The sequence below is a fragment of the Chiloscyllium plagiosum genome, chromosome 3 (genome assembly GCF_004010195.1).
Source record: "Chiloscyllium plagiosum isolate BGI_BamShark_2017 chromosome 3, ASM401019v2, whole genome shotgun sequence".
Taxonomy (NCBI): domain Eukaryota; kingdom Metazoa; phylum Chordata; class Chondrichthyes; order Orectolobiformes; family Hemiscylliidae; genus Chiloscyllium; species Chiloscyllium plagiosum.
Genome location: NC_057712.1, coordinates 27865094 through 27990720, shown reverse-complemented (window position 1 = coordinate 27990720; position 125627 = coordinate 27865094). Strand labels below are relative to the sequence as shown.

The window sequence follows — 125627 nt, the reverse complement described above, 5'->3', positions numbered from 1 at the left end:
AAGGAATTGGGAATATGGGATGGCGTTTTTACAGGGGGCAGGGTGGGAGGAGGTGTAGTCCCTCCTCCCTACCTTTTATCTTAGCTTGCTTGGCACACTTTCCTCATTCCTGAAGAAGGGCTCATGCCCGAAACGTCAATTCTCCTGCTCCTTGGATGCTGCCTGACCTGCTGCGCTTTTCCAGCAACACATTTTCAGCTCTGATCTCCAGCATCTGCAGTCCTCACTTTCTCCTTGAGAAGATAGTGGTGTGCTCAGCAATATATTTCCAAGTTCAGGATGGTGGATGGCTTAAAGGAGAACTTGAAGACAGTGGTGTTCCCATGTATCTGCTCCCATGTCCTTCTAGATGGAAGTGATTGTGAGTTTGGAAAATGCTGTCCAAGGATTTTTAGTCAATTTCTCTTGTCAATAGTGCACACTGTTGCTATTGAGTGTCAGTGGTGGAGGGTGTGGATGCTTCTGGATGTGGGCTGCTTTGTCTTGGATGGTGTTAAGTTCCTTGAATGTTGGAGCTGCACCCATCCAGGCAAGTAGGGAGTGTTCCATCATACTCCTGACTTGTACCGTGTAGATGATGGACAGGTTTTGCAGAGTCAGCAAATGAGTTACTCCCTGCAATATTCTTAGCCTATGACCAGCTCTTGTAGCCACAGTGTTTATGTGGTGAGCCCAGTTGAGTTTCTTGCTAATAGTAACTCACTATGATAGTGGAGGATTCAATGATAGTAGCACAATATCAAGGCGCAGTGACTAGATTCTCTCTCATTGGAGATGGTTATCACCTGGCATTGTGTGGCACAAATGTTACTTGCCACTTGTCAGCTCAAGCCTGGATATTGTCCAGTTTGTGTTGCATTTGAACATGAACTACTTTGGGATCTGAGGAGTTGCGAATGGTGCTGATCATTGTGTAATCTTCGGTGAACATCCCCATTTCTGACCTTGTGATGGAGGGAAAGTTATTGATGAAACAGCTGAAGATGGTTGGGCCTCAAGACAGAAACTCCTGTTGAGGTGTCCTGGAGATATGTTCAAAGTACACAGGTTTGAATCCTGCTCATGGTGGAATTTGAATTTGACAAAAATCTGAAATTAAGAGTCTAATGATGACCATGAAACTGTTGTTAATTGTCAGAGAACCCACTTGTCCTCTGGGCAATTAGGGGTGGCAATAGCTGGGATAGGCGAGCCAGCAATACCCATGTGCTTGGAATGAATTTGAAAAATTATGATGGAAAACAACACTTTTGGAACTTAATGTCATAAAAAGAAAGCAAAACACAGCAGCTCAATAAGTTGAAGCTGTGCTAAGTTAAGATGCTTGCTGAAATACAATGCTGATTATTGTGCAGGTACTTCATATATTTGAATATTCTGATAAGATAAGGGTATTTTTGGGACTGTATAGCCATTATGAAGAGCTCTGAGCATTGGTGACTGGTAATGTAATTAGAGTCAAGATATTTTGAGACAAGTGTGGAAAACAGCCAGGCAAGAATTAAGGAAATGTTAATGTAAAAGCTTGTTTTATTAAAGATACAAGGGACATGTGAAAGCTCCAGAAGTTCATAGTTGACCAACAATTTCAGGGCAGACTTTAACATGCTGGTAGGAAGATGGTTGTGATTATTGGAAGTCAGACATCTCTGCAGGATTTTCACAGGGCAATGTCCTAGGCCTAACCATCTTCAACTGCTTCATCAATACTCTTCCCTCCATCATAAGGTCAAAAGCTGGGATGTTTGCTGAGGATTACACAATGTTCAGCACTATTCGCAACTCCTCAGATACAGAAGCAGTCTATGTTCAAATGCAACTAGCTTTGGACAATAGCCAGGCTTGGGCTAATGAGTGGCTAGTAACATTCACGCCACACAAATGTCAGGCAAGGACCAGCTCCAACAAGAGACAATTTAACCACTGCTGCTTGACATTCAATGGTGTTAACATCACTGAATCCTCCACTATCAACATCCTGGTGGTTACCATTGGCCAGGGACTCAACTGGACTCACCAGATAAATACAGGGGCTACAAGAGCAGGTCAAAGGCTAGGAATACTGCAGCAAGTAATCCACTTCCTGACTCCCCAAAGCCTGTCCGCTATATACAACACACAAGGCAGTAGTATGATGGAATAGTCTGCACTTGCCTGAATGAGTGCAGCTCCAAGAACAAAGTAGCCCACTTGATTGGCACCACCTCCACAAACACATCCACTCCCTGCACCATTAACAATCAGTAGCCGCAGTGTATTATTGATATGATATACTGCAGAATTTCACCAAAAAACCTTCGATAGTATTTTCCAAACCCACTTCCAATTAGAAGGATAAGGGCAACAAATACAACATAATCTACAAATTCTCCTCCAAGATACTTGGAAATATATCAGTGTTTCTTCACTGTTGTTGGGCCAAAAGTCCTTGAATTCCTTCCCTAAGGAGATTATATCTATCTACAGCACATGAACTGCAGCGGTTCAAGAAGGTAGCTCACCACTACCTTCTCAGGGGTAAGTAGGGATAGGCAATAAATGTTGGCCAACCAGCAATGCCCACATCTCATGAATGAATAAAAGAAAAATGGGTCTAACAAAGAACTTAGAGTTATCAAGTCATAAAGCTGCCACTTTCAATGATTTATTTGTCCACACATACCTGCTTTGTCATGTTCCTGTAGCCCATTTAGAATACTATCCTTTCCACATTGGAAGGCCTGCACCCCCTGTTAGGCCAATTTGTTCACTCTATGCAAAGAATTACATCTTAGCTCATGCTCCAATTCAGAAAAACAGGAGTATATTTGCAGACACATACATCCCAGTACATGTAACCTAACACTTCTATTATAGGTTGTATATTTAGAGTTACATAGTTATATAACATGGAAAACACCCATACTGGCCCATATTGGCGCATATCCTTTATGTCAATTGTGGTCTTCCCCTAATTTGCCTTTCTGCTCCAATAATTCTCTGTTGCCTTTTTCTTCAACTTATTTAACCTATTCTTTAATGTTATAAATATCTGTTCTCTATGCTATGTCTCTTTTATCCTGTTTGGAGCTTATTTGTTTACAATGATCATTCAAGAAAATTTTCAAGTGGCAATTGTAAAGTAAAAGTGGCATTTAATTATTCGCAATCAGAGTTTTGAGTCTTTATTGTTTCAGCAATTGATGTTTACAGTCAAGAACACAAGTTTTAAAAATTATGGAGTGATGGTATGGCTTAGACTTTTATACTTCTAAAGCCACAGAGTTGTACAGCATTGAACAGACCCTTCGGTAGAATTCGTTCATGCTGACCAGATATCTTAAATCAATCTCGTCCCATTTGCCAGCATTTGGCCCACATTCCTCTCAACTCTTCGTATTCATATATTCATCAATTTGCCTTTTAAATGTTGTAATTATATCAGCTTCCACCATTTCCTCTGGCAGCTCCTTCCATATACCCTCTCTGGGAAAAAGTTGGCCCTTAGGTCCTTAATGCTCCTTTGGTTAATTTACCTCTCAAAACATTTTACTGGATATTAAAGTGCTATCAGCATAATAGTGTACCTACATCTGAACAAAAGGTATAAAATGTGGTTATTAATAGGTCCTCAGTCAGAAGGAGGTAGCTTAGCAAGTCATCTTACCCACAAAGCTAGACTTATGATTAACAGGACCGATCAGCTATGATGTTTGTATATGTGGTTATCTCTTGTAATATTATTGGTGTACTGTTTACATTGTTATGTTGTGATGATGCCCCTTTAACAAGGTTATTTTATCCTTTTTTTAAAAAAGACGGATCATAAAAGTGCAGATATGCCTGTATTTGGCTACTTTTAATAATGGCAGGGGATTGACCAGTTCTCCCACTTCAGGTTTTTTTCTCATTTGGTTTGTTTTTAGCAGACAGTCAGAAACTGCTCTTAGCAGAGAAGCTGTTGCAGTGAAAAGAGGTTCCATGCTTCAACAGAGGTCTTGCCTGAGCTTTCTGTCTGAAATCTCTCCTGCCTGTAAGAACCTGTGTTGAATTTACCTTTTGCCAACGGAGCTGTGTATGGGATGTAGCACGGATTGGAATAGCTCTTTTGTTAAATTGTGAGAGAGTCAGTTGGGTTATCAAATAAATTGTTCTAAATTCAGTTTTATTTCATTTGTATTTCACCCATAGTGTTTAAATAAATTCTATTTTGTTTAGAACCAAGTGGTTTGACCAGCTGCATCACTCCTGGAATATCTACAATACACCTGCCTTTAAAATAAGAAAAAGTTAGGTCTGGGCCACTGTCTTAAAATGTTTTGAGGTGGTCTGGCCTGGTCCATAACAATGTTGATATAACTCAGTTTAGATTATGTGCTAATAGTGGGTGTTTTGAATACAATAGCTTTGTTCTGTAGAATCAAAGAGTTCTTCTAGCTGTCATGTGTTGAGAGCATCATAAACAGCATGGAGAGACTTTTTGTTTGCTATTTCCTGTGAAAGTAAAGATCATTCTAAAATTGTATGTTTATGATTTTTCTAAAAATAGTAATCAAATAATTCTATGATATGATTGCAATGTTACCAGCTCATCTTCACTAAAGCAAACTGTTGGCCATCAACCTAACTCCAACATTTGGAGAGCATCCTATTGCACTAATATCTGTTTATTTTTCACTTTTCATTATGACTATTCTTGTGTGCTGTGAAGAAACAATGGAGCACTCTTCCTGAAGCATTTCACAATCAAAGTGCAGATTTTAAAATTAATCATTATTACGTGGAGCATTTTAAAGAAAATAGTGCTGCAATATGTTGGCCTTCAAAACGCAGTGCTCTATTTTAATTAGTTTCATGGAAGCTTTTCCATCCATCTGACTTTAAAGATGGAGGCCAAGACATACTTCTAACGTGGCAGAAGTGAGGACTGCAGATGCTGGAAATCAGAGTCTAGATTAGAGCGGTGCTGGAAAAGCGCAGCAGGTCAGGCAGCATCCGAGGATTAGGAAAATCGATGTTTCGGGCTAAAGCCCTTCATCAGGAATAAAGGCAGGGAGTCTCCAGGGTGGAGAGATAAATGGGAGGGAGGGTGGGGCTGGGGAGAAGGTAGCAAAGAGTACAACAGGTGAATGGGGGTGGGGATGGAGGTGATAGGTCAGAGACGAGGATGGAGCGGATAGGTGGGAAGGAGGATTGGCAGGTAGGACAGGTCATGAGGATGGTGCTGAGCTGGAAGGTTGGAACTGGGGTAAGGTGGGGGGAGGGGAAATGAGGAAACTGGTGAAGTCCACATTGATGCCCTGGGGTTGAAGTGTTCCAAGGCTCCAGGTGTCGGGTGGTGAGGAAGCGGCTGTGGAGGAGGCCCAGGACCTGCATGTCCTCGGCAATGTGGGAAGGGGAATTGAAATGTTAGGCCACAGGGCGGTGTGGTTGATTGGTGCGGGTGTCTAGGGAGATGTTCCCTAAAGTGCTCTGTGAGAAGGCATCTAGTCCCCAATGTAGCGGAGACCGCATCAGGAGCAACGGATACAATAAATGGCATTGGTGGATGTACAGGTGAAACTCTGATAGATGTGGAAGGCTCCTTTGGGGCCTTGGATGGAGGTGAGGGGGAAGGTGTGGGCGAAGGTTTTGAAATCTCTGTGGTGGCAGGGAAAGGTGCCAGGAAGGGAGGGTGGGTTGTTGGGGGGGCCTGCACTTGACCAGGTAGTCACGGAGGGAACAGTCTTTGCAGAAAGTGGAAAGGGGTGGGGAGGGAAATATATCCCTGGTGGTGGGGTCCGTTTGGAGATGACTGAAATGTTGGTGGATGATGCAATTTATGCAAAGGTTGGTAGGGTGGAAGGTGAGGACCAGAGGGGTTCTGTCCTTGTTACAGTTGGAGGGGTGGGGTTTGAGGGCGGAGGTGTGGGATGTGGATGAGATGCGTTGGAGGGATCTTCAACCACGTGGGAAGGGAAATTGCAGTCTTTAAAGAAGGAGGCCATCTGCTGTGTTCTATGGTGGAACTGATCCTCCTGGGAGCAGATACGGTGGAGGCGGAGGAATTCAGAATACAGGATAGCATTTTTGCAGGAGGTAGGGTGGGAAGAAGTCTAATCAGGTAGCCGTAGGAGTCGGTGGGTTTGGAAAAATGTCAGTGTCAAGTCGGTCGCCATTGACGGAGATGGAGAGGTCCAGGAATGGGAGGGAGGTGTCAGAGATGATCCAGGTGAATTTAAGGTCGGGTGGAATGTGTTGGTGAAGTTGACGAACTGCTCAACCTCCTCAAGGGAGCATGAGATGGTGCCGATGTGGTCATTGTTGTGGCGGAGGAAGAGGTGAGGAGTGGTGCTGCTGTAACTACAGAAGATGGACTGTGCTACATAGCCAACAAAGAGACAGGCGTAGCTGGGGCCCATAAGGGTGCCCATGGCTACCCTTTGGTTTGGAGGAAGTGGGAGGATTCGAAGGAGAAATTGTTAAGGCCAGTTCAGCCAAACGAATGAGAGTGTCAGTGGAAGGGTACTGTTGGGGACTCGGGAGAGGAAGAAACGGAGGTCTTGGAGGCCCTGGTCATGGGGGATGGAGGTGTAGATGTCTGTGGTGAAGATGAGGCTTTGGAGTCCGGGGAAATGGACGTCTTGGAGGAGATGGAAGCGTGGGTGGTGTCTCAAAAGTATGTGGGGCGTTCCTAGACCATGGGGGATTGGACAGTATCGAGGTAGGAGGAGATGAGTTCAGTGGGGCAGGAGCATGCTGAGACAATGGGTTGGCCAAGGTGGTCAGATTTGTGGATCTTGGAAAGGAGGTAAAATTGGGCGGTGCGGGGCTCCCGGACTATGAGGTTGAAAACTGTGGGTGGGAGATCTCCTGAGGTGATGAGGTTGTGTATGGTCTGGAAGATGATGGTTTGGTGATGGGGGGGTGAGGTCATGGTTGAGGGGGCAGTATCTTCGAGTTGATGTCTGGCTTCAGCAATGTAGAGGTCAGTGCACCAAACTACTACTGCACCCCCTTTATCCGCTGGTTTGATGCTGAGGTTGGGATTACAGCAGAAGGAGTAGAGGGCTGCGCATTGTGAGGGTGAGAGGTTGGGGTGGGGGAGGGGGTAGACAGGTTGAGGCAGATAATGTCTTGGCGGCAGTTGGAAATGAAGAGATCGAGGGTGGGTAATAGGCCTGCACGGGGTGTCCAGATGGATGGAGTGTGTTGGAGGCGGGCGAGGGGGTCCTCGGAAGGTGGGTGGGAGTCCTGATTGAAAATGTAAGCTCGGAGGCAGAGGTGGCGAAAGGACAGAACCCCCCTGGTCCTCATTTTCCACCCTATCAACCTTTGCATAAACCGCATCATCCGTCGACAGTTCCGCCAACTCCAAACGGACGCCACCACTAGAGATATATTTCCCTCCCCACCCCTTTCTGCTTTCCACAAAGACTGTTTCCTCCGTGACTACCTGGTCAGGTCCAGGCCCCCCCCAACAACTCACCCTCCCCTCCTGGCACCTTCCCCTGCCACTGCCGCAATTGCAAAGCCTGCAACCACACTTCCCCCCACACCCCCTCACCTCCATCCAAGGCCCCAAAGGAGCCTTCCACATCCAAAGCTTCACCTGCACATCCACCAATGTCATTTGTTGTATCCGTTGCTCCCGATGCAGTCTCTTCTACATTGGGGAGACTGGACGCCTGTGGACTGTGTTCATTGGGTACCCATTCTTTTTGAATACACGGTATAGGTGATTTTCCTCTGCTCTGCGTAGCTCCTCTGTGCTGCAGAATGTGTTGGCTCATTGAAATAATATACTGATGCAGCTTCGTTTGTGGGTGTTGGGATGATTGCTTCTGTATTTCAATATTTGGTCTGTATGAACACAGTCCGCCGATTTCTCAGCAACAAACCCAAACAAGCAGACAAAACATGTCCAGAAACCCTAGCCATTCTCCACTACAACAAAGTCATCTCGGAAATGACTGCCAGACTACTCAGACCCCTTGGCATCATGGTAGCCCACAAACCCACCAATACACTAAAACACAGCTAATGAACTTGAAATACCCTATACAGACAACAAGCAAAACTCATGTCATTTACAAAATACCGTGCAAGGACTGTAACAAACACTACATTGAACAAACAGGCAGAAAACTAGCCACGAGGATATGTGAACACCAACTAGCCACAAAAAGACATGACCCTCTCTCACTTACATACGGATAAGGAAGGACACTACTTCGACTGGGACAACACATCCATCCTAGGACAAGCCAAACAAGGACACGCACAAGAATTCATAGAAGCATGGCATTCTAACTGGAACATTATCAACAAACAAATCAAGTTAGACCCCATCTACCACCCTTTGAGAAAAGGAATAGCAAGTGACTTCACCACAGGAAATGACATCACCAACCCAAAGATATAAATAGAAAGCAGGAATTTTCAGCAGTGCTTCGCCCGAGGCCCACTGAAGATGTTACCTAGTAGGGTGACGAAACATCTGGAAATGAAGTTGCAGCTCAGTGAGCAAACCTCCATCCAGAACCTCAACCTAAGCTACAAATCTTCTCAAAACTCAATTTCATCAGTTTTTGGAGAGTTCATAATATTCACCACGAACAATAAAACCCACAACATCTTTCTAGGATTTTGGGAGATTCATGGACTCAAACTGCTGCAGTTGTCTCCAAGAGTAAATGCTTTGCACTTTCTTCTCTGTAAATCCATCCTTTGATTTTGAATATTCAAACCACTGCAGAACTGAAGAACAGTCACATGACCCCTTCATTTACCCAAAATTTAAAATTGCAATCCCAAAGTGTAGTCATTTTCTAAACCTCAGTTGTAAAACTATGACTTTTGAAGTGCCTAGTTAACATTCTTTTATAATATATTTTATATATTTTCCTGACAACTGATGTCAGGACAACTTGCCTATAGTTCCCAATATTTTCTTTCCATCATCTCTCAAATTGTTGTGTTACATTTGCTACCTTACAATCCACTGGGATTGTCTTAGAATCTAGATATTTTTAGAAGATCACAATCAGGGCATCCACTATGTCTGCAGCCACTTCTTCCAGAATTTTAGGAAATATGCCATCATATTGAAAAAAAATGTATAGACTCTTAACCCCATTTAGTTTTTCAAGTGTTCTTCCCCTACTGATAATCATTACTTCAATTTCCTCATTCAGTTCCCCATCACTTTGGGTTTCTGTTTTGTGTCCTCTATTTTGAAGAGAATGTAAAACATCTGTTTACTATTTTTTGCTATTTGGTTATTCCCAATATAATTTCTGCTGCACGAGCCTTGAAGGGACAACATAATTATTTCCATTATTGTCATTTTTATATTATTTTTGAAGTCTTACAAAATCTGTTTTGTATTTCTTGCTAGTTTAATCTTTTTCAATTGCTGTTTTCTTTTTAACAAGTTTAGTACTATTCTCCATAACATTATAAGTCTTTCACTTAAATTTAATGGCACCCTTCGTTTCTTTAGATGGTTGTAGAAAGGTCACTTTCCTGTGAAAGTCTTGTTTCTTAATGAAGCGCATTTTCATTGAGAATTTTCATTTTATTTACGATTTTTGTTTCAGATTTAAGTATTTCACTCAAACTTATTTTAAAATTCTATTATGTTGATCACTGTGCCCCATTGGATTTTTTGATATGATGTTTCTGATCTTGTTACAGAATACAAATCTAAAGTAACCTTATCCTTCATTGCTTCCTTGATACCTGTATTTTAAAAAAAAGTTCTCTCAAATGCATTGTATGAACTTGTAGTGACTGTAATGAGATCAGCCAGGTGTACATTATAGAAAATGGGTTCCCTGATTGGGGCTGTTAACATGGTCAGATCAGGGGGTCTTGGCTGACAGATATAAACAGGAGTGTAGGGTTTGGGGCCTGGCCTTGCTGCTCCTCTCCCTTGTAAAATTGCTGTCTCTTGTGTACAGCTGCAAATGTTAACTTTTTTTTGTTTTGTAAACGGTTTTGTAACTTTCTAATAAAATATAAACAAAACAGGAGTGTAGAGTTTGGGACTTGGCCTTGCTGCTCCTCTCCCTTGTAAAATTGCTGTTGCTACAGCTGTAAATGTTAACTGTTTTTTGTAAACTGTGTGTTGTAATTGCTTAATAAAATAAAAAGTAACCAGGAGTGTCTGCCTGGGGCCCTTTGTCACTGCTGCTGACTGGGCCCCACTTGCATTTGGGACTGTTGCTGTTGCCTGGGCCCCACCTGCACCAAAAGAAAATAAACAGGAGTCTCAGAGATTGTGTTCACTCTGAGGAGGCTGGACCGATGTCAAGTATTATCTACATGTAATTTGATTTATTATTGTCACATGTACCCAAGTATAGTGAAAGGTTTTGTTCTGGATGCATTACAGGCAAATCATTACATACAAAGATCATACAGTGATTGAACAGAGTAAGGAATACAAAGTTACGGCTGAAAAGAAGGTGCACAAAAAGCAAGATCGACTATAGATTTTAAATTTGAGAGGCCTATTCAGAAGTCTAATAACAATGGGGGAAGAAGCTGTTCTTGAACCGTTTGGTAACCATGTTTTTAAACTTTTGTGTCTTCTGTCTGACGGAAGAGGTTAGAACAGATTATAGCTGAATTGGAATGGGGGCGGGGGGTGGGTTGTCTTTGATGATATTGGCTGCCTTACCACAGCAACAAATGTAGATGAGGTGACTTGGATGATGGGATACTAGCCTCTGTGGACTCATTTCAGAATTCATGCCCCAGACTACTTGAGTTTGAGAATGAAAGCATTTCTGTTTTCTCACTGCCAGGTCACTAAGAATTAATCTCTCAATATGGCTGGTGGCAGAAGGGAAGTCTGCAACTGGTATTGCCTTATCTGCTAGTGAGAGACAGCTCAATGTATCACTGGTTTGTTAGCAACTCATAGGCCAGGATAGCTATGAGAAAGAAGTGATGAGAAGAAACCCTATATATAAACTTGCATCTGAACAGCAGCTAAATAACTAATGCAAATTTTAAGCGAATCCATCCGAGCAGATAAATACCTTTCATTACCCATTTTAGATACACAAATATTATAGGAATGCATTGAGAAAATAGAAAACTTATCAGATTTGATGTTTGTATTTACATTACACAGGAAACTAAACCATTGGCAGATACCTAGATTCTTCAGTGTGTGGAACAGGCTTGAAGCTAGCAAATCCCTTGCTTTGCTCAGTCAGTTAGTAATTGCCAGTGGAAACAAGAATTTCTTGCTCCTATACTCAATTCCTGCTATTGATCCTATGTGTGACATGATAGATGCAAGATAACTGTAATGTGCTGTAGCTGTAGGATGTGGGAGCTGGCTGCTCCCATTGCGAACTGCATGGCCACATCTACAGCAAGTGTTGGTTGCAGGAGGAACTTTGACTCAGAATTGATGAGCTGGAATCTGAGCTTCAAAAACTGTGGCACATCCAGGAGAAGGAGAATTGGATGCTGTGCTTCAGGAGGCAGTCACACCTGGTAGATCAAGCATCACAAGTTTGGTCTGGGGCCAGTGAGAGCAAGGTGTGACTGCAAGTGAGGCAGGTAGAGGGTTCCAGGTAGAGGAGCATCAGCTCTTGACCTTGTCCAACAGGTACAAGGTACTTGCTCCCTGTGCAGGTGAGGAATAAAGCTGTAGGTAGGTACAGGGAGGCAAGAGGGGTAGTAAAAAGACAGGTGGTAGTTGTAGGGGATTTTATAATTAGGGTAATAGATAGTATCCTTTGCAAGCCAGATCGGGAGTCCCGTGTGGTATGTTTCCTGCCTAGTGATACCTCTGACTGGCTTAAAAGGATATTGGGGGGTATCCAATTGCTGTGGTCCAGGTCGGGCCAAACAACATAGGTGAGACTAGGAAAGAGGACCTCTTTAGGGATTATCAGGACCTAGGAATTTAATTAAAGAACAGGTCCTCAAGGGTTAGAATCTCTGGATTACTGCCTGAGCCATATGCAAATTGGCAAAGGGTTGTGAGAATAAGGGAAGAAAATACGTGGCTAAAGCAGTGGTATGGGAAAGAGAGATTCAGTTTCCTGGTGCACTGGCACCAGTATTGGAACAGGAGGGATCTGTACCGTTGGGACAGTCTGCACCTGAACCGAGCTCAGACCAGTGTTCTAGCATAAATAGGGTGGTCAACAGAACTTTAAACTCAGAAGTTGGGGGAATGGAAGGGTAAAACTCCAAACAGCTTAATAGCTAATGGGAAGCAAAGCTACAGATTAACATATGTGGGGGTGGATTCAACTCATGGAAAAAATATGAAAAAAATGAAAAGAAAGGACAACTCAGGAGATGTTATTAAAGGCTCTAGAACACAAAATAGGACAGAATGTTTGGAAAGGGCTAAGAACCAAACTGCAAACCCACTGGATAAACAAATGACAATGAGAAGAGGGATGGTCAATAAGGGACTGAAGGGGTTGTATCTGAATGCGTGCAGCATACGAATTAAAGATAAAATGTGGCGCAGATCAAAATTGTCAGGTGTGACGTGGTGGGCATCACAGAGACGTGGCTGCAAGCGAATCGAGACTGGGAGCTAAATATCCATGGATATACATCCTAGAAAAAAAAGACAGACAGGTGGGGCTGCCATGTTACTAAGAAATGAAATGAAATGAAATTAATACCAATAAACGAAGTAAGGTTAGATGATGTAGAATCTGTGTGGGTGGAGTTGAGGAACTGCAAAGGTGAAAAAAAACCATAATGGGCATTATCTACAGGCCTCCAAACAGTGGTCAGGATTTGGGGCACAAGATATATACCTTTTACTATTTTTTTTTGTGTAAGAAAGGCAAGGTTACAGTGATCATGGGGGATTTCAACATGCTGATGGACTGGGAAAACCAAGTTGGTAGAGAATCACAAGAAAATGAATTTGAGCAGCTTGTGGTGGAGCCTACAAAGGAACAGGTAAATTTTGATTTAGTGGTGTGCCATGAGGCAGACACGATAAAGGGAGCTTAAGGTGAAGGAACCCTTAGGAGGCAGTAACCATAATATGATAGAATTTACTCTAATTTGAGAGGGAGAAAGTGGAATCAGATGTAACAGTATTACAGTTGAATAAAGGCAACTACAGAGGCATGAGGGAGGAACGGAGCAGAATTGACTAGGAGAGGAGCCTAGCAGGAAATACAGTGGAATAGCAATGGCAGAAGGTTCTGGAAGTAATATGGGAGACAGCAAATATTCATTCTGAGGGAAAAGCAGCATACTAAAGAGAGGATGAGGCAACCATGGCTGACCAGGGAATAGCATAAAAGCAAAAGAGAAAGCATTTAATATGACAAAGGGCAGAGGATTGGGAAGCCTACAAAGATCAGAGGACAACGGAGAAAGAAATAGGGTAGAAGATTAAATATAAGCTAGCCAATAATATTATACTGTATTTGTTGCTTCACAACAGTGACTACTACACTTCAAAGATACTTCAGTTGCTGTTAAGTGCTCTGGGACATCCTGAAGTCATGAATTATGAATTGTAAAAGCAAGTTTTGTCAGCCTTGATAACATGGCGAAAAATACAACGAGAGTCGACTGGTTAAAAAATGAGATAAACAGATCTAGCCAATGAGGAACAAGGAACATCGGACTTGTGAGCTGGAGTAGGTGATTCAGCCCTTCAAGTCTGCTCACCTGGCTGTAGTCTCAACTCCTGCACTCCATAACCCTTACTCCTATGTCTATCAAGAGTCTAACTCAGCCTTGAATTCGTCTAATGACCTAACCTCTACTAATGACTTCAGGATGTCCCAAAGCACTTAACAGCAACTGAAGTATCTTTGAAGTGTAATAGTCACTGTAGTGAAGCAGGGAATGCAGCAGCCAATTTTGCACATAGCAAGTTATCACAAACATCTGTGACACTGACCGGATAATATGTTTTATGGATGTTGATTGTGGAAAATCTTTTCCCTGCTACAATTTCTTTGATCATATTTGCTGCAAAAAGTTCTACCTTTATTATTTTGTAGGAAACAAATCTTGACACTGTTGTCATGACAACCCCTCACACACTTCACTATACTTCTGAGAATAAAGATTTACATAAAATTTACAAATTATAACGTCCAGGGAAGAGAGTTCCACAGACTAACAGAGAAAATATTCTCTTCATCTTGAAAAGGAGATGTAATGTTCTTAAACTGCCACACAATTCTAGTCTGCCCAGCAAGAGGACGCTTCTTCTTTGCATTACCCTACTAAATTCCCTCAGGATTTATATATACTTCAATGAGTTCATCTTTCATTCTTAAACCTCCAGTGGGTATACGCCCAACCTGTTCGACCTTCCTCCATAAGATAAATTCTCCATTCCTAGGATGAGGTGAATGGACCTTCTCTGAATGGCTTCTAGTGCAACCATATAAGGAAGCCAAAACTGTACAGGGTACTCTAGACATGGCGTCACCAAGACCTCAAAACTGGATATATACATAAAACTGTAATCTATCCAAATTTTAAATAACAATTTAATAAAACCAAATATTCCATTTGCATGCAAGAAACAGAGGTGACAGATGCACACACAAACTCAACATATTTTATTACAAAGACAGCTGATCACACTTTTGAAAGGTACTTTAAAATGTTTATCATTATTCAAAGACAAAATCAATTTGGAATAGTTCAGGGATTTATCACACGTGAGTCTCCAGTAGGAGTTTGGGAGGTTTGCCAAATCACATTTTTCAAGATAAAAATCTTATTTAAATCTTCCCATACTCCAGTCAGACTCATTTATTAACAAAAAATAGCTAAAGTTTCTCCCCATCTCCAAAACAAAAGATGTTGAACTCAGTTCATTGATGTCAGGTTGCATGGTGTGCCAATGCAACCATTGTTGGTAAGAGGAGAATTTATCCCCTTTCTTTTTCCAGATCCATCCATGACAGTTGGAAGTGAAGTCTATTCCCAAGAGGTCATGTGTGGTGCTGTCAATGTGATTAAATCTGTCAAATGAAAGAACAAGTTGGTGAGTTTGAGTCAGTTTTGTGGGTTAAATGAACCATCAAGGATTCACAATTCAGACTTTAGATGGCTGATTTCACATTTCACTTTTTATTCCGCTGACTGCTGTTTAGCCCTGGTAGCTGTCTACAAAACCAAGTAAAGCATGAAGGACTACTCTGCCTGTTAGGAGCAGACAATCTCAGCTCCAGCTGACTACATAGGAGGTGAAGACCCCGAATGTTGACCATTTGTATTGAGAGATTGCTTGCACTTAAATGTACATAATTTATGGAGAACCATCTGACATGGGAACTTGCTGTGCATAAATTTGCAGTTGGTTCTTAAACCATATAAATAGTTGTCTCGTGTTACAGCGTGTCCATGGGATTTCTTTATTACTTGGGAAAGGATGTCCAGAAGCAAACGATCACCAGCCTCTGATGTACATGAGAGGCTAGTAACATTTTTATTGGAACCAAAAATGAGAGCCTAAATTTTCTGATCAGAGATCTTTATTGCCATTGGTTATGTTTTACTGTCAGAGTTAAAATAACAGTATCCCATTCTAGAACTATTAACATCACTATCAGATTCCTAGGTTTTTAACAGTTGAATGCAGGAAAAATCACTGAGTCATAGGATTGTACAGCTTAGAAACAAACCCTTTGGTCCAACTTGCCCTTCTGACCAGATATCCTAAATCAATCAATCTAGTCTCATTTGCCAGCATTTGGCTCAGATCCCTGTAAACATTTCCTATTCTTGCCCATCCAGATGCCTTTCCAATGCTGTAATTGTACTAGCCTCCACCACTTCCTCTGGCAGCTCTTACCTTACATGCACCCACTGCCCCTTTGGTCCCTTTTAAATCTTTCCACTCTCACCTTAAACCTCTAATTTTGAACTCCCTTACCCTGCGGGGAAAAAAGGCCTTAGTTATTCATCCTATCCATACCCCTCATGATTTTATAAACCTCTATAAAGGTCACCCCTCAGCCTCTGATATTCCAGGGAAAATAGCTCCAACCTATTCAGCCTCAACGGATAGCTCAAATCCTCTAACTTCAGCAACATCCTAGTAAATATCTTTTCTGAACCCTTTCAAGTTTAACAGCATCTTTCCTACAGCAGGGAGATCAGAACTGAATGCAGTACTCCAAAAGTGGCCTAACCCAATATCCTTTACAGCCACAAAAGGACATCCCAACTCCTATACTCAATGCACTGACCAATAAAGGCAAGTGTACAAAACGCCTTCTTCACTACCCTTTCTACCTACAACTCCACTTTCAAGGAACTACGAACCTGCACGAAATAATAAAGTTCTTAAAAAATTGTTTGAGATGTCAGCTTCACTGGAAAAGTCAACATTTATTGATAATTCCTCTTAAGGGGATGGTGGTGAACTGTCTTCTGTAACATCTGCAGTTTATAGAGTCGATACATCAACAATGTTGTTGGGGAGGATGTTTCAGGATTCTGAGCCAGCATCAATGAAGTTACCCTGATAATTCCAAGTCAGAACTTAGTAGTTTGGAGGGAAACTTGCAGGTGGCGATGTTCTTGTGTATCTACTCTCCTTGTTCTTCTTTGTGGCTTTTAAGCACTTGCCAACACTCTTAGAATAGAGTTTTGTTGTTACCAATTCACCTTCTCTGTTCAACGGAGATTAACTTTGACTTTTCCAGCCTCTCTATGATGCTGAAGTTTCTCATCTGAATGGCATAGTAAATCTTTTTTATACCCACCCCAAGAGATTAGTATGTATCCTAAAGTGTGGGGTCCAGTTTCCAGCTAAGGCCAAAACAGTGTTTAATATAAAATTAGCAATAACAACCTTGCTTTTGTATTTTATTGCTTCACAAATAAAGCAGATGATCCCATATATTATTTTCTTTTAAACCCTTCGCAACTTGTCCTGTCAATTGTAAAGATTTGGGTGTACACACCGCCAGTTACAGACAAAATCGGAGCAGGAGGTTATTTGGCCTTTTAAGCCTGCTCCATCATTCACTTAATCTGTAACCCATAACTCCAACTCCTTTGTCTGTACAAAACCTATGTAAAATAGCTTTGAATAAATTACAGTCTTCACTACTTTCTGTAGAAGACAATTCCACATTCCAACAACTCTGAGAAAACAGACTGTCCTCATCTCTGCCTCAGGCAGGTGATCTCTTATTGTGAACAGAAAGCATAGTTGACATTCTCAGTCCAGTGACTTGTCATCAGTACTGAAGATCTTATACATTTCAACAAGATGATTTCTCATTCTTCTAAATTCCAGTGGATGCAGGTCTAACCTGCGAAACTCTTTCATACCTTCTATGAACTGCAGTCTGTCTCTACCTATTTCTCTGAAGATTGTACAGTTTGGTTCTTATTGCCTCTTTATTATTCCTATTAAAATGTATAATTTCAAATCATATGTATGTGGAAATAACCACTGGTGGCTCATGATTGGGGGCAGAATGCTCCTCCTTTCTTGGTATTTTCTGATCAAACAGTTCAGGAATGTTGTTTCTCACCTCTGGAGTGGGTGGAACTTGAACTGAGCCTTCTAGCACAGAGTCAAGGACACTACCACTGTACCACAGCGAGCTAACAAATTTTATTCACCTTAACCAACAAATGAGAGAAAGGCAACTTGCTCATACATTAAGATGCACAGTAACACTGATGCCTCTGTCTGGTTTCAAACCAGGAACCTTTCAAGTATTAGACAAACCATTACAGTGATGGCCATTACAGTACAGAAGCACAAGGCCTCTTCCTTTCTTGATTATATTTAAAGGCCTATCTAATTAGCGATGGTAGAGGATAAACTATTAAGTCCTAACACGAAGAGGGACTTGCCTTAACGACTGGATGTCATTTATTGCACAAGAACGATAGGTGCAAGTTACATTGACTTGTTAAGCAAAATTAAAAAGATTAGAAACCAAAGGCAACAGATCTGTTTCTATCAGAACCTCTTGGTCAGCTGCTTGTGTATGATATCATCAGACTGGGTCCAGTTTAATGCAGTTTCAACATCAATTCTTACAGAAATATTTCCCTATACAACAAATACTTCTGAGTTAAATTTCACTATCCACATTTCTGCCCTTTTCAACAATCGACGTCCTCCTAAAAGTTTCTTAATGTCCTCTTCATTATTTTTACATTTTGATTTTTATATTATCTGTCAACTCTGAATTTATGCGCTTTATAGTCCGGTCCACGCCATTCAATTGTATCATAAAGAACACAGCGATCTTAGCAGCCCCAGGGAACAATTGCATACCTACCTCTAGTCAGAAAAGAACATCCATCCATTCACCATGACTATTTTCTGACTCTTAGCTGATTTTCTGCCCCTTTAATTTCTTGGGCTTTAATTTTACTAAATGTACACTCTTAGCTTCACTTACCTATAATCGTATTACTCTTGGACAACTTGAATTGTAATGAGCAAATACATGAACCAAGATTTTGGAGTAGAAATTTTTTATTTGTTTTATAATACTTTCAAAACATTTTCAAAAAATTCCAATATGTTTGCAATTGTTCATTATAACAAGACTCAGAATGAGACTGACCCTGAGCCCAATCTACCAAAGCCACTATCTAACAAAAAGTTATGCACAAGTACTGTTAAACACAATAGACATGGACTACATTTTGCAGTGTTGAACGTTGCTTACTTTTGAGTGCCATCTAGTGGTTGAAGTGATTTAACTCACAAACATCTTTTTGACTCAAACCTTCTTGTCACCCTATACTTTAGCCACAACTTCACAGCATCAACGTCACTGCCTCAAAATAATTTTCCTCTGAATCTTAAAATGTAGTGTTATATATATTAGTTCATTAAATCATTACATAAACAGTATAAAAGTTAATTATTTGCCAGTCCATCTTCCCAACCTTTTTGTTATCATAGATTATGTCAGTTTTAGTTATGTTCCTGAATCGAATGCATAACAGACCATGCAGTGGCAAAGGAGAAAGACACTTTGATTATTTCCTTTCATTAAAAACCTGCTTTTCAGCATTCAACTTTGCATTTAGCAAAGCTGCTCAATAATACATCAATAGTTCAAAAGCATTTAAAAGCTAATCCCATAAATAGCTCCAATTTTTAGGAAAATGCACAAGCCTGTAATATGAGAAACCAATGAAAAACAGTACTTTCAGACACGTAACAGGATCAGAGATAACCACATGACTCGTGACAGTAATTTGTTTGGAAGTTGGATCTAGATTATAGGTATTATAGGGTTTATTCTCTGGTAGGTAGAATGTGGTAACAGGAATCAATTCTGGGACTTTAGCATTACATATAAATGGGTGAAGAAATAATATAGTGCATCTAATTTTGCAGGTGACACCAAAGTGTTGGCCATCTCTAATAGCCCCTGAGAAGATGGAGGGTGAACATCCTTCTTGAAATGTTACAGTTCACATGCTCCGACAGTAGGGAGTTCCAGGATTTTGACACAATGAAAAAAGGAATGGAGATGGATTTTCACGTCAGGATGATGTGTAACTGGGAATTGTGTTCTCATGCATCTGCTGCTCTTTGTATTCCGGTGTAAAGGGAGTGTTTTTTGACTGTTGAGTAGGCCTTGGTAAATTGTTACAGTGCATTGTGTAGATCGTACATACTGTAATGCAGCGTGTCAATGGTGGAGGAATTAAATGTGTAAAGGTAGTAGCCAATTGAACATGTGACTTTGTATTTAGACATTTATCGTATTTCAAGCCTTCTTCCAAGGCTAACATTATGGCAAAAACTTTAGTATTTGACCTGATTCAATTAAAGCTGAGCCACTGTACATTTTAGCATGTCTCCAAGTGTTTAGAATTAAGAATCAATGAATCATAGACAGAAGGAGGACGAATATGTGCAAGATGAAGCCAAGTCAATGTGGCATCAGTCAAGGCTGCCATTTTGACATAATTGGACTTACTCATTCACCTATCCAGTAACATTGACACCAGACATTTAAGTTTACATGATGGCTAGTGCCTTAAAAGGATGGTGTGTAATCTGTGTTGTTACCTTCAGAGTCCTGCGTTGAAACAGTTCTTCTGACTCCTACATCAGCGGGCGGGCAGACACTTCAAGACAGGTAAAAACAATGACTGCAGATGCTGGAAACCAGATTCTGGATTAGAGTGGTGCTGGAAAAGCACAGCAGTTCAGGCAGCATCCGAGGAGCAGGAAAATCGATGTTTCGGGCAAAAGCCCTTCATCAGGAAGAGGCAGAGTGCCTGCAGGGTGGAGAGATAAGTGAGAGGAGGGAGGAGGGTGGGGGAAGGTAACAAAAAGAGTAACAAAAACAATGGGTGAATGGGGGTGGGATGAAGGTGATAGCTCAGAGAGGAGGGTGGAGTGGATAGGTGGAAAGGAAGATAGGCAGGTAGGACAAGTCTAGGGACGGTGCTGAGCTGGAAGGCTGGAGAGGGAGTGAGGTGGAGTAAGGGGAAAATGAGGAAACTGGTGAAATCCACATTGATGCCCTGGGGTTGAAGTGTTCTGAGGCGGAGGAGGAGGCGTTCTTCCTCCAGGCGTTGGGTGGTGAGGGAGCGGCAGTAAAGGAGGCCCAGGACCTCCATGTTCTCAGCCGAGTGGGAGGGGGAGTTGAAATGTTGGGCCACAGGGTGGTTGATTGGTGCAGGTGTTCCAGAGATGTTTCCTAAAGCACTCTGGGGAGACTGTACGCTTCCTAGCAATGTAGAGGAGACTGCATCGGGAGCAACAGATACAAAAAATGGTATTGGTGGATGTGCAGGTAAAACTTTGATAGATGTGGAAGCATCCTTTTTGGGCCTTAGATAGAGGCGAGGGAGGTGGTGTGGGCGCAGGTTTTGCAATTCCTGCGGTGGCAGGGGAAGGTTCCAGAACGGGAGGGTGGGCTGTTGGGGGGGGGGTGTGGATCTGACCAGGTAGTCACGGAGGGAACAGTCTTTGCAGAAGGTGGGAAGGAGTGGGGAGGGAAATAGATCCCTAGTGGTGGGGTCTGCTTGGAGGTGGCAGAAATGTCGTCGGATGATTTGGTTTAGGCGAAGGTTGGTAGGGTGGAAGGTGAGCACTGGGGGAGGGGTTCTGTCCTTGTTACGGTTGGAGAGGTGGGGTCTGAGGGCGGAGGTGCAGGATGTAGACGAGATGCATTGGAGGGCATCTTTAACCACGTGGGAAGGGAAATTGCGGTCTCTAAAGGAGGCGGCCATCTGGTGTGTTCTGTGGTGGAGGAATTGGGAATACGGGATGGCATTTTTGCAGGAGATAGGATGGGAAGAGGTTTAATCCAGGTAGCTGTGGGAGTCGGTGGATTTGTAAAAAAATGTCAGGGTCAAGTCGGTCGTCATTAATGGAGATGGAGGTGTCCAGGAAGGGGAGGGAGGTGTCAGAGATGGTCCAGGTGAATTTAAAGGTCAGGATGGAATGTTGGTGAAGTTGATGAATTGTTCAACCTCCTCGCGGGAACATGCTTTGCTACCTTCCCCCACCCTCCTCCCTGACCTATCACCTTCATCCCCACCCCCTCTCACCTATTGTACTCTATGCTACTTTCTCCCCACTCCCTCCCTCCCTCTCATTTATCTCTCCACCCTGCAGGCACTCTGCCTCTTCCTGATGAAGGGCTTTTGCCTGAAACGTCGATTTTCCTGCTCCTCGGATGCTGCCTGAACTGCTGCGCTTTTCCAGCGCCACTCCAATCCAGAATCCGGACACTTCAAGATAACCAGGTAAGTGCACACAATTTTCTGACTAATCAGTGTCCGTTCCATTACAAGCAGTAGTCTTGATGCTTCATGATAAGGCAACAGGTTCTTACCAATCCAAGAGAAGAATGTTTTCCTCAGTCCTTAACTGTATCTGCTTAACTGTTTACTTTTTCAAATTTGGCAAAGTAAAACGAGAAGAACTTCAAATTTCTTAAAATATTAAGTTGAAAAATGTAAACCAATTTCCAACAGTTTTACCCATTTAAAATAAATTGGAACTTTCAACCCAAATCCTTGGTGCCAATTTCTGGAAATGTTTATTGAGAGCAAGACAGTGGATGCAATTTTCCAATAAATCAAGATTGCTGGAAATTTTTACTTGCTGAAAGTAAAAATAACTTTCATTATTACAGACAATTATCTATTAGTTTAGAGGAGCAGGGAATCTCAAGGAAAATGACACCCCTGTTAGAGGAATATGAATTTTCTAACTCACTGGGGTAATGTCATGGGAGATCATATAGACCTCAATACTATCAGATGATGTCATATTTGTATTCCACAGTTATTTTGTTCAAGAATAAATTCTACAAAATAAGATATACCAAAATCACTATATAGTATCTAAAAGATTCTAACTGATCTTCGCACAAAGGCTGTTTGAAGTTTTGGCCCAAATGATAATTAATTTTTGAATGAAATTGCCAAAATGTTAAGATCAACCCATCAATTATCTTACCAGCCACGTTTAAGATCCTAGGATGAAATCTGGAAATTTGCCAACCTACAGTCCCACCAATTTGCTCTGTATCATTTCCCTAGCGATTGTAATTTGGAGTTCCTCCCCTTCCATTTGTTGTTATTTGTGGGATATTATTTATATCCTGAACCATAAAGAACCATTCAAAACATCTGTTCAATTCATTCGTCCTCTCCTTGTTTTCTACTATTAGTTCTATTTTTTTTTGAAAAAGTAGAAATGATGGGTTCAACCCTTGGATTTTTTTCTCTCATTGGAACGTATGGGCATTCCGAAATATCCCCTTAAATGGCTGTATCTGCATCTCTATTGACCTCTCCCTCGATCTAATTTGGCAATTCGCTTTAGTTGGCTCTGCTTTTTTTTTTAAAATCTCAATTTCCCTCATTTAAGATCAAGGTACTAATTTTGGGCCCATTCCTCTTTCCCTCAAACTCAATGCAAATTTCAATTACACTATGATCATGGCAACCTTTGCTATAGAGTAATCCATTACTCTATTTTACAACAGAAAAACCATCTAGTGTAGCGTCCTCTCTGGTTGGCTCCAGAATGTGTTCTTTGAAGTAACTGTCCAGACCACATTCAATGTTCATCTTGGCTATCTTTCCTCTCTAACCACCTTTTCTAAATAAAAAAGGTAATCTATAATACAAGGACTACAAGCCTGTTAAGGAATCTCTTATAATCCAAGCCATGAATACCTAACATGCTTGTAAATCTGTGCTGTTTCTCTCAAGGTCAATATATCAAGACAGTGCCCAAAATAGTAGTCTATGTGCAAATGGGAAAGGATTAACACAACTATAAATGCCTTTTATAGTTATTTTTCATAACTGGCCCCAATGAATTTCATAATGACCTTATTCCAAATTGCAAGCCTACTTTAATTTCTAAGTCAAGATTAGAGTGGTGCTGGAAAAGCAGGTCAGGCAGCATCCGAGGAGCAGGGAAAAAAAAAAATTGACGGTTTGGGCATAAACCCTTCATCAGGAATGAGAAACCCTGATGAAGAGCTTGTGCCCAAACTGTCGATTTTCCTGCCACTCAGATGCTGTCTGACCTGCTGTGCTTTGCCAGAACCACACTAATCTTGACTCTAATCTCCAGCATCTGCAGTACCCATCTCCACCTATATTAAATTCAGCATCATTGGATCTGTTCATTAAGAATTTGATCATTTTACCCTATATTTAATTACATTATTTAACCTGACATCTGAATTTTCAAGTTCTTCACCCATGCTTTCATATAAACGTCACCAATTTTTTGAAAGACAAATTGATATACAAATGAACTGTGACCAGATAGGAATGATTGAGCTGCTTTATTTTTGTCAAGTTATCATAACGTTCAATGGTTATAGTCAATCACATTAATCCAAATTTTAATTCCTACTCTTAAATAAAATAAAGATACATCACAAGTAGCAAGTTGGATGAAGAAAACCACATTTTATGTTAGAACATGATCAGTTAACTCAGCCTTAAGCAACTATCTTCATCAAGTATACTTGCATCTTTTCTGTCTCACTCAGTGGCTCCCTCTGCCATTTACCTTTAGCCAAACTGGCCTACATATATTTCTTTCGAGCAGAGGAATTGAGAGAAGGCCATTTCCTCAAACATGTTCCCCATTCAGGGATTAATCAGAGGAAGATGTTAATTACACCAGCAACTGTCCTCTCAACAATGAATTGAACAGATTACAGAACCTCAGTCCTCACCATGCTATGAATGACTGCTGCAAACCATAGCCAAGTTATCAAAATGATCACCAAAAACAATATGCTGGAAAAACTCCGGTCTGGCATTAGATACCCCTCTATAGTCTTTGTTTTATCAAAATTATCAGCATCTTTGTTCTAACAATATGCTTATTTCTATTGCTAGCTATGGGTACATAGTACTAAAACCAACAACGTCAATACAACTTAGTCCCAAATCTTTTCCATGATAAAATAATCATAAGTCCAAAGCAGAAGTCTGTATACTTGAATAAACCACACCCAATACTGTCCATCAGTGTAGGCTCTGCCAGATACAAATTGGAATCAGTTTTTACAAATACAAAAGCTTAAAAAAATAATAATTTCTTTGACCTGGAGTTAAAAAATGTAAAAAACATTTACAATGAACAAAGATTACTTATTCAGACAGTAGCTTAAAACATCAAAGCTAAATAAGCAATTCATTATCACAAAACACTTCAGACCTCTAAAGTGCTGTAGATTACACACATTTTTGAAATATGAATAGCGATGTTTCTCTAAAGTAACTGATCTAACAGCATCAAATTAAAGAACTCAAAAGTTGTACTCTGTACAACTTGCAGAACACAAGATCCTGCATCTATTTTTTATTCTTTGAAGGTGAGCACTTGTTGCTCAAGCCCAACTGTCCTTATGTGAGCAGCCACATTTCTTGCACCACTACAGTCCATCTTTTCCAAATCAAAGCTTGCATAGGAGTCACAAGTCAAATTAAAGATCCAACAAAGCAATTAAGTTGTCTAAACATAGCCAAATTATTTAGAAACAGGCAAAACTGATATAGATTACATTGGAGAGATACAAGGATGTCATCTCGAAAATAAACATGTCAATGACTGCTAAACAAAATGTAGTTGAATCGCATTCCATTGTCAAACCTTGTAGGATTTTCCAGGCAGAAACAAAAATAGGTTTCATATGAATCAATGCAGCACAAGGACAATAATTTTCTTAAACATAAAAGGTAAACAGCGGTCTTAAATTGTTGGGATTCAATTTTAGACCAACTACTGCATTAATGCCAATTAAAAAAAGACAACCTTATCTCACATCCTTAACAACCATAGGCCACCCCACCATGCTTTCTCTCCAATCAAGTGTAGTCACTGCTATAACACAGGAAGTACAGTTGTTAGTTTGAACACAAAATGATCTCTCAAACAGCATTTGATAATGACTAGATAATCTGTTTGCTGTTGTTGTTTGAGGAATGCACTTGAAACAGGACACAATGGATAACTCAGCCCCTGTCTTCTGCAAAATAATGTCACAGGATCTAGAGGGAGCAGATGGAGTATCTGTTTAACATCTCATCTGAAAAATGGGACTTCAAACAGTGCAGCACTTCTTCAGTACCGCACTGAACGGTCAGCCTTGTGTTTTATGCTCACGTTCTGGAGTGAAACATGAACCCAGAGCATTCTGCAGAATCAGTGCTAACCAACTAAGCCACTGCTGGTAACAATGTAAAATTAGGTTTCATTGCTCCATAGGAGCATCTAGGCAATAAAATACTGAAATTCAAAAGCAAGACCAAGGATGTACATATTAGATAGATTGGCCATACTGAAATTGTCTGGAGTGTTCAGGGATATGCAGGCTAGTTGGATTAGCCATGGTAAATGTGGAGTTGTGGTGGGAAGCTGGGTCTGGGTGGGATACTCTTTGGAGGGTCAGTGTAGACTTGATAGGCCGAATGTCCTCCTTCTATGATGGAATTACAACACCCCATAGAATTATCACATTATTGCACCAAATTTTGGTTGATTCCATCCCTGTGAAGTTGGTACAAATACATAATTTGTGTAAATACATATGTCAAATTTTCTCATGTAGAAAAACAAACAGCAAGGAATCCAAAAAGGTTCACATGGAAACTAAAGTAACAATTTCGCACAAACTCTTTGGATTTATTCTGCCACTTTTGTTTAAGTTATGGAGATTTATTACTATTTTACAAATAGATTTTCTTTTAAAAAAAAACTGGATTTTCCTAAAGACTTAACTCACCTTGATACTACACTTCCATTGTAAACAAAATTCTCAAGAGGGAGATGTCAGGCAATTGCTCTAATTTCAGCAAGTAAATATTCATGCTGTTGCTTAAGCCAGTGTCTGAACTTTGTTAACCTAGACTCTTTTGTTCTGTACTCAATTTGAAAGACACTTACTGCATAATCTTGCTTGTACAAAAACATCTATCTACGATGAGATAATTAATACATACCATATTAGATGTCAGACTCTAAAGCCAAGAGCATGAATATTAACATCGCTGTGTAGACTTGTACATGTTAGCACATTAACAATACTATTTTGCACTTTTGCAGTTTAACTTTTGCAATCAAATTATAGCCTGATATTTCAAGTCACATTGTTTTCTTCAAAATCTTCATTTCACCATTCGCCCTCTTGCTGTTCTCCTTCGCAAAATTCCAGTCAACTGGGTTAAAAAGCTGCATTGTTTTCTTACGTGTCCAATGAGGATTGATTATAAAGGTCAGGAGAAAAAGTCCAGAAAAGAACAGCACTGCCTGTGGGACTGGTACATGAAGTTTGATCATTTCCAAATTCTGCCAGCACACCCACCATATGTGGTAGGTGAGGATCATACGACAGTGGAAGAGGTGGATCATGAGCCATTGGTTTAATTTCCAGAGGAGGATATGTGCAAATCCAGCCTAGAAATGGAACATTTTTAAAAATTAAAAAAGGAACAATAAATAAAAGCAATAAAAAGGTAAACTCAAAATCTGTCCTTGCCTCAACAGTTTTGTAATTTTTAGACACAGGTAAAAGCAGCACTGCTTTCCTTAGATTTAAATCCTGAAGACCAGCTAAATCAAATTTTCTTCCAACCAGAATTCTAAGGTGACAATTAATTGAAAGTCTCCTGTATTATGGAAACTGAAATGGACAGTCCTTCCTCCCTCTTTTCCCCCTCCCCCCAACTCTGTATTTGAGCAGTTATTTTCATATTGCTAATTCACACAAACTGCAAAGTTTTAAAAATATTGCCTAATTATAATATTAAATAGTACAACTTATGAAACAAAAGAACTGAAATCATGTTTTATGAGAATTACTTCTTTACCCTAAAATAATGACATTCCCTAAACACGCAACAAAACAGAAACATGTCTGCACTTCAGAAGCACCACAATGTTTCTGTTGGAACTGTTGACCAATTAGAAATTAGTTTTCAAGCATGCAATGAAGCCAAGATATACTAATATTTTAAATTCAATACAGATTTACCATAATTTTAATTTATGTGGAATTCATTAGTTTGTTATGAAGAATGATCCATCAAAAACACAAATGTCTTTATTTAAACATTAGAAACAGATACTAAATTCTAAAAAGGCTTAAAGGATCAGTTATTTTGTTCGCTTTACATGCACACTTTATATATAATTAATATTCTTACCTTCAATAAGATCCAAGAAATGCAAGTGAATGGAGTGCTCATCTCCAATAACAATATCATCATGGGCAAATAATGACCTATATTGTCCCATATCAAATTGGTGGCAAAACCAGAAATGGCAAAAAAGTGGTGGACAGCCAGTGCTACATCAAATGTTTTGAAAATTGCATTGGATCCATGAAGAGCTGCATTCTCCAACATAAAGAAGCCAATTGCTATTAAGATAGTAAACCAACACCAGTTCCGTTGACCCAAAATTTTGTCAGCATGCAATTCTGAATCTTTAAGGAGAGCCCAAAGACCAGCTACCAAGCTCTGAATTCCAAAAACACCACGAGTAACAGCAAGATTCCAGAAGACCTTCTCTTTTGCTGGCAGAGTACAGTAGGTAACAGACAATACAAGGCTTAATCCATGTGAAAGAATGAATACGGTGAAATAGAATAGAAAACCAGCAGCTATCAGAATGCAACGTACATTCCAAGAAGAATAATTCATGTCAAAAATGTTTCCTGACGTGTCGACCTTGTGGATGGAATTCATCTGGTCAACTGAAGTGATCATGTTTAATCGAAGTTTGTATTGTAATGAATTTAATCTTTGGTTAGATAACTCTGTAGTTAGAGTATGAATTACAAAGTTATATTTGTTCAAAAAAATTCAAGTAGCAAGAAAAAAAAAGTTTGTCTCCATATCCAAAGTATCTGGTGAAAGTTCCATCCGCGTTTATTGTTAACATCACGATGTTGAGCAATTAGAAGTCACCTAAAGGAAAAGCACGTGATTAACAAATCAAACGTCAACCAATTGCAGCATACTTTACAACTATTTCACAGGCTTGAGGTATGAAAATTAAAAATTTAATTTCCTTCTAATTTAATTCCTACCCCTTTCCCTCCCCTCAAACATAGTGGTTTGTGCTTAGTGACTGTAATGGTTAACAAACAAAAAAAAAAACGGCAGATACCAGCAATCAGAAACAAAAATAGAAATTGCTGGGGAGAAAGCTCAGCAAATCTGACAGCGTCTGTGGAGAGAAATCAAAGTTAATGTTTTGGGTCCAGTGACCCTTCTTGAGAATGGACTATAATGGTCAGTTTTCCAATACAAAGCCAGCCTTCATACTTAAGACAACTCAGTTGACTATTAGCAAATTATGTGGTATGTATACAGTCATAATACCAATCCTGATTCTGCCTTTACCTGAAATTGTTTTTCCAGCCAGAATGTCTGCACTGTAATTAGATGCAAGAATCTCAAGAAGTTTTCCTCTCCCAAACCCAGGGGTCAAATGTCACATCCAGTAGCCCCACCACTATTCTTACAGAAATTGCTCAGCAGAATAAAACCTGTACTTCATACGGAGGTTTTTCATGATCCACATTAAGATCCCATTTGACATTGGAGATATTCACTTATCCTCAGGTGTAGGTGATGGTTTTGGGGGGGGGGGCGATATTGACCTCCTCCACGGATTTATTTTTGTAATTTTTAACTTCTTTTGTTGGCGCTCTATCTATTCGGTATTTTTTGCCTTAAAGGAATTTATGTTTGTTTTGAAAGACAAGTACTGATTCTTTAAGTACTGGCCACTGCCTATCTATTGTGAAATCTTTTGATGAAATTTCCAATCCATCATAGCCAAATTCTTCCTCAAAACCTTAAAAAATGATCTGGTTTAGAGGTCAGACCTGTTTTCTGACTGAACTACATCTTTTTCAAATTTAATACAAAATTCTATCATACTATGGTCCCTATTCCCTAAAGATAATTTTACAGCAAAATCATTAATCTGCCATTTCTCTTTGCATTATGAGATCTAAACTAGCCTATGCCCTAATTGGTTCCTCAACATTTTTCTCAAGAAAACACTCGCAAACATATTCCAGAATTCTTCCTCTGAAGCATTATGCTCATTAGATTTACTCAGACTGTATGTAGATCAAAGTCACCTATGATTATTGCATTACCTTGCTACATGAACTTCTAATTTCCAGATTCATAACCTGAACTACACTATTGCTACTGTTTGGTGGCAACAGCAACTGCCCTTGCTGTTTCCCAACTCTGCCCAAACAGATTTTATATCCGGTTCTTCTACTCGTAGATCCTCTCACTAATAGAATGATGCCATCCTCTTAAGAGCACAACTTTACTTCCTTTTCCTTTTTGCCTATTCCTCCTAAACGTCAAACAGCCATTCATATTCAGTTCTCAGTCTTGGTCTTGATTTTATTCTATCTGAACTCCAATTTATGTTTCCAGACTTCTGAAAGACTGGTTAAAACCCTAATAGCACCAGAAAATCTACCTGCAATGATATTAGTTCCAGTCCTGCTACATGTAACCCATCTCCTTGTCTACATCCCATCTGGCACAGTACCAGTCCCAATGTCCCAGAAGTATAAAGCCCTTTCTACTGCACCATTTTTCCAGATATACGTTTATTTGCTCAATCTTCCTGCTTCTATACTCACTGGTACAAGGTGTTGGCAGCAATCTTATGACTACTACCTTACGGATTCTGCTTTTCAATCTCGTGCCTAAATTCTATTTTTAGGCACCCCACTGTTTGATTGCAGCCACTGTGAAGTGATTAAGTGAAGTAATCTGAACCAGTAACATCCCTTCACCCCCAGCATTCCAAATCACACTTGTCCCCCAACTACTGCATAAATGTTGCCCCCTCCACACTTCAGCTCTGATGAAGAATTATCTGGACCCAAAACATTAGCTTGCTTTCTCTCCAAAGAAGCTGCCTGACTCACTGATCTCCAGCATTTCTTTTGTTTTCAGACTCAGAACTGCTGCTTTACCTCCCTTGTCTTTCTAGATTGCTTAGCATACCCTCCCTGACTGCTCTTAACTTGCACTGTGACCAATTTGATGAATTACCCACTAAGTCCTCAGCTTTGCAGATGCACCAGTGACTCCAGGTGCTGCTCAAGCTGTTGTGACCATCTGATGAAGGAATAGCACTCGGAAAGCTAGTGCATCGAAATAAACCTGTTGGACTATAACCTGCTGTGAGATTTTTAACTTGATGTGGAGGAGCCAGTGTTGGACTGGGGTGTGTAAAATTAAGAATGCAGCAGAGGCAATAAATCTTTGATATGTCTGTCTCAGGGTCATTCCTCACATACTCCTCTAGCTGTTACCAACTACCTAGCTCAGTGTCACTTCTCACACACTTCTGTTATTGCTGATTGCCTGTCTCTGGGGTCCCTCTTTCCTGTTGCCCTCAGTCTTGCTGACTGCCTAATGCAGTGTTCTCCTCCCAGCCTTTACTCTTGTTTGCAGGATTTTGATGTTCTAAAAGTCAAGCTGCTTCTTGTGGGTGCAAAAAGAATAATAAGGATGCTTTAAGAGCTTTTGAATGTAATTAAAAGTTTTACTAACAATCCAACCAGTGTGTCCTAATATAAGTAGCAAACAATTCTGCATATTTTTTAAAGCAGCACCTTTTAGCAATTTAAAGGTAACAGGTTACTACTGGGTGGTGGTTAACATCATGATTAACAACTTTCTGAAAAACCAGAATTCAACTGTTCATACAAGTGCACCAGTTACCACCCAAACACAGCAATTTCTTTTTTTTAAAAAAAAACACAACATCCTGGTGATTATCTGGCTTATGCCAGGTTTCACACACAGAGGTGTGAATAAATTTGAGGGGCACCTGCAGGGCAAAAAAAAACAGCTCACGCAGTGGTTGGGGTAAAATTTTGGAACTTACATTCATCTCACTAATCACAAAACGGAAACTCTCCCATATCTTTAGTTACATGAATCTATTTGCAATCGGGATTTAATATATTCCTCCACTGAGTAATATCAAATTACATTTGCACAAGATGCAATTCTAGAGACAGGAACAAGCATTCTCAGACTTGTCACTATCTTCCCCTTAAATGGATTTCCTTTAATGATTTTATAGAACATAGAAAAGTACAGCACAGAACAGGCCCTTTGGCCCACGATGTTGTGCCGAGGTTTAATCCTAATGTGAAATACAGTAACTTAACCTACGCACACCTCAACGCACTGCTATCCATGTGCACGTCTAGCAGTCATTTAAAATGTCCCCAATGACACTGTTTCCACCACCACAGATGGCAACGCATTCCACACATTCACAACTCTGCGTAAAGAACCTACCTCCGACATCTCCTTTATACTTTCCTCCTAATATCTTCAAACTATGACTCCTCGTACCAATCAATCCTGCCCTGGGGAAAAGTCTCTGGCTATTGACTATCTATTCCACTCATTATTTTGTACCACCTCGAATAGGTCTCCTTTCTTCCTCCTTCTCTCCAGAGAGAAAAGTTCGAGCTTATTCAACCTTTCTTCATAAGGCAAGCCGTCCAGTCCAGGCAGCATCCTGGTAAACCTTCTTTGTACCCTCTCCAAAGCCTCTATCTTTCCTATAGCAGGGCAATCAGAACTGGACACAATATTCCAAGTAATTTTCAATCATCAGGGTAAAGGGGAAAAAAAATGTCTCCCTCACTTTGTTCAACTGGCTTTAATTCTAAGTGGCAAGTACAATGTTGAGTGGCGTGCAAGTGCTATGAGGGCTACATATGCAAACCTTTTTTGTTAATTCAAGATATCTGGAGATCATCTGACATTTATTATCCATCCCCAGTTGCCCAAAGGGTAGATAAGATTCAACTACATTGCTTGGGTTTGGAGTCACATGTAGGCCAGACCAGATAAGATAGCAATTTCCTTCCCTACAGGACATTAGTGAACCAGATAGGTTTTTCCTACAATCAACAACAGATTCATGGTCGTCATTACACTCCAAATTCTAGATTTCTATTGAATTCAAATTCCATGATATAACCCTAGTCCCCAGAACATTACCTGGGTCTCTGGATTAACAGTCCAGTAATAATACCACTCGGTCATCACCATCCCAAAGAAGCAAGGGGAAGCCAAGGCTCTGTATTAATTTGGATCAGTTGCTATGATAAGCCATACACAAATATCAGATGCACACAAATGGCCCAGTGGCCCCGGGTGTATGACACTCAGGACAATCTTTGGGAACAGCACTGAAACTTTAAAGCAGACTTCAAAAGAACTGAATTTTAACCACAGAAGTAGAGATCAAGCTTCCTTTTGTGGGAAAAAAAATCTAAATGAAGAATTGAGAAGAATTGATACGTGGTTAAGAGCTCCATAGACTCAAAGTAGAAATTTCATTTTCTTGGTGAATGGTTTATGTTGGCAAATAGTTCTTCCCATCTGCTAAACATTAATAGCTTGCAATATTTTACTTATACAATATTTTAATAATCTAGGTAAACATAATTGGCATAGGTAAAAACTGACTGCAGATGCTGGAAACCAGATTCTGGAGTAGAGTGGTGCTGGAAAAGCACAGCAGTTCAGGTAGCATCCAAGGAGCAGCAAAGTCAACGTTTCGGGCAAAAGCCTATTCCTGATGAAGGGTTTTTGCCCGAAACGTCGATTTTACTGCTCCTCGGATGCTGCCTGAACTGCTGTGCTTTTCCAGCACCACTCTACTCCAGAAACAACTGGCATGCAAAGGTATATTAGCCAATACTGAATGGTTGCAATATTTAAATGGCACCAGTAGATGGCGCAAACAAACTGCATATAATAGAGTTCGATTGACAGGGTGACCGCCATATCCATGGTTCTGGTTACTGCTGTTTCAGTTGCCTGCAGTTTACCATTACTCAAACATATTACCGGGAGCATTCCAGAACCAGGAACCAGAGGGCTGCCAGGGAGGCAAATTTCCCATTTAAATAAATGGGTTTGCTCCTATCTGCGACAGGTCTTGGAACTTATCCCCTGCAGGTATGGCAGTGGGGGGAACTACTATACTTTAAAAAATGCAGGCCCCTGAACACAGTACTGCAGAATTTCACAATCCTTGATTCACTAGTGATGCTGTGTTTAGGGTGGGTCAGGGCGAGTGGCAGAGATTGGATCCAACAGCAGGTGAGGGAGGGTGGATGTTGGAACTTGGAGGGGGCTCAGGTCTGGCGAGGGGAGAATTTCAGAGAATTCCAAGTGCATTGGAATTGTAGAATGCACAATTTAATTTACTAGGCTATTCCTTTGGATTGTGCCATGATGTGGATTCTGCAGGGTCCCTACAGGTAAATTTCTGTAACAGAAATAGTTTACCATTAATTCATTCACAGGATGTGGGTGTTGATAACTAAAATCAACATTTATTGCCAGTCTTTAATTGTCCTTACAGCGTGATGGTGAGCCATTACACTGCCATCTCTGAAAGCACACTCCCGATGCCTTGAAGTAGGATGTTTTTTATATTCCATGTGCATTTATTAGGCTGTCAGGTGATATAGAGTCAGTCATACAGCACAGAAATTAGACACTTCTGTTCAAGCATCCCAAAGACTCCATTAATATCTACACCATAATCCCAAGATAAACCAGTCCCACCTGCCTGCACTTGGCCCATATACATTCAAACATTTCTTATTCATGTACATATCCAAATACCTTTTAAACATTGCAACTGTACCTATATGCACTGCTTCCTCTGGAAGTTCATTTCACACACAGACCACGAAAAGAAAACACCCCTCATCTCTTTGTAAATCTTACACGCTCACCTTAAAAAGGTCACCCATCTTGAATCCCCCACCATAGAGAAAATACACCTTCCATTTACCTTATTTATACCCCACATGATTATATAAACCTCTATACGGTTGCCTCTCCACCTCTTACACTCCTCTGAAAAGAGTCCCAGCTTATCCAGCCTCCCCTTATAACTCAACCTCCATTCCCAGGAGCATCTTGATAAATCTTTTCTGAACTCTCTCCAGCTTAATAATATCCTTCCTAGAAACAGGGCGACCAGAACTGGGCAAGGTAATCCAGGAGAGGACTCACCAATGTCTTGTACAACCTCAACATGGTTTCCAAGTCCTATACTCAAAAGGTCTAAACACTGAAGGCAAGTGTGCTGAAAGACTTTTGTCCACCAGATGCAAACTTCAATTACGTACCTGAATCCCTACATCTCTCTATTCTACATTACCACCCAAGGCACTACTTTTATTTGTACAAGTCCTGCCCTTGTTTATGTTGCCAGAATGCAATATCTCACATTTATCCAAATTAAAGTCCATCTGCCAGTCCTTAGCCCATACCTTCACTGTCCACGATACCGAAAATGTTAGTGTCAGCAGCCATTTTAGACCAAGATTACAATGAGGTCTGAAGTCAAGTGGTCCTGACATAACCTAAACTGAATATCAACAGGGGAAGCAGCAGTAATGCCACTGGATTTGATTAGATTCCCTACAGCATGGAAACAGGCCTTTCTGCCCAACAGATCCACACCGACCAAAGAGTAACCTACCCAGACTCATTCCCTACATTTTACCTCTGACTAATGCACCTAACACTATGGGCAATTTATCATGGCCAATTCACCTGAGACAGCAGTGTTAACCACTGAGCCACCGTACCCCTGGACTAGTAATCCAGAGACTCAGGTCTCTGTTCTGGGGAAACCGGTTTAAATGCCATCATGGCAAATTCAAATGCAACCACCTAACCATGGTAAAGTATTGTAAAAATCTGTCTAACTTGTTTTAGAGAATCAAAGGTTGTTTTTGCCTATTGTGACCTACATTCTCTTTGGGTATCGAGATATGTTGTTCTTACTGGTTATCAACTACACGTGACTCCAGACTCAGAGCAACATGACTCAACTGCCACCTGAAATGGTTCTCGCAAGCCATTCAGATCAAGGGGCAATTTAAAATGGGAAATAAACATGAGCCCAGACAGTGACACCCATATCCCATGAACGAGTGAAAAAGAAAAGCAGGCAGGTTATTGGTGAGCAAGGGTGTTTTATAACTTTGTCAACTATACCTTTCACTTTGCTGATGATGCAATAATTAGCCTGTTTTTCAGTCAGGACATGCCTGGACTATTTTTCACATTGTTGGGTAAACAGCACTGTAGCTGGAACAACTTGATCAAGTTTGTGCTAGTTTTGAAATAGGACTTCAGTGTTACCACTATCAGGATCCATAGCTTTTACTGTCTCCAACAACTTTAGTTATTTCTTGATATCTCAGGTGAGTCAAATTAACTTAGAACTATAAGCTTGGATGCTGGTGCCTCACTAGGAGGCCAAGATGGATCATCCACCTGATATTGCTGACTGAAGATTGGTGAAAAAGCTTCAGCCACACATTTAAAATCATAATTTTGTAATTATTTTCTGGCTTGGGGAGGGGTGTTCAACTGCCTCATCCTCCCATTCAATGAGACTGGCTATAGCAAGACTTTGTTAAATCCATTGGAATAGCTGGCCATTATAGAATATTTATGCCGTTGTGCATACACAATACATTTGCTGAAGCTTTACCAGTTTGGCATGCCTTTTGTGTGCTGCAGGTGGCTCAAGTTGGTTTTGTTTGCTGGGAGCTGATTTGTCCACATGTCAACCAGGAGTTTCATTAAATGTTAGCCAATAGGTGTGTTAACGTACCTATTCGCTGATGGGCTCGACCTTAAGCCTCTTGGTTCGTCCCGGAGATTGTACTCTGTGTTAGTCTGGAATATAAAACTCTTACAGACAGTTTAATTTAAATTACATTTATATTACACTATAACATCGATACTTACAAGTCAGCTTGAGCTAAGGTTCTAAAACCTTGAGCAGAGTAGCAGCACCAACTCTTACCCCCAAGAGCTCACTCAGGCTACTCTTATTGCTGCAAACAAGCTGTGTTTATACAGACTTAAAAATTACAAAAATGCCACATATCCTTAATCAGATGAACAGCCATAAAATGGCAAAAGTTTGCCGAGGAAGAGAAACTCTGACAGGTCTGTGTACGCTTGATTAATTAAGCATGAACATCAAAGTGGGAAGTTAAAAAACACAACACAAGGTTATAGCCCAACAGGTTTAATTGGAAGCATACTAGCTTTCAAAGCGCTGCTCCTTCATCAGGCGATAGTGGAGGAGCGACGCTCCGAAAGCTCGTGTGCTTCCAATTAATCCAGTTGGACTATAACCTTGTGTTGTGCGACTTTTAAACTTTGTACACCCCAGTCCAACACCGGCATCTCCAAATCAAAGTGGGAAACCTTGATCCAGACAGGCCCAAATGGCCAATTGCTTCCCTTCTAAACGAGGGACTAGTCTAAACTATGTGGAAAGGTCATGAGGTAACCTTGCTCAGCTAACATGTCAAGTATCATTGTCCTACAAAATGGCTTCTCTTTTTAAGAAAACCCTAGATTCCCAGAATGCAAATTAAATTTAAAACATTCCTGGATCTCAAGCTCCAGGGAACAATACAAACGTTCAATCCATGAAAAGACAGTATTCACTCAAATCAGACCACAAAGAGTTAATCTTTCCATTAGCATCTGTCCTGTCTGTTTCCCTTGAACCCTTCAGTCAGTGAATGTAATTTACAGAAGAATGTTTTCTCTCACATGAACATCTTCCAACTTCCTTACTATGCCAGTTTTAGCCTTCGTGTTTTCCTAGCTTGTAAAGGGTAATGAGACATTCACTGTCCAGAACAGTCAAGATGAGGGAGCTGAGCTTCATAAATTCAATTCTGCTCAGTGTGGTATACATGAAAAGCGTATCAGGATTGTTCTATTACATGCATATTCTACTCCGCTTTTCTTTTCTATTGAGTATGAGTTTTGTTAAGCGTCTTCGATGTAACCAGAATTTTAAGTTATCAGACATCCTACTGTGAAATATGCGTAATCATCCAGCCCCCAGTTTGAAAAGGAAGTACTGCCATACATTCCACAAGTGAATAAATGCCATCACCTTATTTACACTGATCCATTGACACTAAGAACAGAAGTCCCCAAATTCTTCTGAACAAATGCCATCTCCCCCACCATGGTCAAGCGGTTTCCTGCATTTCCTTAGCAGATGTGTAACATCTAAGGCTACAAGCTTTCTCAGGTATACAGGATTCCAAGAGATAATGTAAAGGTAAACACCGATTCTGCATAAAACCTGCCAGGTTTCAGAAGGTTTAAAGAGTAAACTTAACTTCATTTTCTTTAAAATCAGAAGCAGAAAGTCAACTTGTATAAACCACTGCAGGAGCATACTTTCTGATGTTTTGACCCTATGATGTAAATTATAATATATATACATAAACATTTCAAGTTTGGGTACCTGGTTTTGAGTTAGTAACCTGTGGATTTTGTGCACCAGAACTTAAAAGTATTTTTGTAGCCAATGTGATTTCTTTTAAAACAGTTTTTGAAGCACATGAATGCATTTTTGCGCACCACTAATGGAATTTTTATTTAGCTTTCTTTTTCAACCCAGGTAAATAAGGGGACCTTAAGGTTTTTCCAAGACTTCTGGCACTTGTTTTCATAGCTTAAATGAAATACCCATAGGTTAGAGTGGAAGACTTTGGTTTCAGTTTTATTTTGTTTCGAGCAATCCTATGAAATCCTTAGAACAGGATGGTTGTACAGACTCATGCTCCTGAGAAGGGAAGGAACTAGGTTACCTTAGAGTAATGAGTTAGTGTTAGTCTCAGACCAAAAAAGTGTTGAGATAAATCCCTGAAGAGGCTACTTTAAGTTGAGTGCATTTAAGCTCAAGTGTACAACAGCCTCTTCTTAGACCTATCTGCAGCTCTAGACTAAAAGTTGAAGTTACAAGTGACTTAAATCTACCAAAGGTGTAAGATAATATTTTGAATGATGTTCTTGATTCTGTATCAGGGTGCATTTTAAGTATTAACCAAAAATTGTTTATATTTTCAATTTATAAAAGGAGTATTTTGAGATTAATGGAAATATACTTTTATGTAAGAATTTAGGTTTAAGAACTGAATTTATTTTACAAGATGATATTTTGGTTTATTCTGTGTTATAATAATTTGTTAGCAAACTTCAGATTTTTTGTAATAGCAATGTCTACTGCATTGTATGTTTATGCTTCAGCAAATGAACAGTTCATTAAAACCAAAACAGATCAAAATGTGGTCTGTCAAACCAGGCTTCTGAGAACTGACATGCTTGTAATATCAGCTGCAGTCATAACAAATCCACCTTATCTCCATTTCAAATGCTTTTTAAGCAGCAGTTATTGAACATCATTTATCTTGATATCTGGGCAAATTCTGTATTGTACAAAATATTAGTTTTCATATCCACATGATAAAGGCAGAGACTCCGTTCCCCTTTACCCTCTAGTTTTAATGCTTCACAGGTTCAGATCATAAGTGTAATTTCAAAATATCACAAAAGACATTCTCAAGATTACGATTTGAAAAGAGCCAATGTGAAAAAGATCTTTTCTTGAGAACATTTATTACTCGAGCGAGTTCTATTACTAGAACTTGGAAAAGTACTTTGAAATGTCTAACCATGTGTCCTAGTAACCTCAGGAAAAGCTTTGGCCTTGTTAGGATACTCAGTTCCCTGGAAAATGTCAGGAGATTTTTTTTTTGGAAATGCTGTGGTAAAACTAGATGCCTGAAAAATATATTCTATTAAATCTCAAATATACTCTTGTATTTTCCCCAAGTAGTTTTTGTATAGCTTCATGCTAACTAAAGTTGCCATTCCAACTAAGAGCAATAATCCTTAGGCAGCTGATTTACAAATACACCTTCCAACTTACATCTACCTGCCGCTAACTTACATTCTGCAAAGGCAGTTTCCTACACTACCACATTTCTTCAAGCTCTGCCAAACAATGGTTGCTGGCATCCTGGTGATGAATTCCTATAGGCAATGCTAACTCCTGACCAATCCAGCTGGCATTTCTTTTTACTTATGCAAGAGCATGTACAGCACCAAATAGGAGTAGGCATTTCAAGGTGACCAGGCAGGCATTAACATCACATTGTGACAAACTGGGGAAGCCTCTTACATAATATCCTCTGGAAAGAAACACCTCTATAATGCAATTTATGCCACAACAATTACTCTGCCTTAGATGTGAAGATACAAATATGTATGGGCAGACAAACTGCCTCTCAGCTATCCTGCCCATCATCATGCAGCAGAGTCTTTGAAGATCCCGACTGGTGAATCTTCTGATACCAACTAAACAGCTCACATTGAAGAAAATGGTCATATTTTCAAAGTCCCCAAAATACTAGCTTGGAATCTCCGTAGGCTTTTAACTCTGATATCATCTGCACATCAGCTCACGATCTCTTTCCTGCCAGGTGTCCATGGTTGTAATGAAGTCTTGGCGATCAGCATGTTGCTGGGCTCAAAAGAGCATGGTGCCCTTCGCCACCCACTTTTACACAGGTCGGTGAAGCCAACATTTTCTTGAAACAGGAACTTAATTCCAACCCCAGCCGTAGGGCTCACAAACAAGAATATGGCACAGATTTCCAGACATTGTGACCTCTACCACCCAAAACTGAGGTACACTAGAGATCAAAATTAGTCTCTGAAGTTCAGGGAAACTGAGTATTCAGTTTGTAGATACTGTATCTACCTGTAGGTACTTGTCTATTTGCACTGAATTAAGTCTAGGTCTGCTAGGTCTCTCCCCTAATACATTGGCCTGAATTTTGTCATAAATTTAATAACTCAGTTTGATTAAAGACCACATTAGATAGAAATGTCAGGTGACAATGCTGAAACTGCAGAATTTGAAATCTGATTTTCTCTTCAGGCTGGGGCTGTTTTCCCTGGAACAGAGGCTGAGGGGTGACCTTATAGAGGTTAACAAAATTATGAGGGGCATGGAGAGGGTAAATAGGCAAAGTCTTTTCTCTGGGGTCAGGGAGTCCAGAATGAGAGGGCATAAGTCTAGGGCAAGAGGGGAAAGATATAAGAGAACTATGGGGCAACTTTTTCCACACAGAGTGGTATATGTATGGAATGAGCTGCCAGAGGAAGTGGAGGAGGCTGGTACAATTGCAACATTTAAGCGGCATTTGGATAGGGATATGAATAGGAAGGGTTTGGAGGGATATGGGCCAGGTGTTGGCAAGTGGGACTAGATTGGGTTGGGACATGTGGTCGGCATGGACGGGTTGGACCGAAGGGTCTGTTTCCATGCTCTACATCTCTAATGACGATGTTGATACATAAACATCTAATCAAGAGATTCAGCTCCAAAATACATGATGCCCAAGAATTCCTACTCACTAGATACTCACTAAACAGAAATAGGTCAGGTTTATGTCAAGTACAAGAGAATTTCTGAACAGCTTATTACGATATATTTACTACCAATCTCGGACACTGAACATTTGCTTCTTAAAAAGCTCACTAGTTAAACTCAAACTTATTTTTTTAAAACACAAGCAGAGACCAAAGGAGATATCCAACACTCCTAATTGTTCTTCGCAACAAAGGGTTCAGTCACCTTGACAATTACACTGCCAAGTGGCACTGTTGGTGGGAAAACCAACCAAAGAACTCTGGTTAAGACAGCTTAAAGAGGGAATCTTGTAACAGGCTAGTGAGTTAGATGCAGAGAAGGAGGAGGTTTCATTAGACACCATACTGCTGAGAAGGTGGTGTAGTTGGTCATCAGGAAGATGTCTCAGGAGCCATGTGATAGCACCTTGCAGGAGAAGTCATGGGATGCTAGAAAAGAATTCAGGCTAAAATGAAGCATTGGGAGTCAACTGTACAGTGCAGGAGAGAGTAGGGGAGAAGCAAATACTATGACAGCTTTTGCTTGATGCAACTGACAAAACTGAAGTGGAGATGAACCCGGATTGGTGCCAGAAGAGGGAAGTTAGCATTTACTTAAGGGCTACAATTGTGCCCATAAGTGCCAGAGTATTTCATTGTAAATCCACTGGAATATTGTCTCAGTTGAAGAGATTAAACCACCAGAATGCAAGTAGGCAATGAGACTGTCCAAGACAGTAACTTAAGGGAGTTCCAAAGCTAGGTCTTCAAAACAAAAAAAAAAAAGAGGTGAAAACCCTTGTGAAGGAGGCAAAGTATTATGTGGATATGGTGCCCCAGTGTCACTCCTGCCTGGGCAAGTTGCGGGGATATCCCTGGGACCTACTCTGATGGGATCTGGTATTTTATGGGAAGTTCAACCACAGCTCAACTATTCACCCATATTTACCTCATGTCATTTTGGATGTTAAGTTGCATATTTATTGCATGTTGTTTTACTTTTCTAACTTTGTAGAGTTAAGTTCAGAATTATGGAATCTTACAGCCATTGAATCATACAGGTCTACAGCACAGAAAAAAGGCCCTTTGGCCCAATACTTCTGTGCCAGTCAAGAACAAGTACCTAAATTATACAGCTCCCACTTTCTAGCATTTAATCCACGTCCTTGGATGCCTTGGCATTGCAAATGCACATAATGAAAATCTTGAGTTTTTTATCACCTTAATAAAACTTGTCTACTTATCTACTTCAAAAGAAAAAAGTTGCCAGTTCCTAACACGATAGTATAATTTCCCTTCTTACCCAAGATCACAACACTAAAGATCTTAAATCCTGTAGAAGATTTAAAATTTATTAATTTAGATCACTTCCTACCTTCATTACGCAACAAGACAGTGAACTTAGCTGTTCTACATTACACTTAAGGAATAAGGTGTGTGTGTCTCAACCACTTATCTGATTAGCTTTCTTCTTAACCAATGCTTGTCCTGTTCATTTAGATCCCCTCCACAACGCTTCAGCTTGTTAGTACTGCAAATTGCATTGTATATGCAAACAAACATTCTGTTGAATATTATTACAACAAACAGCATTCACAACTCACCACATAATCTGGGTCTTCAATCAACGAATGATACCTCGTTTAGACTAGTGTACATTTGGCTTTGAGCTAGATAATTGATCTAGGCATCACTTGGACTTTTTTTTAAACCCAAAATTGCCAAAATAATTGGTCTTCAGGTGAAAGTAACCATTAATATTTAATATACCATCTTTATGCAGACATTCTTTACAACCTGTAGTGTAACAGTTTAAACTGGTCTTTCCTCATTTATTCCATCTGGTTTCTCTTCCTCTACAAAAGCTACCCATACAAAACAGCAGTCAATACAAATATAGAAACTTCAGTGAACCACAAGAGTGAACTGTATGTGGTGTCACCTCACTGGGATTATACTGTAAGCACCCCCCCCCCCAGTAGTTAGCAGGAAATTGAGAAGCAAACTTGTAAGGGAATCTCACATCTGTAAAGAATAGGGTGGGGGAAATATAATTTTCCAAACAGACTGGGACTGCCACAAGGTCTTGGATGGCAAGGAATTTGTTAAGTATGTAGAAGATAACTTTCATATTCAGTATATGAATATTCCAGAATGTGCAAAACTTGGGAAATAAGGCAGGGCAAGTGACTGAGGTGTCAGTGGGGGAGCACTTTGAGGCCAGTGATCATAATTCTTTTAGTTTTAAAATAGTTATGGAAAAGGATAGACCTTGTTTAAAAGTTCTAAACTGGAGTAAGGCCAATTTTGATGGTATTCGGCAAGAACTTTCAAAAGCTGATTGGGACAGCCTATCTGCAGGTAAAGGGACAGAAGGAAAGTGGGAAGCCTTCAAAAAAAAAACAAAAAAAAAAAATCATAAGAGTCCGGAGGCTCTATGTTGCTATTAATGTGAAAGGCAAAGGTGGTAGATATTAGGAATGTTGGATGACTAGAGATACTAGGTCAAGAAATAGGGAGGCATAGACGTATAGATAGTTGGGATCAAGTGAATCCCTCAGGGAGTACAAGGGCAGTAGGAATATACTTGAATGAAATCAAAAGGGCAAAAAGGGGGCATGAAATAGCTTTGGCAAATAGGGTTAAGGAGAATCAAAGAGATTCTACAAATACACAAAAGGCAAAAAAGTAACTAGGGAGAGAACAAGGCCCCTTAAAGATATCAAAGTATTCGATGAGTGGAACCACAGAAGATGGGTGAGATACTAAACAAGTATTCATGTCAGAATTTACTATGGAGAAGGAAATGGAAGCGAGAGAACTTGGTGCAATAAGTGGTTATCTTGAAAAGTATCATATTACAGAGCAGGAGCTGCTGAGTAAACCAAAATATTTAAAGATGGATAAATCCTTGGCACCTGACCAGATGTATCGCAGAACTTGTGGGAAGCGATTGCTGGGCGCCTTGCAGAGATATTTGTATCATCAATATGCACCTTTCAGTCTTCCAGCAGCTCACCCATAGCTAATGTGATGCCTTTATTTAAGAAAGGTGGTTAAGAAAAGCCAGGGAACTACAGACTGGTGAGCCTGCAGTCAGTGGTGGGCAGGTTATTGGAGATTGAGGGACAGGATTTACATGTATTCGGAAAGGCAAGTACTGATTAGGGACAGTCAACATGGCTTTGGGCATGGGAAATCATGTCTCAGTCACTTGAGTGAGTTATCTGAAGAAGTGCCAAAGAAGACTGATGAGGGCAGAGCATTGGACATTGTCTATATGGACTTCAGCAAGGCTTTCAACAAGGTCCTGCGTGGTAGATTGGTTAGTAAGGAAGAGATTTGGATGAAAATTTGCTTGAAGGCAGGAGACAGAAGGTGATGATGGAGGATTACTTTCCAGACTTGGAGGCCTGTTACCAGCAGTGTGTTGCAAGGATCAATGCTTTTGTCATTTATGTAAATGGTGTGGATTTGAATATAGGAAGAATGGCTCATAAGTTTATAGATGACAAAATTAGTAGTGTAGTGGATGGTGAAGAAACTTCTCAGAATGCAACAGTACCTTGATCAGATGGGCTGCTGAGTGGCAGATGGAATGTAACCTACATTAATGAGGTGTTGCATTTTGGTAGAGCGAACCTGGGGAGGTCTTATACAGTTAATGGATTGCTGCCAACCAAAGAATCCTAGGGTTGCAGGTTCACAGTTCCATGCAAGTGGAGTCATAGGCAGAATGGTGAAGGCAGCATTTGGTATGTTTATTGGTCAGTGCATCGAGTATAGGAGTTGGTATGTCATATTGCGGCTGTACAAGACATTGGTTAGGCCACTTTTGAAACAGTGCATTCAAATCTTGTCGCCCTGCTATAGGAATGATGTTGCTAAATTTGGAGAACAGAAAAGATTTAAGTATTTTGCTGGAATTGAAGGGTTTGTGTTATAAAGAGGCTGAATATGCTGTGGTTGTTTTCCCTAAATCGTCCAAGATTGAGAAGTGACCTTATGAAGGTTGATGAAATCATGAGGGGCACAGATAGGTCGAATTATCAAAGTCTCTTTCTCAGAGTAGGGAAGTCCGAGAGGACATAGGTTTAAGGCGAGCGAGGAAAGATTTAAAAGGGACCCAAGGGGAATCTTCTTCACTGCAGAGGGTGTTGCATGTATGCAATGAGCTGCCTGAGGTGGTGGTGGAGGCTGGTGTGATTACAACATTTAAAAAAAGACATCCAGATGGATGCATGAATAGGAAGGGATATGGGGCAAATGTTGACAAATGGGACTAGCTTAATTTAGGATATCTGGTCAACATGGAAGAGTTGGACCAAAGGGTCTTTTGCCATGCTGTACAACTCTAGAAGAGGAGAAGTATAAGGCATACCATCACTACATCATTTGCAAAAAAGCTTGTGTTCTGACTATAAACATCCTTATCAATTGCTGAAACAATAAAGACTCAAATAATTAAATGCTATTTCTACTTTAAAATTGCCACTTAAATTCTTGAGTCACCATTGTAAGCAAATGAGCTCCAAACAGGATAGAAGAAACATAGCATAGAGAACAGATATTTATAACATTAAAGAATAGATTAAATAAATTGAAGGAAAAAGAATTACTGAAGCAGAAAGGCAAACTAGGCGAAGACTCCAATTGACAAAGGAAAAGCACCAATATGGGCCAGTATGGGTGTTTTCCATGTTTCAGTTCTCAAGTAACTCTAAACGTATAGCCTACAATAAAAGTGTTGGGTTACATGTACTGGAATGTATGTGTCTGCAAGTACAAGACAGAATATATTCCTGTTTTTCTGAATTGTAACATGAGCTAAAGTGTAATTCTTTGCATAGAGTGAATGAATTAGCCTAACAGGAGGTGCAAGTCTTCCAATATGGAAAGGATAGTATTCTAAATGGGCTACAGGAACATAGAGCAGGTACATGTAGTCAAATAAATCATTGAAAGTGGCAGGGCAGGTTAAGAAGATGATTCTGATCCTGAGCTTTGTAAATGGAGGCAATATTGTAATGCATGAGTGACTCATCCTAATCATTAGGAGAGATATCTCAATCTAATCTCCTAAAATCTGTGGATAACAAACAATATGCTTTTTTTCAAGATTTTTATTTTAATTGGAAGGCACAATTGTGGGAGCATTAGGTACTGAGGTGGAGCTGTACTGTTAGATGTCATTTTTTAAAGTGATACTAAAGAACAGTGATTTCTTCTGCTACCCTAAAAAGTATAAAAATGATGCAGAATGTTTTGAAGAGCAGGGGAAGTCTCTTGCTAGATCAACAACATCTGTCCCTCAACCAAACTGGATGTAATCAAAGTTTCTTGTTACATTTTCTTCCTCAAAATAAGTGAATAGTGGATATAAGAGTTAGAGATTTTCTTATTGGTATAAATGTGAACTTCAGCTTAAAAGACTATGCCTCTGTGTGAATGCTCAACTTTACTGCACAAATTCAAAGTTAGAGTAGACAAAACTACAATAATTATGGACAACTAATCAAAGGGTTTAGATTATATTGTTTACAACAACCCCAAAGGCTTAACTAGAATCTAGGCCAATCAATTAAAGCAACTTCCAAGTCTTTCTCCAGCATCCTGTGTAAAGCAAAACAGGCTAGTTGCAATGATCAAAGCAAGAATGGCCATGCTTAGGAAAGTTAAAAATCAACACCAAGTTATAGTCCAACAGGTTTATTTGGAAGCACTAGCTTTTGGAGCGCTCTCCTTCATCATGCTTAGGAAAGGAAGTGCTCTAAATTTCATCTTCCCAATCAGCCATTTATATAGCAGATTCAAAGTCAGATCATTGTAATAAATGCAAAAATACAACTTTTATAAATTAGGACCTACATAGACTGAGACAATTCTGTTCCTCAAATACTAAAGACAGAACAGATGGCAGAGGTACTTGCAGCATGCGGGGATTAGTAATTTCAGGAAAACCAGAATAAAATTGAGATTAAAATAGTAGCTGAACATTATTTGATGATTTGAGTGAAATGATTACAATCATTACACAACATGAAATCATGAAGGAGTTCAGCACATGACTTGATGACTCTGCTCTCGCAGAGATCTAACACAACATACCTCCCCTTTCTCTGCAGTCGTGCAACTTACTTTCTTCAATTGCCTTTCGAAAGCCAAGATGGAATTTGCCTCCATCACCTTCTCTCATGAGTGCATTTCAGGTTCTAACCACTTCCTGCATTAGAAGATCTTTCCCACACATCCTGTTTGATTTTCCTTATCATTAAACTGATTGTCCTGTCTTGTTGTTGACCATTACAAAAGGAATAATCTCTCATCTACTCTGCACAAGCCTTTTCGTCCCATTTCCCAGGAATAATTCTCAAGCCTTTGTTGCTCTGTTAAAGCCTTATTCTTCCAAAGTGCAATGCTCCAAATTGGATCCAATATTCCTTTTCAGGCCAAACAGTATTTTCAAAAGGTTCATCATAACTTCCATGCGTTTGCAATCAATGCCTCCATTTACAAAGTTCAGGATCCCATATCCTTTTGAAATCATGTTCTCAACGTGCCCTGCCCTCCAATGATTTATTTGTACCTGCTCTGTCCTGTTCCTGTAGACCCAATGGAATTTTATACTTTATTCTGTACTCCTTCACAAACTGAAACATTACACACTTCTGCAAATTATATTTCCTCTGCTAAGTGTTCAATCATTCCACTGTGATCCAGGAAGGCTTGATCGTGAAACACTTTCCTAGTTTCATAATATTTTAAGAGTGCAAACGGCCCTATCCATTCTATTAAAACATTGCATAGGAGCATGCCAAGCTTGAAAGTATGGTGATTCCACTGTCAATTCCAGAAAACATTACAGGTTAACACCACAAAATGTATTAGGCATTAAATATATTTTTGGAATAAAGTTGAATATAACTGTGTAATAAACCAACACAAATTGGTCAGCTTCCCATTGTTTATCTCGCTAGGATAAAGCCACCTGATACAAAGGAACCTCAATTATCTGAATATCAATTATCCAAAGTTCGGATTATCTGACGATCCCAAGGTCCCAATAGAAACACTACAAAGAGGTGAATCCAACATTGATTGCATCTTTTGTTTAGTGATTAAAAATGATTTTGGTTTACTCAAATGCTGCTGAGAACAGTCCTGGACATTGATGGGAGCACAGGCACCATCTCGAAATGACTGACCTCCCACCCTCTCTCCCCACATCTTCCCTGGAGTTCTACACAGGGGTGTACCCCAAACCTCCCTCGCCTATGGAATCTCTCCAACATCACCCTGTATAGAGCAAATGTGGGACTTGTCAAAATGTCACAATAGAAAGTTGGGTGTGGCTGCGCATGTGTGCGCGCGCGCTATTTTGAGACTTACCCCAAAAGGTAGCAGCTCTGTGTCTAGTCTGGCTGCCCTGGAGAGGGGTGGGGGCAGGTTTCATGCATGGTGTGCTGCTGCCTAGTCTCCTAAACAGGGAGCAGGCTTAGCAAGGGCTCGCTATGTCAATCCCAATGAACTGATGGGGTGGGAGGCTTCAACAATGCTGCACGAAAGTGTCTGCTCAGAAACAAACCCTGAGACAGAGAGAGGGAGCAAGGCAGGCAGAGCGAGGAAAAAGGAGACTTCAGAAAACTCCGAGCCCCAGAGAAGAGGCATTGAATCAATTAATTGAATAATCAATTATCCGAACAAAATACTGCCCTCTCACATTTGGAAATACAGTTTCCTCTTAAAAACATTTAAAAATGTTAAAATCAATAAAGACCAAGGCGATGAAGGTTATTTGGATAAAAAACTTGGAATATGCGCAATATTAGAGCTACAATCGCTTGCGTAGATTAAGCTGGTTCAAATAAAAAGATCTGTCTGAAGCATTTGTGTTTCTCTCCAGAGGTGCTACCTGGCATTATTTCCAGGAATTTATGGTTTCATTTCAGATTTCCAGCAATTACAGTAGTTTGGTTGTGCCCACCATAAGGTATCTGGTGCAGCTTCCTGAGTACTAGACTGTGCAAGAATAAGCCAACTTGCAATCTTTCATCACCACTGCTATCCTTCTGAAAGCAACTAGACCTGAATTAGCCCACTTTTAAGGTAGTGCAGCAGTAATGTCAATAGACTAATAATTTAAAAAGGACCATGCTAAATCTCAGAGGGTGTAAAATCCCATAATGGCAGCTGGTTGAATTTAACATTAATGTAATCTGAAACTGAAGGAGAGAATTGAAAGCTAATGTCATTAATGGCGATTATGACAACTATCAAATGTTTTAAAAACCCATCAGCTTCACTTACACCCTTTAGGGAAGGAAATCGGACATCCTTACCTGGACTGGCCAACATGCGACTCCAGGCCCACATCAGTGTGGTTGACTCTTAAATGCCCTCTGAAACACAGTCTAGCAAACTATCAGATCAAGGGTGGTTAGGAGCAGGCAACAAATATTTGATGTGACAGTGACACCTGCATCCCATGTAAAAATAAAAAACATCACCCATTCTTCTCTTGAATCGATGTTTTTAAATAATGCTTTAATACCTCAAGATACTTTCTAAACTAGTCACTGGGTGCAAACCACCTTGCATTAGTTCAGATATTTTAAAAAGTTCACCTATGTTTCTAATCAACTTGTTCAGAGATGGATCAGGTGCGACTTGAACCTGGGCCTCCTGGTCCAGGGATAGACACTACCACTGCACAAGTTCAAAAGGTTCACACAGAAAAATAAAATAGAGTATATTCAATTCATTCCATCATAGAAACCATAGACAATCTCACACTGTTCACTCCAGATATTTCCAAATATTAATCATGCTTTCCTTGAAATACTGCCTGACAACGCTTGATAAAGAGATCTCACTCTATTCAAGCTGTTTCATGAAGGACATTTGTACAAAATGAAATACATTGGCACAAGCATAGACCAATATCAAAAAAGGTATCAAGGCCAGTTTTCAAGTCACTGAAACACTATTTCTTATTACATAATTTTCTATGACTATCGCATAAAGGTAGCCTTAGGCATAACAATTAGAAGGGGATATAACAGAAGTGCTTGATGGATCAGGGAATATTTGGCAATAAGTGAACATTCAAAACAAGGTTGAGGGAGTTAAAATAGGTAAGGAAATGGTAGACCAAATGAACAAGTATTTAGCTTCTGTTTTCAGTAACTACTGTTAACTCTCCATTTCACACGAGTAACAGTCACTACTTACCTATTCCATTTTTAAATACCTGTGTTTACATTTATCTACCTTCCTCTCATAGTAATTTCTTTCTCCTGATTGGCAGGAAGTGGCTGTAAATCATTCTTCATATTCAGTATAATAAACTGATTTGCTACTCATCTTAGTGCAACTATAGACTTTGTCCTCAAGTTTGATGCTTTCCTTGAATCCTTTAGTTATCCATGGATGGCAAGTCTTTCCCTTCAAATTTCTTCTTTATAGTTGGAACATACTTAGCCTGAGTATTTAGAAATATTCCCTTCATGTCTGCCACTGTTTCTATTGATCTTTCCCCCGGACCAACTAGGCAGGTTCACTTCAGTTAGCTCAGCATTCATACTCACTGGAGGTGCACTAAATTTCAAAAGTAGTCATGATTTGGAGATGCCAGTGTTGGACTGGGGCATACAAAGTTTAAAAAAAAAAAATCACAACACCAGGTTATAGTCCAACAGGTTTAATTGGAAGCACACTAGCTTTCGGAGCAACGCTCCATCAGGTGGTAGTGGAGGGCTCAATCCTAACATACAGGATTGAACCCTCCACTACCACCTGAAGAAGGAGCGTCGCTGCGAAAGCTAGTGTGCTTCCAATTAAACCTGTTGGACTATAACCTGGTGTTGTGTGATGTTTAACTAAATTTCAAAAGGATTTGACAAACGCCTCATCCAGGCTATTACTACCAGTCTGATTTTTTTGTGGTCATATACAGATTATGATCATTCACAATTATCAATGTTCTTTTACTGTAAGCCTCAAATGTGTGTAATTCATCCTATATTGTGGCGATACTCACTCTAGTGATGTCTCACCTACTATTCCTCAGCTCCACCCAAACCAATTCTCCATCCAGACCTCCTAAACCAAGGCCTTCACTAACTATTGCACCAATGCCATCCATCTTGAACAGTGTTTTTAGAAGTTAATCAGTTTCTTGATTCTTCTGAATATTCAAAAAACAATCCTTACCACAAAGCCATGTCCCCACAATAGCTATCAGATCATTAATTTCAATTGTGCTATAAATTAATTTGCTTTGTTATGAATGCGAGACATAGATACAGAATCTTCGGTTTTGTTTTATCATATTTGTAATATCCAGATTTGCTGCATTTGGTCTTGGCTTGCTTCAGTAAGACCTGAACACTATCCAGGTTTGGGTTGACAAGTGGCAAATAACATTCGCTCCACAGATGTGCCAGACAATGGCCATCTTCAACAACAGAGAATCTAATCATTTGACATTCAATGGCATTACCCAAACTTATGCCTTGCACTTTCGCACTGCTTAGTTTGAAGTCCTCTCTACTTCCCCAGTTTGCCACAGTACTGATCCAGCATGGTTCAGGTACAGACCATGCCAACTGCACAGCACCCAAATAAAAACAAAATGCTACAAATGCTGGAATTCCAAAACAAACAAAGTGCCGAAGCAGGCAGGTTTGGCAGCGTCTGTGGAGAGAGAAACAGAGTTAACAATTTGAGCTAACAATCCAAGAGTCAAATTGGATTTGAAATGTTAACTTTGTTTCTTTCTCCACAGGTACTGCCAGACCTGCCATTTCTCCAACATCTATGTTTGCATTGTGCAACTTCCCCAGTACTAATGCCAGAGTCCTACAAACCAGAACCTACTCTTTTCACCACATTATCATTTCACTCATCTTTTCTGTCTACTACTTCATCACACCACTGTGTTCCCTGGCCAACACTTCTATCTCAGGCTTGCTGCGGTGCTCCAGCAAAACTCAGCACAAGCCAGAAGAACAGCATCTAACTTTCTGCTTTTGGTCTCTGCAGCCTTCAGGACTCAATATCCAGTTCAGTACTTTTAGGGTTTAAGTAACTTTTCCTATGTCCTTACCCCAACTGCAACACACCAGACTTTGTCATCACATGGGCTGCCACTACAATCAATCCATTGTCAGATACTAATGGGGAACATTTGTACCTACTGATTCTCCAAGGCTGACCTTCACCCATTTCTTTATCTACCCAATAACCACTCTCTCTGGGATCCATCTTCACTTATTGTTTATGCCAATCCCCCTACTCCTACTCCACCTTCATCATATAAGAGCAGCACAGTGGTTAGCACTGTTGCCTCACACTGTCAGGGACCTGGGTTTGATGCCAGCCTTGACTGAGTGTGGAGTTTGCACATTCTCCGTCTGCACCGGCTTCAGTTTTGTCCCACTGTCCAAAGATGTGTGGGTTGGCCACAAAATTGCTCTGCAGTGTCCAGATGTACAGGCAAAGTAGATTAGCCATAGTAAATGCAGGGTTAGAGATAGAATGGGAGGAGAATGGGTCTGGGTGGGACACCATAATCCCATACATTCCAACCTTTTTCCAGCTACAATTAGTTCTGAAGAACAGTCACTGGATCCAAAATGTTAACTCTGCTTTCTCTCCACAGATGTTGCCAGACCTGCTGAGCAATTTGTATTTGTTTCAGATTTCCAGCATGTGCAGTTCTGTATTTTTGTGTTTTTAAAAAAAAAGGAAGATTTATAGCTTGGTAGGGTGTAACCAGTGGATATCTATAAGGAGCAGTGCTCAAGCTTCAGCTATTACTACTGGAGTATAACGTATACAGATTTGCTGACGCAAATTAAGTTTGGAAATAAGCTGCAAAAACAAGAGAGATGCTCAGGGATATTAAGCAAGTTTATTAAGTCAGCAAGGATGTGGCATTAAATGCTGTGCAGCTCTAATGGGAAAGAAACAAGGGGTATCTTTATAAGCACGCTACTTGATACCACTTGACATGAAAAATAAGTACACAGAACTCAACCATGAAACTAGAGGAACTTATTCATACTGTCAAAAGCGTTTAAATAATTCAGTTCCACAATCTGTAGACTTCCTGGAAATGTTAAGTTTTTTTTAAATCAAGTTAGTTGCTGTTCTGCTTTTGATGAAGTTTTTCCTACAATGTAAGCAAACATAATAAATGCTGCTACTCTCAGTGGGAACAATGTAAATTATTAAATTGTCAAAAGAACTGGACTAACTCTTACACAACAATGCAATAAATACATATACAATCCACTAAGCAATGATATATAATTATAAACATTTTCAGCTCTGCAAAGATCTTGAGCTGATGGGTGCAACATACGCTTACATTTATCTCTCCCATACTAATCATTCGAGAACACTGGCTTTGAAAAATGTTGCAATCCCTTCCACAATCCTTAGCTTTTAAACAGTCCTTTTCCCATTTCAGTCTACAATAAGAGAGACAAAAAAGAAAGAACACGGTGTTCAGAAAACATGTCATATAAGTAAGTTTGCTCGCTGATTAGGCAGCATTTAGAATACTGTGTCCAGTTTTGGGCCCCACACCTCAGGAAGGACACTGGCACTAGAGCATGTCTAGCAGAGATTCACACGGATGATTCCTGGAATGGTAGGCCTAATATACAATGAATGGCTGAGGATCCTGGAATTGTATTCATTAGAGTTTAGAAGGTTGAGGGGAGATCTAATAGAAACTTAAAAGATAATGCATGGCTGGGAATTTGTTTCTGTCAGGCAGGGATACTAGGACCCGTGGGCGCAGTCTTAGAATTAGATAGGGGTCAATTTAAAACAGAAATGAGGAGACATTTCTTCAGCCAGTGTGTGGTGGACCTGTGGAATTCACTGCCATGGAGTGCAGAGGAAGCCAGGACGTTACCTGTGCAGGACCACCTGTGCGGCAACTTTCAGGGTACAATGTACCTGAACTCCCAGGTCTCTCTGCTCATTAACTTTTCCCAAGGCTCTTCCACTTACTGTATAATTTGCACTAGAATTAGACTTCCCAAAATGCATCACCTCATATTTGCCTGGATTGAACTCCATCTGCCACTTCTCCACCCAACTCACCAGTCCATATTCTCCTGTATTCTTTAACAGTCCCCTATGCTTTCTGCTATTCCACCAATCTTTGTGTCATCTGCAAACTTGCTGATCATACTAACAATGCCATCTTTCAGATCATTTATATGTTACAAACAGTGGCCCCAACACTGACCCCTGTGGAACACCACTGGTTACCTTTTTCCATTTCGAGAAACTCCCTTCTACTACTGTCTCCTGTTGCTTAACCAATTCTTTATCTACCTAGCTAGAACACCCTGCACACCCTGTGACTTCACTTTCTCCATTAGTTTTACCATGGGGAACTTTATCAAACACCTTACTAAAGTCCATGTATATGACATCTACAGCCCTTCATCTATCAACTTGGTCACTTCCTCAAAGAACTCTATTAAGTTGGTAAGGCACGATCTACCCTGCACAAAACCATGTTGCCCATCATTGATAAGCCCGTTCTTTTCCAAATATAAATAGATTTTATCCCTCAGTATCTTCTCCATCTTTCCCACCGCTGACGTCAGGCTCACTGGTCTGTAGTTACCCGGAATATCCCTACTGCCCTTCTTGTACAGGGGGACAACATAAGCAACCCTCTAGTCCTTCGGCAGCTCACCTGTGTTTAAGGATGCCACAAAGATATATGTCAGGGCCCCAGTCATTTTCTCTCTCGCGTCTCTCAGCAACCTGGGATAGATCCCATCCGGTCCTGGGGATCTGTCCACCTTAATAACCTCTGGCCTACCCAACACATATTCCCTACTTATGACAACGTGATCCAGAGTAATCAAACTTCTATCTCTAATCTCAACATTCATCATGTCCCTCTCCTCAGTGAACACTGATGCAAAGTAATCATTCAGAATCTCACCCATTTTCTCAGGTTCGACACAGCCTTCCTTCCTTATCCTTTAGTGGACAATCTTTCTCTAGTTACCCACTTGCTTCTTATAAGAATAAAAGACTTTTGGATTCAACAATGATAGGATCCCTCTGGTCCTCACTGAACAACATGCCAGCTTCCACATCTAAAAAGGATTGTAAGCTGTCATTTCAGTCATAAACAGAATACCATGACCAGGCATATTCTCCTCCCCTTGTCGGCATTCTACAGGGACCATCCTCTCCAGGTTACTCTTGTTCACTCCTCCACTCCCAGTACTGCCTTAGCACTTTCCCAAGCCGCAGAATGCGTAACATCTGCTGATTTATCTCCTCAGCATTCGAAGCCCCAAGGTGAAGCAGCAATTTACCTGCACTTCAATCTAGTATTCTGTATTCACTGTTCACAGCGTGGTCTCCTGTACATTAGGGAAACAAAATGCAAACTGGGTGACTGCTGACAGAACACCTACATTCTGTCTGTCTGAGCTTCCAGTTACCTGCCACTTCAACACCACATTGTACCCATCCCAAGATTTGTGTGACAGGCCTGCTACAGTGTTTCAGCAAATCTCAACACAAGCTCAAACAACAGCATCTTATTTTTCATTTGGCAACTCTGTGGCATCCAATACATAACAGTGAGTTCAATAATTCTAGAGCTTAATTCCAACCTTTAATGTTTTTCACCCATGCCACACTCAGTCCTGCTATGACATGTTCCTATTAGCACAGTCACCTATTCTCACATACTCCTTAGCCTATTATCGCAACAGATGGAAACAAACAAGTTGCTATCAAAAAACTTAGCTCTGGCAACATCTGTAAAGAGAAAACAGAATTAAACATTTCAGATCCAGTCACCCTTTTTCAGGAATAAATGTGACTAGGTAAAGACTGGCATATATTCTGAACATGGGGTGGAGGAGGAGTAAACAATAAGTGAAGATGCAGCCAAGAGAGTAAAAAAAAAGTTGGGAAGACAAAGGAATGGGTAATGATTAGCCTTGGAAATCAAAATTTAAAGAATCAGAAGTGGCATCGAAAGTAATGAGTGAACAAGAAAAACAATTACAATCCCAGCCTTCCTGAATCGCAACCCATTCACTTACCACCCTACCACTTTACTACAATGGCATCTCACTTGTTCACCCATCCATTAACATTGGATCTTTCAGCTTAGCTTGGAGCAGCAGCTATTGCATAAGCAGAAATTGATGGAGTTATTCAGCAGGTCTTGATAGCATTTGTAGAGAAAAAACAGTTACTGCTTCAAGTCCAGTGACCCTTACAAAGGTCTGACTTGTATTCCCCCACCCTGTTACTCTAGCACCACAAGGAACATAGCAAGTTTTGAGAAGATTTGTAGCTTAGGTTGAGGTTCCGAATGTAGGTTTGTTCACTGAGCTGCAAGGTTAATTTCCAAACGTTTTATCACCCTACTAGGTAACATCTTCAGTGGGCCTCCAGACGAAGCACTGCTGACAATTCCTGCTTTCTACTTATACGTTGTTTCGGTTGGTGATGTCATTTTCGGTTCTTTTTCTCAGGGGTGGTAGATGAGGTCTTCTAACTCTTGTGTTTGTTGATAGAGTTCCGGTTGGAATGCCATACTTCTAGGAAGTCTTGTGTCTCTCTCTGTTTGGCTTGTCCTAGGATGGATGTGTTATCCCAGTCAAAATGGTGTCCTTCCTCATTCGTATGCAAGGATACTAGTGAAACAAAACAACATGACCCTCTCTCACTAGTATCCTTACATACGAATGAGGGTGGACATTCACTTTTACTAGAACAACACATCCTAACAGAGACACACATGAGAATTCTTGGAAGCATGGCATTCCAACCAGAACTCTATCAACAAACACATCGAGTTAGACCCCATCTACCACCCCTGAGAAAAAGAACAGGAAACGACATGACCACAGGAGATTACATCACCAACCCAAAGAAACCCAAACATACAATTAGGAAGCAGGAATTATCAGCAGTGCTTTGCCTGGAGGCCCACTGAAGATGTTACTTAGTAGGGTGATAAAACATTTGGAAATGAACCCTCCAGCTCAACGAGCAAACCTACATGCAGAATCACAAGGAACATCTTGTGGGGATTCTATAATCTACACTTCTGAAGAAACCAGGCTCAGTGGAAATGCAGACCAGTTATCAGAGTGCAGAGAAGAACTAGCAGTGCAACAACTCAACAGTGGTTTCTGCTTGGTGGAAGATCCAAGTCAATCAGTTTGCTTTCACTCATTACACAGAGTAGGAGACAATGTGCTCTGTTGCTTTCGCAATGTGCGATGGAGAAATGTCGTGGACACTCATGTCAGCTATTTGAAATCTTGTACAGTGCATAATTGCACTTTCAGTGCAGCTCGCCCCATTCTCCCCTACTCTTAGCCTTTATTATCACCTTTTTTGTGATAGCCTGCTTTCCTCAATCTCCTTGTTTTCATCTCTCGCTCTCTCTCTGGGCTCCACCCCCATCTACCTGCTGACCTACTTCATCTTCTGTAATAAATATCACTTTTCCCTCGCTACTACAGGTTCTGATGAAGAATCACCGGAGTCAAAACGTTAGCTCGGCTTTCTTCCAACAGATGCTGGCAGACCGACTGAGACTCACCGGCACCTTCTGCTTTTGACCATGATTAAGGAGCCATGCTGACAATGGCACTGAGACTGCATTTACTCACCCTCCGCCTCGCCGCCGGTTTGAAGGTCTGGTCACCCGATCTGGTCACGTGAGGCGATCACCTGATCGTTCCCCCGACTGGAGCTGGCTTCCGATTGGAGGTGGGGCGCACAAACCCCCTGCGGACTACGACTTGCTACTGGGTAGCAAATGTATCAATTAGATTGTATCGACCAATAGGAAGCGGGCGGAGGGGCTCTGTGACGTGTCTGGACCGTCCCCGGGATAACCTGGTGCTGCGTCTGACTGAGCTGCGTTTGCTGAGAATTTGAAATAAAAACCTGCACAAATCAACCAAGCTCAGCAAAGACAAACAAATGCAACTGCCAGACCTCCTACACATACGTACCCCGCCATCAGTATGAATATCATTGTTTCTCAGCTACTTTCAGAGCCGACAAAGGGCCGCTGGATTCGAAATGTTAACTCTATTTCTCGACAGATGCTGCTGAGTTTCTCCCAGCACTTTGTGCTTTAGCTCGCTGTCAGTGAACCACGAAATTCCCCACCCATCTACCTGGACGGGAATTGCCGGGGAATGTGAACATCGACCTCTCGGAAGTTTCCTAGTCCGGGGAGCACTCTGGAAAAAAAAATCTGCCACTGAATTAAGCGGAAATTGCCCACAGTTCGGTGATCTTACCAGCGTAGTTCCCCGGGAAATGGTAGAGCGAAAAGTCCGAAAGCAGCCCCCGCCCCATCACTCATACTTGAGCCCTTGACTGTGTCCTAACCCTAGCCACCATCCCACACTTGAGGTCTTGATCTTGTGCATAATTAGCCGACTATATAAATTGGAGTTGTGGAATTTGAGTGGCATCTTCGTTCATAAGACGTTAAAAAGTGTTCACATTTTCCTGAATTCAACATTTTCATCGTAACTCTTAATCTTTTCTTTCTTCAAACCCCATTTAATATCTTGCTAAATTATTGTCAAGATTGCTACGCAAATACCAGTTGCTGGTTTGGATGCATTTAAGTGCTCATATAGCTCTTGGATGCAGAACCCTGATCCTGTGTTGAATTCTGAGATTCTGTATTTTGGATCTGAAAGTTAGTTTTCTAGCTGCTTCTCTTCGGTGCATTTTGGATTAACCTCATACAAAATTATAAATAATCCACAGTGAAGAAGCAGAACATTGACCCAAAAATCTGTACCATTGTTTATGCTCCATGTGAGCTTCTCACTACTTGTATTAATATTTGTGCAGTCATTAAGATCATTTACTTCCACCCACATAAAATTGTCTGTGATGGAGTATTAACTGTTAAAAAAAAAAGCTTAGCTTGTTACCTCCAGGTTTAACAATTACAACATACCTCTGATCAGTATCTCACATTCTAGCCTCTGTAAACTTGGGGTAATCCATTACTGCTGTCCATGTCTTAACCCATACCATTCTCCATTTTGCTATCTCATCAATCCTCACTAACCTAAACTGATTGCCAAACAATCTTGCTTTTAAAATTCTTATCATTTTATTTCAAATTAATCCATGTCCTTGGCCTTTCAGAGCCCCATAATCCCATCCAGTCCTACAATGGACAACATTGGTAGAGTGTTAAATGAGTACTTCACATCTAGTTTTACTCAAGAGAAGGTAGATGCAAGTACAGAATTCGAAAAGACAGACCGTGAAGTTCCTGAGCAGATTGATATAAGAAGTGAGGCTGTACTGGAGAATTTGGTAGGTTTAAAACTTGCCAAATCCCCAGGTCCCAATGAGTGAAATTCCAGGCTGCTGTGGGAGATGAAGGAGGAAATCACAGGTGCCCTGACACAAATTGTTATTATCGCCTCTGGTCAAAGCAGTGGTGCCAGAGGACTGGAAGATGGCAAATGTGGTTTCACTTTAAAAGAAGGGTAATAGTGATAGACCAGCGGACTATAGACCAGTGAGTATCACATAAGTTGTAGGGAAACTGTTGGATGCTGCCTGAACTGCTGTGCTCTTCCAGCACCACTAATCCAAAATCTGGTTTCCAGCATCTGCAGTCATTGTTTTTACCTTGTTGGAGAACATACTGAAGTAGAAAATTAGTCTCCGTTTAGCGAGGCAATGTTTTACCAGGGATAGTCAGCTTGGCTTTGTCAGAGGGAGGTCAGGCTTAACAAATCTGGTTGAGGTTTTTGTGGAATTGACCAAATATGTTGAAGAGGATAGCCCAGTTGATATAGTTTATATGGATTTCACAAGGTCCCACTTGGGAAATTGTTAAAGAAGGTAAAACTAGTGGGATCCATGATAATGTGGAAGTTGGATCCAAAGTGGCTTAATGGCAAGAGACATAGAGAAATGATAGAAGGTTGTTTATATGACTGAAGCCTGGTATGAAGTGGCACATCACAGGGATCTGTATTGGGTCCTTTATTGTTTGTGATATTTATAAAGGATGTCACTGAAAATGCGGCTGGGGGAAAACTGTGCAGATGACATGAAGACTGTTTGGGTGGGTTGACAGTGCGGAGGAAGGTCTTAGGTTGCAGGAGTATATAAGAAGGGATTGGTCAGATGGGCAAATCAATGGCAGATAGAATGTAACCTTAATAAATGTGAGGTGGTGCACTTTGGAAGACCTAACAAAGCAAGGAGTACTCAATGAATGCCAAGACACAAGGAAGCTCAGAGGAACACAGGGATCTTGGGCTGCTTGTCCACACATCCCTGAAGTGACAACGTAGGATAATAGGGTAGTTAAGAAGGTACATGTAATGCTTGCCTTTATCAGTTCTGGTCACCAGGAAGAAGGATGTAATTTCACTGGAGGGGATGCAGAGGAGATGTTGAAATAAAACAAAGAACTGTGGATTACAGAAATCTGAAACAGAAATTGAAATTGCTGGAGAAACTCAGCAGCATCTGTTGAGAGGCAGCAGAGATGGCATTTTGAGCCCAGAACTGATGGTGGCTAGGAAAAGGCAGTATATATACTGACGGCAGGGAGTGGGTGGGGGAAGGAGTTAGCAGGTAGAGATGGAATCCAGTTGAGCAGACAGAGAGATGGATGACAATATGTCAAGCAGAAGGAAAAGCTGATAATGGGGACCAAAGTAGGTGAAAATGGCTATGCTGAAAACAATTCATGTCATTATAGGGGTTTTGGTTTGGTAGAGAACATAAGAGAAAGTGTTCAGGTTCTAAAATTATTGTACTCGCTATTGAGTTCTGAAGGCTGCAGTGTCCTGAAGCAGACAAAGAGATGCTGTTCTTCCATCTTGCGCTGATTCTTGCTGGAGCACGAGATAAAGATGTTGGCTGGTGAACTTGGTGGTGTGTTGAAATAGGAGAAAGTAAGGACTGCAGAGACATCAGAGTGGAAGAGTGTGGTGCTGGAAAAGCTCGGCCAGTTAGGCAGCATCCGAGGAGCAGGTGAATCAACGTTTTGAGCATAAGCCCTTCATCAGGAATGTGCATCCTGATGAAAGGCTTATGCTCAAAACATTGATTCACCTGCTCCTCAGATGCTGCCTGACCAGCTGTGCTTTTCCAGCACCACACTCTTCGATAGTATGTTGAAATGGCAGGCAACTGGATGGTCAGGGAATTTTTTGTGGACAGAATGCAGGTGTTCCATAAAACAGTCACCCAGTCTGCATGTAGAAGAGACCACATTGTCAGCAGCGAATACAAGATTAAGTGAAGTGCAGGTATATCGCTGCTTTGCCAAGAAGGTGTGCCTGGAGCCTTGGACAATGAGGAGAGAGGAGAGAGGAAGTACAAGGACAAAGTGTTGCAACTTGCATGAGAATGTACGAGGAGGTTTGTGGAAGTGTTGTGAATGGAGGAGGAGTGTATCAGGTTCTTCTAGGTGGAGAGTTCCCTGTGAAATGCATGGGAAGATGCCATGGAGGTGTGGGGAGGTGTTAGGAATGTCAGCATTTATATGACTTTTTCCTGGCCACTAACAGTTCTGAAGAAGTGTCACTGGACTCAAATGTTAAACTATGCTTTCTGTCCACAGATGTTGCCAGACCTATTGAGTTTTTCCAATAATTTCTGATTTTGTTTCACGATGATGTTGCCTGGAATTGAGCATTTTAGCTTTGAAGAGCGGCTTGGTAATCTCAGGTTGTTTTCTTTGCAGCAGAGAAGTTTAAACAGGTGTCACGATAGAGGTGTATGAGAGTATGAAAAACATGGGCAGAGACAGGGTAGGTAGTAAGCAGTTGTTTTCCCTTAATTGAAGGAAGAAACAAAGGGGTAGACATTTAAAATGAAAAGCAGGAGGTTAGAGGGGATTTAAGGAAAAGTCTTTTCACTCAGAGGGTGGTGGATGTCTGAAATGTACTGTCTGGGAGGGTTGTTGAAGTAGGTAATGTTACAGCCTTTAAAAAATGAAGATGCTTGAAGTGTCACAACATTCAAAACTATGGGTCTAATCCAGGGAAGTGAGAGTAGTCGAGACAGTAGTGTGTTTTTGGCAGAACATATTCAATGGGCCAAAGGGCTTCTTTTGTACTGTATGATTCTAACTGTTTGATCCTCAATTTCTGATGTCTTGTGCACCCCAATTTTAGTTGCTTCATTATTACTGGCTGCAAAGCCCTGAAGTACCCTGCTTATTTATCAACACATCTCAAAATTACTCTCCTCCCTAGCTATTTGAAAACCTAGATCTTTGATCAAGCTCTTTAGTCATCTGACATAATATTTCCTACTTTGATTTTGTTTCAGACTTTTGTACTGTAATGCTGATGTGCTGTGCCTTGAAATAATTAATGGCATTAAAGATACTGTAAAAATGATAGTTGTATAAATTTCTTATATAATTGTCTAGCCTACACTTAGTGAATTTACTCAATTTACCTCAAATGCTGTACATAGCAGTGAGTGTCACAATTACATTAGTCTGAAAAAATAGATCTCTACTAAATTAGAATTACTAATAATTAAAATTTATAGTGTCATGTTTTGCTATCCCACACATATACCTCTATCTCACCACTCTTTACTAAATAGCCCCAGCTTGTTCAGTTTTTCCTCGTAGCTTTATGCTTCCAGTTTTGATATCATCCATATCAATCCTTTGTTGCATTTTTCCCAGTACTTTTAAATCATTTTTGCAATATGGGGGCCAGAACTATGCATATTACTCTAGCCAATATCCAAATAAAATTTGCATTGATTTTTCTTTTGTTTTTGAGTATCTTTTTCTCCAGAAAAGCACACTTGTCCATTGTTTGTATTTGTTTGACTTTATTGATTTGTGAATCTATAGATTCTTTTCCATTTCAATACTGTTTAATCTCTTAATTTGCAAGAAGTAGGTGGTGTCCATATCCCTCCTCCTAAAATGCAGCAACTCACACTTATTATCTAAGTGGAAATGTATTTGTCCAATAGCTCATCTTCTCTGCAAGTTTGTTTTAATGCCTACTGTTTTGTGACAATTCTATTAATGTCACTCAGTGTCTTACAATTTGGTTTTGTTCACAAATGTTGTTTTTATATCTCAAGTTCCCATGGCCAGATCATTTATCTAAATTAAGAACAACAGTGACCCCAGTACCAATCTACCTGTCAGCAACATCGTAGCATGTGATCCAGAGCTTAAGTACTGTGTGTATTCTATCTAGACAGAGAATGAAATAAGAAATATCATCTGACAGTGAAGGTCTAGGATGGGGCAGCTTTTCAAAAGAGAATTGTGACCATAGCGACCAGAGTTAAATCAGAGGCTTCATTCCCTCAGTGACATTATTGGCCCAATCCTCCCCAGTATACTTGTCTTAATCCTTGGCTGCATTTGGGTCTTTGGTGTCCTTTGTCTGTTTATTGTCAGGATGAGTTTAAAGTGCCCATAGGTCTCCTGCTGCCTTTCTCTATCCCCACTGCTCCTGCTTATTGCTTTTGGCACATTTACTCAGCAAATTTATTGTCAATGCCAGATGTTTACAGAGCAAATATATAATCACTGCCAGCTGTTTTCTCAACAAATAGATGTCATAATAACAACTAAAAGTTGATTTAGAATAGATGATTTTCTATAAGCAAATATTAGCAAGTAACTCTTCTGGAGGAGGGTAAAGGGGGACTGAATCAGAAAAGTGTAAGAAACAAAATAAGAATGAGAGAAGGCAAAGGGGGTGGGACATAGGATAAATGAAGTAGTATAAGAAAGGCGTACGCCAGGAAATTCAACTATCTTGCTCCTCGCTTAGACATATGAACAACATACAGTTTTGGTCACCTCACGAGAAAGAACGTACTGGCATTAGAGGGGGTGCAGAGGAGGCTCACTAGGTTGATTCCAGAATTGAGGGGGTTGGCTTATGAGGAGAGCCTGAGTAGGCTGGGATTATATTCATTCGAATTTAGAAGAATGAGGGAGGACCATAAAGAAACAGATAAAATTATGAAGGGAATAGGTAGGATAGATGTAGAGAGGATGTTTCCACTGGCAGGTGAAACTAGGACAAGAGGGCATAGCCTCAAAATTAAGGGGAGCAGATTTAGAACTGAATTGAGGAGGAACATCTTCACCCAGAGGGTTGTGAATCTATAGAATTCCCTGCTCACTGAAGTAGTTGAGGCTTCCTCAGTAAAAGTTTTTAAAGCGAAGATAGATAATTTTTTGGGTAGTAAAGAAATTAAGGGTTACAGTGTGAGGGTGGGCAAGTGGAGCTCAGGCCATGATCTTATTGAATGGTGGAGCAGGTTCGAAGGGCTAGATGGGCCACTGCTGCTCCCAGTTCTTATGTTCTTTATCATTAGTAACCATAATTGAAGAGAAGGGAGATGTGGTCTCTTTCAGAAGTCTGATCCAAGGCGCACAAGTGATTAATGAAAATAAAGGCAGCAAGAAGAATATAAAGATTTAGTGCTGAAGAACCAGAGAGAGTTACATAATTTTTCTTTCTAGGCCATGCAACTGGTAGTCAACTAGATTGTGGTAATTTTGTTAAAGAAGTATCCACCCTTGAAAGTCATTGCATTCGTGGATTAGCTATAAGAAAAGCTAAATTACATAATGATTATTCTGGTCACACCAGAGTTTCCATGAGAAAGGAGAATTTAGGTGCATGTCAAATGTGACACATACATGGAACCCACTCCCTAACAGCGTTGTTCATATACCAAATGGACAGTAGCAATTCAAGAAAGTATCTTTCAAGGGCATCATCACCTTTTCAATAAATGTAGGCCCAACTAGCGATGTCCACATCTCCTGAATAAATATAAGAAGGCACACAGTTATTGATTTTTATTTTGACTGTTTTCTGAACCTAAAAATTATACTTGCCATTGCTTAATTTAAGAACTAACTTCTACATTCCTTCCATAAGCAAAACCACACAGAGTTATTCTGTTTTAAAATGTTTGTTACAAAAACAGCAAAGTCAAGCGATACTTACACTTGAAAATCAATTTCACAGTTTGTATAAAGACCATTGAAGAATGATGTTAACCTTTAAGTAGAGGGTAAAGCTATGACCACATTTGGGTTTGGTATCACCTTCTAAATCGACCAATTTATATTGACTCTCTGAATGCAAGTCATTGTAACTTTTTCTCCTTGCTTCTTAATCTCCAATGCTTTGTCTCACTCATGCACTCATTTTCCCCTTTTGTGCATCCTATAAGCCTCCACATTTTCTTTCAACTTGCAAGTCTCAGCTTTCTCCATAAACTTGGACTTGTATTTTCTGTTCTTTTTTTTTGTTGTGTGCTTCTCTTTCTAACTTTCTGTTTATGCATTTTTCCATAACCTATCTTAAATTTTCAGTCATTCGGTGATCTGATTTATTGATGGGTTTTGCAAACGTGTTACATTCATGAAGGTACCAACAATTTCAAAATATGGCTATTTGGAAATTTTAACATACATCAGATGTAATCAAAATTGCCTTGGAAACTACTGTTCTAGCTGCTACCTAAGGCTAATATTAATTGCATAAATATTAACTACCTGTCATTTATGTGAATAATCATTGTTCTGAGCACAGTGTTTATTCCTCCAGCTGGAAGATGAACAAAGTCAAAATTTCCATACTGCGCTTGGATAACCATACAGCACCAGTATAATGATCACAGTAAATTTCCTAATTCTGTGTGAAGGATCCAATGATTCAGCACAATTCACCTTTTGGCAATTGAGATCCCTGAGAGGATCAGAAACCTTAAGGAATACTTTATGATACATTAGATATTCTACTTGCATATTACTGCTGGAAAATTTCCTCAAAAGGGCTGAACTGTTCGCATCTGACATCTACATTTGAGAATATGAGTGGGGTAGAAGTTAAATAATTCAGTAATTATATTTCACAACAGCAGAACCATGGATGTGGTAGTTCTAGAGATCACTGCTACTTTGCAGTCAACTCACATCTACAGATAGAAACAATTGATTGCCAGCTTGACCATTTGGTTTCTAGAAATTTCCATTACCTTGGGTCCAATATTTAAATTTTTGTCTAGGCATTATAATTTTGTACAGATATTCTAAAAAAAATCGGCCATTATAAATGAAAATTCTTTATTTTTGAAAAAGAATCAGTTGAGGCATATTAAACACTGAAAAGTAGTGATTAGCTTATTTAATATTCATAATCTGAAAAGGGATGAAACTTACCATCAGCTGGGAAGCTTTCTCCATAAACTTGGACTTGTATTTTCTGGGGTTTTTTTTGGTGTGTGCTTCTCTTTCTAACTTTCTGGTTATGCATTTTTCCATAACAGGATGTGGGCTTTTCAGATTATGTCAGCTCCAATTTCACTTGAGAAATCGGAAGTGAATTACTTTTCTGAACTGCTAAAGTCCATGGTGACATTGGAACACCCATGATGTTGTTAGGGTGTGAGTTCCAGGTTTTTAACCCAGACTATGAAGGAATGGTAAAATAGATCCAAATTAGGATAGTTTGGCTTGGAGGGGAACTTGCAATTGGTGGTGCTCAAATGTATCTGATGCCTGTGCCCTTTTGAATAGTAGTGATCACAGGTTTGTAAGGTACTGTTGAAGAAGCCTTGTTGAGCTTTTCTTTCCCCTCTAAGATGCTGGCTTGAGTAGATTTTTAAAAAAATATTACAAATTCAGCACATAAATGTACAGTGCAATTTCCATTTCACCTCTCCTCAAATGGTGGAATGAGTGATGAAATGAATTTCCAGCAGGCTGAAACAATTGACCACAGCATGTGAAGCAGCTCCAGAGTCTACCAATCTGCCCCAATAGAATCTAAATTTAATTGCATAAATGTTTAAAAGACAAAGTGAAAATGCCTCATAAAGCAATAACTTGTTGAGAGTGAAGAAAGAGTTTTGGATAATTGGAGGATGTTTTTGCTCCAGGTCTTAGATTTATCAGCAGTGATTCTGGAAGATCCATTTTCAGGTACTGGTGGCTGTTTAATATGTTATGAACATCATACCACATGTGAAAGGCTCGGCACTAGCATTAATTGCTTCCGTACATCCTCAGGAAATAATTAATTCTGCATAAATACCTACTTCAGTATTCTCTGCCCTTGGAAGATCGTCTAGAATGTCTTGCCCTCCACACCTTTCTCTAGACTTCGATATGGAGCTTATCTGTGATTTCACCTCATCTATGGCAACATTGCCTGACCTCTGGCCTTATGTATGGATTCCCTTTTGTTGTCTCCTCTTTCTTCTGTAATTATTACAGAACATACCTATCTTGATTTTCCATATTATCACATTTCTGTCATTGGAGTCTGCTCCACTGAACACAAATCCCTTTTTTTCCTTTTGATTTTTTCTTTTTCCTTTATCCCTGCCAGGCTTTCTCTTGTGTCATCATGATTCCTGTCACATCTCCCTTGCCACCTGGAAGGATCCATTGTGTAGAAACTTTAAGCCAGTGAGCTTATTCTGGCCAATGGTAACACTGTCCTCACTCTGCTGTGATGACTGTAAATGAGGTTGACATACATGACATCGTGACCACTTACCTGTTGAAACACAGGTAAATCACACACTACTCCAGCCTGAAGTGAAGGTCAGAGAAATACATTTGAGCACCACCAATTGCAAGTTCCCCTCCAAGCCAAACCATCTCCTTCCCAAATTCCTATCACAATTCTTCAACCTTTTGAAATTCTCAAAGTTATGCAGGGCTGTAGGAGGATATAGTGATGTGGAGGAGAAAACTATTGAGGGATTTTAAAATAGAAACGGAATTTTTTACAACTGGTTAACAACAGCTGAGTACAATCCTATTAATCACTTTCAGCATGTGTAATTAAAGATTAGGAATAGGATTTTAGCCAATTACATTTTATTTTGCTTTTTACCAAATAAGTATTGACACAACTTCTACAATTTATGGGTTGAGATAAGATATCTTAACTAAGTTGATGCATTGAATTAGAGTCATTTGAAGGTGGCAATGCACTATATCATGGATTTGGTTGTAACTAACATTGTCACTGCCCACCGTCAAGATAACAGTACATTACTACTTCATGCACTCCTAAATCCCACCTCGTTTATATCCAAAAGGACATTCTGGGCATGATCACACACTGACTGGAATCTAATGGAGTACTAGCCTTTGCAAGTTCCAGTAAATCACCCTATTAACATGTCGGAGTTGGGGAAGAAGCCCTATAGAAACAAGTGTGTAGCATTCTCGATGATGGGAATCCCACTGATGTGCATTTTTCAGATTAGTGAGGAGACAATGAATTGATAGTGTCTTTGTCATTTCCCAGTTGCAGTGAAGAACAGCAGACTGTTGACAGTTGCCACCTGGAAGGATCCACTGAGCAGAAACTTTGAGCCAGTGAGAGATTCCTGGCCAGTTGGTAGCACTGTTCCCACCCTGCTGTGATGACTGTAGATGGGGTTGACATACCTGACATGGTGACCACTTACCTGTTGAAACACAAGTCAATCTCACACTACTCCAGCCTGAAGTGAAGATCAGAGAAACGCTTCCTGAGGAGTCTGGGTGTGTTTGGTTTAATGTTGTGAACCCTTCCCCTGCCACTATATAAAGCATGCTCTCTTTGCTGCTTGTACTTCATCATCAAGTCACTGTACAGCTCAAGAACAACTGCAGCTGTAACCCTTCATTAATCAAACAGATGTTCTCTTCACAGATCCTCATCAAGATCTAGCACCACTCCCTTGTGAATGGAAACATTTGAAATATTCCTTTAACAATACAAGAAAAAAAACAGTACTTTAATTAAATTTATTCAGCAAAGGAGAAACAAAAGCTACAAGTTGTTTGGTTAGGCTTTTAAAAAGTGCTAGCTGTAGGGTGCACATTCATTGCAAGTAATCAGTAGAAGGTGCAAACAGAACCTGCAAAGTGCAATTTATAAAATATGACGCAAATCAACATAGGAGGTTAATCTGCCCACACTGCATGTGACAGTGTGTGCATGACCCTCTTATATCAGCTCCCTGACAATGAACAAATGCCACAATGAGCATGATGCAAGTATCCTTGTTTAGAAGTTGCATTGGGCTTCTATTATGCATCAGTGCAGCTTTCAAACCAAGCTTAGTTTACAAAGTAATCTCCTACATTATCAAAGAAGATATAGCTCTAAAATAATGAGCCTCTATTCTCTGTGATACTATTGTTTTAATTTTTCACCATTAATTGTCATTAATCCTGTAAGATATAGGAGCAGAATTAGGCCATTTGGCCCATTGAATCCACTCTGCCATTCAGTCATGACTAATATGCTCCTCACCTCCTTTTTCCTGCCTTCTCTCCACATCCATTCAACCCATTACCAATTAAAAATCTGTCTAACTCCTCCTTAAATTTACTCACTGTCCCAGCATTCACTGCACTTTCAGAAAGCAAATTCCACAGGTTCACAATCTTTTGGGAGAAATAGCTTTTCCTCAAATCAGTTTCAAATTTGCTACCTCTAACACTAAGACTATGATCTCTCATCCTAGAATGCCCCACAAGAGGAAGCATCTGCTCCACGTCTATTTTAACCATACCTTTTAACATTTTGAATATCTCAATTTGATCTCCCCTCATTTTTCTAAATTCCAGTGAGTACAGGCTTAAACCGTTCAATCTCTCTTCATGCAACAAACCTCTCATCTCTGAACTGCCTCAGAAATGCCACTACGTCTTGATGTCTAAAATAATCTTCCACCACATGGCAATAATGTAAAGGTATATTTGTAAAATGAATGAGCTTACCCATTGAATTTGAATTTGAATTGAATTTATTATCACGTGTACCAAGACACAGTGAAAAGCTTTGTCTTGCGAGCAATACAGGCAGATCAGCAGCAAAAACAAAAACACAGGTACAGGTGAATGTTAAGAGTTTGTGAGTCCATTCAGTATTCTAACAACAGTAGAGTAGAAACTGTTACGAAACTGGCTGATGCTTGTGTTCAGGTTTCTGTACCTCCTCCCTGATGGTAGAGGTTGTAGAAAAATTTTGCCAGGGTGTTATGGGTCTTTGAGGATGCTGGCAGCCTTTCCTTGACAGCGGGCCTGGTAGATGGATTCTATGGATGGGAGGTTGGCCTTTGTGATTGTCAGGGCCAAGTTCATCACTGTCTGTAACCGTCTCCGATCTTGAATGGTATGGTTGCTATACCAGGCAGTGATACATCCAGGCAGACAGAATGCTCTCAATGGTGCACCTATAGAAGTTGGCAAGGGTATTCGCTGTCATGCCAAATTTCCTCAGCTGCCTAAGGAAGAAGAGACGTTGTTGGGCCTTTGTAAATTGTGCATCCACATGAAGAGTCCAAGAAAGCTTGTTGTGGATGACCACTCCCAGGAGCGTGACACTCTCCAACTGTTTCACCTCTGTGCTGTTCATGTGTAAGAGGGCATGAGTAACATCCCGCCGAAAATCAATAATGAGTTCCTTGGTAGTGCCGGCATTGAGAGTTAGGTTGTTCTTGGTGCACCATTTTTCCAGGTGTAGTCTGCTTTGTCGCTATCTGAGATTTGACCGACTATGGTGGTGTCATCGGCGAACTTGTAAATGGCATTAGTCTGGTACTTGGCAAGCCGTCATGGGTATACAGTGAGTACAGTAGGGGGCTGAGTATGCACCCCTGGGGGCTCCAGTGTTGAGTGTTAGTGAGGATGAAATATTGTCCCCAATATTCACCAGTTGCAGAGAATGGGGCTTACTCCGAGATAACTAAGTTTAGTAATCAGTCTCGAGGGGATAATAGTGTTGGAGGCTGAATTGTAGTCAATGAGCAGGATTCTTATGTAGCTGTTCTTGGTGTCAAGATGTTCTAGGGAGGAGTGAAGGGCAAGTGATATGGCATTTGACATGGATCTGTTGGTCTAATAGGCAAATTTGAGTGAGTCAAGAGTAATGGGGAGGCTGGAGTTGATTAATGCCATGACCAGCCTTTCAAAGCACTTCGTGACCGCCGAAGTTAGGGCCACTGGGTGGTAGTCATTGAGACATACTGCATGAGCCTCCTTATGCACAGGGATGATGTTGGCCCTCTTAAAACATGCAGGGTCAGTAGCCTGCTGCAGGGGGAGATTGAAAATGTCCAGCAGGTTCTGTATGTACTGATTCATTCAGGGTTTCCTGTTGGGGAACACCCAGATTGACTTCCTCGGTATGCAGTCTTCCACACACTTTCTGATAAAGTCTGTGATGGTAGTGGCATTTCCTTCCAATGTACCTGTGGACTGTTTGAACATGGCCTAATCAGTCAATTCCAGACAGCACATGAGTTGATCTTCTGCCTCCTCCGACCAGCACTGGACCTGTATCCACATTGGGGTCTCCTGCTTGAGCTTTTGCCTGTAAGCTGGGGCAAGAAACACGGCATTGTGGTCGGAGTTCCTGAAATGAGGGCAGGGTGTGGAGCGGTAGGCATCCTTCACAGTGGTGTAGCAGTTGTCTAAAATGTTCAGGTCCCTGGTGGGGCAGGTAATGTTCTGGTGGTACTTGGGCAACACCTTCCTTGCATTGGCTTGATTGAAGTCGCCAGTTACAATAAACAGGGCCTCAAGATGTTCCGTCTCCAGGGTGTGGTGACAATTGGCAATGATCTCTCTAAATATCTGGTAAAAAGTGTTCAATAAAACTGAATCGTATCAACACTCACGGGATCTGGGCTCCACTGGCTGGTCCAGCATTTAAGGAACATCCCTATTTGCCCTTGAGAATGTGGTGTGAGCAGTTGCATTTTATTTGGTTTGAGTATACCCACAATGCTGTTAGGGAGGCAGTTCTAAGATTTTGATCTGGTGACAATGAAGGAACAATGATATAGTTACAAGTCATGATGCTAAAGAGGAGAATTTGCAGTTGGCGGTGTTCCCATGTGTCTACTACCTTCTTCTTTCCAGATGGAAGTGATTGTGGGTTTGGAAGGTGCTGCCTAAGGAGCCTTAGCGAAGTTTTGCAGTGCGTCTTGCAGTTGGTACACACCACTGCCACTGTATGTTAGTGGTGGAATGAATGGATGTTTGAGGATGTGATGCAAATCAAGTGGGCTGCTCTGTCCTGAATGACGTCAGGTTTCTTGAGTGTTGTTGGAACCGCACTCATCCAAGCAAGTAGCAACTTTCCATCATACTCTTGACTCGAGCTTTGTAGATAGTGGAAAGGCTTTGGTGGGTAAGGTGGTGAGCTATTAACACAGTATTCCTCACATCTGACCTGCTCCTTTAACCACTGGCTAATCCAGTTCAGTTTCAGGTCAATGGTAACCCCAGGATGTTGATAGCGTGGGTTTCAGTGATACTAATGCCATTGACTGTCATTGGGGCGATGGATAGATTCTCTCTTGTTGAAGGTGGTCATTGTCTCGCACTAGTATGTTGTCATCCCAAATCAGGATATTTGGCAGCAAGACCTGCACTTGCATATTGACTGTTTCAATACCTGAAGAATCATGAATGGGCTGATCATTGTGCTGTCATCAGGGAACATTCCCACTTCTGACTTTATATTGGGTGGATGGTTATTGATGAAACAATTGAAGATGGTTGGGACTAAGAAGCTATCCTGAGGAACTCCTAGTGAGATGTCCTGGAGCTGTGATGACTGACAAGAACCACATTAATCTTCCTTTAGAACATAGAACATAGAAAAATACAGCGCAGTACAGGCCCTTTGGCCCTCGGTGTTGCGCCGATCCAAGCCCACCTAACCTACACTAGCCCACTATCCTCCATATGCCTATCCAATGCCCATTTAAATGCCCATAAAGAGGGAGAGTCCACCACTGCTACTGGCAGGGCATTCCATGAACTCACAACTCGCTGAGTAAAACATTTACCCCTAACATCTGTCCTATACCTACCACCCCTTAATTTAAAGCTATGCCCCCTCGTAATAGCTGACTCCATACGTGGAAAAAGGCGGCCGTACCAGAGTCTTATACAACTGCATCATGACCTCAGGAGTCCGGAACTCAATTCCTCTACCAATAAAAGTCAGTACGCCATATGCCTTCTTCACCGCACTATTTACCTGGGTGGCAACTTTCAGAGATCTGTGTACATGGACACCAAGATCCCTCTGCTCATCCACACTACCAAGTATCCGACCATTAGCCCAGTCACCCGTCTTTGTGCTAGATACAACTCAGAATAATGGAATTTAGCTCTTTTGTTCATGTTTAGATAAAGGCTGTAATGAGATCAGGAGGAATGGCCTGCAGAACCCAAATTTAGCGTCACTGAGCAGGTTATTGCTGAGCAAGTGCTGGTTGGTAGCACTCTTGATGATATCTTCCATTAATTTACTGATGATTGAGAATAGACTGACCAGGCAGTAAATGGCCAAGATGGATTTGTCCTGCCTTTTGTGTACAGGGCGTATCCAGTTAATGTTCTGCACACTGGGTCGATGTCAGTGTTGTAGCTGTACTAGAACAGCTTGTGTAGGGTCATTACAAATTCTGGAGCACAATGCTGCAGTACTATTGCCCAAAAGTTGTTCAGGGATACAGCCTTTGCAACATTCAGTGCATTCAACCATTTCTTGATATCATGTGGAGTGAATTGAATTCGCTAAAGCCTGGCATTTTTGCTGCTATGGTTCTCTGGAGGAGATTTAGCCATATTAACAGAGCTATAGCAATTTTACATGAGTACAAATGCTGAAAATCTGATGTTAAGACAGACAGCTCCTGGAAATGCACCGCTGGTTTCTCTGCTTATGGAAAGAGGAAGGTTAACTTCCCTTTCGATACCTCTTATCAGACCTGAGAAGATGGAGATTAGTGCCCTGGATAAGACAGGTTTGAAAGAAATAAATGGAAGGAGATGGAGAACAGATAATGTTCTGCTTCTATTTCTAAAGTAGCAGTAAATGAGTTTAGAAGACTATGAATCATTTTTTAAAATTATGATCAAGTGAAAAATTACTTGATAAAGTGCAAAAGTTATCTCGGTTACAGAAGGAAATACAAAAGGGGAATGAAAACAGTATGACAAGTTAAAAGTGTAAGTGTAACATCAACCACTTCATGAGCAATGAGTACAGTAGATTAAATCTGAAGGAACTGCATGGCAGTTCATGTGCATTAGGGGTCTTTAAGTTATTCTACAAGTTAATAAGTTTTAAAGATATTTGTTTCCTTGATAATAATTAACCAAACACTGTTAACTATTATCAAAATCTATACCATATTATGAATAAAAGTCACAAATATGCTTGAGATAGTTATGGTCAACAAATGATCAGAGGATTAAATGTGTTTCAGTCTTAGACCTCAAGGGGAATGGAGTGATCATGCAAATTCTGAGCAATCAATTGAAACACCATCTTTGTAAATCTTTCTTTGACTCTGGCTGTGGGAGAATTATATGTTCCAATGTATTACCCCTTTTGATTGGCTGGACTTGTTTCCACAAGACTGTGTCACAGTTCTAGCATCCTATGAAGAGTTATCAATTGGCTTTTGCAGATGTGTCTTTGAAGGAGTTAGTTTCTGGGGCAACAGCTGGGAATAAAGTTCAGATTAAGAAATTTTGTAGCCTCATAGTTATCAACTGAAATCTCTATCTGTTAACTTTAATTTCATCAGATTAAAAACTGGAATTTCCAGCCTTTTAACTAAAACTTCCATAACAGGCGGAGTTTAATATTAAACAATGAGGAAGGAATTTGAGTCTCTGGAAAACAGAGTGGGAAGAGGCAAAGTGACTGCTGTGGTTATATGACAAAGTTCCAGCAGAAGGACTGCCAGAATTAAAGCAGGTGTAAGACTAGCTAATGATATTGTGGATTGGATAGTTCTTCTGTAAAATGGAGGTTAAGAAGATGTTTTTGGTAATAAGGTTCCACTGTAGATTTGAATTGGTACACTACTAATGTTTGAAAAGTAGACACAATGGAAGATTGTGAGAGTGAACATAGAAGGATGGCTGGAGGTATGAATTGGGTAGGATCACAGGGGAGGTAAAACACACAAACTGAGGAAAATATAGCTTCAATACATCATCATAATGTTGGAAAGACAGCAACTGAAATGCAGGAATGGAGTCTTTCCAGATAAGAGGAAGGGAAGAAATAATCCAAGTAGCTGTGGCAATCATGTAATCGTAAAACAAATTGGTGATTGAAGGATTATTTAATGTAACATTCAGAAAGAAATACCATACAAGATTAGACATTCAAATTTTGAACCTGTTAATATTCACATGGTTGTCAGAAAAATCCTGGCATTACCTTGTCCACAACTGATACAGGAAATTATGATCATTGTGAGAACCTAAGAATGAGTGTGTGCAAAACCCCCCATGACCCTCCGATTCTACTCCACCATTCAGTACCATCATGGCTGGTCTTGGGCTTCCACTCTACTTTCCCATTGGCTCTGGAACAGAGACATCCCAACACCTTGCGTCTCAGTATTTCAGCCTTAAATATATTCAATAATGTACATGTTTGCCTCTGGGCAGAGAATACTAAAGATTCACAACCATTTGAGGGAAGAAATACCCCTTCAGCTCAGTATTAAATGATTGCCACCTTATCCTGAAACTATCCTCCTGTCCTAGGTTCCCTAGGGAAAACAACATCCCAATGTCTACCCTCTCAAAGTTCTTGAATGTGTCAATGACAACACCTTCTCCCAACTTCAGAGAATATAAACCTAATTTTCTGGGCCTTGCATTCTGGGACAACCTTCTCATACCAGTGATCAATATCATGAACCTTCACTGCATTGTCTCCAATGCAAGTATATCTTCCATAAATATTGACAGCAAAGTTGCACACAATATTCCAGATACAGTCTCACCAAATCTCATATAATTGCAACAACACTTCTTTATTCTTGTAGTCGATTCCCTAATCCTTTGCTATATTGGCCAACATTTGCTTTCCTAATTGTTTGCTGTACCTTCATATAATGTCATGTTCTGGAAATTGACTTTTATAAGGTTCCCACTTTAAAATAAACATTCTGCTTTTTTATTCTTACAACTAAAGTGAGCAACCTCACACTCACCACATAATACTTTAACCACAATCTTGTTGCCCACATGCTTAACCTTGAGGCTTCTTTATGTCATCTTCACAACTTGGCATTTCTACTTAACTTTGTTGCATCAGTAAATTTAGATACATTATTCTTTGTCTTTACATCCAAGTCAGTAATACAAAATTGTAAACAGTTGAGGCCGCAACAATCATTCAGCACACCCCACTAAGCCACAGCCTGCTAATTTAAAAAAAGATCATTGTTCCCTATTTGTTTCACGTCGATTAGCTAATTACCTGGGGGGAGGGAGTCAGTTAGCTCAGTTGGTTGGATGGCTAGTATGCAAGCTAGAGTGATACTAATAGCATAGGTTCGATTGACTGAGTTGTGGTAATTTTCAGTTTATAAACCACCACCAGTTGTGTCTCTCAAATGAAAGAGAAGCCAATGGTCTGGTAGGACAATGATAAATTTGCATGATGTCTTATCTAATGCCTTTTGAACATCAAAGTATATTTGCTGGCTCCCTTTAATTCACTTCCTTAGTTAAATCTGTAAAATTCTAATAAATTTGTCAAGTGTTTCCCTTCTTAAAACTATGTTGAGACTTAATATCTTCAAAACATGCTTTTCTAACAGCTAAAACTTCTTAAATGAAACAGGAATGGAGGGGTATGAACCAAGGGCAGGCAGAAGGGATTAACTTAATTTGGGGTCATGTTCAGCACAACATCATGGGCTGAAGGGCCTGTTCCTGTGCTGTACAGTTCTATGTTCTAAAACACCAGCTACAATAACCTGATTCTGATGAATAGATTGTGTTTTTAGGTCACTGGGGTCATTTGAACAGGTTCATTGACTTGAAGCAATAATTCTGCTTCTCTTTTCACAATGCTACCTGACCTGCTGAGTATTGGCTTCACTTTTCTGTTATTTCAGATTTCCAGCATCATAGTGTTGAGCTTTTCAATTCAATTTTGTTTTGTCTTGCACTCATGGTTTGGAATTGAGGCTTTGGTTTTAATAATAACAGATAATTTAAAAACTTTTTTTCAACATTCGTTTTGGTGCTAAAATGTCTGGACTGCTACTGTTTCAAGAAACACATCCTAATGATATTTGGAGAACTTAATCTGCTTTTTCATCCATTTTATGGGGTTTGGAGCTTTAACAGCCTTTCTCCATCTGGAACATGTTTTGAACATCTGCTACCAAAATGTTTTCTCAGAAACAGTTGTTAAACTTGGATCCTCTAGTGTAATAATATACTCAATAAATACAGGACAGGTTAGCAATTTGGTTTATTTATTACCTTGGCTGCTCTAGCTTACATTGTTTCAATCACTGCATCATTTGACTTTTTTCGGTATCTCTCTGTATCTTTCGAGTTTTCTCCGGTATCTAACAAAATGAATTTAACATTATAGTGTTTTGGATTAATTCTTATTTGTCTTCATGTATGGAAGGCCAATGAAAGGCAGGGAGAGACAGACATGGTGAAGGTGCAATTGAGATAGATCAGACAAAATAAATATGGACAGGTAGAAATAAAAAAGCACAATGTTGTTTTTGGGACAAGAAAGCAGCATCAAAACAAGAAAGCAGCATTAAAACAAGGAGTGTCCGACATATATCTCACCAAAACATGGACTAATCTGATTTCCAGTCGCACTCCAACCCACAAGCTTTCTTATTTGGGAAACAGGGTCAGAACAGAAATCATTGAAGGTGAAAAGGTGAACCAAATGAAGGAAGGTAATGTATAACTGATTGGAAATGTTCAATAATGATATAGAAGGGACAATTGGAGCTCAAAACCTAAAATCAGTCAAGCCTCAGAGACAACCAGAAATATTAGAGATCAGTATAGGCAGGGAATTGACAAGAAGAGAGAACATGGAGTCAAGAAAAAATGAATTATGCTGCACAACCTATTCAGATTGAGCTAGAATGGGTTATAACTCGTGAGCAAGCAGCTGGGAATGCATAATCCCAAAACTTGATTAAGACCTTTGGGATTCAGGCAAATTTTTGGATAATCCATTTGCTTCTCCATCACCACAATGGTATTTATCCAATCTGTAAGCTCTGTTCCTCTGGAAATCATCTGCTTTTCTTCCATCTGTTGGAGCTCTGTTTCAAGCTTCTCTCTTAGTTCTATTGGTACTTAAGTTGAGGAATAGATCATTAGTTTCATTGATGGTTCAATCATGATGTGTTTCTCAATCTGCAAAGCATCCAACTGTGTCATTGAAACACTTTGGATATATTTGCACCAGATCTTGTTTGCACCTGATTGGATGTCTTTAAATGGGTCTCTTCAACTCTCTATACCACCTCATTTTTAAAAAGTTAAATTGCAAGAGGTGGGCATCACTGGCTATACCAGCATTTATTATGCAGAGGGCATTTAAGAGTCAGTCACGTTGTTCTAGGCCTAAAGTCACTTGGCCAGATCAGGAAAGGGTAGCAGTTCTTTTCCCTAAAGGGTATTAGTGAACCAGATGGGCTTTCCCCCAATAATCAGCAGCTATTTTCATTGTCATTCTTAGACTTATAATTCCAGAATTTTATTGAATTCAAATTCCATAACATACCATGGTGGGATTTGAACTGAGATCTCAAGAACATTACCTGGATTGCTTGATTAATAGTCCAGTGATAATAGCACTAGGCCAGCACCTCCCTAAGCTATAGCTGCCATGGTTGAGATAACTTCAGCTCATCACCCGGTGGGCGGTATCATCTGTTTTAATGATGTAAAATTTACAGTTAACATATTTTCCATTGTGTGTTCCTTTTGCTTTTGGTTGTTCCTGGCTGTCAAATCTCATAGCTGCTGTATCCTATGTAATGTTGTGTTTCAGAACACCTTTAAACAATTTGTCCAAATTTTCAGGAAAGATCTTCTATTACAGTCTATGCTTGTGTTGTTCTTCTCTACCAATATTCACAGTTAGATTTATCAGCATGTGCTTATTTCGCACTATCTTGTTGATCTAAATGGTTGTGTAGATTTGATTCCTCTGAGAATGGTCACAGCAAGCCCCTGGACAAGGGGAAGCATTAGGGCTGAAAAACCAGGGACCTAGCACTGTAGGGGGTGCACTATGCTCAGCTCAGGGGGTAGGCCTGCTGTGTTCTGTTCCAGGTTAGTATGTGGGTGAGACCACGATGTTTGGGTCATGGGCAAGGCTGGGGATTGGGACTGTTATGCTTATGAAAAGGACAACTTGCTGGAATCTATCATTAAAGGGATGTGATAAATGGGCACTTTTATAAAAAAATGATCTGATCATGCACACTCACCATGCATTTGTAAATGAAAAATTGCATCCAGAAGGCTTTTGATAAGGTTTCCCACAGGCAGTTTGCTAGCAAAATGAGAATATGTTATAGAGACCATAAGACATAGAAGTGGAAGTAAGGCCATTCAGCCCATCAAGCCCACTCCGCCATTCAATCATGGCTGATAGGCATTTCAATTCCACTTACCTGTACTCTCCCTGTACCTCTTAATTCTTTTTTTAGCTTAAGTGTACATTCATGAGTTAAGGATGAGCTAACAGAAAACAGAGAGTGGCAATTCTTAAGTTGGCAGAATGTGACTAGTAGGGTGTTGCAAAAACCAAAAGATCACAAGATACAGGAGCAGAATTAGGTCACTTGGCCAATCGAGTCTGCTCCACCGTGCAATCATGGTTCATGTTTTACGATTCCAATCTTCTGCCATCTCCAGTAATCTTTGATACCCTTACTAATCAAGACCAATCTCTGTCTTAAATACACTCAATGACTTGGCCTTCACAACCTTCTAAGGAAGTAAGTTCCACAGAGTCACTGCTCTCTTGCTAAAGATATTCCTGCTCATCTCAGTTTTAAAGGCAGTTCCTTCACTCTGAGGCTGAGATCTCTGTTCCTAATCTCTCGTACTAATGAAAACATCTTCTCTATGTTCACTGTATCCAGACCTTTCAGTACTCTGTAAGTTTCAATAAGATCTCCCTTCATCCTTCTAAACTCCATCAAGTACAGACACAGAGTCCTCAAGCATTTCATTCCCAGGCTCATTCTTGCCAGCATCCTCTTGACCCATGCCAAGGTCAGCACGCGATGCAGGGCCCAAAACTCCTGATAATATTCCAAATAAGGTCTGACCAGAACCTTATACAGACTCTGCAGTACATCCTGCTCTTGTATTCAAACTCTCTCTCAGAATTAATGCTAACATTTCATTTGCCTTCCTAACTGCCAACTGAACTTGCATGTGAATCTGAAAAGAATCCTGAATGAGAACTCCTAAGTCCCTTTGTGCTTCAGATTTCTGAAGCTTCCCCCATTTTAGAAAGTAGTCTATGCCTCCCATCTTCTGACCAAACATTCCCACCCTGTGTTCCATTTGGCACTTCTTTGCCCACTCTCCTCGTCGAAGTTCTTCTGCAGCCTCCAGCTTCCTCAACCCGAGCTGTCTCCACCTATCTCTGGGTCATCGGTAAACTTAGTAATAATGCCCTCAGTTCCTTTGTCCAGATGGTTAATGTAAATTGTGAATATTTGTGGTCCCAACACAAACCTCTGCAGAATTAGTCACTGACTGCCACCTTGAAAAAGACCCCTTTATCTACACTGTCTTCTGCTAGTCAGCTAATCCTCTATCCATGCCAGTACCTTATTCCTAACACCATGGGCTCTTGTCTTATTTAGTAGTCTCCTGTCGGTACCTTGTCAAAGGCCTTCTGGAAATCCAAATCCAAATCCGCCTCACTTTGACTCCTGAAAGGTCACCATCAATATCTCATAATTTCCTTAGCAATCTCCTTCAGAACCCTGAGGTGTAGTCCAGTTGACTTACCCATCTTTAGACTCTTTAGCTTCCCCAGCACCTTCTTCTTAGTGATGGTAACTACATTTACCTCTTCCCCTTGACTTTCTTCAAGGTCTGATATGCTACTAGTGTCTTCCACCATGGAGATTGGTGTTACATACTTATTCTGGTATCACAAGCGACCTCTTTTTAAACTAATGAAACTGCAGCTACAACACAGTGTGGGAGGCATGAACCTCCCAGATATCAAAATCTATCAATTAAGCTCATTGCTATCTTATGTGAATGTCTAGGGGACCCTCAATCACTATGGTTGGGCATTGAAATATCTCAGGCAAGATGCCCCCTCATTAGCTTGCTGTTCTTGGACAACATCAGGACAGTTAAGGTGTATTGCCATAGCCCAATAGTTATTAATACTGTTAAAGCATGGAGGACAATGCATCAGAGTGAGGGCAATATCGCCAAAATGTCATTTTTTTTACACCTTTGGTTGGTATGCTGGATTTTCAGCCAGGGATGATGGACTCAGGGTTCAAACTATGGGCAGCCACTTGTGCGCCTTGCCTGGGTTAATTATTCGAAAGGGATATACCTCTGTTTTTTGACCAGTTGGCTTGGAAATACGAATTGCCCAGTAGAGACCTCTTCCAGTTTCTTCAAATTAGAAATTTCCATACAAAAAGAGACCACATTCTAACAAATTCTTATAGATATGACACGGAGAAGAGGGTGCTGAGTGCCGAGAACACACTTTCTGTCAGCAATGTCGATCATCTATTGGGAAAGGGTCCCTCAGATGAGTCCAAACAGTTCTGAAAGGTGTGGGAGAGAGAGCTGGACATTGAGATCTCTTCTGAAGTATGGGAGGATATCTGGGAAAATGCAAGGAGGATCTCCATTTGTAACAGGACCCATGCGTGGCAATTGAAAATTCTCCACAGGATCCACTTGGCTCCAGGCCACATTTCAAAATTTAAAGCGGAAGTATCTCCAATGGGTCCTAAATGCAAAATGAATATGAGTACGCTCACTCAGTGTCTCTGGTATTGTCACAGGCTGGGGGCATACTAGATGGCTGTGGTAGGCGAAATAGAGAGGGTCTTGGGGATAGAGGTGGAGATGGACACAGTATCTCTTCCTCTTGGCCTTGATAATCCATTTCCATTAGTCATGCACAAAAACAATGCTTTTCAGTATCCTCACTTTTTATCATGAAAGAACATTCTGTTAGGGTGGGTGTCTGAAACCCCCCCAGGACTGGTGGCTGGCGTAAGCTAGACTTGGAACACATCTCTTTGGACTTTCTTACAAGTATGGTGTACCATACAACTGAGAATGTATGTAAGAGGTGGTGGTCCTTTTTGAACTACTTGGGTACAGATGTTTCTGCCATACTAATAAGGGCCTTTATATAGCCATGACAATTCTGTTTAATGAATCTGGTATCCAGAGAGGAGGAACTTCGAACACATGAATATGTAGAAATTTATGCTCTCGATGGTCGAAGACTATTAGTTTGTTTTGTTGAGCTGTATTATTATTATTATTATTATTAATATTATTACTGTCATGATTCATTAGTTAGTTATTAGTTATTACTTATTTATTTATGTAATTAGTGGGTTTCTTTGTGTTGTTTTGATTTGTTTGTTCTGTATTTGTTGTAATATCCCAAAAAAGTTCCTTTTTTCCAATAAAAATACATATGACAAAAATATATCTATTCAGTTCCTCTGCCATTTCTTTGTTTCCCATTTTTACTTCTCCAGCCTAATTTTCCAGTGATCCAACATCCACTTTTGCCTCGTTCTTTCTTATTACACATCTTAAAAAAAACTCTTGCAATCTTCTTTTATATTACTAGCTAACTTACATTCATATTTCATCTTCTCCCTCTCATTGTTTTATTTTAGTTGTCCTTTGCTATTTTTTTCAAGCTTTCCCAAACCTCTGGTTTCCCATTAATTTTCACCATTTTGTATTCTTTTTCTTTTATGCTGTCCGTGACTTCCCTTGTCAGCCATGGTTGCCTTATTCACCCCTTGGTATGTTTCTTTCTCCTTTGGGATGAATTTCTGTGTGCCTCCCGAGTTACCCGCAGAAACTTCTGTCATCGCTGCTCGACTATCTTCCCTGCTAGGATCCCCTTCCAGCCAGCTCATTGCTCATATCTTTGTAGTTACCTTTACTCAGTTCTAAAACCATTACATCAGATTCAACCGTCTCCCACTTAAACTGCAGGTTGAATTCTATCATATTATAATCTCTGCCCCCAGGGGTTGCTTCACCTTAGGTTCTCCAATCAAGTTTGCATCATCAAACATCATCTTATCCAGAATTTCAAGTTCCCAAGTGGGCTGTATCATAACCTTTTCCAAAAGTATCATCTCGTGGACATTCTACAAATTCCTTTTCTTAGGATCTGCACTAACTTCATTTGCCCAGTCCATTTCCATTTTAATGTCCCCCATGTTGACTGTAATAGTGCCTTTCTTACATGCCTTTTCTATCTTTTAACTTATTTTCTTCCTCACCTTTTTTCTTCTGACTGCTCCCAGGGACCTGTACAAAACTCCCATCAGGGTCATTCTTCCTTTGTGATTCCTCAACTCTTAATGTGATATCACTTCTTCCTATCAATCAATTTCATTTCTTATTAACAAGGCGACTTTGCCCCATTGGCCCTTCTGCCTGTCCTTTCAATAGGATGTGTATCCATTGATATTTAGTTCTGTAGCACTGATCCTCTTGCAGCCATGTCTCTGTGATACCCACAATATCATACCCGCCAATTTTAATCTGCACCACAAGCTCATTTACCTTGTTTCGTATACTGCATGCATTCAAGTACAACACCCTCAGTCCAGCACACAAGGCACACAGAAATTCATCTCAAAGAAACATACTAAGAGAAGAATAAGGCAACCATGACTGACAAGGAAAGTCATGAGCAACATAAAAGCAAAAGAAAAGCACACAATCTGGTGAAGATTAATGGAAGCCAAAGGATTGGGAAAGCTTGAAAAAAATAGCAAAGGGCAACTAAAATAAAACAATGAGATGGAGAAGATGAAATATGAATATAAGTTAGCTAGTAATAAAAAAGAAGATTGCAAGAGTTTTCTTTAGATACGTAAAAAGAGGCAAAAGGGGATGTTGTATCATTGGAAAATGAGCTGAAAATGTGTTGCTGGAAAAGCGCAGCAGGTCAGGCAGCATCCAAGGAACAGGAGAATTGACATTTCGGGCATAAACCCTTCTTCAGGGCTTATGCCCGAAACGTCGATTCTCCTGTTCCTTGGATGCTGCCTGACCTGCTGTGCTTTTCCAGCAACACATTTTCAGCTCTGATCTCCAGCATCTGCAGTCCTCACTTTATCCTCATTGGAAAATGAGGCTGGAGAAGTAGTAATGGGAAACAAAGAAATGGTGGAGGAATTGGATAGGTACTTATCAATGCCCCACAAAATGGAATCCCTCTTTCCCAATCCATTTCTTTAGCTACTTGCTTACTTCCCCAACCTTCTTATATCTTTGCTAATTTGCACATGGATCAGTACTTGGGATCCGGCAGTTCACAATATGGGTCAATGATTTTGACATGAGTGCCAAATGTAATATTTTCAAATTTGCAGATGGTACAAAGCCAAGAAGGAATGCATGTTGTGAAGATGATATAAAATGTTTTCAGGATGATTTGGACAGGCTTATTGATTGGGTAAGAACAAGGCAGATGGAATCTAAATATAACGTTGAAAAGTGTGAGGCTATCCTTTTTGGTAGGCAGAACAGATGTACTGCACAATGTTTCTTAAATGGGAGATGTTGGACAATGCAAATGTTCAAAGGGTGTCCTTGTAAAAAAATCGCTGAAGGCTCACAAACAGGTGCAGTTATCTATTAGGAAGGTTAATGGGATGCTAGCCTTTATCACCAGAGGGTTTGAGTACAAGAGTAGTCATGTCTTGCTGCAATAGTACAGGAATGAGGTTTGACCATACCTGTAATATTGTCTGAAGTTTTGGTCTCTTTGTCTCAGGCAAGATAATATTGCCATCGTGGGAATGCAACAAAGGTTCCCCAAACTTTTTCTCAGGATTATCCTCCTGGTGGGATTAATTGAGTCCATATATCAAAGACAAAAACAGAAATTGCTGCAGAAATTCAGCAGGTCTGTCAAAGCTGTGCAGAGAAGGCAGAGTTAATGTTTCCGGTCTAGTGACCCTTTTTCAGAAACCTGTAACATTAACTCTGCCTTCTCTCCACAGCTATGCTAGACCTGCTGAGTTTCTCAAGTAATTTTTGTTTGTGTTTCAGATTTCCAATATCCGCAGTTTTCTTTTAGTTTCTTTTCTCCTCCATCTATCAGAGTTGGGACAGTGGACTGAGCGGCCTCCTTCAGTGTTGTATCATTCCGTGGTTATACAATTCTATGGAAATAAAAATAAATTACGAAAATTGCTTTTAACAATGATAGAATTGCAAATATGAAGGAAAATATAACAGTACTGATGAGTAGAGAGAAATGATAGAAAACTGGAACTGTTGAAGATCCATTCAAGGCTGGTTTTTCTGGAATTTGCAGTGAACCAAAGACTGGAGGTTAAAAGCGGACGTGGGCGAAAACTACTCGTGTGGAAAATCTGAAATTAACTGCTTAATTTTGTTGTACATCTGTCAGCATTTGAAACAAAAACTAACATTCTGCAAAATACAGCAGCAACTCTTCTTAAATGGGTCACTAGATGGAGCATGGTGCATTTTAAAAAAAATTGCGTGTAAAGCTTCCAACCACCTATCAGCTGTTACAACATTATTTTTCTGTGTCTAGCTTTCTTATTTGATTACACCTGTCAAACTGATGTTTGAGTTTGATAATTTCAGTATGATGTGTCTTTTAATTGCTGGCAATTTGTTTTGCTATCAAGATATGTGTTCCTTACGCACAACAGGATCTCACCATTTCACAACTTAATTGCGAGGTCATCCACAACAGCAACCAAAGTAACAATCACTAATGAGTAGCGTGCAAGCTCGCTGCCCGGACTCTTGAAATTGTTTCTTCAAAGATAGCTTTAAAAGTGTGGGGTGGAATCTCCTGTGGTCGTAATCAAGAAATCGGCCATTAAAATTAGTTTGCTGATGTTTATTTACGCCTAAATGTTCTGCCAGTCTCATTAAAAGGAATAAAAATGGGTGTCCATGCACAGAAACCTGATAAAAGATCGGAGAAAAGTACCAACTTCACGACATGTATTCCCTTTAAAGTTTGAAAGTTGACATTTCAAGTCATGCAAGTCCAAAAGGCACTCAGCAGCTTGAAATTTCCGACGGATATCAGTCAGGTGTTGTGTCCCTATTAGTCCCTATTCTGAGCGTCAAATTGCAAACAAATTCCCTGTCAGTCTTATTATCATACGCCCAGACATAAAAACTGACTGTAAATCAGTGCAAACAAAGCAGGGCCATGGCGGAACATCCAATCCAAACCATATACACCCTTAAGATTCAACACGTGCTGCCATCACTCATGCGTAGCAGACACAGCATGTTTACAAATCGGGGAAGCGTTTCCATTTTTAATATAACTTCTGTTCATATGTTCAAAACTAAAGGATCTAATGGTTGCAAAGAATGGTAATAAAATGTCAGAAAAGTGGCTTTGTTTCCTGCAGCACCAGATTCGACCTTAATCAACGCTAAGCTCTTTAGCTTGGGGGTAGAATGATTACATGTGCCGAAATGCATTCAGTTGCAGTGATCGATAGATGGACGGAAAAGATGAGGGAATTTCAGCCAAACACTATCGCGCAATGCATTTCCATCCATGTTTTCATTGATCTATTATTCTATATATTTGGTTTATGCTTTGACATGTATCTGGCCGCAAGTACTCAGGAAATTCTAACCCAAATGTTATCTTGTAATGTACAGTGGTTTCATCTTAAAATGTGGTTTGGGTTGTTTCAAGAACAGCTGGGTTTTGTACTGTTGTGAATCATTCCAAATGTAATAATAACTCAGATGTTAAACGAACAGTATTGATGAAGCCATGGACAACTGTCATTTCCAGCACAGTGATGTCTGAAATCGCTGCAATTTTTTTTATTGCTGAATCCCTTCTCCCTTTTCAGCCAGAAAACTGATAATTTATCTCCATACATTTTGTGTAAACTCAATTTATGTGGCTCTGAAATTCCTTGGGGTTGAATCCTTGGTTGGAATGTAACCTCTTTCTACAATCTCACTAGCAAATTCCTGAACTCATAACATAACCCTGCACTAAAGGTGCAACTGGATATATCATTCTCATGAAAGGTCATTGACTTGAAATATTAACCCTGTTTTTTATCCATGGATTCTGCGTGACCTGCTGAACATTTCCAGCATTTTGTGGACTTACTTCTGTGCTCATTGTACAATGTTAGGACTTTCAAAAATTTTGTAGGGATTAAATTAAGAAAGCATCAGAGAAACAAAATGCTGGCTGGGTATTCTTTGTCCACCTATTTCCAGCTTTTAAAAAGAGAGCCATTTTTAGGAATATGAACACAATTCCTTTCGATCAACCTTACTCAAAATGGTGTGCCACTTCCTGGTGCCAGGATTTGAACCAATATATCAGAGTTTTGAAAACTTAGACAACCTAATATTAATCACACTTGTGCAACTTCTGGAAGATTGCAAGCACTCAGTTGCAATGTCCAAACAATGTCACATACATGTTGAGAGTGTGGTGCTGGAAAAGCACAGCAGGTCAGGCAGCATCTGAGGAGCAGGAAAATTATTTAATTCAGTTTTCTTGAATGTACAGTTGAAAGAATCTTCCTTTAGTAACTGGTATTTTATTAATTTCTTTTAGCCTGAAATCACAATTCTTCAGTTGCAATGATAGGATGAATTCATGATCACTTCCTGATAAAGGGCTTATGCCCGAAATGTCGATTATCCTGCTCCTGCGGTGCGTTTCCAGGACCACACTCTCCACTCTGATCTCCAGCAGCTACAATCCTCAATTTCTCCCAATGTCACATACATGGTAAACATTTTAGCTAGAAACATGTATGGAGTAAATATTTGTTAGTTAGAGGTGGCACTAACATCAATGGGTTAGAAAACCATCACCATCTCTTTTAATTAGGTGCCGCACCTCCGTAAGCTTGATATGTCCCTCTTAGTGCTGCTCTTTTTTCCTTACATGGAGCTTTCCATGCGCACTTGACTTGTGGAAAAACTAATTAGGGTATAAAATATTGAGAGGCACATCTGTGAATTAATCCTGTCATCACAGCTGAAGAATTGTGATTTCAGGCTAAAAAAAATGAATAAACTACCAGTTGCTAAAGGGAGATTCATTCAACTGTACATTCAAAATATTGAGAGGCACATCTGTGAATTAATCCTGTCATCACAGCTGAAGAATTGTGATTTCAGGCTAAAAAAATGAATAAACTACCAGTTGCTAAAGGGAGATTCATTCAACTGTACATTCAAGAAAATTGAATAATTTTAGAACATTTTAAATTTACTTCTAGTTAACTGCAAATGGAATGTTTGATTGAACCGTGACATTATATATCTCAAAAACAATCATTCACAGAGTGTGGGGTCACTATCCAGGTCAGCATTTACTGCCTCTCCTTGTTTGTCCAGAGGCATTGTGGGTCAAGTGCATTGCTATTGGTCTGGAGTCACATATAGACCAAATCCGGTAAGGACATCAGTTTCCTTCTTTAAAGAATTTTAGTGAAGCAGATGGGTTTTTCTGGCAAATGATTTCACGGACATTGACAGACAATTGCATGTTTTAAAAATTGAATACGAATTCCACCATCGGCCAGGAGTAGGTGTCACAAAGCTAGCCCTTTTTGTCCCCTAAAAGCAGCTCCTTGGCTCAAGGATACTCTGTCCTTGATTTTCTTTAGAGGGGTAATAAACCAGACTGGCTTGGTACAGAGATGAAAAGGACTTTGAGAGGTCTTTTGTTTCTATGTAAACAGATGAGACTTCAGGCCAAAGTGGTCAAGTTTTAGAAGTGACCTGTATAATGAAAGGGGTGTGGTCAGCTCTCTAGCGGAACTGAGCAGTCCAGAACTGGTTGGGAGTTCAACAGTGAGCTGTGTGGAAACTCTCTCTTCTACCCTACTGACTTCAACCTTAAGAAACTGACCTTTTATGTACTGTGTTTTAAAGACGGTTTGCTTATTGGGACTGTTGTGTACATTTGGAACAGTATACTTAAGTCTAGTTTGGATAGACTGAGTTCTGTAGGGGTTCTTTATTCTGATCCTTGTGTTTCATTGTGCAATTTTATGAATTTTTTTGTCTGTTTTTAACCTGGTAGTTAACCTTGATAACTTAATCCAGTTTTGCTGTACACTTAACGAAACAAATTGCAAAGTTATGGTCTGGGCTGCCTGCTTAAGAATGTTTTGAGTGGTCTGGCCTAGTCCATAACAGATTGGGAGCTCTTTGTGGGATTTTCAACAGCGAGTGGTAGGTGCTATGTCTTTATTTTGTGTGTTAGTTTGGTTAGGGTAGACAAAGCTTGGGATAGTAATGGCTCTTTCAGTTGCTAAACATTTTCTGGATGTGAATGTAGTGACTTTGGAATTTTTGCAAAATGGGAATAAGACCAAGCTGTAGGAATTATTAGAGAAGCTAGAATTGGAACTGCCTTCTTCTGTGAGGAAAGGAGAGATAATTACAGCAGTGGCTCAGCATTTAAACTTGCAGAAAAAACCATCAGAATCTATAGAGATGGCAAGAAGTCAATTGCAAATGAAGCAGCTTGAGTTAGCGGCAAGAGATAAGGAAAGCACAGCAGAAATGAAAAAAGTTTGAGTTACGATTAAAAGCAGAAGAGAGGGAAAAAGAAAGAGCAGAGAAAGCAAAAGAGATTTTGAATTTCAAAATGTGACCCTTAAAAATGAGTCACCTTAAAAGGCTGGAGTTAAAAGCTGAGTGAGGAAGAGAGTGAGGATGAGCAAGCCCCTGGTAGTCAGAAGCCTAGTAAAAAATTATTTAAGTATGCTCAAGCATTGCCTAAATTTGATGAGAAGGATGTGGAAATATTTTTCATCTCATTTGAAAAGGTGACTAAACAAATACAGTGGCCAGCGGCAATGTAGGTTTTGTTGATCCAAATGAAACTTGCAGGTAGGACATTGTCAGGGGAGGTATCTGGGGATTATGATAAAAGCCATTTTAACTGCATATGAGCGTGTACCAGAAGCCTATAGACAATGTTTCAGGAATCTAAGGAGGGATCCTGGTCAAACCTATATTGAGTTTGAAAGGATCAAACAGAGTATTTTTGATAGATGGAAAAGAGCTTTAAAAATTGAGCAAACCTATGTACCCTTAGAGAGGTAATTATTTTGGAGGAATGCGAACTTGTGGAAGAGCAGAGAGATAAAACAGCAAGGTTAGCAGCTGAAGTGGCTGATGATTATGAGCTGGTCCATAAGATTCAATTTGGCTTCCAGAATCCATTTAAATCCATGAGGGATAGAAATTGGGGCAAAGAGAAATCCTCACGTGGAAAGGGAGAGGTAGATCTCAGTGAAGATCATAAGGATAACCTACCACAGGGTAAAAAAGAAATTCTTGAGGGTGGCAAAGAAGTTAAAAAGCTCGCAATAAAGTGGGCCACACAAAATCACAGTGTTGGTGGGCTAGGAGAAAACCAGATGTAGGAAAACCAGACAAGCCTGGAAGTTCTGTTGGACTAGTAACAAAAAGCACAAGGGCAGTTAGACAACTGTCTCAGAGTGTACAAGATGTTCAGAGGTTAATTAAGGAGGAAGTGCCAGATCTGTTTCAAAAATATACATGCAAGGGTAAAGTTTGTTTGCATCAGCCAGGGGCAGCAAGTAAAGAGGTTACAATATTAAGGGACACAGGATCCTCTCAGTCTGTAATGCTGAAGGATGAGGAGATATGTACTCCTGGGGAACTATTTCCAGAAAAGGTACTGGTAACAGGAATGTGAGACAAAAAGTGCTCAATTATGTAAAGTGAGGCTAGAGAGTCCAGAGAAAAGTGGAGAATTCATGGTAGGAGTACTGGACAAACTCTTAGCTCCAAGAATACAATTTGTCCTAGCAAATGATATAGCTGATTCACTGTAGGCATGCTGCCTACTCTAGTTGAAAAACACAGGCAACTAAAGACATGGAAAATGTTTATCCAGGAATTTTCTCTGATTGTGATCAGAAGACCACAGAGACACAAGCTGATGCAGGAGAGATCAAAAAGCACAGAAATGAAAGCTGACATAGCATTATCTGAAACCTTTTTTGATCAGAAAAGTGGAACAGAAAAGGATCAAATAGATAAACATGCAAGTATCTTTACCTTTGCTACACTTATTGAATTACAGCAGAAAGATGAGGAGTTAAAACAGTTATATCAAAAGGCATTTACAGAGAAGGAAAGTGAATGCATTCCTGTGTGTTATTACTTAACAAATGATGTTTTCATGAGGAAATCACACATTCAAGCAGATGAGAAATGGGCAGAGATTCATCAAATTATTTTGCCAGTATAAAAAGGAGATGCTGTGAGTGGTGCATGACCAACCACTTGGATGTGATTTCAGGGTGAGGAAAACACAGGCTAAAATACAAAGACATTTTTACGGCCTGGACTACACAAAGATGTAGTTGAATTTTGCCAGACGTGTTATACATGTCAGCTAATCGGAAAACCACAGGCAGTAATAAAACCGGCACCTTTTATACTTATTCCAGCATTTGAGGAACCTTTCACAAGAGTCTTGATTGATTGCATAGGACCCATACCTCAAACAAAAAATAGGAATAAGTATTTATTATCAATAATGGATGTGTCAACTAGATTTCCAGAGGCAATCCCATTATGCAACATCACAGCAAAAACGGTTGTTGAAAAATGACTTAAGTTTTTGATTAGATACTGACAACCAATAGAGAACCAGTCAGATCAAGGATCAAACTTCACATCCAAACTATTCAAGGAGATTATGGATAACTTGGGAATAAAGCAATTCAAATCTACTGACCATCCAAAATCGCAGGGAACACTAGAGAGATGGCATGAAACATTTAAACAGTTAAAACATTTAAAAGTATCACAACATACAATGACACAGGAAGCAGATAAGAAATTTCAAATTCGCAATTTTGCAGTTGGGGATAAGGTATTGGTGTTACTTCCAGTGAGCCTTTAAAAGCCAGGTTTAGTGGACCTTATCAAATTGAGAGGAAATTAAGTGAGGTGAACTAGATAACGACTCCAGACAGGAAGAAATCTCAGAGTGTTTCATGTGAATATGCTCAAAAGGTATTTTGATTGGGAAGGAAAGCAAGAGGAGAAGATATTAATGACTACAGCACAGAAGGAAGAACCAAGTTCAGAGGATTCTGAATTGGACATTCCTCAAATCAAATTGGACAATGAGGAAGTTGTCAAAAATTGGGATAAATTATTAAGTAACCTTCCACAAGAAAATCAAAATGACCTGAAAGAGTTATTACTATCACATGGGGAGATATGCAGGAATAAACTGGGAAGTACTAACCGGATTGTGCATGATGTAGAGATAGGAGATGCTGTTCTGATTAAGCAACATCCTTATAGGCATAATCCTCTAAAGTTGACACAGGTGCAGAAGGAGATAGAGCGCATGCTCCAAGATGGTATAATTGAAGTGAGTTACAGTGACTGGAGCTCACCCATGGTCATGGTGCCAAAGCCAGATGGTACCCAATGGTTATGTGTTGACGATGCAAAGTTAACATCGTTACAAAGACTGAAGCATATCCAATTCCACAGTTGGAGGACTGTGTCGAAAAAGTGGGACAAGTAATTTACATTTCTAAGTTGGACTTGCTCAGAGGCTACTGGCAAGTACCTCTGTCAGAGAGAGGATGTCAGATTTCAGCTTTCGTAACGCCCCCAAATGGACAGTATCAGTTCAAAGTCATGCCATTTGGTAAGAAAAGTGCTCCAGCCACATTTTGGAGACTGACCAATTATGTGATGTATGTTGATGACCTGGTGATTTTTAGTCACTCATGGAAGGAACATTGACAGCATTTATTGGACTTGTTCAATTGACTTCGGAAGGCAGGCTTGGTGGTAAACCCAGCAAAAAGTGAATTTGCCAAAACCCAAGACACCTTCCTTGGCTATATTATTGGACATGGACCAATGGCCCAATGAGATGCAAAAATGCAAGCATTTGGGGAATTTCCCACACCATCGATGAAAAAAGCAGTACTATGATTCCTGGGATTGAGTGGATTTTACCGAAAGTTTGTGCAAAACTTTAGCAGAGTTGCTGCTCCACTCACTGAATTGTTAAAAAAGGGCAGGAAGCTTTAGTGGACAGTGGACTGTCAAAAGGCATTTGACAGCCTGAAGACTGTGTTAACCATTACAGTAGTATTAGCCACACCGGATTACATGAAACCTTTCAAGGAGGTTATTGATGCCAGCGATGTGGGTGTTGGTGAGGTGATCCTGCAAGATGATGACGAAGGGATAGAAAGACCCATCAGGTATTTTTCCAGGAAATTGAACATTCATCAACAGAAATATTCAATGGTGGAGAAAGAGACTTTAAGCTTGGTGTTGGCCTTACAACATTTCAGAGTTTATATTACCAGCAATGCATCTGAGACAATTGCATACACTGATCATAATCCATTGACATTTGTGGAAAAATTTAAGGACAACATGCCAGACTGTTTGGATGGATATTGTTGTTGCAGCTATTCAATTTGACAATTGTGCATGTGGCAGGTCATGAAAACGTGATTGCCAATGCATTATCGAGACTCGAATGAGATATGGAGGCATTCAGTGGTGGGAGTATTGTGGCCTGAATTTGTATGTGATTGTGCATATGTGCATGTTTATAGTTAGTATAGTGTACATGTGTGTTTAGTCTACTAACTGGGTTTATGAAGGGCTAAAGATGAAGCCACCTTTTGGTATTGATAGTTCATTTTTTTAAAGGGGGTGGGGGAAGTGTCACAAAGCCAGCCTTTTTTTTGAAAAGCTGCTCCTTGGCTCAAGAATTCTCTGTCCTTGATATTTTTCAATGGGGTAATAAACTGGGCTGGGCTCCAATCAGACTGGTTTGGTACAGAGATAAAAAGGATTTTGAGAAGTCTTTTGTTTATATGTAAACAGAAAGACTTCAGGCCAAAGTGGTCATGTTTTAGAAGTGACCTATATAATGAAAGGGGAATGGTCAGCTCTCTAGCTGAGCTGAGCAGTTCAGTCCAGAATTGGTTGGGAGTTCAACAGTGAGCTGTGTGGAAATTCTTTCTTCTGCCCTTCTAACTTCAACCTGTAAGCATCTGACAGTTTTTTGTATTGTGTTGTAAAGGGAGTTTGCTTATTGGAACTGTTGTGTCTATTCGGAACAGTATACTTAAGTCTAGTTTGGATAGACTGAGTTCTGTAGGGGTTCTTTAATCTGTTCCTTGTATTTCATTGTGTAATTTTGTGAATAAATTTCTTTGTCTATTTTAAACCTGGTAGTCAACCTCGCTAACGTAATCTGGGTAATTTTCACTGTACATTTACAGAAATAAATTGCAAAGTTATGGTCTGGGCTGCCTGCTTAGGAATGTTTTGAGTGGTCTGGCCTAGTCCATAACATAGGATCTGAATCTGCATCCCCAGAATATTACCTGTGTCACTGGGTTAATAGACTAGTGACAAGACCACTATAAATCTCTCCATAAATTATAAATAATTATGGGCCAACTGGCCTCCTTTGGCCTTATAACAATGTTGTGATTCTGTGAATAAACATTGTAATAGCTTTGGGCAGGATGCAAGTGACAGCAAAACGTTTTACTATCTCCTTCAGAACAGAACACATACTCGTCCTACTACAGCCGAAACATCAACTCTGTTTCCCTCCCTGCAGATACTGCCCTGAGTTTCTCTTGCACTTTTTTGTTTTTTTTTAATTTCTGATTTCCAGCATCTGCAGTATTTTACCTTTCAAATGGAGAATGTTTCTCATTTAGTTTTTGGGATATGGAGGTTTCAGCATCCACACAGGAGTATTCCTGGTCTTCATCTGCAAGAAGAGAAAGTGAGGACTGCAGATGCTGGAAATTTCTGACAGATATGGAAGGATCCCTCCAAGGCCCCAAGAAATTCACCTGCACCTCCACACACATCATTTACTGCATCCAATGCACCCGATGGGGCCTCCTATACATTGGGGAGACAGGCCACCTACTTGCAGAACGTTTCAGAGAACACCTCTGGGACACCCGTGCCAACCAACCCAACCGCCCTGTGGCTGAACACTTTAACTTCCCCTCGCACTCCGCCAAGGCCATACAGGTCCTTGGCCTCCTCCATCGCCAGACCATGGCAACACGACGCCTGGAGGAAGAGCACCTCATCTTCGCCTCGGAACCCTCCAACCACAAGCCCTCCCCCAAGTCCCTCCTCCCTAGCTTTTATCTTAGCCTGCTTGGCACACCCTCCTCATTCCTGAAGAAGGGCTTATGCCCAAAACGTCGATTCTCCTGTTCCTTTGATGCTGCCTGATTTGCTGCGCTTTTCCAGCAACACATTTTTAAGCTTCATCTGCAAGAGCCAAGATCCTCCCCTAGTAGAGCATGGGAGGATGAGTGTCTGGCACCCCACCACCCATCCTACCTGCTCTGGTCCTATTAAGTGGCATATTCTCTTGAAATGCAAGAAAGGGAGGTAATGAGTGAGATGAAAATGGCTATCAGTGCTCCTACTGGTGTGGAAAGTTGGTGAAGTGGCCAAAGTGAGTGTGTTAGCAGCATGCAACATTGGTAAAATGGGCATTTGGAGTGTGTGGGTTAAAGCAACTGAGGGAAGAGCTTACAAACAAAAGCGTGTGATTAAGCATGAGCCTTGGGAAGTGGTGGTTTTGTAGCAGCCTTACAGTAAGTGTGAAATATTGGAGACAAGACCGTGGCACTAACCCTGGTGGAGCAGAGAAAATCATTGATAACTTTCCTGCAGACCATTTAGCTCACTCTGACTGGTGTAGCATCCACAGAGTAGGCTAGCTGAGTCTGATTATGTCGCTTTCTTTGTCAATTCTGATGAAGAAAGCCCTAACCACCTGATGCCTGGAGGAAGAATGCCTCATCTCTTACCACAAGGTATCAATGTGGATTTCACCAGTTTCCCCATTTCCCCACCTTTTCCCAGTCATAACCTTCCAACTCAACAACACCCTCTTGAATGGTGCTACCTGTCCATCTTCCTTCTCACCTATTTGTTTCACCCACCTCTCTGACCTATCCTTCAATTACATCTACCTATCGCATTCCCAGCTACCTTGCGCCCCGCCCTCCACCCAGCCCCACCTCCTCCTATTTATCTCTCAGCCCCCTTGGCCCACAAGTCTCATTCCTGATGAAAGGCTTATGCCTGAAACATTGCATTTCCTGCTCCTCGGATGCTGCCTGACCAGCTGTGCTTTTCCAGCACCACACTCTTCGACTCTGATCTCCAGCATCCGCAGTCCTCACTTTGTCCATTAACCAGGGCTGCCCGATCCTTGTTTGCGAAGAGGGGAACCTTGTTTGCAACATCTGGCGGGAATGTTTTAACTGAAATGCTAATGATTGAGTGCACTTGACAGTTTTTTAAATATAAGGCTGATGTCAAGATGCTGAAGTATTGAGTGACAAATACATCCAACTATGGTGAGTGGAACACTTGGACTAGCATCAGGTGAGCGCATAGTCGTGGGGGTAAACAGTAAATGAGGCACATTTGGGATGATTGTGTGAGAAAACCCAGTGGAACGTATGGAGAGAAATCCTTCATGAAACTCAGAGTGGAAGCTATTTTTATGGTTTTTTACTCTACAGACATGAAAACATTATGGAAAATGCCATCGCAGATCATGAACAGAATATGAGTGACTGGTAGACAGACTCCCTTGAAGAAGTGGAAGCTGAACAAAAAAAAAATGCACTTGAAGATGCCTGAAGTCAAGTACATAGATTATGCACTCACAGTAAAATGATTTTGCCTGGATTCTGACAAGGTTATCGCTGTGGCAGAGATATAGTAACCAACAGATGTGCAAACAGTGCAGTGATTTGTTAGTTTGTGAAGTATGTAGGAAAGATCTTGCCTAATTTATCATCAGAGCGTGAACTTCTGCACAAGCTCACTGCTAAGGGTATGCAGTGCTACTGAGGAATAGAACAAAAATTGGCATTCATTCAAATCAAATACCTGACAACAACAGAATTAAATACTTTCTTCCAAAGCTGAAGATTGCTCAGGAAGAAAATCTTTGAGGCAATTAAATGCTATATGTAATATTTAGGCAAATGCATGAATGTAATGCAGCATGTCATAATTGAAAGGTTACAAAAAGATGTTTTTTTTCAAAAATGCATTTAGCTATGAAACAGGAAAACCTAGAGAAGAAAACATTTAGGGTGCAAAACGTCCGAACAATACAAAGGTAGAATGGAAAGTTCTTTTATTTGTTTATGGCAACATGGACATCCCTGATTTGGCCAGCATTTGTCATCCATTCCTAGCTGTCCTGGAGGAGGTAGTGGTAAATGGACTTCTTGAACTGCTACTGTCCTAGTGTGCACGTAAACACAGGGCCGTTTGGAAAGGAGTTCCAGGATTTTGATTCCATGCCAATAGTTCAAAGTCAGGTTGGTACATAGCTTGGAGAAGAAGCAGATAGTGGCACTTGCAAGATTTTCCTGCGCTTCCTGTAGTGGTTAGAGGTCATGGGTTGGAAAGTGGTGTCAAAAATCTGAAACTTAGGCAAAACGTCAGAGGACTAGACTTAAAAGTCTCTCCTTAGAGTGTGTATTCAGATTATACAATGTAGAAGGAGGTTATTCAGCCTGACATCCTTGTGCTGGCTCTTTGAAATAGTTATCAAATCACATTGCCCTAGAAGTATATGCAGTATTTCTTTTATATTTCGTGACTTACTTTATTGTGCAAACTATTTCACCGAGGAATACACGGCACAGCATATATGCAGGATAATATTTCAACTTGTACATTTTTTTTCTGGGTTAGAAATATTCTAAGGATCTTAATTCCAGCTTTAACGATGAATCCTATGGAAACCCTTGACTCACTTAAAGTTGTTTCATTTAAAGTTGCATTTCCAGGAAGACAACAAGAATGTTAAGTGAGGACTTATGGTAGCGACTTCCTGATAACTTAATGGAGCAGCTGTTGAATACTCCAAAGCCTTTATCAATAATAATTCTTGATTAGTAAAACTACAGCTATGTTTTAACATTATTTGGTTAGAGAAAAGATCAAGCAAATAGGAAAGGGAATAACTTTGATCTGCATTCTCAAAATATTGTATTTTTTTCCTTCAATGATGCTGATAACATTGGAGAAATATGCATTTTGAGGTGGAGGGTATGCTGGAAGAATAGGCAGACATAGATTATTAAGCCAGTTGGATAATTTTAAACTAAGTGGATTGGTAAAAGGTGAGAGACGAGTAGATATTGGTATGAAAATAAAATTACTTTTTAACAAAAACAGAATTTGCTGGAGATTCCTAGCAGGTCTGGCAGGATCTGAGAGAAAAAGCAGAGTCAATGTCAGAAGTCATGGGAGATCTTATACATGAGCTGCAGAAAATTAATTTTTAGATATGACAAACATAATCACATCTAACTGGTCTGCTTGCCCCATTCTAGAATATTGTCAATCCATAAGTTGCTATTTTACCTAAACAAGGATATGTTTGTTTTAAGAGAAAGTGAGGACTGCAGATGCTGGAGATCAGAGCTGAAAATGTGTTGCTGGAAAAGCGCAGCAGGTCAGGCAGCATCCAAGGAGCAGGAGAGTCGACGTTTCGGGCATGAGCCCTTCTTCAGGAACACATTTTCAGCTATGTTTGTTTTAAAGTGAGTACAAGTAAGGTTAATGAGATTGATCGATTAATGAGTTCCTGTTGAGATTGAGATTAATTCCTGAGATGAGAAGGCTCTGTGGAGTGATTGAGTCAAATAAGCATATTTACTTCGGAGTTCATCAGAAACTCTTCAAAGATTTGGCAGGGTAGATGCTGGGTGACAGGTTCTTCTGGCCAATGTATCGAATGGTTATAGCGTCAGGATAAGGGATAGACCTTTTGCGACTGAACTAGGGAGTCAGAGGGTAGTAAGTCTTTCAAATTCACTACCCTGAATGTTGTGGATATTCAATTATTATTTAAAGCCTTATTATTTAAAGCCACAATAGATTTTTGCGATTAAATTTTCTCTCTTTGACAGAAATGGGTGAAATTTCAGGCACTGCACAAGGAACCGCCAGACTATCAGTGCTGGTCAGAGTGCACAATAGCCTTTTAAAGATGTTACATGCAGAATGCCAGTCAATTCTGAGACATGCGGCAGTTGTGAGCTGTTATAGGAACGATCTATCGTGAGATAAGACTAGAATTGAATAAGGGATGTCAATGGGGCAAAGTCAGTAAATAACAAGGTGAGTTTGGAAAGATATAGTGAGATAACTCACTAAGCCTTGTGAAAAATTCTTCCTTAAAAAAATATAAAATTTACGCTCAGCAAAAAAACCCAAAATTTCGCCCTGTATATTCTTTGGGTGTTCTGACAGATTTGCTGCATGTTGAGAAAGAATAGCAGGAGTCAGTCCAACAGTTCATCTTGCAGCTTTATCTGCAGCAACAATAACAGCAACAGCAGCAGCCAATGTCACCTCTAATACAACATGTAGAAGGAGAAGTAGTGAAACAAGGACAGCAGGTTAACAGAGAAGGAGAGATCTAGTGAGAAGCAGGATCTGCAATATTTGGTGCAGCTATCTGAAAATGACTGAGAGCAAGAGCAGAAGAAGATTAAGGATGCTCCAATCATGTCACACCAATGCCAGCAGCTGAATGAAGACCAGCACTCACAAGGACTGGGTAACAATCATATCCTAGTAGATCTATAGATTACAGCTGCCATTAATTTGTCAGCCGATCATTTCAGGAAGTGATTGGGGTCCTCTGTGGCATTTAAAAGTCTTCAACTCAACTGCATCCAGAACGCCACAGATGCTTTGATTGCAAGAGACCACTAGTTTATCTCTTTATCCCCTGAAGTGAGAAATCTAACAGCGAGGGCATTAGGATTATCAACTATCATTTAGTTTCTCATATGTTTAGGATGGAATAGGTTGCACCCACGTAACAATCAGACCATCCTTTCAGGCTCCAGTTGGTCTGGAGTTACAGCTTGTCCAAACCAGAAAAAGACAACAAGTTTCCTTCTGTAAGAGACATTAATGAACCAGATGGGTTTTGAGGGCATTCTGGCAATTTCGTCATCATGACTATTACTAGCTTTCTGTTGAAGGTTTATTATAATGTTATTTAAATTTGCAGGCTGCCATGGAAGGATTTGAATTTTTGACTTTGAGATGACTATTTCCAAGTGTCTGCTTTACTACTCCAGTAACATAACCACTATGCTATCTTTGCCCAAATGAATACATGCCACCATCTTAGTCATTCAAATTGTAGCTATCTTTATAAATTGTTCATAGTACAACAATAATGACATGCTGTGGTAGACAGATGACAGAAAAACCCGTTCTGCAAATTTTCCAGTCAATGAGTTCTCTTACAAGGGAATTATTTTTATCTGAGTCGACCTTAAGTGGGCTCCAACGTAAATTTGTACATCCCGCAAGTATAATTTCCATTATTACAGTATTTATGTTTTAATGAGAGGTTATAAAATAATGCTGTCATATTAATTGCTGCTTGTGTTCATTTTGCATGGCTTGGACTTGTAATCTCACCAGGTGCAGTGACTCTAGAGATCTTGTACACAGACAATATCAGGTATATATAGATATTTGATTATTTTACATTCCCTCCCATTTGGAAATTATTTGGCCCATATAAGCTCCTTTTATAAAATCCTGTTTACTAAATCAAGACTCAAGATGATTAAGTAACATTACCCATTCAATTTGACCCATTTCATACATCAACTTGTTGTGAAAACTAATAACTGTGTTGCACCAGTGCCCGAGAGAGAAATTTGTAGAATTAACCTTTTCAATTTCTTTACATCTCTGTGATAGGATGTCTTAGCTTCAGCTGTCCCTAATGAATGCAATTCTGTCTTCACAGGAAATAACATACAGTACAATATAATTTTTAAAAGAATAATTCTTTTGTTTGTAATTTCCAAATAATCCTGAAAAGGATCCAAGTTACTAGTGCAAGTACTTAAAATGAAAAATAAAACAAATGCTTTAGCAACAATAAAATCCATTTAAATTCATTGCAAAATATTAGAGCTAATTCAGCATGGTAATTACCAATATTTCACAGAATCCAAGATCCATATCATAATGAAAAGATTGGAGGCATATTTACTTCTCCATCTATCCATGTTCATTTCTCAGTTGTTTAAGGCTGAACTTTTCTTTTCAATGCAGGTATTGTAATTTGGGCTATCTCCCAATGTTGTGTTCCAACATCTGTTAGTTGCAGCAGACTCAGGGGTAGGAAATATTAGCATGACAGCAAATTAGTTGATTGAAAATTGCAATGGAATTTGGATTTATTTCTATGAACTGAGCTGGAGGTGTTCTGCAAAATGGTCATCCAGTCTGTATTTAGTCTTGCCAATGTATTGGAGACACATTGTGAAGAGACCAGCAAATGGACGAAATGAGATTTAAAGAAAATACACGTAAGGTGCACCTTCACCTGGACAGTGTGCAAACTTTCTTGGATTGTGAGAAGGGATGAGGTGAATGGGCAAGTGTTACACCTTCTGTGATTCCATGGGAAGGTATTATGGAGGAGTGACAAAGTGTTAGGAGTGATAAAGGAGCAGATGGGTTCCTGCTGAGTGCTGACAGTGGAAGGAATGAAATGTGTTATTGGTGGCATCTATAGTCAGTTGAATCTCAGATGGCGCCGTAACAGACTACAAACAGAAAGTGTAAGACTTGGAAAAATGGTGCACTGAGAACAACCTAGCTCTCAATGCCAGCAAAACCAAGGAACTCATTATTGACTTTCGGTGGGATGTAACTCATGTCCCCCTACACATTAACAGCACAGAGATGGAACGAGTAGAGAGTGTCAAGATCCTGGGAGTGGTCATCCACAACAAGCTTTCTTGGACTCTTTATGTGGACTCATTGGCTACAAAGGCCCAACAATATCTCTTCCTCAGACAGCTAAGGAAATTTGGCATGATGGTGAATACCCTTGCCAACTTTTATGGGTGTGCCATCGAGAGCATTCTGTCTGTATCACTATCTGATATGGCAACTGTACCATTCAAGATCGGAGATGGTTACAGAGAGTAGTGAACTCAGTCCGGACAATCACAAAGGCCAACCTTCCATCTATCGAATCCATCAACCAGGCCCGCTGTCAAGGAAAGGCTGCCAGCATTCTCAAAGATCCATCCCATCCGGAAATGTTTTTCTACAAGCTCTACCATCAGGAAGAAGGTACAGAAGCCTGAACACACCTGACATGGCAGAGGATTATCTTTTAAATGTGTAGACCAATGGTGTGGAAAGTGAGAACAAAGGGAACCTTCTGCGAAAGAGGGAAATAGACGAGGGCAGAAATGCAAGAGTCTGACACAGTTAAGGACTCTGTCAACAACAGTGGGAGAGGGGAGTGGGTTGAGGAAAATGGAGGTCATGCCTTCTCCAAACATCTATTTCTCCCTCATCTCCTAAGATGCCCTCTAATATCTGCTCACGTTTCCTCGAAATCTCCTTTGCCCCTCAGCTAGTCCTAGACCACATTTTATTCATGTTTCTCAATATCCCTATGGCTCTTCCAGGTTACCACAATTATTCACCTAGTATCTACTGTGGAAAAGGTTGAGCCCTATAACAAAATGAGGAAATTGTTTTAAACGAAAAAATCTAATGAAACTGTAAAAGTAACAAGCAAACCTTCTTCAATATGTCCAATTCTCTTAGGAGCTCATAACATTGTCTCAAACATGCATCTATTACAATTCCACTTGAAAAAATGTAAATCTTAAGTGCTAATAAAATGACTAATGGTTTATTTTCACAAATCAGAAGCATCTTCAAGTGACCGTAACACAATTAGCTTTTTATGAACTGTCATTCAAAACTAAGTTCGCAGGCTTGCTGACAACTGTATTAACAATGCCTGCTGAGTTGAATCCATTATTTGGCTTTCTAGATTAGCCCAGAATTCATAATTGAATTTCACTGCACAATTGAACAAACAAACCCTCGAAGGCTGAGTGCATTTAAAGCATTTTTGAAATAGTGAAAAAGATAGTCATCTATTACACATCTTCAAAATTTGAACAAGTGGCTGGGTTGAATATATTGCAGTCCTTTGAAGTAGTCTCTGTTTGGCTTTTTAAGGATTGAACTAATGTCTAGACAATGAATCAAGATAAAGCATAAGGTCCGAATGAAATGTTAAAATCTGATTCTCAAATCTGTTGAATGCAGAAGAACACTTTATCCAGTGGGTTTTAATTAGAGTCATAGAGATGTACAGCATGGAAACAGACTGTTTGGTCCAACCCGTCCATGCCGACCAGATATCCCAACCCAATCTAGTCCTACCTGCCAGTACCCGGCCCATATCCCTCCAAACCCTTCCTATTCATAAACCCATCCAAATGCCTCTTAAATGTTGCAATTATACCAGCCTCCACCACTTCCTCTGGCAGCTCATTTCATACACGTACCACCTTCTGTGTGAAAACGTTTACCCGTAGGTCTCTTTTATATCTTTCCCCTCTCACCCTTAACCTATGCCCTCTAGTTCTGGACTCTCGATCCCAGGGAAAAAACTTTGCCTCAGAATACCTCAGAATAAGTTAGCCAGTGACTGTACCAAAACAAGTGACAACTAAGGATGAACACAAATCACAGCCTACTTTCCTGTGATTGAAGATTCAAAACATTATGGTCCTTTTGTCAGGAATTAATTACTTTTTTCTCGATCATCAGACTGAGGGCACTTTGTACTTAGAATGAAACAACTTTTTTTTTGAACTATTGTCAACACCAGCCATTTGAACTATTGTCAACACCAGCCATTTGACGCAAGATTCAGGGCAATTAGATGTAGAATAAAAATATTTCAATCATTCCCCACTAGTGTGTTTCAGTCAAATCTCAGAACAATATCTGTCATACATCAATATGATATTTTTGAAATTCTTGTGCTGGTTATTCTTCAGCCTTTTCTGACTGATTCTCAAATTAGGGACGTTTTGTGCACTGGTCTCATGTCCGGTGTGAATAAAATGCATAATATAAAACCTCATTTTGTGGAGCTTCCATACAGCTAAGGAGAGGCTTCTCAACTGATCACCCTGGATTGAATATGAATCCTGGCCACAGATACATTCTTGAATAGGATTTTAAATATTGAACAGTTTTGATATTTTGAAATCCATGGTTTTAAAAAGATAGTGATGAGAAGATACCATCTGAGTCCTGCAGACTGTCAATGTTGATATGATACCCAACAAGATGACAAAATCAACCTTGAGATTCTATAACCGTCCCTTTAGTAGGATATACTAAATGGAACATATCTATTCAAAAAAAGAGGGAAATAGAAAATTACTAAAGCCCATTTAGCCTTAGGATCAGTAGTAAGGAAGAAAGGTTGAAACTATTACTCAAGATGTGTTAATGAGGCATTTGAAATATCAGAACATAATCAATGAGAAACATGAATTTGATGTAAACGTTTAGCCATAATCCTACTGACCAATGGAGCAGATTGTAGGTGTGCATGATCTACTCCAGTACATTCTTACATTCATACAATTTCAAAGCTCGCAGATAGTGAAAAGGTCATGAATGTCGAAAACAGTGAGGAGGACAGTTACAAATGTCTAGAGAGCGTAGGCTCAATGCTGAAATTGACAGATGCAAAACCAGTGATATTTAACACAGAGAAGTGAGAAATTTGATAGAAAGAATGAGGAAAGGCAATATAAACTAAATGATACTAAATTTTAAAAGGAGTGTAGAAACAGGGAGACCTGGATGTCTATGCACATAGATCTTTGGAGATTTTGTTTTTAAACACTGTTTTCTGTGTCACGTCTAAAGATGTATATGTACTTACATTATGGGGCCTATCTAATTTAAACTGACCTGAGGATCAGGATGTGTGATTAATCCACATCCATTAAATAAAGTGCTGGCAAACCCTGATCTCTTGAATGATTACTGCTTGCTGGCTGTTCGAACAGCACACTGTTCACTGGCTGCATGTATCAGCAGGAGCCTGAAATGGTAGCTTGCCAGCACCAGTTAAAGCCAGCCTGCACTGCTTAAAAACAGCTTGTGCATCCTAAAGGAAAGATACACTGTGGCTGAAGCAGGTGCCAACAGTCATGCAGGAAGTGAATCCAATGCTGGGTCTTTTGTTCACCAGGAGATGGAAGTGAGAGAGAAACTCAGTAAAATTACGATCACAGGGAAGTGTTACTAAGAAAACAGATGGAATTGTGGGCTGACAAGGCTCCACTTCTAGAAGGCTTTCAACCCAGGTTAAAAAAGGTTTGTCATGAGCTAGTTGGTGTCAGTTTTCCAAAATTCCCTTGATATAGCAAAGATTTCATTGGACTGCAAAGTAGCAAGACAATCTCTCTATTCAAGAAGGGAGGAAAGCAGAAGAAAACAGGAAAATATTGGCCAGTTGGCTTGACATCTGGTTTTATCAAAGGGAAATAGTGTTTAACCAATTTATTAGAGTTTGTTGAAGAAGTAACATTCACTATGGTTAAAGGGGAATCCGTAGGTGTGATGTACTGTACTTTGTTTTTCAGAAGATAAGGTGCACATCAAAGATTATTACAAATATAAAAGGTCATGTGTTTGTTGGTAAAAAGTCAGAGTATACAAAAATAGATCTTGGTCTGGTTGGCAGGACGTGAGGAGTGGAGTCTCACAGGAGTATAGCCAGTAACTAGGCCAAAAATAAATTGGCTAAACAATTCTGCAAACGAATCCTTATGGAATGCGAAGAGGCTAAGATTATTACAGGTTAAAAGCAAACAAGGACCATCCCAGGCCTGCATTGTACCTTTAACAAGGAGAGTTGTTATGACCAAAACCCATGAAGAGGTACTCATTAACACATCTTGAGTAATTATGTTTGCATATTCCCAATTTCGGCCAGACCATCTGAGCAATAGTATCTTGGAAAAGGGATGTGTACACCTCAAATGACCTGACCTAACCTCATTAAGTGCTGTGATTCCTACCTTCTGACACCATTGGCTGAAGACAGAGAATGTTCCAGAAGGACTCAGAAAGGGGACATAAGAAGAAACACCTGGTAACCATTCCCTCAGTGGAAACTTGACCGGCAAAGACTCCTTGCAAGACCCACCTTCACACTACAAAAACCCTGAGTGCCCTGTTGATGGAGCTCAGTGAATTGGATCCAGCAGCCCAGTCAAGTTCACCAGAGTGGGTAGTATGTGTGTTTTTCAGGCAGTCAGCCTAGTTTGGGAAAAATTAACATAATTTGTGTAAGAGTTGTTTCCTTTAACCTATGTGTGTTTCAATAAAACTAAATGTGAACCAGAGTACTTTGCTTGTCTCACAGTAAGAATATTTGGGTAAATGCTTTTACCAAGAGAAAAATTGGTTGAAATGTCTGTTTAGAATATGTCATAGGCAATGGTGTCTGTGTTGGGCATCCAATCATTACAATTTACCTCACTGACTTACAGGAGGAACAAAGTTAAAAATCACACAACACCAGGTTATAGTCCAACAGGTTTATTTGGAAGCACTAGCTTTCGGAGCGCTGCTTCTTCATCAGGTAGCTGTGGAGCAGGATCATAAGACACAGAATTTGTAGCAAAATAATACAGTGTCATACAACTGGAATGATATATTGGAATAACCTGGATCACTGTTAAGTCTTTCATCTTTTAGAATGGGTTGCAGGTTTTGGTTCATTAATATGTAAATCCCAGAACTTCTTTTAAGTCACCTTCTTGAGATAACTTAAGGTTTTATGAACAAAGATGACATATCAGCTCAGACAATACATTAAATGTGTGAGGTTAGAGTCTGTCAGTATCCCAATCTTGAGTCAGACTGATGGAATTTACAAAATATTACATGGATTGACTGCCTGCATTGACTGCCTGCAGATTGTGCATTTTTTTTGTGCAAATTAGAATTCTGCAAATACAAATTTGCCCCATCGATTTATATGTGTGCGCATGTACATGAGAGAGAGAGTGTGTGTGTGCATGTGAGTGTGTGTGTGAGTATGAGTGTATGTGAGAGAGTGTGTGTTTGGTTGTGTGCAAGTTTGGTAAAGTGTGTGTGTGAGTATGTTGGAGTATAAGCCTGTGAGAGGTGTGTATATCGGTGTGTATGACAGAGACCATGTCTATGAAAGAGGGTCTGCTTGAGTGTGTGAGTATGTAAGAGTGTGTGAGTATGAATGCTTGTGTATGTGAGGGAGAGAGTGTGTATAGTGTAGTGGGGTCACCTGTAGTATGACATGAACCCAAGGTCCTGGTTGAGGCCATTCTCATACGTACTGAACTTTGCTGTCAGCCTCTGCTTGGCCACTTTGCGTTATTGCATATCCCGAAGTCCACTTTGGAAGATGGTCACCCAAAGATCCAAGGCTGAATTCTGACTGCTGAAGTGTTCCATGACTGGGAGGGAACACCTCTGTCTGGTGACTGTTGCGCAGTGTCCATTCATCCGTTGTCATAGTGTCTGCCTGGTGTCACCAATGTACCATGCATCGGGCATCCTTGCCTGCACCTCCACGCCATTACAGGAGGAAAGCAAAGGCAAGGGAGCTAAATACGCAGAAGTTACTAAAAGTGATAGAAGAAAACATAAGGATGTTGTTGACAGATGTGTTCAGTGAGTGAGCAGAAAATCTGGTGTAGAAAGTGGAAAAATGTAAAGTTGTACTTTTTGGCAGGAAGAATGAAAAAGCAAAGCATTGCTTATGTGGAGAATGACTGTGGAATTCTGAGGTCCGGAGAGATTTAAATGTTCTAGGGCATGAATCAAAAAATGTTAGAATGCAGGTATAGCATGCAATCAAGAAAGGCAATGGAATGTATTCTTTGTTATGAGAGGAACTGAACATAAAAGTAAAGATATAAAAGTTAACTTTTTGTTATCCAGGACCTATGTGACCAGGAGCATGTTGATTGATCAGATTTTCCTGATAATCAAGAAATCCACATAATCAATGTGAAAACACAATTAAGTAATAACAATAATGCACATTGCTATTATACTTTATTTACAGCATAAATTACTTAAATAATGATGCAAATTTGCCTTAAATAAAGTTTACCTGCAGAGAATGTTTTCACTCACACCCTCATCTGACTACTCTGACATCACAGAGATTGTAGTATTTGAGGAGAAATTGACTTGAAATTGAATCAGTTGTTGATATTTTGTGTGGCCATTCAGTTAAATAACAATATATCTATTTCGAGGTAAATACATTAAAAAAACACAATAATTAGACAAAATAATATTGTAAACTGTGGTATTTGAGGTATATAATTTTTGATGGTTTATGGAGAGTGCCGATTCATGAGGTACCAGTTAAAACAAAGTTTGCTGTATATTTTAGTATTGCAGGGCAAAAAGTGAGACCACACCTTTAACACTCTGTTCCATTTCGGTCATCATGTTTAAGAAAGGATTTATATACATTGGAGGTAGTTCAAAAGAGGCTTACTGAATTGGTACCTAGAACAAATGGGTTGTCTAATGAGAATAGGTTGGACAGGCTGGTCTTGTTTCCATTGGTGTTTAGAAGACTGAGGAGTGATTGAATCAAAGCATATATAATCTTGAATGGATTTGACAAAATGTACATGGAAAACGATGTTTTCTTTTGTGGGAAATTCCTCTAGTACTGTTTTAAAATTAGTGGTTGCCCATTTAGGAAATTAGATTAGGGAAATTTATTTGTCTGAGAGGACTGTGTGACTTTGAAACTCTGCCTCAGAAGGTAGTGAAGGCAAGATCATAATGTGGAATTTGGAACACAACCAGTTCAGTCATGTTATTATTGAATGGTGGAGTTGGCTAAGGGGGTTAAATGGTCTCGTACTGCTCTATTTTGTATTTATATTTGTTTCTTGTTATTTTTCGATCTTTGATTTGGAGGTGAAGTGTCAATATGTTATTTTACCAACTGAATCTGTTGAATCACTCATTAAGATATGTAGAAGGTGTAATGCTTTCTTTTAAGAATGTCTGGTAGCTCACCTTAATCAAAATAGCACAACTGATTGCTTGTATAACACGTTGTCCCAAGATTGGCTCTCTTTGTCCCTGTTTCTGTTTGAGAAACAGGCGCAATGGCTTCCAGTTGTAGCACACAATTTTGATTTTCAGATTTATGGTTTTCCATAAACTACAAGCAATAGTGATTGGTTTTCTGAATGCATAAATCTTTCTTTTGTTTGATCTTACTTTGTAAATGGCTTCTAAATACTTTAGAATGTCGATATAAAGATCTCGAAACAAGGCTATTGCTGAGTTTACTTTTTGGGTGCTATTTGTGTGTACCGATGAAAGAACAAGGGCTAAAACCAATCAGTATCTTCCAGTGTTGTACAAATTGGTATTCCCTTTCAAAGCTGGTTTTTGTACATCGAGGGTGTGGTGCTGGAAAAGCACAGCAGGTCAGGCAGCATCTGAGGAACAGAAGAATCGATGTTTCATGCAAAAGCCCTTCATCGGGAATTGATGAAGGCTTTATGCCCGAAACATCAATTCTCATGCTCCTCCGATGCTGCCTGACCTGCTGTGCTTTTCTTGCATCACACTCTTGACTCTGATCTGCAGCATCTACAGTCCTCACTTTCTCCGAGTGGATTTCGTGAGTGTCGATCCTGACGAAGGCAAGATGAAAAGCTTTGATTTCATGTCACATTTTGAACAATGTTTAAGTTCACACTGTAGATTATTGTGAAGTTCTCCTCACATCAATGTCTTTCATAAACTGTCAATAAATTAACAGGTATTAAAGTATTTGTAACACATGAATTCAAAACTATGATTAAAGATTCACACAAGGAAATTGCTGATTCTTTGACAATTGAGTTGACAGGGTGATGAGTGAGATCTTGCTGCAAGTTTTATCTTTGTTCAGGTGTTATTTGCCAAGTGGTGTGGAATATGTTACAGATATCCATTCTCTCCTGCACACTAGTGAATAATTATACGAAACTAAGTTCCTAGGAGGGAGTTCAAGCACCTGCTATTGGCCAATCAAAAAAAAAATTAACTTTGGACATCATTCCAAGCAGGCATTTTAAGAGGGGAAGAAAAAACACAACACAAGATTACAGAGAAAGCCCAGTGTAGAAAGAAAATGCCTTAGGCTTTGCATTTATTAGGTTGAATCCTGATAATGCAGGATTTACTTGTGAAAGAATGTTGGCTGAGAGTTCTTGCTCAGTTGTATTGTTTATTTTCATCATGATTCACTCAACATCAGCCAAACTAATGCAACAAAGTCATGGAGATTTAAGGACAAATTTATTTGCTCAAGTTCTGTTTCAGTGACCATTTGCACTCCTTTAAGATATATTGTATCTGAAATCAGTTTCAACCTGAAAACTAGTCATAACCTAAGACCCAAATGGTCAACAAGGTGAGTTAAGTTGCCTATATGGGCCTTCACAATGGGTATTTGGATACATTTAATAGACACATTTTAAAAAAGCTTTTTACAATTTACTAAGAAACTGATGATTCGAAAGGGGTAGCCATAGGCACCGCATGGGCCCCAGCTATTCCTGCCCCTTTGTCGGCTACGTAGAACAATCCATCTTCCATATTTACACCAGCATCACTCCCCACCTCTTCCTCCGCTATATTGATGACTACATCGGCGTCACCTTGTTCTCCCGCAAGGAGGTTGAGCAGTTCATTAACTTCACCAACACATTCCACCTTGATCTTAAGTTCACCTGGACAATCTCTGACACCTCCCTCCTCTTCCTGGACCTCTCCATTTCCATCAACAGTGACCAACTCAACACTGACATTTTCTACAAACCCACTGACTCCCACAGCTACCTGGACTACACCTCTTCCCACCCTATCTCCTGAAAAAATGTCATCCCATATTTCCAATTCCTCTGCCTCTGCCATATCTGCTCCCAGGAGAACCATCCACCACAGAACACACCAGATAGACTCCTTCTTTAGAGACCACAATTTCCCTTCCCAAGTGGTTGAAGATGCCCTCCAACGCATCTCGTCCACATCCCGCACCTCTGCCCTCAAACCACACCCCTCAAACCACACCTCTCTAACCGTAACAAGGACAGAACCTCCCTGGTCCTCACCTTCCACCCTTCCAACCTTCGCATAAACCGTCGACATTTCCACCACCTCCAAGCGGACTCCATCCCTTTCCGCTTTCCGCAAAGACTGTTCCCTCCATGACGACCTGGTCAGGTCCATGCCCCCCAACAACCTACCCTCCCCTCCTGGCACCTTCCTCTGCCACTGCAAGAATTGCAAAACCTATGCCAACACCTCCCCCCTCACCTTCATCCAGACCCCAAAGGAGCCTTCCACATTCATCAAAGTTTCACCTGCACATCTACCAATGTCATTTATTGTATCTGTTGTTCCTGATGTGGTCTCCTCTACATTGGGGAGACTGGACGCCTTCTTGCAGAGGGCTTTAGGGAACATCTCTGGGACACCCGCACCAATCAACCCCACTGCCACATGGCCCAACATTTCAACTCCCCCTCCCACTCTGCCAAGGACATGCAGGTCCTGGGCCTCCTCCACCGCCACTCCCTCACCATCCGACACCTGGAGGAAGAACACGTCATCCTCTGCCTCGGAATACTTCAATCCTAGGGCATCAATGTGGACTTCACCAGTTTCCTCATTTCCCCTCCCCCCACCTTATCCCAGTTCCAACCTTCAGAGGCTCCCTGCCTTCATTCCTGATGAAGGGTTTTTCCCAAAACATCAATTTTCTTGCTCCTCGGATGCTGCCTGACCTGCTGTGCTTTTCCACCACTACTCTAATCTAGACTATTGCCCATCAATGTGACCTGCAGATGGTCCTGTGTTTTTTAAATTTAGGTTCCTAATAGGTGGTAGAATCAAAAATTCTTACTTTTGTGATGAATCTCCTTTTCAGCCGTTCTTATCAAACTACACAGTTACCTCTCTTAAGCACAGCCATCTTTTTTTAAAATAAATCATTAGCAAGTAATTATATTCTAAAAGATTTTATAAGCATCTTGGTTCACAACAGCCGTTATGTTTGGCAACTTGCAAATTAAATTGAGTAGAAGCGTCTAAAATCTAGCACATTGTTGGGTACAATTGACCTCCACCCCTCCCCGCCCCCAATCACTAATTGCATGCAAAACAGAATCTGCCTTTTTCAAGAACAAAGAACAAAGAAAATTTATAGCCCAGGAACAGGCCCTTCGTCCCTTCAAGCCTGAGCTGATCCAAATGTACTGTCTAAGCCTGTCAGTCAATTCCTAAGCATCTGTATCCCTCTGCTCCCCACCTACTCATGCATCTGTCCAGACGCATCTTAAATGAATCGACCGTGCCTGCCTCTACCACCACTGCTGGCAATGCGTTCCAAATGCCCACCACTCTCTATGTGAAGTACTTGCCGCGTGTATCCCCCTTAAACTTTCACCTCTCACCTTGAAAGCATGGCCTCTGATTATTGAATCCTTCACCCTGGGAAAAAGCTTGTCTCTATCCATACTGTCTATACCCTTGATGATTTTGTAAACCTCAATCAGGTCCCCCCTCAATCTCCTTTTTCCTAGTGAAAATAAACGTAACCTACTCAAACTTTTTTCATAGCTAGCACCTTCCATACCAGGCAACGTAAACCCTCATAAACCTTCTCTTCACCCTCTCCAAAGCGTCCACATCCTTTTGATAATGTGGCAACCAGAACTGTACTCAATATTTTAAATGCGGCCAAACCAATGTCTTGTACAATTTTAACATGACTTACCAGCTCTTATACTCAATACCCCTTCCAATGAAGGGAACCACACTATATGCCTTCTTGACCACTTTATCCACCTGTGCAGCAACCTTCAGGGTACAATGGACCTGCACTCCCAGATCTCTCTGCCCATCAACTTTTCCCAAGGCTCTTCCATTCATTGTATAATTCACTCTAGAATTAAACTTGCCTAAATGCATTACCCCTCTTTTGTCTGGATTGAAAGCCATCTGCCACTTTTCCACACAACTCCCCAGTCTAGTTATATCCAACTGTATTCTCTGACAGTCCTTTATGCTTTCTGCTACTCCACCAATCTTTGTGTCATCTGCAAACTTGCTGATCATACCAACAGTGCCCTCTTCTAGATCATTTATGTATATTACAAACAACAGTGGCCCCAATACTGACCCCTGTGGAACACCACTGGTTACCTTTCTCCATTTTGAGAAACTCTCTTCAACTACTACTCTCTGTCTCCTGTTGCTCAACCAGTTCTTTATCCACCTAGCTAGAAAACCCTGCACACCATGTGACTTCACTTTCTCCATCAGTCTACAATGGGGGACCTTATCGAACGCCTTACTAAAGTCCATGTATATGACATCAACAGCCCTTCCTTCATCTAACAACTTGGTCACTTCCTCAAAGGACTCTACTAAGTTGGTAATGCATGATCTCCCCCGAACAAAACCATGTTGCCTATCACCGAGAAGCTCATTCTTTTCTAAATATAAATAGATCCTATCTCTTAGTACCCTCTCCAGCAACTTCCCCACCACCGACGTCAGGCTCACTGGTCTGTAGTTACCCGGAATATCCCTACTACCCTTCTGGTACAGGGGGAACAACATAAGCTACCATCCAGCCCTCCGGCACCTCACCTGTATTTAAGGATGCCACAAAGATATCTGTCAGGGCCCCAGCTATTTCCTCTCTCGCCTCTCTCAGCAATCTGGGATAGATCCCATCCAGTCCTGGGGATTTGTCCACCTTAATAACCTCTAGCGTACCCAACACATCTTCCCTACTTATGCCAACGTGATCCAGACTAATCAAACTTCTATCTCGAATCTCAAGATTTATTATGTTCCTCTCCTCAGTGAACACTGATGCAAAGTAATCATCCAGAATCTCACCCATTCTCTCAGGTTCGGTATACAGCCTTCCTTCATTATCTTTTAGTGGACCAATCCTTTCTCTAGTTACCCACTTGCTTCTTATATAAGAATAAAATGCTTTGGGATATTCCTTAATTCGCTAAAGCTATTTCATGACCCCTTTTCGCCCGCTTGATTCCTTGTTTAAGACTTGTCCTACTCTTCCGATATTCCTCCAGGGCCTGTTCTGTTCTTAGCTGCCTAGACATTATGTACGATTCCCTTTTCCTCTTGGCTAGTTGTACAATTTCTCCTGTCATCCACGGTCTCTTGCCATACACATTTAGGCTCTCACAGTATATATGTGGACGCGGCACATAGGATTATCCCAACTTTTAGCATGGTAAAAACAATGACTGCAGATGCTGGAAGCCAGATTCTGGATTAGAGTGGTGCTGGAAATGCACAGCAGTTCAGGCAGCATATTCCTGATGAAGGGTTTTGCCTGAAATGTTGATTTTCCTGCTCCTCGGATGCTGCCTGAACTGCTGTGCTTTTCCAGAACCACTCTAGTCCAATTTTTAGAACTAACACTCATGTTTTGCAGACGTTTTAAATATTTCTGTAAAGCTTGAGTTTTTAAGGCTTTTTTGGGGGGGTGGGGGTGGGGGTGGGGAGGATAAACTTTTACACGAGTACTACTTGTGAGGGATTGGATTCCATGCCGGATCTTTGGAATTGCCGAACTGCCAATAGTGACGCGACGCTGGTCGCTGGCCGTGGTCCTGAATTGAGCAGGCAAGGTGGTCCCAGGTTTTCTGCTGTATTTGCGTTCGCGACGTTTTAATGAAGAAAAACTATCGTTACCAATTCCATTTCGAAGCACAATTTGTTTGAGACATGAAAGATGTTGGGCCAAAAGTTGATTCTTAAATGAGTTCCACTATTACTTGTCAATATTTGCTACTTAGTGTACAAATCAACTTCATTTTTCACTCAGGGTATGCTATATTTGCATAAGTAATTGACCTCAATTTTTCACCCAGAAATAGACGTTGTATATAACTGTACCTTGCAAATGGCTGTAAGAGATCAAACAGGCAATACAGGCTTTAGCGAAGGTGTGCAGAAGTTTAGTCTGTACCCACACAAAGTAGATTTGTGTGCTTAAAGACAAAAGATGGTGCGCACCTATGCAGATAGTTCACTTTTGCACTCAGTGTATAAGTCAACCTCAGTCTTTACCCGGACCTTTTATGACTTCAAAGCCCAACTTATCTGCTAAAATCTATGGTACGTAACATACAAATAAACAGATCATGATACTATGACTTTCCCCAATTTGACTCATGATTTCAAAATGATTTGCTGTCTCAAAGTGACGGCTCTGAATGGATTACTTCGAACAATGACAGCACCTGTTTGTTTCAAAAGCTGAAACGGATGATGATGTAACATTGTCTTTGTTGTACAGTTTTTTTCCCCACAGTTTGCAATACGCTTTTTCTGCAGCATTATAGTCCTTAGAAATCCATGAGACAAATTCAGACCACAGCAAAATTTCAAACAACTGATAAATGCGAGACATGTGATATGCTTCTGTTGTAACAGATTTTGCTACCATTGTTTCAAGCTTATTGCATTGGATACACCGAAGATGGATATATGAAATATAAAGTGATATTTCTGTTGTAGTCAAATAATGCAATTATCTGTATTTTGTTTTTGTGTTGATATTTTAACAGATAAAGTCACTGTACTTTAAGTAGTACTTCACATGACTGTGTCAGTCATCACTCCTGCTTGCGGAATGCACATCTGCTAAGATTTGACTTGAGAAAACAAAATCGCAGAAAGAAGAGGTCACAAGCTGAAAATTAACCTGAATCACGGGACATATTTATTTAAGGTCAGTGATGGTACATATGGTGGATTAAAAAGTATCAAGATGTATTTTATCACTATAAGTAATCTGCATAAATCCTGCTTTTGTTGCTCAATACTAATTTGATAATACACAAAATGCACAATTTATCACCATCTTTTTTCAAGGTCAACAGTCAGAAAGATGTAGGAAGATAAAATGAAGACTTGTACAAAAGTTGACTTGATGACTGCAATACTAATTTCAATTACAAGCTTGTTGACCTGAAGATTATAAAAGAATATATCAGCAATGATTTAATTACTTGGATAGTAATGTTGCGTGTGCATATAACAAACACCCGTCATATGTTAATGCTTATTGTGTTTGAACCAAAATCTGATATATGTGAACTTGTACTTAGATTTTTGGTATTTTGTCTAATATTCCATGAATTGGTTTCCAAATGAATATAGTTATTGCTTAGGAAAGTAAAAATGCTCAGGCTTAGTTTAATATTGGTTCAATTTTTTCTGGTCAGATTTCAAAGTGATGTAACATTTAACGCTGTCAGCATCATCCAGACTGCCAACCTGGGATAAGTGTCAGCCATATTTGAAAACCTTATAGATACAACTGATTTTTCAGTCTGCAGGTATTGATTCCATAGTGATCACATAAATATCAGAGGCAGCTGGTCATGATCTTGCAGATGCTATCAGAAGATATCAACATTTGTAACCTGGAAGAATGAGACCCAATTGACTGAAGGATTTTTCTTCTGGAACTATTGTGATCTGCTGTACTTTGTTGAATGATTCATTTTCTTAATAACTCCGTGTAATACCTGTTGTTAGAAAAATCCCTTTGCATTGCTGTAACTTCACTAGAAGCATGGACTAAAGTTATCAAATCAAAATTTGTGTTTAGATGCATCTGATGCATTTTTATAGATTTAAATAGTGGAGTATGTCAATAGCACTCAGAAATGAACTCCAGGTATGATCACTGAGATACAATGCATAAAACCAGTTACATGTGTATCAGCTGCCACCCTTATCTTTCCCTATATATGTGTGTATGCTTTTTCACATGGCTGGGAAGATGTTATATTTCAATGATGAGGTTAACAATCCATTCAAGGACTTCAGCTCACTCCATGTGAATGGTTCTGCTATCACAAGGAATGGCAGAAGTGTCAGGGCAGAAGTTCACTTTGTGAGCAATGGTTTGACTTGGATGAGCACAGTCAGAATGTGTTCCTCGTGTTCCACATGTACAGCAACGGACCAAACTTTCCCTGAACTGTCCTCAAGCTGTTGAGGGTTGACCAACATTTTGTGAAAGGTAGAAAGCTTTGACTTCACCACTTGGAACAGGTCAGGTTTCAATTGATGATGTTTGCAGTCACCCAAAAGGTGTACCATCCAAGGTGTGAGGTGTGGAGTATGTTCTAGTAGGGGCTCTGGTATTTCAAATTGTGGTTTTTGTTTGAAGTCCTGTGTCAGTTGTGAGTACTTTATTCTATGTCACCCGATGAGGAGGAAAGTTTTCCCAGCAGACAGCAGGTTGTTCAAAATGTGCTCAAATGGGAATTCACTCAAGCTGGGTTAACCTCAATATCCTAGAAATATACCTTATTATTTTTGAGAATATTGTCTGACAGCTCCTGAACCACATTGAGCAGTGGTACATTCCTGTTAAATAGTCAATACAATTGGCCAAGTCGTAATGACCATCATTTTCCATGTTAATGGACAGGGCAGCCATTGGAATTTCAACATGCACATTGGGAGCAGAAACACTTGCTTCTTAATTTGTGCATGGGGCATGGGAAGGTGGTGGTGAGCTGCCTTTTAGAACCACTGTAGTCCGTCTCGTCCAGGGAGACGCAAAGTGCTGTTACGAAGCGTGCTCCAGTTTGTGACTCTGATAGTAAAACAATGGTGATATATTTCTAAGTTAGGATGGTTTGTAGCTTGGACAGGAACTTGCAGGTGGTGGTGCTTTCATATATTCACTACCTTTGTCCTTCTAGGTGGTAAAATTTGTAGGTTTAGAAGGTAATGTCATACATGTATAAAAATTAGGTGCTAATGTAGTCTATTCACCCTCACAAGCCTGTTTTATCATTCAATAATATTATAGCTTGAACACTACTCCCCTTCTACACCTATATCCTTCTACACCTATACCCTTTGAATTCCAAGTTAATCAACAAACTATCTACACTTTTCTTAAAAATACTCAATAACCCTGTTTCCAACACTCTTCAAGGTGAAAGTTCTAAAGATTCATGCATTTTTGAGAAAAAATGATTTCCTGACCTCCAGCTTAAATAGGTGGCCCCTTATTTTTAAACAGAGTGTCCTTGTTCTCGTCTCTCCTACATATACTTTGTGCTGATGGTAGAAGGAGTGAATGTTTAAGGATGTAAATAAGGTGCTAATCAAATACTTTGTGCTGGATCGTATCGATGCTTGAGTATTGTTGGAGTTGCATTTATTCAGACAGCATGGAGTATTCCATCACACTCCTGACTTGTGGGTGAACAGATTGTGAGGTGAGATGATTTACTCGTGGAATTCCCTGTCTTTGACACTATGCATATATAGCTGGTCAAGTTCAATTTATTGGTCAGCATTGAGCTAAGGTTGTCGATGTTGGAGGATTTATAAATGGTATTACTGTGGAATATATAGGGGAAATACTTAGATTTTCTCAGGAAATAGTCATTTCCTAGCACTTGGGTGACATGAATGTTACCAAATTTGCATGCTGACAAGGTCTTGCTGCATAGAATTGGAGCTGTTTCAGTATCTGAGAGTCATGAATGGTACATCCACTTGGCATTTCTGGCTGGGGATGGGTGCAAATGCTTCAGCCTTATAGTTTGTGCTGATGAGCTCGGCAACATTCCTCTAAGCTGCACGGTTGATTGTGAACAGCTGCAGTGATGTTCTGCACATGGTGCTTGGCTTCAGCATGCCGATCATGGCATTGAATTCCAGTTCTGGGGGTCACAGCCATGCATGTGCTTCAGAGACCTATGCAGCTGGTAACAAATTTAATGCTGGTGCTGAGTACCACAGTTATGGAGGGCAGGGATATATATGTACACTCCTCCTGTTAATTATTTAATTGTCTACTGCCATTCAAGACTTGATGAATCTACATTGTATCTTCAAGATTGACACCTTTTTTTGGTATGCCTGGTGCTACTTGGGCATGCCCTCCAGCATTCTTCATTAAAACAGGGTTGATCCCCTGGCTCGGTGTTAATGATAGAGTGGGGAATAAGCCAGGTCATGGTGTTATAGATTGTAATTGAATAAAGTTTTGGTGCTGATTGCCCATAAGACTCATGGATGCCCAGTCTGAATAATTGTTCATTAACATTTGCAAATTCACTATTGTCTGAAAGAAGACGTTCCTTCTCATCTCTGTCTTAGATGTGTGACCCATTATTCTGAGATTATGCCCTCTGGTCTTAGACTCACCAACAAGAGAAAACAACCTGTATATATATCTAAACTGTCCTTAATGGATCATATAAATTTAAATAAAATCACCTCTCATTCATCTAAACTCCAATGAATACAAGTCTAACATACACAAAGCATTATCTTGCACAAACACCGCTCTACCATGTTTATCAGGCCAGAAGTCAAATCTGGGGCTCTGTTTAATCTCTATGGTATAGTTCCACACTGTACAGTATATCTCCCAAAAGAAATATCCTTAGCAACCTTCGAGTTTGTGCATCGTTCAGAGTTAAAATATTTACCAACATAATGGCAAGGAAAGAGCTAGTATGTGGCATGTGGGGCGGGGTGGGGGGGGGGGGGTGAAGAGGGGGTGCCTAATTGCAGTTCTAGGTCAGCAGCTTGGGCACTTAACCAGAGGCCACCAATCAGGATTGGAGAGATGGGTCTAGAAATCAGACAAATGAGGTAAAAGGCTGAAAAGGTAAACTTGGCTGAATGGATCTTATGCATGAGCCCCAAATATTAATTGTTTGAATGGCTATTAATTCATTGCTATCTTTGTCCCTACAAGATTTTATTTTGACCACTTGTGTCTATGTTTTTTGTTGTTATTTTAATGGCTAGTTTCTCAGAACTCGTTTCAAGAATGAGCATCAATCACTAGAGTGCTTTTTTATCCCACTAGCTGGACTACAATGAGCAAAGTAATTTTAGCAAATTATGTTAGATATGATAAATGCTAGAGCATTCAGCAAGTCAAGAAACATCAATGGAGAAAGAAACACTGATAATGTTCTTGATGATAAGGTAAAGTCATCATAGACTTATTAGTCAGCTCCCTCTTTAGAGAGAGATGACTGGGGTGGTTTAATCTGAGGTTCACCATGCCTAAGGCGAGAGGATATGTTGAGAAACCTCAGCCAGTGCAGGAATTAAACTGACACTGTTGGCATCACTCAACATCATATACTGGCCATCCAGCCAGCTGAGCTAACCAACCCCCTCCTTGATCATCTCCCATAAGGGAGGTTAGTCTTTTCATGACCGTGCAGGTGAAGAAGCTGCTCCACATTCACATTCCTAGAAAATTGGAGGTGGGGGGGACCAAATTTCTAAATGTCAAGAAAAGAGATGATGATTAACATATATATGTAGGGATTCTTAAGTGCAGTTGTGAACCCAATTTCAAATTAACCAAGGTTCAGGAAACTCAGCAGAGAAGGACAGGTGGGAGGTTCAAAGTAAGTGGCTCTTTCTTCCAAGTCAGCAAGGAGGTGTAGGAATGCTCCCTTTGGACCCTCAGAAAAGAAGCCTTTTACCTCATTTGTCTAATTTTTAGACCCATCTCTCCAATCCTGATTGGTGGCCTCTGGTTAAGTGCCCAAGCTGCTGACCTGGAACTGCAATTAGGCACCCCCCCCCATCATGCCACATACTATAACTGCTGTCCAGTCTCTACTGACCAGCTGATTATGGTACAAGTCCCCAAAACTCATCAACTGGAATCTGAGCTACCAGGTGTCCCTAGGATTATGAGCAATTAGCTTAGCTTCTTCATACTGACACAATAGAGACCCAGACCAATTTCCAGGGCCTGCAGTGTTCAAGTTTGTTGAGAAACATCTTCCATCACTTTACAAAAGGAGATTTGAGCAAGTATCAATGCCACAACATGTTATAAAAGTGAATAGTGATGTGATGTAGCAATACCTTTCTGCTGCACGGTAGATGGAATCACAATATTCTGCTTGTGATCCTTACAGGCAACAAAAAGTTGAATGCTTTCTTTAAAAATTGAAAATGAACCCAATAATCCAGGAGTGAAGACCACAAGGAGACCCAGCCTTAGCAGGGAAGGAGCCATAATTATTTCATATTTATGTTTTTAATGATATTCTTAAAAATATTTTTAGGGTATGAAGTACAAAGCTTGGAAACATGGTTCAGGCAGGTTCAATAGACTTATTCAAGAATGTATTGGATGATTATCTTGAATGAAAAACTGTGCAATGATACGGGGGAAAAGCAGGAGAAAGCATTAAGTACTCGTTGAAAAGCTTGTTGAAAAGCTGGTGCAGGCATGATAGACCGAATGGCCTTAGTCTATGTCATAACCGATCTGAGATCCTTTGATATATTAAAGAATAGTAATACTACAACACACAAGGCCACCATTTTCAAACAACTCATAAGTTTATCAAACATTCAGCTCATATTTCACTGGAAGGAAGTATGTCAGGACTGGATTTCTTTAAAGTTTCCTTTACAGAGTCATCAGTTTTAAAATATCATTTCTTCTGTAGATATGGGAAATGAACATATTGGAGGAGGGCAGTGTTCCTTCTGTACAATCAGAAGCAAAATCAGTTCACTTCAGGGTTCAGTTCTGTCACTGGTATAACATGGCTTTTCCAGTGGACAAAAGCATCAGAAACTTCCCCCCAAACAAAGGTTTTAAGTGCAGATGTATTTACAATTGGTGAATGGGTATCAGCATTACACAGTGTGTGGGAATTCTGTCAAAAAGAGCAATGGAATGACACAGTCTTAAACATATACTGTGATCATTAACTACAGAGTTAAGCAATCATCAACAGAAAAAGTAGTGCAAATAAAATGATGTCAATCATGTTCTTCTCCCAAAAAACAAATTACAAAATTGCAAAAGAAAGCATCAGCAAGTACCAAGGAACCACTTTCAGCAAAATAGCTCACTATACATTCAATATTAGTATCTGTATCTTGCATGCTGATAGGTAGTGCATATCAAAAGGAACAGGAAAGCAAAAGAGATAGAATTATGGACAATCATTTGTTGTTCTAGAAGAACATTGCTGTGCAAACAAAAATACAGTAATTGGCACTCAACTCTGTTTTTCTGCAGATGTGATTATTTTTCAGTTTGTTTAGTAAGCAGTATTTTTAGTTAAATGATTGTATTCCTCATTATGGCTGAAATATTTGTAATATCAAATTGTAAATATTTGTGAAGAATTGCAGTTCTCCCCAGTTTGCCACAATGTATATGCTACTGTCATGGATATGGGTGCACAATTTACTGGATGCCTTATCCCATGGCAATAACCTGTTCATTTAATTCCTCACTCTTCAGCTCAAAATGTTTTCGTGTTGGAAATGTGCTCTGCTAAAGACACAGGAAGAACTAAGTGAAAGTTTTGAACATACTCTCTCCTTAATCAGTAAGATTTATGGATTAAGAAATATAAATCAAAAGAACAGTAATGTTAGAATCAATTCAGGGTAGAAAGGGAAATAAGAAATGGGAAAGATTTCATGGAGAAAGACAAGAAAAGCAAAATCAATCCATTAAAAACTGAGTTAACAAACATCTCCAACAATAATTTGTTACCTGTAGAAATGAGAATATACTTCTAAATTGCTCTCTATTTGGGCTGTAAAGGCTGTGAGACTTTGCAGGGTCATAAATCGTCTCATTAAAAGGGTACCATTAAATACCATTCAGATGATAAGCAGGAAGCTTAATTGTTAACTAATGTGCAAATACAAGCAATTTCTTGAAACCCATTGAGAGATTGGTGAGCTACGATTTACATGAGGTTCATGGAGCAGTAATACAAATTGTCTAGCAACTTGTGGCAATTCACAATGCATGGGCTATCTTTACCTTTCTAAAATTTATTAGATGATTTACATATTAATAATGAAATGTGCATTAAATTCAGCATATTGCCATCAAATTCTGATCCATGGCATCTTTTCTATTGGCTAGAACAAACTGAATATCTGTTCTACTTGGTGATACCATTTTCTTTCTTCACCTGCCAACATGCTCCATCCCTGCCACAAAATGCACCCCCAAAGAAAACTTCAACACACTTATGAGTAAATATTATGTTCAATTTATAAAGCATGTTTAGTTAAAATGACAGCATGGATCGACATTAAATGCAACTAATGTTGCTTCATTTAACGTGCAATTAAAGTTAATGGTACTTAATAGAACATTCAGACTTCTTTGCATTAGTTTACGATTTGCTATCAAATACAAGCTCAGTCTGTAATGAGAAGTATACATGTACAAAAGAGCGTTGCTATTTACTAGGCCTAATAGAGAAATGTGGAGAGTCTAAAAAAAACAAATATTGCCTTTTGTTCAGTTGCCCTGACGTTACCATTACCACCAATGATATACATGGTATATTGCACTTAGAATAGGTGTTTTAACCTAACAGTAAAGGTAACGTTTTACCAACAAGAACAAAATCAATACCTTTATGTAGGATCCAACACTGATTGGCATTTGGGTGATTATAACAAAAAGCATCAAAGCTACAATTCTGTCTTGTTAAGATATCTGTAAATTGATATGTTTTGCTTTATACTTGATCTATTTACTAAATCTGTGTATAAAAAGGTAATCCTTGCCACTTGTAAGTTAAATGTTTGCCGAGCATGTGTCAATTTGATGCACTTGTATTGAATAGCAGGAAAGAGGGAAGGAACACAGTAATATCTTTGAATTTGGGAAAGTCAGTAATAATTGCTGATAGATTTCATATTTTAAAGTTATGCAAAAGAGATGAATGACTATTTCTAAATGAGGCTGAGATAATCTCAAGTACCAACCACTTGAAAACAAGTTCAGTACTTTCCACATTATATAAACAACGCCAAATTATTCACCAAGCTCAGTGAACTCTTTAATATTGATTGTAGAAAGCACAAAAAGCTAAAATGTGTTTTTTTTAAACAATACTACTTTTACTCAAAGGCTTGGTGAAACAGAATTTAAAGTGAATTATTCTAAACGAACAGTGTTTAGAGACTAGGGCTAAGGATACTAAGCTTTAACATCTTTTTTCTACAGAGCTGAATGAACAAGAGATTTATTCTAAACATTTGTCAGATAATTTTTTAAAAATTTTGTTTCACATTCTCTAAGTAAATATCATTTGGCAAATAACTCTTCTTAATTTTAGGTCATATTTATTTGCAACAAAATAAATATCTTGGAGGTTTTTTTTTGCAAATTTAGGGGCTGTACATTCATTCATGTTTTTGCTTCCAAATTTAGTTTAAGGCTGTTTGGTAACAATATGAATCATACATGAGGTGCAAGTGTATGTTGTGGTATTGTCAGGCATCCTACGAGAGTGGGCGCTATGCTCAGAATTGAATTTGTAAAGGCCGGTTTAAGTGGACAAATTTAGTGCTTCCACAAGTATCACTGGATTTAAACAGCCATTTTTCCTTCACAGTAACCAAAAAAAATTTAAAAAAAGATAAATACTCTTAGGTAAAACAAACTCTGCCCACATCCAAACAGCTTGACTAAAATCTGAGCACCTACAATCAAGTAATCTCTTGTTGGTTGCATTGACATAACACACACATTGTCCAGGAGCAATCAGACCAACCACATACTAAAATTTCAAGGTAATCCATAAAAAAAACCCAAAACAAATCAATAAATAATAGTTAATATACACACTATAAGCTTGTATTATTTATAAACATTTTTAGTTGTAGCTAGCATATTTAGTACACCTTTTTCCATAAATGAAAATAAAAACAGAAATAGCGTGCCAATTCAAAAAGAGTTAACACAATATGCATAAATAAAGAGTGCCCACAAAAGAGCATCATGAATATTAGATGGAGGGGATATTGGAGTGATTACTATCAGGAGATTACTGCTGAATTTCCTTTGTTGAAAGCTCTAACTATCAGTATCTGGCTATAGTAAGGCAAGCGTTCATGGGGAAGTTACATTCAGTCTCTCTCTTTCAGATCCATCCTTTGCGTTGGCACGATTGTAATGGCACACATTTAAAATGAGGCTGATCACTATTGCACATATTTGCCACCCATGCAAGGTGAGCACTCACACCCCCACACCCATTATACTTAAAAGATACATAACATTTCAGCACACTTGCAGAGAAGGCAAGAAAATAATTTTTTTTTTCCCTGTTTCAAGTCTTCAAACATTTGGCAAATACATCAGAAACTGAGGGGTTTCAGTCCCTCAGCAGATGAAATTATTTTATGTTCCAATAGATTCTGCAGAGTTATGCTGCAAGAGTTATTTTAGAGAAATTATTCTTACCTTTTTACCTACACTTCCCCCAAATCATACTGGAATTCAGTCCCTGAATAGTTTTAAGAGGGGAACAGTTCTGCTGAGCACAGGGCATAGCGTCTTTCTGTTCCCTTATTAGGAGCTTGGTTAAACATTATAACGTTTATAATGTTAAGAGATAAGAAATTATGTTGGCACATTATTCATTCTTCCTATTTTCTTTTGTTGAAACCCCAGGAACTTCTGGTTTCACGAGTTCGCACCTACTATGCTCTCCAGAGAAATTGGCTTTTTAACTTTTTTGCCATTCCTTCAAACCCATTGAGCAAACCAATTCATAGAAAATAGTGTGTTAGCTGA

At 40.0% G+C, this 125627-nt stretch overlaps 2 protein-coding genes across 13 annotated transcripts in view; both read right to left on the bottom strand.

Annotated features, from left to right (window-relative positions):
- Positions 1 to 23747: 23747 nt before the first annotated feature.
- cln8 (CLN8 transmembrane ER and ERGIC protein) lies at positions 23748 to 57516 on the bottom strand. Of its 5 annotated transcripts, none has more exons than XM_043679068.1 (4): positions 57480 to 57516; positions 36041 to 36228; positions 27637 to 28401; positions 23748 to 26887 (listed from the first exon to the last, which is right to left on the bottom strand). In XM_043679068.1, exons 3-4 carry the CDS (start codon positions 28198 to 28200, stop codon positions 26576 to 26578), a joined length of 876 nt encoding a protein of 291 aa, XP_043535003.1. In that variant the 5' UTR covers positions 28201 to 28401; positions 36041 to 36228; positions 57480 to 57516; the 3' UTR covers positions 23748 to 26575. The 5 variants fall into 5 exon arrangements, with proteins under 5 accessions (XP_043535003.1, XP_043535020.1, XP_043535012.1 ...); XM_043679085.1 differs by lacking the exon at positions 57480 to 57516 and adding an exon at positions 57410 to 57444; XM_043679077.1 differs by lacking the exon at positions 57480 to 57516 and adding an exon at positions 53162 to 53377.
- Positions 57517 to 124222: 66706 nt separating this feature from the next.
- The window catches only part of dlgap2a (discs, large (Drosophila) homolog-associated protein 2a), a 729001-nt gene continuing 727596 nt past the window's right edge, over positions 124223 to 125627 (bottom strand). For all 8 annotated transcript variants that reach the window (XM_043678985.1, XM_043678996.1, XM_043679043.1 and 5 more), the window contains one exon: positions 124223 to 125627. This exon is cut by the window's right edge and continues 555 nt beyond it. The gene's annotated coding sequence lies outside the window, so the exon portion shown is untranslated.

Excerpts from the sequence above, each read along its gene's own strand:
- cln8 (XM_043679068.1), bottom strand. The coding sequence starts at position 28,200 with ATGATCACTTCAGTTGACCAGATGAATTCCATCCACAAGGTCGACACG. Across the intron at positions 26,888-27,636 it reads TTTCTTGGATCTTATTGAAG|GCTGGATTTGCACATATCCT; the intron begins GTAAGAATATTA and ends TTCCATTTCTAG.